General features: G+C 44.3%; 3 protein-coding genes across 17 annotated transcripts in view; all 3 read right to left on the bottom strand.

Annotated features, from left to right (window-relative positions):
- Positions 1–5,970, bottom strand: part of Mtch2 (mitochondrial carrier 2) — a 22,430-nt gene extending 16,460 nt beyond the window's left edge. Inside the window, exons 1-3 of the mRNA XM_028859401.2 lie at positions 5,784–5,970; positions 3,495–3,579; positions 3,238–3,344 (exon numbers count right to left, since the gene is read on the bottom strand). Coding sequence (XP_028715234.1) covers positions 3,238–3,344; positions 3,495–3,579; positions 5,784–5,870 — 279 coding nt within the window. The 5' untranslated portion in view covers positions 5,871–5,970. The remainder of the gene's footprint in view (positions 1–3,237; positions 3,345–3,494; positions 3,580–5,783) is intronic.
- A 38,482-nt stretch (positions 5,971–44,452) lies between these two features.
- Positions 44,453–104,345, bottom strand: Agbl2 (ATP/GTP binding protein like 2). Of its 15 annotated transcripts, none has more exons than XM_037204938.1 (21): positions 104,229–104,288; positions 103,631–103,815; positions 103,333–103,430; positions 102,843–102,906; positions 97,939–98,073; positions 93,750–93,803; positions 91,662–91,847; positions 90,691–90,798; positions 86,088–86,241; positions 83,772–84,554; positions 81,903–82,059; positions 77,751–77,877; positions 76,178–76,278; positions 75,059–75,189; positions 70,536–70,602; positions 69,800–69,922; positions 69,224–69,331; positions 56,090–56,176; positions 53,313–53,399; positions 50,627–50,713; positions 44,453–44,647 (listed from the first exon to the last, which is right to left on the bottom strand). In XM_037204938.1, the coding sequence occupies exons 3-21, from the start codon at positions 103,366–103,368 to the stop codon at positions 44,534–44,536; spliced, it is 2,709 nt and encodes a 902-aa protein (XP_037060833.1). In that variant the 5' UTR covers positions 103,369–103,430; positions 103,631–103,815; positions 104,229–104,288; the 3' UTR covers positions 44,453–44,533. The 15 variants fall into 15 exon arrangements, with proteins under 15 accessions (XP_037060833.1, XP_037060831.1, XP_037060830.1 ...); XM_037204936.1 differs by lacking the exon at positions 44,453–44,647 and adding an exon at positions 47,984–48,863 and having other exon boundaries at positions 104,288–104,345; XM_037204935.1 differs by lacking the exon at positions 44,453–44,647 and adding an exon at positions 47,984–48,863.
- A 2,242-nt stretch (positions 104,346–106,587) lies between these two features.
- On the bottom strand, positions 106,588–136,661 carry Fnbp4 (formin binding protein 4). Its single transcript, XM_028859400.2, has 17 exons — positions 136,314–136,661; positions 135,325–135,417; positions 131,920–132,056; positions 131,561–131,747; positions 130,312–130,459; positions 130,102–130,222; positions 128,012–128,353; positions 125,769–125,979; positions 123,251–123,375; positions 122,120–122,224; positions 119,929–120,062; positions 118,751–118,935; positions 110,848–111,164; positions 110,588–110,732; positions 109,399–109,775; positions 107,798–107,955; positions 106,588–107,565 (listed from the first exon to the last, which is right to left on the bottom strand). Exons 1-17 carry the CDS (start codon positions 136,618–136,620, stop codon positions 107,475–107,477), a joined length of 3,183 nt encoding a protein of 1,060 aa, XP_028715233.1. The 5' UTR covers positions 136,621–136,661; the 3' UTR covers positions 106,588–107,474.
- Between the last annotated feature and the right edge of the window lie 7,518 nt (positions 136,662–144,179).

Raw genomic sequence — 144,179 nt, 5'->3', positions numbered from 1 at the left:
TACAGTAGGCAACAATGCTTTAGTTGTTGTTAGGATATAGGAGGATGCACAAGACTCCTGGGATATGCTTGCGAGAGTGGGTAGTAGGCCCAAGAAGCCAGGGATATGGGCTTTTCTGGTGTAGGATATTTGATCACACTGTGAACCCAGAGATTGCATTATTTATTGGAAAAACCTCTTTCTAGTTATGGTGTGGCTCAGCCCTAGCACACACCTTTAATCCAAGAGCGTTCTGCTTGAATATTGTCAACAGGATTAAATAAAGTCAACCACAGATTAAGAGGGGAAGCAAACAACCAGCTGACAGGAAGTAAACAAGAAAAACCCAGAGAGTAACAAGGGTCAGGAGGATGGGTAGAGAAGATGCACAGGAGATAGAAGGGAAGGACCCGAGCTTGAGGAGAGGTTTGAGAAGGCTGAGAAGGAAGGTCAGGTGGGTGCTTTCTCTGCCTCTCTGGGCAAGCAGGCTTCCAGACCAGCATCTGGCTCCTGAGTCCTTTATTGGTAACATTGAAAGATTGAGATTTTGTTAAAAATACTTTTCCCCTTCAGATTGGAAACATGTCCTTCTGAAGACATCTTGCAACCCACTGCTCCACCTCTGTGCCCAGCTCTGCAGGCTTTTTTGCACATCTGAGTCCACAGATTTCTCCCAGGCCAATGGCTACCTATATGTGTGTGTCCAGGCGACCTCAGGCATAGCTCAGCACCTTCAAGTCAGGTTCACATCAGTGGCTGCCTTCTGTGTACAAAATAACACCCAGCCCTTGAAAGGCTGCAGGGTACAAAGGGTGGTCCTAGTGAAGCTAGGCCTATGCAGGAAGGCCTTTAGGACGATGGAAGTCTGGTAAAAATTATAACAGTGGTCAAACTTAGAATTCAGGAATTGCTCACTTCAGCTGGATCATTCAAGTTTATAAAATCTCGCCAGTCGGTGGTGGCGCATGCCTTTAAGCCCAGCACTAGGGAGGCAGAGCCAGGCGGATCTCAGAGTTCGAGGCCAGCCTGGTCTACAAAGTGAGTTCCAGTACAGCCAGGACTGTTTCACAGAAAACCCTGTCTCGAAAACCCAAAAAAATAAAGTTTATAAAATCTTTGGAAACTTCCCTAACTCTAAGAATACCTTTCACAACGTTGACAAGCAACAGCTATTACAGCCCCATCAGCCTCAGGTGCTCTATTAGGGTGCCCAACATCCTTCTGCAAACCAGTGTCAGGAGCCCAGGTGGGCAGACGCATACACTATACATAAGCCACACTACCCAGCTGCTGTAGCATTTCACCATTTTGAGCACTTGGAGGTAACCAACCCTGAGTCCAATGGGACCAGCACTGGCAGAAGCTGCAGGAGGCCCTGACCAGCCTACACAGTAAGTCTGAAACCACTTTCCTTGCCATGGCCACCCTCCCATGCTACCAATTTACACCAGCTGGCACCAGGTCCAAAGACCCATACATGGCATGGCACATGTGATGGGAGGAAACGAGAGGTATGGGCTTAGACTCTACATCTCTGCAGCATGGGACCCTACACTGATGATTCCAAAAACAGTTGACTACATGCATTGATCAGATTTTTTTATTTTTTTGTTTTTAACTTTAAAAAGTTCATGCAATGAGGCCAGGTGTGGTGGCACACACCTTTAGTCCCAGCACTCAGGAGGCAGAGACAGATGGATCTCTGAATTCAAGGTCAGCCTGGTTGACATAGCAAAACCTGTCTCAAAAAATTAAATAAGTAAAAAATAAAAAATTCATGCAATGAAGAAAAAATTTTTTAATATGCAATGTAACACATACACAACACTAGGGAGACATCTCAGTAGGAAAAGCCTTTGTTGCACAAAGATGAGAACCCGAGTTAGACTCCCAAGAACCCATGTAAAGTTCGGTACAACAACATTCCATTCATCTGTAACCTTCATGTTCCTACAGAAAGATGGGAGGCTGACAGAGAATTCCCCAAGAGCCTATGGGCAAGCTAACCTGGTGTATACAATAGTGAATAAAGAGACCCTGTTTCAAACAAGGTGGAAGGTGAGGACCCACACTAGAGGTTGCTCTTTGACCTTCACATGTGCACCATGACTCATTTGCTCAAACATGTGCACACACAAACATGAACACACATCACACATAGACAAAACCAAATCCAACAACAACAAAAACCCTGAGATACAAAGAAGAGTGAACAAAAGCAGAAATGTACAAATAGTGAGGCAAGCACCCATACAGTCACGACCCACAGCATGGGAAACTGCCACCCTCCCTGACCTTGTATGTAGACTCTTGCTGCTAAGATCCTCTTTTCCAGGTGCTGCAGATAAAAACCAGAGCCTGTACATGCTAGATGAGCACCCCACCACTGACCTGCACCTCAGCTGTTCAGCTCATCTTTATTATGTGTGTTTGCATGGCACACATACATACAGAAAATCGCAAGAGAACTTGCAGGAGCCAGTTCCTGCCTTCTATCATGTGAGTTCTGGGACCCGGATTCAAGTCATCATGCATCCCCACCTGCTGAGCCACCTCCATTGTGCTGTGCTTTGCTTTTGGAGATAAGGTCTTATGCAGCCCAGGCTGGCCTGTAACTCAAGATGTAACTGAGGCTGGCTTTGAACTCCTGATCCTTCTTCTTCCTAAATGCTAGGATTACAAGCACATACCACTATGCCTAGCAGCAGCTCTTGCTTCTTCCCAATACTTTCAATAGGAAACGTGTCACTAAGATAATATTAGAAATTTAAAAATAACTCAGAAAAAAGGCGTGTTTTACTCAGTTTTCTTCTCACAATAAACAAATAAATAATAGTAATAATTGAATGGAACTAATATCTATTTAAAATCTTTTAATCTGTTTTAAAGGAAGAAGTTTGAATGTATCAAAGTCAATTACTTCAACTGCACAAATTTCCTTTGTTTCTTGGGGAAGAGTGAGCATTTCAAGAAAATGTTTTCAAAATAAGCATGTGAGCAACCACTCATGATCTCTGCACTCAGAAGCCAGAATCAAATTCAAGGACAGCCTAGGCTACTAAGCAAGTCCGAGGCCAGTCTATGCTTCCCAGAGAAATCCTGTCTTCCATCAATCAGTTAATCAATACACAGAAAATGTCTTTCAAGAGAAAAATGGCAGGTTTTACGTTTATCTTTGAAATTGCTCTTTATCGATGTAATAAATTGTGCATAAAAGGCAACCAAAAGGTATGAGAACATCAACTGATTTCCTCTTACCTGTAAAACTTTCCCATGGACCACAGTTCCAAGGACTCCCGAACACAGTCTTGGAGTTAAGCCTGTGAACAACCCACGCCTTCCATCGATGCTTGCAATGTGCTGAGCTAAGAACACAAGTCAGAGATTTAGGTTCTGGTCTAAGAACACCGTTTCAAGAAATTTCAAGGCAGCAGGCCTTCTACGTATTTTCCTTCAGTTACTCCAGCCCATCAGTCTTCAATGTCATCCATCCCCAATAAATCAAAGGCACCTACCATAACAAAAGAGACCAGGAAGCTGACACACTTGTCGCCCAAAAATATTTCGTCCTATTGTTGGAGGAAGAGGCTCATATCCCACCTTTAAAAACAAAGGAATATATCAACACTAAGCAAAACCCCAAGGATACTTTGACTGCAAGGTCTTGAAAAAAGAAAATAAGGCTCAATGTTTTTTGTGTTTGGTGCTGAAAATTGAACCCCATGTCCATCCTTATGCTCCATGTCTCTATCAGCAAGCGAACTTCTTAGCCCTATAATTTTTACAAATAAAAATGCAGTTTACATTTAAGGCTTTAGTGAAGTACCACCCTTATCAGTCTCTTGTCCTGTTGTATAGATTAAGACTGGGTTCAATAAACTCCAAGCTGCCCTTTGAGTTGAAGTCTACAGAGTAAACCATGTAACTAAGATTATCAAACTGAAAATAGAACAAGGAAACCATTGTTTCAGGAAAGCCTAGTTTACTGATAAGGCTGACAATTTTTTTTTCTTTTTTGGTTTTTTGAGACAGAGTTTCTCTGTGTAGCCCTGGCTGTCCCGGAACTAGCTCTATAGACCAGGCTGGCCTCGAACTCACAAAGATCCACCCGCATCTGCTTCCTGAGTGCTGGGATTAAAGGCATGTGCCACCACCACCCAGCTTTACATTTTTTATGTTTGAATAAAATGAGAAAATATTCACTGAGCCATCATCAACTGCCTGCCTGGACAACAAAGGCAAATGTATACAGCTAGGCAATTCACTTATGAAAATAATTACAAGCTAAGTCCATGTTAAATGTACAGACTCATTAGCAATATACAGAAGGTCATAAAAATTAATGATTGCCATTTTATTTACGCAATATATTCAGGAATTGTAGTGCCAAAGGGATACTTGAGGAAAAAAAAAAAATAGAGTAGGACAGTTTGGGCTCTCTATTGTTGCAATTCCTTCATCTGTGCTAAAACTCCCCCGCTGAACTTACTGAAAAGAGCTACCATGCAACTCGGAAAACAGTATTTGGGAATTTCACCAACCCCCTGAGATACTTGGCAACACACAGATATTGTGAAATCAGAATTTAGGGTATCAAATTGTTGAGGTAAGAGCACTGAATGTCACTAAAAAACACTGTCCTTTTGAAATCTATTGAATAGTGAGGTCATACATGTTCTGCAAAATGCTGTCACTCATCTCATGCAATTTAGCCCCAAATGTGCCTCTCTGTTTTAGACAACGATTTCACTTTTTTCAGTTTCACAACTTTTACACGAAAATCTGAACATATACCAGTCAACTTGGCCATAATTTGTATGAGTAACAATTCAAAAAAACGAGGTCCATCCCAGAGTCTTGCATTTTTTTCAGAATGGTAAACAGTGAGGACAGGGATTCTAAGGCCTGCTTCCTTCCGACACACAAGGCATAGGGTAAGTATGTCAACTGTGGATAAATGCTTAAAAAACGGCCTGCTCATCACAGGGAAACTTAGAACAGCAACTGAAAATACGATCACCAGCTAAAAGTAGGCCTCCTCACCCATGAATATAAAATATCACGTACTAACTAGTTTATAACAGATTAGAGTGTAAACTATAGGGAGGCAAGAGAGATATCTGGGAGTGTGATGTTCCGTTTAAACTCTCTAAACTCTAAACAGAACTGATTTCCAGCTCTGACCAACGTGATTTTCATTGTCACGAACCCCATGGGGCTGCTGCCGTGCAAGCGCTCAATGGATCCTTAGGAAATCTGACTTCATTATCACTTCTCAATGAGCTCCTTGTGTCTATCCGCGTATCTGGTGTTAAAATCTCTCGGCGGAATAGAAGTAGAAACAGCAACATAGAAAGAAAAGGCGATAAAAACAAGAAGACGTTGGCTTCCCTAGACTCTCACATTTGTCCTTCCGTGACTATGTCACGTCTCGCGTTTGAGAAGGAGCGGACGAGGTGAGGTGAATGTAAATTTCGGAGGGGCGCAGGGAAAGGGTTGGGAAGCCCTCGGTGGCGACCGGCCAGGATCAACCTCGGGGCAGGAAAAACAAAGTTGAGAAGAGCCACCGGGGGAGGAAGGGCAGGGTGGCAGTTGGCTGCAGAGAGGGAGCGGGCCTGCCCGGGGCGAGCCCCGGGATGTTCCCGAGAGGGGCCGCGAGGCCGTGGAAGTTGTCCCTGAGGGGAGGGAAAGGGCAGCCCCGCCGGGAGGGTGAAGGCCTGGGACGCAGAGCCCAGCCCCGGGCGCGGAGGGCGGTGGCGACCCGACGGGACGCAGGCGGGGAAGGGCAGGGCGACGACTCATACCTGGATGAGCACTTTCACGTACATGAGCGGCTGGGACAGGATGGTGAGACCGGAGCCCAGGAGCACCTGACTGGCCGCGTCCGCCATGATGGCACCCGCGGACGGACGGACAGACCGAGCCACCAAGCGACACAGCCGGTTCCAGATCACGTGTCGGGGGCGCCGGCTTCACTAGCCCGCCCGCGGCGCGCCGCCTGCCCAGGCCCCGCCCACGGCCCCGCCCAAAGAAACGGCAGGCGCTCGTGAGGGGCGCCCGGGGCGGGGCTTGTGGGCGGGGCGCGCATGCGTCTCAGAGTGGGCTCCGCGAGCCACCGGGCCAGGCGATTCCTGTTGCGCTTGCGCAGGCCGGACGCGTCCGGAAGGAGTAGCAAGGGAGCGGTGATGGGGTGTGTGTGGGGGTGGGGGAGGGCGATGACCCTGACGGCAAAGGCAAGGTCAAGAGGACTGGCTGGAAGGGCGCGGTGACGGTTCGTCCGCTCTCGGGCTTTGTGGACAGTCAAGTGCAAGGGTCTAGAGTCGCCCCGTCTAGTGGCCACAGATACTGTTCCTGTCTGGCAAAACAATGAATTCTGCGGGTGTCTGTTTTTGCATTTATCCCGAGCTCAGTGGTGCAGCACTTCCCGGCATTCGCTCAGTCCCCACCCCGGTTCAATCTTCCATGCTGGAGAAACAAAGCAACGGCAACAAAATGTGCCCCCTCAGGGTCCGATGTGGTGGCGCGGGCGCTTATCTCAGCTTTTGGGAGGCAGAGGCGGGTGGATGTGTGAGTTCAAGGCTAACCCGGTCTACGAATTGAATTCTGGGTAAGCCAGGGTTACATGGTGAGACACCGTCAAAATAATTGTTTTAAACGTCTTTTCTGACTAAATTCACTTTCTCCGTATTTCCACCCCATTTCTTTGTGACACCTGTCACTGGGAAATGGTCTTTGCCAGTTGAGAGTGTCAAACTGGCTGGGTTCAGGAACCCAGATGGCCTTTGTTCCTAATTTTTATTTCCAGAGCCTGGCATGTACCAGTGCTCAATATTTATCACACAGATGAACAAATACCTCAGTGCCAGTCGGGTACACAGGCTATTAGAAGTAAAATGGAGAAGGGCTGTTGCTCCTACCCTGCACCCCTTGCTCTGTTTCGGACAACACAGTACAGGCAGTGTGTAGTGAAGAGAACGAGGAACGAGAGAAGAACTACGTTTGGAATCTGGCTTTTCTTTTACATGCATGTGTTACCTTTCTTTGTATCTAAATATTTTTTGTTTTAATTTTTTTTTTTTTTTCAAGACAGGGTTTCTCTGTGTAGCTTTTGTGCCTGTCCTGATTCTCGCTTTGTAGACCTGGCTGGCCTTCAACTCACAAGAGATCCTCCTGGCTCTGCCTCCCAAGTGTGTGTGCTACCACCACCCAGCTTGTTTTAAATTTTTTATTCATTTTACATCCCAACCACAGTTCTCTCTCCCTGCCCTCCTTCCACTCACCCTACCCCCGCCCCCACATCCACTCCTCAGAGAGGGTAAGGCCTCCCATGGAGAGTCAACAAAGTCTGGCATATGAAGTTGAGGCAGGACCAAGCCCCTCTCCCCTGTATGGAGGCTGAGCAAGATATCCCTCCTTAGGGAATGGATCCAAAAAGCCAGTTCATATACTAGGGATAATCCTGGTCCCACTGCCAGTGGCCTTACAACTGCCCAAGCCACACAACTGTCACCTACATTCAGAGGGCTTTTTATCTAAATATAAACACAACTAATTTACCCTCTCTGACTTATGAATATCTGGAATCTGGCTTTTCTTTTGTATCCATGTACTACTTACCTTTCTTTGTATCTAAATACAACATAACTAAGTTACCCTCTCAGACATTATGAACATTAAATGAAACTGTTTATATGGAGTTTTTGAAAACTTGGTTGAAATACAAAAGTTAATCCTGATATAGCTCACTATTCAGCACAGAACTAGCTGATACTGGAAGGCAGTCTGTAGGTCAGTCACATGAGCTTTGAAGCCCAATGGACCTGATTCAAAGTCTGCCTCTGCCAATTCCTAACTGTGACCTTCTGCAGGTCATATTACCTCTAAAACTTTAAGGCAAATGAACATAGCAATAATCCACTTCATAAAATCTCCAGGAATAAATAAAGTAATGTCAACCTAGCTGGCACACACATCAAAATGTAATAGTAAAATAGTAGCTTTTAGAATTACAAGAAACTTACAAGTTGCTCTTAAACTAAACACAGCTATTTCTCAACATCAATTCAAAGCAGAGGATCATCTAATAAAGGGATCTGTGCATTGGTGGTGCAAAAAAAATAATCCATTATTTCTGTCCTATTTGCCTATCAGCAATGAGAGGCTCAGACAGTAATACAGGGCAGAATGGTTGGACAACTGAGGCTGTCCCACAACATTCTTTAATGGTTCATTGTTAATATTCTGATCTGCCCCTTGAAATCCCACCCCTTGGCACCGCCCTGCGTCCTGATGTAAAAGCCTCATTCTAAGGAAAAACTCCTCCCCTTCCTCTCTCTCTCTCTTCTGCTTTTCCTCCCATGAGGTGAACACCCTCAGCCTCTCTCTCTCTCTCTCTCTCTTTCTTTCTCTCCCTCCCTCCCTCCCCCCTCTCTCTCTCTGTCTCTTTTCTATCATCTCTTTCTTTCATCTCTCTCTTACAATAAACTCTCCACATGGACGCAGCATCTGAGTTGTAAATTACTGGTCACCACAGGCACTGCCATGCCTGCATGGCGTGCATCTGCCCATCCTGCCGCTGCATCAACCCAGCATGTTTCCCTGCACATGCAGGATACCCTCCGGGTCCTCCCACCCATGCACAATAATTCATAAATTGGCGCCCAACATGGGGCTTATGGGATTGGGTGCCTTGTTTCCCATGGCTTCAGCAAAGAGAGAGAGAGAAAAAAATGAAATCCAATGGCTAAAATATCTCAGGCATCCCAGAGATCAAGTGAGAATCAATTGATTGACACAAGTTGCTCAGTGCTCTGTCAAACAAAAGAGCAAGGTGGGGGGACAGTCACCCGAGGACAAGGGTCTGAGAGATGAGAAACGAATAAGAACGATATCTCAGACTGCAGTCGTGGGTAATAGCTGAGGGTTATAGCCAGCAATGGGGGCTGAGCATAGCTGATAAGGACTGTGGATGGGGATACCCCCAGTCCCAAGGACACCAGAAGGACATTGGATGATCAGCAGTCATTCCCACAGGTCCAGGGAACTGTCTACACTGGTGGCAAAGGGAAAACTCACCAACCGAAGCAGCTGGTGTTGTGCGAACCAAGCCGGCGGCTGGGCAGATGGAACATGGGTGGTTGTGGATAAACCAACCTTGGTTCAGGATCCTGGCGCAGGGTGACGGAACGGCCTGCTTTGCCACAGCACCAGTGTTATTTATTTGTGGCTCTATTTACCAGGTAAGAGAGAAAACGAGGTACAACGGAACCCACTATAAAAGATTTATTAGGGAGGGGAAAGTATAAGAATGTGAATAGGCTGGGTGGTGGTGGTGCACACCTTCAATCCCAGCATTTGGGAGGCAGAGTTCGAGGCCAGCCTGGTCTACAGAGCGAGATCCAGGACAGGCACCAAAACTACACTGGGAAACCCTGTCTCCAAAACAAAACAAAACAAAAACAAACAAACAAACAAAAAAGCACATGAATAGGCAGAGAGTGGGGAATGGGTGGAATCTGCTTTTACAGGTCACCTCACGCATGTGAATATGGGCTTATGTAGCTATGCCACGCATGCGTGTAGATTATGTGATCATGCTGCACGCAGATGACATGACCACACAGCACACAGATTGTGTAGGATGTAAGGCCCTGAGGTGACTAAGCATTTTGCCTGACTGCTGGACAGGGCATTTGCGGTCATGTAGCTAGGAAGTGGCTACGAATTATAACATTAATGGCACAAGCTGCCCAGGAAGTTTTGGGAAGACCGCAGAAGGGAAGGGAATTGAAGTCAGAATTATGGGTAGAGAAGAGCACAATTCAAACGGGGCAGTCATAAAGATATAACACGAATGGTAATTAATCACTGATAAGAGTTCAGTATGGTGACTCTAAGATGGATTATTTAATAACTTATATTCAAGCCGTGAGAAGGGTCCAAAAGGGATAGGAAGGGGGAGAGAATCCAAACAGCACTGGCACAGGAGGCAAGACAACATTTGGGAAAAGAGGGTAAGTAATGTTAAAGCTCCCCAGAGGCAATGCTGTTTGTTAATATTCTGACCTGTGCCTTGAAACCCCACCCCCTTGGCCCTGCCCTGCATCCTGAGGTAAAAGCCACATTTTAGGAAAAACTCCTCCCCTTCCTCTTGTAGCTGGAGAGTTTTCTCTCCGGGTTCTGCCAAGCCCTGGCAGTCCGACAGCCCACTTATAAAATAAACACACAGACGCTTATATTATTTAAACTGTTTGGCCTAATGGCTCAGGCTTCTAGCTATCTAGTACTTACATCTTAAATTAATCCATTTCTATAAATTTATTTTTCTATAAATTTATACCTTGCCACGTGGCTCGTTGCTTACTGGCATCTTCACATGCTGCTGGTCATGGCGGCGGCTGGCAGTGTCTCCCTCTGCCTTCCTGTTCTCTCAGTTCTCTTCTCTGTTAGTCCCACCTATACTTCCTGCCTGGCTACTGGCTAATCAGTGTTTTATTTATTGACCAATCAGAGCAACACATTTGACATACAGACCACCCCACAGCATCCTCTCTCTCCCACTTTTCTTCCTATGAGGTGCGCACCCCTCGACCTCTCTCTTTCTCTCTTCTGTCTCTTCCTCGTCTCTCTCTTTCCTATCATCTCTTTCCTTCATCTCTCTATTATAATCAACTCTCTATGTGGATGCAGCGTCTGGGTTGTGAATTACTGGTGGCTGCCACTGTTGCCATGTCTGCATGCATGCATCTGTGCAGCCCGCTGCTGCATCTGCTCAGCATGTTTCCTTGCACGCACAGGATACCCTCGGGGGTTCCCCCCTGCACAATAATTCATAACATTGGTGCCCAACGTCGCCAGGCAACCCCACTGCTTTCTCCTGCCCACTGGCAGTCTAAAGAGCTCTGGGATCCTGTACCACATGCACTCACCAGGGACTCTTCACCCTACCACATCATTAAGGTTCTTCCCTTCCCTTCTGGCCACTTTCCCACAAGTGGGGATTCATCTCCTTTTGCTCGCTGGTACCACATGTCTTTTGGGCTCTAAGCCCCTCGGCCCCTGTCCCTGTGCAATGGCATATGGAGATGGCTTGTGGCACTCAATTCCATGGCCCATAGCTTTTGTGACGATGGTCCATTGGCTGTCTTGCGCCATTATTGTTGGCCCTCACTGATCTTCTGGGAAGCTGGATGTCAGTCCACTGGGCCTTATACCTCATTGTGGAAAAATGTGCCTATAGCCCCCTGCCCCCACCACTGCCACGGACCCATGGCTTGGGTTCATTCCCCTGCAGCTTCTTGCACCATGCTGCAGCCAGGGGTGGGGAGTGTGGTGTTGGTGGGGGTGGGGGGCTGGTGTCTCTCTCTCCTGCCCAGCTGTACTGCTATTCCTCCGTCTTTCTTTTACAAAGTCTATTTCCTATGTGCAAATGGAAATGTATGATTGATATGACCATCTATATTTCTTTCTGACTGACTTTTAAATGCTTCAATTTATCTGTTCCTTCTCTGCTCAATTTATTTTTAGAAAAACTAACAACAACAACAACAACAACAAAAACCTCACATGAACACGTGGTCAGGCACCATATTTGATAGACTGAATCATGTGATCAGGCAGTGCCATCTTAAATAAGGGTAACCACATAGTCTAGCTGACATCTTGGCTAAGGTCAAAACAGGCAGTTCATATGACCTTACCACCATCTTTACTAAGGACAGCAAAAAGTCACTTCTTGACTCAAGTTATGGGTAGGGCTCCCAGCACTGCCGTCTGGGTGGGGCAGAAGTTTAGTTGTGGCCTGGTGTTCCTCCACAGCTGCTTGTGTGAGCAGGGCCTGGAGAGGTATGTGCTCCCCTCTGGGGCATCAGCAGAAGCACATGCAGGTGGCATCATTATATTATGACTTTGAATGTCAGATTTTAACATTAATACCATTCTGATACACTTTGGGTTACAAGCTCAGGATTTAAGATTTTCCTTGGTTACTCATTACCTGCTTTGTTATGATTTGGATTTCAGTACTGATTGATAATATTAATTTATCTAAAACTTTTATTTTTTTTCTTCACATGTCTATTCCTAAGGACGGGATTTCTTCCTCTCTACTGGTCTTAGGACTCCTGCTCTTCCCAGTTACTAAGACCATGGGCCAAAAGGCTCCAAATAAGTTCATGAATTTTTTTTTTAAAGATTTATTTATTATGTATACAGTGTTCTGTTTGTATGTATCCCTGCAGGCCAGAAGAGGGAGCCAGATCTCATTACAGATGGTTTTCAGCCACCATGTGGGTGTTGGGAATTGAACTCAGGACCTCTGGAAGAACAGTCAGTATTCTTAACCTCTGAGCCATTTCTCCAGCCCCAAGTTCATGAATTTTAACTCCTGCCTCTAGCCTATACTTAAGCAGGCTGGCAGAAACATCACAGCAGCAGCTGTGGACCACAACCTGCACTGCTTTCCCTGCTATGGATGTCAGCAGAGGTCCTTGTCTGTGTGATGTGGACCAGCCCAGCCAAACACAATTGTTCCCTGCCTCTACAGCCAGGTCAGATGACCACATGCCTGGGTTCCCTCCTTACCTTTAACTAGCCAGAGTCATCCTGACCACCTGTGCCCTGTTTCATCTTGAAGCAGCTATGGAGAATACATCATCCTGTGCTCCCTGTTCCCAGGATAGGATGGAGGGCTGGGTTACAGACAGAAACCCTGGCATAGAGTCCACCAAGAGGGTCCTTTTCCTTTTCTCAGAGTTGGACTGCACCTTGACTCACAAGCCCCTTTTCTTCTGGAGACAGCTTAAGAAATAATTATTTTGGCTGGCGGTGGTGGCAGAGGTGACAGCACACGCCTTTAATCCCAGCACTTGGGAGGCAGAGCCAGGCGGAGCTCTGTGAGTTTGAGGCCAGCCTGGTCTACACAGTGAGATCCAGGAAAGGCGCAAAGCTACACAGAGAAACCCTGTCTTGAGAAACAAACAACAACAACAACAACAAACAAACAAATAAGAAAGAAAGAAAGAAAGAAAGGAAGGAAGGAAGGAAGAAGAAAGAAAGAAAGAAAGAGAAGAAAGAAGAGAAAGAAAGAAAGAATTATTTCTATACAAGTCATTCAGGTGTATAAACTGGTGGTATTCAAAGATCAGCCCCCCATCCTTGCTAACTTCATTAAGCTGTAACTAACTGGGAAACCTGTATATTCAGATTTAAGTCATATATATACTTTCAAAGTTATAAATACATCTAATAGATTTTGTTCCCCAGTCCTCAAACAGCTGTAGAGATCTGAGAATGTGACATTTAATATAAAAGCTTTTAAAGATAAAGAGACATGTCAGCTCCTGGCAGCATCCTGTATCTCCTCCAAGGAGATAGATGGTCACAGAAGAACTTCTACCCGGAAGCTTATGGCAAGGCTGGCCACGCAGTGAAAAGCTGAGATCCTGTCCAGACTGTGAATAAGTGGAACAACTGAGGACCAATTGCCCCATACTGCAAAGTCAAGGCGAGTCAGTCTCCCCAAATTTCTACTCCACAGATAAAATCTGTCAGATCTTCTGGGCCTATCAGCTGAACAAGTGCTGCCTTTGGGGCTTCTGTCCCCCTGTGACCATGAAGAGACTTGGGATTGCTGCCTAGGTAGCTGGAAAGCTGTCTCACTTCTTAAATTTATCCTTCTCTTATCTGATGATATTTGATGATTAGGGTATCTGTTTTACAGCCCCAATCCCAAGATTACATATATATGCTCTCCAATTACAGACAAGTATGCCTCATTCATGGACTTCATGATACAGGATAGACCGGTTTCTGATATAACTCAAGAGGTTCAAAGTCTTAATACTGATAAATGCAGCTTTGATAAACTGATAGAACATTGACTACAAAGAATTCTTAAGAGTCCTTAAATGGATTTTTAACCCTTTTGCCATGATGTAAATCCATTCCAGCTGTCTTACAGATACCTACAGGCTTCTGGGAAAAGTTTTGCTACTGCATCAAGAATCTGGTCTGATGAAAACTAACAATCTTCAGAGCCCATTTCTGACCCCACCTATTTTTGGAGCATATTTTGTAGGTTCACTGTTCCCTCCTGACCTCCAGAGAAATAGCAGATGCCATGGCTTCTATACTCCTGATTTGGTTCCATTTCCCCCAAGCTCCTGGAACACCCCTGCTGCAGCCTGCCTCCTCAGCTCCCTCAAGGAATGTTCCTGAGATCTTTCGCCAGTGTGACTCCTGGTTCCCCCTCCCCCACTTCACCCTTGTCAGCTTGAAGTAGCCTGGAGAATTCAGCGCCCTTGTTCCCCCACTTGCTCCCATAACTCACCTCTTTTTATAATAATCAAAATAGAGAAATGCTGATGTTCTGACCTGCCCCTTGAAATCTCACCCCTTGGCCCTGCATCCTGATGTAAAAGCCTCATTCTAAGGAAAAACTCCTCTGTTTCCTCTCTCTCTCTCTCTTCCACTTTTCTCCCACGAGTTGCACACCATCGACCTCTCTCCTCTCCTCTCTCCTCTCTCCTCTCTCTCTCTTCTCTCTCTTTCTCTCTGTCTCTCTCTTTCCTTCATCTTTCTATTATATTAAACTCTCCACGTGGTGCAGTGTCTGGGTTGTGAATTGCTGACCACCACTCCCGCCGCCATGCCTGCATGGTGTGCATCTGCCCAGCCTGCTGCTGCATCTGCCCAGCATGTTTCCCTGCATTCTCAAGATATCCTTGGGGTTCCCCGCCCCCCCCCCCTGGCGCCCATGCACAATAATTCATAACACTGTTGAGTCCAGGAAAAGTGAGGGATTTACAGCTAAACCATTCCTGGGCTGGGAGACTGTCCTGGGAGAGATCAAAGTTTTATTTTTCAGTTCCGGTTTTGCCGCTTTCAATGTGTCCTGAGTTAAGTCATTCTCCTCTTAGTCCTGGGAGCTGTAATAAATAAACCATCCTTCATTGGCTCACTCTGATAAATTTTGGAGATAGCCCGGCAGTCCCTTTCTCCTTGCTTTATATCTCTCCCTTTCAATTTGCTATATTACTTTAAAATCATTCAGCCTTTTCCATAAGTACCAGACTAGGAGTATCCTGGCTAATTTTGTGTGTCAACTTGACACAAGCTGGCGTCATCAAAGAGGAAGGAGCCTCATTTGAGGAAATGCCTCCATGAGATCCAGCTGTAAGGCATTTCTCAATTAGCGGTCAATGAGGGAGGGTGTAGTCTATGGTGGGTGGTGCCATCCCTGGGCTGGTGGTCCTGGGTTCTATAAGAGCACGCTGTGATGCGCAAGCTAGTAAGCAGCTCCCCTCCATGGCCTCTGCATTAGCTCCTGCCTTGGGATCCTGCCCTGTTTGAGTTCCTGTCCTGCTTTCTTTAGTGATGAGCAGCAATGCTGGTGTGTAAGTCAAATAAACCCTTTCCTCGCCAGCTTGCGTTTTGGTCATGGTGTTTCACTGCAGCAGTAGAAACCCTAACTAAGACAATGAGGTACCAGAGGGCAGGGATTTTGTCTCCTGTTGATCAGCACTATGTGTGCCTCCTTCTTTTTCTCCCCATCCTCCTTTTCTTTCTTGACTTGGTCTCCCTATGTATCCCTGGCTGGTCTAAACTTGCTAGGTAGACCAGGCTAGCCTTGAAAATACAGATACCCTCCTGCCTCAGCCTCGCAAGTGCTGGGATTAAATGCCACCACATTTGACCAGTGCTGTATTTTCACTGTATAACGGTGCCAGGTCCAGAGGTGCTCGAAACACTTGTTGACATAGTGATTCCAGTGGACGCCCACAGAATTTCCTGAGGAATGAATAAGGTATCCACCTCACTTCCAAGCTGCTGGTGAAACTCTGAGTGCGCTTGTTAACTAGAAGAGACCATGTACGTCAACAGAGCCCCTTCATTGTGTTCCTTTTAATCTGCCTTAGCCTTTCCTAAAACAGTCTGTTCCCTCAAAAAAAAAAAAGGCTGGGTGGTGGTGGCGCCTTTAATCCCAGCACTCGGCAGGCAGATGCAGGCAGATCTCTGTGAGTTCGAGTTCGAGGCCAGCCTGGTCTACAGAGTGAGTTCCAGGACAGGCTCCAAAGCTACACAGAGAAACCCTGTCTCGAGAAGAAGAAAAAAAAAGTCTGTGAGTTTGATTACATATTGAATTAATTAGGACTTTCTTGATTCAAGTGAATATAAAATCCCATCCAAACTGGTTGGGAGGAAGAGAAATTGACTTATAGAAGTAGTCTGGCCCCAGGCTGGATCTGGGGTTTACAAGATGATGCCTGTACTCTTGGGCTGTATTCTCAGATAGAACGTCTCCTCAAGTTCTGTTTGTAACTGTCACCTTACAGTGTCACATTTCTAGGACCTAAGGAGTCATTCTCAACCCAGAAGTCCTAACAAAAATTCTTGGTGTCTGGATTGAATTTTACACGTGGTTCAGAGCTACTGTTCGTGATCCAAGGATGGGCTATGCAAGTCAGTTTGAGCATGGGCCCCCCCATGCTCTCCCTCAAAGCTGGAATGAAGTGTGCATCCTACTGCAAAGCCTACCCAGAGTGTCTAGCTTAGAACAGCACGGTTCCCCCCAAGTAACATTGGAGTGCTGATAGAAAAATAAAGGCGTATGATCATCAGGCAGGAACAAATAATATTTTTCTGGGCCAAAAAGATGACTCAGCAGGTAAAATCATTTGCTATGCAAGCCAGGTGACCCAATTTCAAACCCCAGAACCCACAGTAGAAATTGTCCTCTGGTTTCCATGCTAGCACAATGGCATGCCCATGAGCACACATACATAGTCAATAAATAAAATCACATTTTCTCCCTCTCCCTTCTTCCTTCCTCCCCTTCCTTTCTGTGGTAGTTTGAATAAGAATGGCTCCCATAGGCTCATTTATTTGAATGCTTAGTTGTCAGAGAGTGGCACTATTTGAGAAGGATTAGGAGGTGTGGCCTTGTTGGAGGAAGTGCATGCCTGGGAGTGGGCTTTGATGTTTAAAGAGCCCATGCCAGGCTCAGCTCTCTGCTGCCTGCGGATCAGGCTACAGCTCTTAGTGCCTTGTGTGCTGCCATGCTCCCCACAATGATAACAGATTAACCCTCTGAAACTGTAAGCAAGCCTCCAATTAAATGCTTCCCTTTAAGAGCTGCCTTGGTTCTTCCTAGCAATAGAACAGTGACTAAGACACTACAATTCCTTTGTTCTTTCTGGGAGACAGGGTCTCACTCTGAGCCCAGGCTACCCTTGAACTTGTGATCCTCCTGCTTCAGCAGTAGGTTCTCTTCTTGTACAATGTGGCTTGGGGAATTAAATTCAGGCTTGGTGGCAAGTGCCTTAATCCATTTAGCCATTTTACCAGACCTTTGCTTTTAAAGATCTCAAGTATCACAAAAAAATCAAACAACTAACCAACAAATAAATAAGGAAGAACTACTTCAGAAAGGTTGGAAATCAAGGTCCCCACAGCCACTGCCTTTTGGTCTTACAGAGATTTTACCACAGCGAGGGGGGGGGGCTTTTCGTTTTGTTTTGTTTTGTTTTTGGACACAGGGTTTCTCTGTGTTGCTCTGGCTGACTGTCCTGGAACTGGCTTTGTAGACCAGGCTGGCCTCAAACTCAGAAAGCTACCTGCCTTTGCCTCCTGAGTGCTGCGATTAAAGGCGTGCTTTAATTTTTTAAAAAAATAATAATTTGGTAACAATAGAAAACAATGGCTACCAAGCATAGTAGTGCATGCCTCTGGAGGTGAGGTGAAGCCGGAAGAATCGGGAGTCCAAGGTCATCTGAGGCTACATCAGGAGTTGAAGGCTTAGTAAGGACTACATAACATTTCAGAGGTGGTGGTGGTGGTGGTGGTGGCGGCAGCGGCGGCGGCGGCGGCGCACACCTTTTTTTTTTTTTTGGTTTTTCGAGACAGGGTTTCTCTGTGTAGCTTTGCGCCTTTCCTGGAGCTCACTTGGTAGCCAGCTGGCTCGAACTCACAGAGATCGCCTGGCTCTGCCTCCCGAGTGCTGGGATTAAAGGCGTGCGCCCCCGCCGGCCGGCGGCGCACACCTTTAAACTCAGCACTAGGGAGGCAGAGCCAGGTGGTTCTCTGTGAGTTTGAGGCCAACCTGGGCTATAGCCCGAGTTCCAGGAAAGACTCCAAAGCTACACAGAGAAGCCCTGTCTGGAAAAACAAAACAAAACAAAATTTCGGAAAAGAGAGGGAGCAAACTCAAGCAACTGTTGCTACCAGACAGAGTAGCACAGTGTGACATGTTCCTTGTACTCCTTGTTCCTCATCTAAAAAATGCCCCTCAGAAAGCCACCTTACAACTTTTTCTAGGGTTCAGGAGCTAAGAACACTTGCTGTTCCTGCAGAGGACGCAGGTTAGGTTCCTAGTGCCCAAAGGGAGCCTCACAACCATCTGTAATTCCAGTTGCAGGGGTCCCATGTGTTCCTCAGACCTCCTTGGGCTTCAGGTGCACACTTGATGGACTCAGCCACCACAGGCACCAAGCACACACGCACACGCACACGCACGCACACGCACACGCACACGCAAGCATGCACATGCAAGCGCGCACACACATATGCACACGGGGGAGGGCCCAGCCCATTGTGGGCGGTACCATCCCTGGGCTGGTGGTCCTGAGTTCTATAAGAAAGCAGGCTGAGATAGCCACGAGGGGCAGGCCAGGGACAAGTGTGGACAGGCAAAATAATCATATATACATAACGAAAAAAAAAAAAATCTAAAACAAGAAAGGTACTAAAGTAGCTGCACTCCGCGGCTAGAGTCTTCAACGGTGCTGCCCAGGAAAGGGTGCCTGAACACCCCAGATGTTCCTTTCTTCACAGTGTTCTGATTACACCGGGGGGGGGGGGGGGGGGGGGGGGGTGGGGGAGGGGCGGGGGGGGCGGGCTTATATGGAGATCTCCTTCCTCTTACCCGCAGCATCTCCAGGTGGGTGGCTGGATAAGCGCTAGCAGGAAGCAGAAAGGGAGCGCTAATTCTCCCTTTCTTTTCAAGTACCCAGGCTGACATGGCAGCCAAATCCAACCCCGAGTTCTGCAGACAGGCCTCGTCCCTGGATCACACCGCTGTCACCATAGGCTTCGAGCGAGCGATGACTCAGAATCTACCGCTTTGGTCCTCCCCGAACTGCCTCCAATTCTGGCCCAGGAGGCTTTAGTGGATCAAATGAGAAATGTTGGGGTTGGGGATTTAGCTCAGTGGCAGAGCACTTGCCTAGCAAGCGCAAGGCCCTGGGTTTGGTCCTCAGCTCTAAAAAAAAAAAAAGAGAAATGTTCCCTAGAGGTTCCTATGTTTGAACACTTGATCCCTGGTTGGTGGACTGTTTGGGGGAGGTGGAGGCTTGCTTGAGGAAGCGCATCAACTGTGGGTGTGTGTGGGGGTGTTGAGAGTTTATGACCCCGCCCTTCCGGTTTGCCTTTCTGTTAGGTGTTTGCAGTTGATAATTGGATCTCGCAGTTTCCTGCTCTTGCTGCCACGCCTCCGCCTCCAGTGTACGAACTCGCCTGGGACTGTAGGCCAAAATAAACTCTTTCTTCCATAAGACACTTGGGCGCTGTATGTTATCACAGGAACAAAAAATAACCAGTACAGAGACCAACGCCGCCTCTGAGGGTAAGGTAGACTACGGTAGTATTCACTGTGGGGACTCCTCAAGGTCGGGTAAAGACAAGGACGGCACAGCGGCAGTAGTCACTTCCGCACAGCAGCACCCTCACGACCCATTCTTTTTCTTCTAGGATTTGTTTGTTTGATTATTTATTTTGAGACAGGGTTTCACTTTGTAGTCCTGGCTGGCCTTGAACTCCCTCCATAGATCAGGGTGTCCTCGAACTCACAGAGGTCCTCCTGCCTCTGCCTTCCAAGTGCTGGGATTAACGGTATGTGCCACCACTCCCGTCTCTAAGATTTATTCTTAAAATTGTATGTAGGAGCTCAGTAGTTGTGATAGTCTGAATTGAGCCCCCCCAGGCTCATATATTTGAATGCTTGGTGGAACTGTTTGAGAATGATGAAGAGGCGTGGTCTTTTGGAGGAAGAGTGTCACCTTAAATCCCATAAATCTTCATTCAAATGAGCTAAATAAGAAAGCAGATTGGTTTTGTGAGACAGTGGGACCTGCATTCAGGTCTCCTGAGATGGAGGAGCCTGCCAAGGCCTGGGTTCCAGGAGATAGACCTTCCGTTACTGCTGTGCCCATTGCACCCTGCCGTGCACGATAGAAGCATGTCTTACACACACACACACACACACACACAAAGACTTACATCCTTACATCTCTGCTTGTCATCCTTAGACTGGCAGCAAGAAAAATGTATAGCCGAGGATGACCTTGGACTCCTTATCCTCCTGCTTCTTTCGCGTGCTGGGATCACAGGCTTGTACCAGCCTGTGTGGCAGATGCAGACTGAACCAGGCTTTTGTGCATGGGAGGCAGGCACCCCACCAACTAAGCCACATTCTTGTCTCGAGGAGTCTTTTTTTTTGTTTGCTGTGGGATGTTCTGTATGTCCTGTGGGAGCCCTTCTTGTGTTCCTCGTGGCTTTACCCAGCAGGTCCGCATGGAGGATGATTAGGACCATGGGCCTGAGTGCAGGTGTCTGAGATGGTCTGCACTTGGCTGTGCTGGGGGATGGTCTGTATGTCAAGTTGCTCCGATTGGTCAATAAATAAAACCTGATTGGTCGTGGCTAGGCAGGATGTATAGGCGGGACTAACAGAGAGGAGAAATAAAAGAACAGGAAAGCAGAAGGCTGAGGCGGAGAGACACTGCAGCCACCGCCATGACCAGCAGTATGTGAAGATGCCGGTAAGCCACCAGCCACGTGGCAAGGCATAGATTTATGGAAATGGATTAATTTAAGCTATAAGGACAGTTAGCAAGAAACCTGCCACGGCCATACAGTTTATAAGTGATATAAGCGTCTGAGTGATTATTTTATAAGTGGATTGTGGGACTGCAGGGGCTTGGGGAACCTGGAGAGAAGCCCTCCAGCAACATTTGTTTTTATTTTAATTACCCTCTTTTTGAAGGAAAATAAAACTTTCCCCAGCAGGCATCTCCCCATGAGTCAGTCACTGGGTAAGAGTGTCTCACCTGCCACCGCCTGAGCCAATGGCTGACGGAGACCAGTGTGTTCTAACAAGGTGCAATTTTGTTCCCCGGGAGACATTTAGCAACTCCTGAAATATAAACAGTGTGGCTGTTGAGAAATCTGTGCCTGGCTGAAAGATGAGGTTCCCGGGAGCTCATCATGTTGCAAGACCTACCACGAGCCATGCCAGGCAGGGTCCTTGAGTTCTCTGCCACCAAATTAAAATCAATTTGTATAATAATAATAATAATAATAATAATAAAAATAATAAAATAAAAGCAAGGCCGTTCTTTAAGAGGAAAGGAAGACTGTCATTACTGCACTTGTCCTGTTTTTGTTTTACACAGGGTGTCTTGTATTCACTTGCTATATAGCTAAGGATGACCTTGAACTGTTGATCCTCTTGCCTCCATCTCCCAGTGCCAGGATTCCAGGCATGTGCACTGTGTCTGATTTTATTCTCCTGCTTTTATTAGTTCCCAAAGGAACACTGTGGCCTGCTGCCTCACAGTTCTGATAGCTGCTTATAGAGAACACCTTTTGCAAGGCATCATGGCGGGCGGGGGAAGACGTCATGGCGGGCAGGCGTTGTGGCGGGCAGGCGTCATGGCGGGCTAATGTGCTGGGGAAGTTTGTTACAGATTCAGGCATAGTGGCACATCCCAAGCATGTGCCAGCAGAAACAGGAGAGGCATAGAAAGTTTGGGGCCAGCCTAGGGTAAATAGTGAGGTCTAGACCAGCCAGGATTAAATCGTGAGGTTCTGTCTTAAATGATCAAAAAGGAAAATAAGGAGTTTATTTCTAATTTCTAATGGGCTGTGTTTTCTCTGAATAGCAGGTTATTACTTGTCTTAGTCAATGTTCTATTGCTGTGAGGAGACACCATGACCTCTTTCTTTCTTTCCCTTTTTCTTTCTTTCTTTTTTTCTCCCTCCCTCCCTCCCTCCCTCCCTCCCTTCCTTCCTTCCTTCCTTCCTCCCATAACACATGAACCACAAAGGTTTTTATTTATCTATCTATCTATCTATCTATCTATCTATCTATCTACCTATCTATTTATTTATTTTAAAGATTTATTTATTTATTGTGTATACAGTGCTCTGCCTACATGCCAGAAGAAGTCACCAGATCTCATTATAGATGGTTGTGAGCCACCATGTGGATGCTGGGAACTGAACTCAGGACCTCTGGAAGAGCAGCCAGTGCTCTTAACTACTGAGCCATCTCTCCAGCCCAAGAAGGTTTTATTTTTATATTTAAATAAATGCATACATTTGTAACAACATTGAAAGCAAGTCATGAATTTGAAATAAAACAAGTGTTATATAACAGAGGGTCTGGAGGAAAGAAAGGGAAGGTGAAAATGATGACATTTTATTATAACCTCAAAAAACAACAAAATTATTTAAAAACAAACAAACAAAAAAACGCAACCAGAGCTCCTCAAAAAACAATTACAAAAATTTTCTAGTTAGGTGGTGGTAGTGCACACCTTTAATTCCAGTGCTCGGGAGGCAGAGGCAGGTGGATCTCTGAGTTTGAGGCCAGCCTGGTCTACAGAGTGAGTTCCAGGACAGCCAGGGCTACACACACACACACACACACACACACACACACACACACACACACACAAATGCTCTTGAAAGAAAAAAAATTCTAGAGATCTAAGTAAATGGAAAAATGTATCATTTTCATAGATGTAAATATCCAGTTTTGTAAGGCATTAACTAACCTGAAGTTGGCTTGTAGATCAAATGTTATCATATTTAAAATTGCAGAAGGCTTTTTTTTTCCCCCTCCGAGACAAGATTTTTTATGTAGCCCTGGCTGTCCTGGAACTTACTCTCTAGAACGGGCTGGTCCCAAACTCAGAGATCAAGGCAGCTCTTTCTTAAAAGGAATATTTTTAGTTAGGGACTTGCTCACAGTTTCAGAGGTTTAGTCCATTACCATGGCAGTGTGCAGGCCCAGCACTGGAGCAGTAGCTGAGCGTTTTACCTCTTGTTCTGCAAGCAGAGAGGCAGACAGAGAGAGCTTGCACCTGACATGAGCCATCCCCCAGCAACACACTTCTTCCAACAAGGCCACACCCACTCCAACAAAAGCCACACCTCCTTATCCTTGTAATCCTTTCAAATAGTGCCATAGACTGCTGACTAAACACTCAAATATATGAGCCTATGGGGCCCATTCCTACTCAAATCATCACATTCTTGTTTGGTAAATCAAGGTTCCACCAACCTTTCTATCTGACTTTTGTATTTTTCTCTTCTCTAGAAGCCCGAGGAGAGGCAAAGAACTTGTTGCCTGCAGGTGGGGGCACAGGGTTTGTCTTTGGATTCCAGCACCGAGAACTGGAAGAAAGGTAGAAATAACTGCCCTTCGGCATGAGGCCCAGAAGTGAACACTGTTTCAGGGGCACTGTTTGTTTCCTTACTATCCTCTGGCCAACTCCCAGAAATGGACAGCAATATCATTTAAATAATGAGATTAATGACATTCTTATTGGCTCTTTGTTCTTGAGACAGTCTCAGATAGCCCAGGCTGGCCTCTAGCTTACTAGGGAGCCAAGGATGACCTTGAGTTTCTGACTCCTTACTTCTGCCTCCCAAGAGCTGGGATTATAGGTGTGTGCTGCTCCGCTGCAACGTTTTTGGTTGTTTCTTAAAATGCAGTGGTGAGGGTGGGACCCAGAGCTTTGTGCGTGTTTGGCAAGCACTCTATCAGCTAAGTTACACTTCCAGCCTTCAAAGTCTTTTTTAAATTGTGCGTGAGTGTGTGTGTGTAGGAGTCCATGGAGGCCAGAAGTGGGCATTAGATCCCCTATACCTAGGGTTAGAGACAGTTGTGGGTCCCTCAGCATGGGTAGCAGGAACTGAATGCAGGCACATTGGAATTGATACAAGTGAATTGGTCTGTAATGTTTTGTATGTGTGTCCTTGTCTGTTTTTGTTTTATTATTACTATTATTATTTTGTTTGTTTGTTTGTTTTGAGTCATGGTTTCTCTATATAGCTCTGGCTGTCCTGGAACTCACAGAGATCAGCTTGCCTCTGCTTCCTGAGTGATGGGTTTAAAGGTATGTGTAGAAGTAACCGTCTTATTAAATAAGAAACACAGAGCCAATGTAAAGATAAAAGCCCAAGAGGTCAGAGCTAAGAGCCTTACCCTTCCTGCTTCAGCGATCCTCTTCAGCCAAGAGAGACCTACTTCCTGTGTGTTTGTCTTTATATAGACTTTCTGTTCTGCCTTCTCATTGGTTGTAAACCCAACCACATGACTGCCTCGTCACCGCCTGTCTGTACAGACCTCCAGGTCTTCTATGATTGGCATTGAGATTAAAGGCGTGTGTCTCCAATGCTGGCTGTATCCTTGACCACACAGAGATCTACCTGGCTCTGCCTACCAAGTGCTGGGATTAAAGGCGTGCACCATGAATGCAGCTCCACTATGGCTTACTATTAGCTCTGACCCCCAGGCAACTTTATTTATTAACATAAAAATAAAATCACATTTCAGTACAAATAAAATATCAGCATAGGTGTGTGTGCCACCATGCCTGACTCAACAATTCTTCCCTCCCTTTCTCCCTTCCTTTCTTCCTTCCTTCCTTCTTCCTTCCTCTTTCTTTCATGGTAGTGGGAACTAAATTCAAGGCTTAGCTCTTAAACAATTTTTTGATTGCATTTATTTATTTATTTACTTATTTATTTCTGTGGGAGGGCATAGAGAACAACTTATTCTTTCCTACTACTTGGGTTGTGGGGATAGAGCTTGGTTGTCAGATTTTTTTTTTTTTTTTTTTTTTGGTTTTTCGAGACAGGGTTTCTCTGCGTAGCTTTGCGCCCTTCCTGGAGCTCACTTGGTAGCCCAGGATGGCCTCGAACTCACAGAGATCCTCCTGGCTCTGCCTCCCGAGTGCTGGGATTAAAGGCGAGCGCCGCCGCCGCCGCCGCCGCCGCCGCCGCCGCCGCCGCCGCCGCCACCACCACCACCACCACCCGGCAGATTTTTTTTTTTTAAAAGATTTATTTATTTATTATGTATATGTATACAGTGTTCTGTCTGCGCATATCCCTGCAGGCCAGAAGACAGCACCAGATCTCATTACAGATGATTGTGAGCCACCATGTGGTTGTTGGGAACTGAACTCAGGACCTTTGGAGGAACAGGCAGTGCTCTTAACCTCTGAGCCATCTCTCCAGGCCCGGTTGTCAGATTTTGATGTGCTTTTACCCACTGAGCCACTTTGCTGGCACTCAACCAGTTCTTTTAATCAAAAATTCATATAAAAGCAGTTGTGGATGTAGCTCACTGGTGTACTGCATGCCTGCTAAGTGCAAAGCCCTATGTTCAATTCCCAGTACTGGGGAAAAAAATCAGGAAAAATTGCATTTGTGCTGAACACGAGCAGACTTCTTTTTTGTCATTGTTCTCTGAATAATGCAGGATAATAATTGTTTCCATAGCACTTACTTGCATTACAAATTATCAGTAATTTACACAGCATTTAAAGTGTACAAAAAGGTTATAAGCAAGTACCATACTGTATGACTTGGTCTTTTTATTTATTTGTTTGTTTGTTTGTTTATTTATTTATTTATTTATTTTTTGAGACAGGGTTGCTCTGTGTAACTATCCTGTGATAGGTGATGTCATTCTGTATGCTGTGAATATGTGTTGCTCTGATTGGTTGATAAATAAAGCTGTTTGGCCAATGGTGAGGCAGAATAAAGTTAGTCGGGACATTCTAACTAGAGAGAAAGGCAGAGAGCAGAGAATTTGCAAATTGTACTATATAGTTGAGAAATACAGATTAATAAATAGTCTTCTATGATAGTCAAACTTATAGTCATGTTAAGTTTCCTAGGTATACATAGATGTAATTATGTTAGGTAGGTAATCTTCAAACACTTCAAAGACCTACAGAATCTGGCATTGAAAATGTTTTAAAAACTTAGACTTTTCTGGACAGTGAAACACGTCTACTCCTGGCAGCACTGATTTACTTCAGAGAGGAGGATGGGCATCAAAGACACTCCACATGGAGTTTATCTTCTTCTTGGCAAAGACAACCATTTGGGCGAGAATCTGTTCTTGCCTGACTGCTGGACAAAATGTTGTATAAGCTGGACATGCAGGACCCATAAAAAGGTGACCACTGAACTTTGCAAGATGAGATGGTCCTTCAGATTCCTGCTTTGCAGAAGAAACTGCCATCTACAGGACATAGAGAAAATTGACTGAGAGACTCTAGGCATATGGGCTGAAGATGGATGCCCCAATGTGGTAGAGGAACTTTGGATGACTGTCCAGGCAGACAGCTATCTCTGGCATTCTAAATTTTTGGAAGTTGCTTACAATGCTGTTCCTGTTTACTTAGATAATATTATATTCTTCTGAGGTCTTTGATGTAGTTGAAGACTAGATAGTCATAATTATGGCTTTCCTTGGTATGACAAGAGATAAGGTAGATATGAAAACTTAGACTCATAAATATAGGATAGGATATCTTTTTTAATTTTTTTTGCAAAATGCAAATAGACTAGATATTGTAACTATAATTCTTACTTGATAACTATTTTGTTATATGTAATTTTACTATGTTAAAGTTAAAACCTTCCTTTTGAGCCAGGTGGTGGTGGTGCACGCCTTTAATCCCAGCACTCGGGAGGCAGAGGCAGGGGGATCTCTGTGAGTTCGAGGTCAGCCTGGTCTCCAAAGCGAGTTCCAGGAAAGGCACAAAGCTACACAGAGAAACCTTGTCTTGAAAAACAAAACAAAACAAAACAAAAAACCAAAACAACAACAACAAAACCCTTCCTTTTGAATAGAAAGAAAAGGGGAAATGATGGGTGATATCATTCTGTATGCTGTGAATATATGTTGCTCTGATTGGTTGATAAATAAATCTGTTTGGCCAATGGTGAGGCAGAATAAGGTTAGGTGGGACATTCTAACTAGAGAGAGAGAAAGGCAGAGAGCAGAGGAGACGCTGCCAGCCACCACCATGAGAAGCAAGATGTAAAGATAACCGGTAAGCCGCGAGCCATGTGGCAGAGTATAGGTTTATAGAAATGGATTAATTTAAGATATAAGAGCTAGTTAACAAGAAGCCTGCCAAGGCCATAGTTTAAAAATAATATGAGCCTGTGTGTGTTTACTTGGGTTTGAGTGGTTGTGGGACCGTGGGGACCTTGGGAGCCAGGCAGGACCAGGAAAACTTTCAGCTATAGTCCTGGCTGTCTTGGAACTCACTTTGTAGACCAGGCTGGCCTGGAACTCACAGAGATCCACTTGCTTCTGCCTCCTGAGTACTGGGATTAAAGGCATACGCCACTACTGCCCAGCGACTTTTTTGTTTTGTTTTGGTTGTTTGGTTGGTTTGGTTTTTCGAGACAGAGTTTTTCTGTGTAGTTTTATAGGCTGTCCTGAAACTCACTCTGTAGACCTGGCTGGCCTTGAACTCACAGAGATCTGCCTGGTTCTGCCTCCTGAGTGCTGAGATTAAAGGCATACGCCACTACTGCTTGGCTTTTTACCCCCTTGATTTGGTCTTTTTAAAAGTGTGTGTATGAGACCCACAGAAGGTGTCAGATCCTCTGGAACTGGAGAGAGAGGCATTTTTGAGCTGTCTGATGTAAGTGTTAGAAATTAACAAGGCTCTTACTGTGACATCTCTCCAGCACCTTATTTTGGTTACATGTGTTTATTTTTTGTTTTGTATGCTGGGGATTGAATGCAGGTCAAGCTACATTCTAAACACTTGCTCTGTCTGAGCTATACAGCAGACTCTAACATTGTGTGTGTGTAGAGCACATGTATTTGTGTGTGCACTTACATATGTGTGCAGGTGCACATGCAAATGCATGTGTAGGCCAGAGGTCAACACTGGAAAAGTTCCTCAGTCACTTTCATATATATATAATATATATAAATAATTATATATATATATATAAAAATTATATATAATGTATAATTATTATTCATATGACATATATGTAAAAAATATATATACACATATATATATACATATAATATATATATGTTTTTTCCAGACAGGGTTTCTCTGTGTTACAGCTCTAGCTGTCCTGGAACTTGCTTTGTAGACCAGGCTGGCCTTGAACTCACAGGGATTCACTTGCCTTCTTCCCCAGTGCTGGGATTAAAGGCATGTGCCACCACCACTCAGCTTTTCTGTTTTATATTTTTGAGACAGGTTCCCTCACAGAACCTGGAGCATGTGGTGGTATTGTGTTCCCCAAAATATTGTGCACACTAATAAACTTATCTGGGGTCAGAGACAGAACAGCCACAATATTAAACATAGAGGTTAGGCAGTGGTAGCATTCCATAGGCAGAAATCCCTCTGGATCTCTGTGAGTTCAAGGCCACATTGGAAACAGCCAGGCATGATGACTCACACCTTAAATCCAGGGAGTGATGGCAGAAAGCAGAAAGATATATAAGGCGTGAGGACCAGAAACTAGAAGCATTTGGCTGGTTAAACTTTCAGGCTTTTGAGCAACAGTTCAGCTGAGATTCATTTGGATGAGGACTCAGAGGCTTCCAGTCTGAGGAAACAGGATCAGCTGGCGAGGTAAAGTTGGCTGTGGCTTGTTCTGCTTCTCTGATCTTTCAGTCATTCACCCCAATACCTGGCTCCAGGTTTGTTTTTATTAGTAAGTACCTTTAAGATTCATGCTAGCAGGAGCACCTTTATTCAGGTCACCTGGCTGGCTGATGAGCTGCCTATCTCTGGATCCCTCTCAGCACATGGGGGTTACAGATGTGCACCACTGCATCTGGTTTTCACACGAGCACTGAGCATCTGAACCGGGTGCTCATGCTTTTGGGACAGGCATTTCACTGACTGAGCCACCTCCGCAGCCCCACCCACCATGACCCTTTATATGAGGACTTGAGCACATTAAGATTCTGGCATTCACGGGTTACTATAATCAATCACCCACAGGTACTGAAAGATGAATGCAGAGAGATCAGGTCACTGATACTTGCAATCCCAATCTGTTCTCAAAGTGCGTTCTTTCCCCCTCCATGTTTTTAAAGTAAAATCTCTGGTCCTAACATCAACTCATCTATTCATTTGTTCAATCATACAATAATCATCTAGTCATATAATTTGACAAATTAAAATAGTTTCTTTTTTGATTTTGTTTTTTTTTGAGACGGGGTTTCTTTGCGTAACCCTGGCTGTCCTGGCGTTGCTCACTCTGCAGACCAGGCTGCCCTCGGACTGGGAGATCCGCTGCCGACATGGAACTCAAGCACACTTACCAAAGCAAATTTAGAATTTGTCTGCATCTTCCTCCTCCCTCCAGTTTCCGAGCCATCACCGCCCAGCAGAGCTGTTTGCGGAGGAAGGCAGTGGGACTTAGGGAGTAGGGGCTTGAAGCAGATGGGAAGATGGGAAAGCGGAGGGTGCTGCGGTGCCTGAAGCCAGCGGCTAGCGGCTTGCGAGGCCTTCACGATGGTCCTAACCTCCCCGCCCAGGCATGTTTTCCTGCAGCCATCGTGGCAAGCTGGGATAGGGTAGAGGAGACAGATGGCTGGGATGGCTGGTTGAGCCAAAGTCGGGGAAGTACCAGATGGAGTTGGTGGAAAGACAGAGGGTGAGGACACTGGAGTGCTGGCCAGAGGGTGGATGACGTCGAGGCCCACGGGGTCCAGGCTGAAGGATGGAAGTGAGGCCGAGAGGCTGCGAGGAGAGTGAACGGGGCTTGGGAGAGGTTTTCTGAAGTGACTTCTGGTTGATGAACACAGTGTTCCAGGAATCGTCAGCTCAGGGTGTTTATGAAGTGAGAGAGTTTATGCCAAAATTGGTTGGGGGGGGGGCGTTCTGTACTTGGAGCAACCAAAGAGACCTTGTCAGGCCAAGAACTAAGAGGATTGAGCCAGAGAAACCCTTGTGGCCTGGGCTGAAGAGGGACACTGTCTATACAGCACACTAGTGTGGCATGAGACTAACAGAGAAGAGCAGTGTTCGAATGAGCAAGATTTCACAGAGACAAGGGGACCTGCAGGAGTGTTTCTCCTGCAGTAACTTCACTTTAAAGACTTATTTTTTAATCCCAGCACTCTGGAGGCAGAGCCAGGCGGATCTCTGTGAGTTCGAGGCCAGCCTGGTCTACGGAGCGAGAGCTAGGAAAGGTGTAAAGCTACACAGAGAAACCCTGTCTCGAAAAACTAAAAAAAAAAAAAAAAAAAAAAAAAAAAAAGACTTATTTTTTATTTGTGTGTGTGTGTCTGCATGCATGTATATGCACATGTGTGCAGATCCCAAGGAGCTGAAGTTACAGGCAGTTGTGAGCCACCATGTAGTTGCTGGGAACTGAACTCAGGACCTCTGGAAGAGCATCCAGTGCTCTTAACCACTGAGCCATCTCTCCAGCCCTTGTAGTAACTTCACTTTAAATCTCAGGAGGTCAGCCTTGCACAGTGGCACAGGACTGCAATCCCAGAAATCAATAGATGGAGTCAGGAGGATCAGGAGTTCAAGGTCATCTTCCGCTGCATAGTGAGTAACAGGTTTTCTGTAACATGATAATAATAGGTTTCTCTGCTGACGCAGTAAGCCAGATCAAGTCAAATTGAGAAAGTAAAAGAACAGGTTTATTTGAGCAAAGCAACTCCTGGGTGAGTTCCCCAGCCTCAGAGAGCAAGGCAGGAGAAGTCACGCACCCAAACTAAACTATATACCCTGTAGGCGAGGGGTGATGATGTGTCTGCCACAAGCTGGGTTTGTGCCCAAGTAAAAGGCTTTTAAGCAGGGACCTGGGCTGTTTGGCAGCCTCAGGGGAGGAGCTGCCACAGCCACCAAGAATTCGGAACTGGGTTTTTGGTGCCTTTTCTTTGTTGGAGATTCCCTGAGAGGGTGGGGTTTGGAGAGAGAGAGAGAGAGAGAGAGAGAGAGAGAGAGAGAGAGAGAGAGAGAGACCTGCAGGAGTGAGCTGGAGGTTCCAAACAAACAGTGAGTTCAAGGCCAGCCTAGACTACATGAGACTGTGTATCAAAAAAAAAAAAAAAAAAAAAAAAAAAAATCAAAAACCTGAAACAAACCCAAAAGGGGGTTGGAGCTATAACTTAGTTGATGTGGTGGTTTGAATGAGAATGGTCCCCATAGGGTCATATAGTTGAATGTCTGGTTCCTAGTTGGTAGACTGTTGATGAAGGGTTAGGAGGTGTGCCTTTGTTGGAGGAGGTATGCTGTGGGATGTTCTGTATGTCCTGTGGAAGCCCATTCTTGGGTTCCTCGTGCCTTTACCCAGCAGGTCCGCATAGAGGATGATTAGGACCATGGGCCTGAGTGCAGGTGTCTGAGATGGTCTGCACTTGGCTGTGCTGTGGGATGTTCTGTATGTTAAGTTGCTCTGATAGGTCAATAAATAAAACACTGATTGGCCGTGGTTAGGCAGGAAGTATAGGCAGGACTAACAGAGAGGAGAAATAAAATAACAGGAAGGCAGAAGGAGTCACTGCCAGCCTCTGCCAGGACAAGCAGCATGTAAAGATGCTGGTAAGCCACGAGCCACGTGGCACGGTATAGACTTGTGGAAATGGATTAATTTAAGCTATAAGAACAGTTAGTAAGAAGCCTGCCACGGCCATACAGTTTGAAGCAATATAAGTATCTGTGTTTACTTGGTTGGGTCTGAGCAGCTATGGGACTGGCTGGTGACAGAGATTTGTCCTGACTGTGGGCAAGGCAGGAAAACTCTAGCTACAAGGTATGTGACTGGGGGTGGGCTTGGAGCTTTCAAAACCCTACAACCAGGACCAGACTCAATCTTTCTGCTGAATGCTTGTGGATAAGATGTAAGTTCTCAGCTACTGCTCCAGTGTCCTGCCTGCCTGCCTGCTGCCACCATGCTTCCTGCCATAATGGTCACAGAATAACCCTGTGAGACTGTAAGCAAGCTCCCAATTAAATTCTTTTTTTTATAAGCTGCCTCGATCATGGAGTCTCTTAATAGCATTAGAACAGTAACTAAAACAGTTGAATAGGCCTAGGTTTAGTCTCTAAAACATGTATGAGGCCTAGGTTCAGTCTCTAGCATCATTTAAACTGGGCATGGTGTGCATACGTATTATCCCAGCAGAGGAGGCAGGAGGGTCAGAAGTTCAAGGCTGGCCTGGAGAGATGGCTTAGCAGTTGAGTGCTTGCTTTGAAATCATAAGGACCAGAGATCAGATCTCAGGACCCACAAAAAATCAGGTGTGCTGTACACATCTGTAATTCTAGACCTGAGGAGGGCAGAGACATGATGGGGCTTGGTGGCATGGCTTCCAGTCTAGTAGAGAAAATGTGAGCCCCACATTTAAGAAGAAACCCCACCTCAAAAGACCAGACAGATGCTGGTCGTGGTGATGTACAACTTTAATCATAGCCCTTGGGAGGCAGAGGCTGGTGGTCTCTGTGAGTTCAAGGCCAGCCTGGTCTATGTATTGAGTTCCAGGCCAGATAGGTCTATATAGTGAGACCCTGTCTCAAAAAATAAAAAAATAAAAAAAGTGAAAAAGGTGGATTGGCTGGAGAGGTGGCATGAAAGCTAAACTTGCTGCTTTTGCAGAGATCTGGGTTCAGTTATCACCACCCCACATAATGGCTCACTACCATCTAGAATTCCAGTGTCAGGAGGTCTGACACCCTCTTCTGGATGGCTCAGGCACTGCATGCATGGGTACAGATATATGCAGGCAAAACATTCACTCACATAAAATAAATAAATCTTAAAAAAAGAATAGAGAGTGAAAGAAGACACTAATGCCCTCTTCATGTCTTTAAGCGACCATAGTCACCCCACCACGTATGCAAGAAATGGAATAAAAACTCAGCAAGCGGACGGTCCAGAGCAGTCGTGCAGCTCCTCTCTTTGCTCCCCGTTCCAGCCTGGAGGGCTTCCAATCCTGGAATTCTGAATTCCAAGCTGGCGATGCTTTAACCACACTGCAATATTCTGAAGCCAGCAAGATCTCTGACTGGCTTGTGTATGCTCATTTGTGTTTGCTACCTAAGCACAGTGCCAGAAACAATGGCTATAGACCATTGCATCGATCACAATTCTAAAGTCAGTCACGACTCCACACATTCCTTGAATAGATGAAATTAGTGGGAATAGGCCATCTTGGGTAGGCATGTGTGGTGGTTTGAATAAGAACGGCCCCTATAGGCTCATATGATTGAATACTTAGGGAGTGGCATTAGGAGGTGTGGTCTTGTAGTAGTAGATGTGGCCTTGTTGGAGGAAGTGTGTCACTGGCGGTTGGCTTTGGGGTTTCAGAAGCTCAGGTCAGGCATAGAGACTTTTTTTTTTTGGTTTTTCGAGACAGGGTTTCTCTGTGTAGTTTTGCGCCTTTCCTGGAACTTGCTTTGTAGACCAGGCTGGCCTCGAACTCACAGAGATCTGCCTGGCTCTGCTGGGATTAAAGGCATGCACCACCACCACCACCCGGCTTTTTTTTTTTTTTTTTTTTTAAGATTTATTTATTATGTATAGTGTTCTGCCTGCATGTATGTCTGCAGGCCAGACGAGGGCACCAGATCTCATTATAGATGGTTGTGAGCTACCATGTGGTTGCTGGGAATTGAACTCAGGACCTCTAGAAGAACAGGCAGTGCTCTTAACCTCTGAGCCATCTCTCCAGCCCTGGCCCAGAGGCTTTTGCTCTCTGCCTGCTGCCTACGGATCTAGATGTAGAATTCTCAGCTACTCTTCAGCATCATGTCTGCCTGCATGCTGCCATGCTTCCCACCATGATGACAAAGGACTAAACCTATGAACTGCAAGCCATCCCCAATTAAATGTTTTCCTTTGTAAGAGCTACTGTGCTCATGGTGTCTGTTCACAGCAAGAGAACACTAAGATAACCTGTCAAAAGGGAACTGGGATTTTCAGGGAGTGTCACAGGTTCAACATCCTGAAATGCTCAGGACCAGAAGCATTTTCCATTGTGTACGTTTTAGGATCTTAGAATTTTTGCACGCATAATGAACTGTCTTGGGGAGAAACTCAAGTCTAAACGTGAAATTCACTGTCTCATATATACTTTGTACACATAACCAGAAGGTAATTTGTCACATGATTTTCATCATAAAAATTGGTCTTGGGGAATTGGAGAGATGGCTTAGTGGTTAAGAACATTGTCTGCTCTTCCAGAGGACCCGGGTTTGGTTTCCAGCAACCACAAGGTGACTGACAACCATGTGTAACTCTAGCTCCAGGGCATCTCTGGACTGCTGTGGGCACCTGCATGCCTAGGCATGTTTTATTAAAACATGTTTTCTGAAGCCGGGCGGTGGTGGCGCATGCCTTTAGTCCCAGCACTTGAGAGGCAGAGCCAGGCAGATCTCTGTGAGTTCAAGGCCAGCCTGGGCTACCAAGTGAGTTCCAGGAAAGGCGCAAAGCTACATGGAGAAACCCTGTCTCGAAAAACCAAAAAAACAAAAACAAAACCATGCTTTCTGGTGACCATCCTCAGACCCTCATGCTCTAGCAACTGTGCTATCTCTGAGCCCTTTTTCTGAACTCCTAGGTGATCTTTTACATTTACTAACACTCCCAATTCTACCCGTCTCTTTATGACAAGGTCTTGCTATGTAGCCAAGGCTGGCCTGGAACTCCGTATGTAGCTCAGGTTGGCCCCTAGTTCATGGTTCTCTTACGTCCATCTCCTAATCCAGGATTATAGGCATGTAACACCACATTTGGGTTGTCAATCTTCTTGTGCCCTTCATGAAATTGTCACTAGCCTGGATGTGGCGGTGTACCAGGCTTTGCCACTGTAGACTTGCCAGTCAGCATACACATGAAAACAATGCCTTTCTGAACCCGATCTCACAGGAAAGTCTGCTTTGTATAGATCCCATGACAAGTGCACAGAGCTAGGTAGAACCCACTTACCATGGAAAGTAGACTCCAGGCTTTTGCGTGCTTGCTGGGGCAGCCCTAGGGTGAAGAAAAGACTCTAAAGGTGTTGGATCACGGCAAGCACTAATAGAGATGCGCTTACCTCTGCGGGAATACTCCACTAAGAAATGGACAGAAATGCCACTGGTTGAATTTAGTACAATTAAACTGAGTCTACATACTTTTTAAATTAGTTTTTTGTTTGTTTTGTTTTTTCAGACAGGGTTTTTCTGTGTAGTCCTGGCTGTCCTGGAACTCACTCTGTGGACCAGACTGGCCTAGAACTTGGAGATCTACCTACCTCTGCCTTCCAAATGCTGGGATTAAAGACCTGGCCTTAAATTAATTTTTTTTTAAAAAAAAAATCAGATCTCATGCAGCCTAGGAGGTCTTGAACTCACTATGTGGCTAAGGCTGGACTTCAGCTCTTTATGCTCCTGTCTCCACATTCCAAGTACTAGAATGGATTACAGGCGTTCACTACCATACTCAGCCATCTTCAGACTTTAAAGGACAGGGTAGGTTTGGTAGTTTAAAAGGGAGGAAGGTGCCAAGTCTCTGACCTGGAAACAATTCTGCTATTCTAGACAATGAAGCCAGAATTAGTGTGAGAACAGCTTGGGAAGCCTGAAGCTAGTGTTTCTATTTCTGCTGAAAAGAGCATTTTGTGTGGCATTTTTTGTGTGGCATTTTCCCACCACATCGCATGTGTTGGAAGGCTGGTTCCAGTGTGGCAGTGTTGGTGGTATTTGGAGGTGTGACTTTGGCAGGTGATTGGGTCAGGAGGGGGGGTGGATTTGTAGATGAGTGAGTTAATTAGGAAGGGAGCGGCTTTGGAAGAAGACCGAGCTCTCCCTCACCCCTCTTCTGTACCATGATGTAAGGGTTTCTATTGCTCGGGACTCAGTGCTGCCCCAGCAAGGAGCTCCTCATTACACATGGTTGCTTTATCTTGCAACTCTGTAGACTCCCGAATCATGAGAAATGCATTTCTGCTAAGCATGGTGCTTAAGTCTGTAATCCCAGAACTCCCAAGGCGGAGGCACAAGAACCAGAAGTTCAAGGTTATTGTTGCTACACAGTGAATTCAAGGCCTGCCAAAACAAAACTGCATAAGACCCTAACACCCATGCCTTCAAAATGATCCCCTTTATCCGTCAACTACCCCGCCTCCTGCACTCAGCTACAGCGTCAGAAAAATGGACTAGGATGGCTTTGACAGTTTTGTGGCAACATAACCACAGCTAGTGATCATAAAAGTTTCTGAGTTGTCAGCTGTCTGGTAGCTCTTCAAAACTCTTGCACACATATCCCAGACAGGGTTTTGATATGTAGCCCAGACAGGCCTTGAATTTGTGATCCTCCTGTCTCAGCTTCTAGAATGCTGGGAATCCAGGCATGCACCGTGCTCAGCTCAAATTACTGCATTTTCAATGCTGTACTGGTTAGTTTTTTGTCAGCTTGACACAAGTTAGAGTCCCATGGGAAGACGGAACTGGGGCTGAGAAGATGCTTCCCTAAGACTGGGTGACAGGCAGGTCATTAGTGATTGACTCGGGAGGCCCCAGCCCACTGTGGGTGGTTCCGTTCAGGCTGAGCCAACCACAGAGAACAAGCCAGTAGCAGCATGGCCTCCATTTCAGTTCCTGCGTCCAGCTTTCTGCTTCTGCTCCTGCCCTGACTCCTTCCATGATGGACTATGATTGGGATTTATAAATCAAATAAACTCTTTCCTACCCAGGTTGCTTTTGGTCATGGTATTCATCACAACAAGAGATAACAAATTCAGACAAATGCCAAATGGAGGGGGGCAAAATCGCCTGGAATTTTTGTTCCCAAATGGCTTCTGTATCTCTACTGAGCGTCTATTCTATCAGCAGAGTTACTGTCCAGCACAAGCCTGAGGATTGCTGCTTCCAGTCACTGTCTTACATGTTTGCATTTGTTATTACATTTTCAAGAGGTGTGGCCAGGACAGATAAGAGTGGGCCATGCTTGTTATCCCAATACCTGGGAGGCGGAGAAGGAAGGAGGATCAGGAGTCAAATGTCACCCTCAGCTACACAGTGCGGTTGAACATAGCCTGAGCTGCATGAGATTGTCTCCAAAAAAAAAAAAAAAAAGTGAAGGCAAATGAAAGCTGTGACTGTAAAGGGGCCCCAAAATAGCTTGACCACACAGCAGCCATGACAGGCTTAGGGACCTAGAAATGACTTCTGAGACAGGCTTACTGGCAGGCAACACCCAGATCCAGGAAAGCCTCAAGCTGATACCACCCAGGGACCTACCCAGGGATGAGGAAGTACCTGACACCCCAAACATTCCAACAATTAGATAAGGTGATCAGATGTCCTTGAGTCTAGCACACACCTATTTTTGTTTTACAGATACCCCTAGACAATTGTCAGCCAACCAGGGCCCTGGACCCTGGGAATCCCCTCACCCCAACCTCTGCTATGATAAAAATCCCACCCTGCCTGGGCTCAGAGCTCTTTGCTCTCACCACTGTGTCAGACAGACAGAGGGACGGAGCCCTGGACCTTGAAATAAAGGCTCTTTGCTTTTTCATACAGGATTTGGTCTCCATGGTGGTCTTTTGGGGGTGCCCACGATCTGGGCATAACATTTGGGGGCTCGTCCCGGATCCCCCAAGCCCACTGGGACCACTGCCCCGTAGAGCCTCCTGAAGAGTCGGCCGGTACGTGTGTCTGTGCTTACTCTAGTTTTTTCTGTGTTCATGTGTTGACTTGTGTTTGCTCTTGTTTGGATATCCTTTTGTAGGTAGGCTTTTGGGATATCCATTTGTAAGCGGGCCTTTTGGCCATTTGGATATCCTTTTGTAAGTAAGCCAAGACTTGCAAGTGCCTACTGTCGGTACCACAGGCCGGGAAACTGATGTTCCCTTTGGTTGAAATTTGGATTTGACTTAGAAGCCGGCAGCAGCATCTCAGTTCTGTTTATGTTGTTTGTAGTCCTGTGCCATGTATGTATTTGTGTGCTGAAATTCTGTTTGTTCTCTTTCTGACTTAGGACCTGACTTACAAGACTGACATAATGAGACAGACTAAGAGTACTCCTGCTCCTCTAACCTTGACTCTGGACCACTTTCAGGACTTTAGTAATAGGGCAAAGAGAGAAGGACTGGAAACTATTAAAAAGGGTAAACTGACCATCTTTTGTGAGACTGAATGGCCAACATTTGGAACCCTGTGGCCAATAGAGGGAACTTTTGACTCATTTCTAGGACAAAAGACTGGATCTTTGGCAAACCCAGATACCCAGACCAGATTCCTTACATAGTTACTTGGGAGGACCTGGTAGCATACCCTCCTCCTTGGTTGAAACCCTTTGTCTCCACAGGATTGATGAACAAGACCGTCCTCGCCTTACAGAAAGACAAAGGGTGAGAGGACCCTAAACCCTCTGCCCCTGTCTTGCAAGGGGGTACAGAGGAGGAACTCCTTTTTTCACCTCCCCTTACCGAACGCATCCCCCAACTGATCAGGTGGACAGGAGAGCCCAGGGGGGTGCAGGAAATTTGGGAAGCCCACCTTTCACCAGAGGGCAAGCCCAGCAAGAATTGCTCTAGGCAGCTGACTCTGTCCATCTCCCTCCGAGAGCAGTTGGGCTACCGCCAGGTTCTAATGGGGGGTCCTTGTGTGGCCGCTGTCGGCCCACCAATTTGGCCAAAATCAGTAGTATACAACAGGAAAAGACAGAGTCTCCATTGGCCTTCTTAGAACAGATTATGGAGGCCTTTAGGGCATACTCTCCTATGGATCCTGAGGCCCAGGAGAATAGATCGGCAGTGGTCATGGCCTTTGTTAATCAGGCCGCGCCTGACAAGTTACAAAAGACAGATGGGCTTGTAGAAAAGAGCATCCAGGAGCTGTTAGCTGTAGCTCAGAAAGTGCACAACAACCGAGAAACCCTGGAAGAAAAACAGATGAGGGTCATGGCAGCAGAGAATGCAAAGCAGACTCAAAATATGGCAAGAATCCTCCTAGCAGCCACTGCAGGAGATCCAGATGAGAAGGAGCGCCAACTGAGACACCTAGCCAGAGGCCAAGGTAAGGACCCCGCCCAAGGGAGTTCCTGGAGCTGAGGAAAGACCAATGTGCTTACTGCAAGGAAATGGGACATTGGGTAAAGAATGCCCTAAAAACCCCAGGTGCACGGATTATGACCCAGTGTGAGATTCCCACCGTGTGCTGGTTGCAGAATCAGGCGATTTCAGTGACTAGGGGAGACAGGGTTCAGACCCCCTCCCCAAGCCCAGGGTAACACTCAGAGTGGAGGGGAAACTTACGGATTTTGTAGTAGAGTAGATACCGGAGCTCAACATTTGGTCTTAATCAAACCCCAAGAAAACCTTTCTCAGAAAAAGTCTTGGGTGCAGGGAGCCACAGGTATGAGCCAATATTCATGGACTACCCAAAGAACAGTGGATCTTGGAAGGGGCCGGGTATCCCACTCATTCCTGGTCATACCTAACTGCCCCTACCCCTTATTAGGAAGAGGCTTACTTTCTAAAGTTGGGGCTCAGATTACTTTTAATAAGAATGGAGTCTCAATTACAAATCAGGAGGGAGAGCTGATCCAAATCCTCACCCTCCAGCTTGAGGGTGAGTATAGATCACTCCCAGAGTTGCCACCTGCCCCTCAGGACATGACCACATGGCCAGCCCAGTATCCAGAGGCATTCACAGAGACTGGGGCAATGGGCTTGGCAAAACATTGAGCCCCAATACTAACTGAGCGTAAGCCTGATGCCACCCCCCACCCAGGTGCGGCAATACCCCGTGTCCTGGGAGGCAAAGGAGGCAATCACCCTCACTCGAATCACACAGCCTCATGGAACTGGGAATTTTAATCCTTTGCCGGTCAGCCTGGAATACTCCCCTGCTCCCCGTTAAAAAGCCCAACTCAAATGATTACCGGCCCGTGCAGGATCTTAGGGAGGTCAGTCACAGGGTTATGGATGTACACCCCACTGTACCGAATCCATACACCCCTTTGAGCTCACTTCCTCCCACGCCGGCCTGGTATACGGTACTGGATCTTAAAGATGCTTTCTTCAGCCTGCCTTTAGCCCCAAAGAGCCAGCCCTTGTTCGCCTTTGAATGGCACGACCCAAATCTGCCGAGCTCAAGTGACGGATCTAGGATGTGTCCTCGAAGGGGGTCAGGGTTGGCTCTCGGAAGCCCCGAAAAGAGACTGTGCTCAAAATACCTGCCCCCACTTCCAGGAGGGAGGTTAGAGAATTCCTGGGGTCAGCCGGCTTCCGCAGTCTCTGGATCCCCACTTTTGCTGAACTAGCTAAACCACTGTATGAGGCAACAAAAGAGAGCCGGCCCCTTCGGTGGACTGAGGCTGAGGACAAGGCGTTCAACACGATAGAAAGGGCCCTCCTCTCGGCACCTGCGCTGGGACTGGAGATACAACCCAACGTTTTCACCGCTACGGAGATGAAAGAAAAGGCATAGCTAAAGGTGTCCTGACTCAAACTCTAGGACCTTGGAATAGGCCGGTGGCCTATGTCTCAGAGAGACTCCACCCCGTGATCACTGCAGCCACTGCCCTGTTGGTCAAAGATGCCGACAAGTTGACTTTAGGCCAAGGGCTCCTTATCACCACCCCTCACGTTGAAGGAGCGCTCAGACAACTGCCTAACCGATGGCCGAGCAATGCTCAGATGGCTCACTGCCAAAGCCTCCTCCTTAATCCCCCTCGTATCCGGTTTCTCCCGAGTGTGGCCTTAAATCCCACATCCCTGCTCCCCGACCCGGAGCTGGACTGCGGAGGAATCCTGAGCCAGGTACATGGACTGAGAAGAGACCCACGAGACCAGCCCTTGCCGGATGCTGACCTCACATGGTATACGGATGGGAGCAGCTTTATACGAGATGGCAAAAGGTACGCAGGGGCGGCTGTGGTGTCAGAAAAAGGACACTGTTTGGGCAATGGCCCTCCCACCTGGGACTTCCGCCCAGAGAGCTGAGCTGATAGTCTTGATTAAGGCGCTGGAGATGGCAAAGGGAAAGAGGCTAAATGTGTACAGACAGCCGCTGTGCCTTTACCACGGCCCACGTTCATCAAAAACAAACAGGAGAGTTTAGACTTGCTGGTAGCTTCATGGAAGCCAACCAAACTGGCCATTATCCATTGTCCTGGGCATCAAAAAACCGATATCCCAACAGCGAGAGGGAACCAGAGGGCAGATGGGGCAGCGAAGAAAGCCGCCAAACAAACGATGGATATCCTGGCGCTGACGCTACCAGACCCAGGACCAATGGACCTCCCTGAGAATCCAGCCTATACCCCTGCTGACCTGTGCATGATACAGTGCTTACCAAGGGCACAGCAGCCCCAAGGGCTAGTGAGCTGGTGGATGACAGGCAGTTGAAGATGCATCATGCCGGAGAGGCTGGCTGAAGCCCTCCTTCGTCACATTCCCCGGTCTACCCACCTCGGCACCCGGAAAACAGAAGATCTGATAAGGCAGTCCCATTTAAGAATCTTTGACCTTCAACACAAGACCAAGCAAATAGCTGAGAAATGCCTGGCCTGCCGACTCACCAATGCAGACAACCAACCCAAAAATCCTGGAACCAGACTTAGGCATCAAACCCGGTTCCCACTGGGAGATAGACTTCACTGAGGTGAAACCTGGCAAATATGGTTACAAGTATCATTTAGTGTTTATAGATTCATTTTCTACATGGGTGGAGGCCTTTCCCACGAAGCATGAGACTGCTCACATGGTCGCCAAAAAGCTAATTGAGGACATTATTCTGAGGTATGTCATCCCTACCCTCTTGAGTTCAGACAACGGACCAGCATTCATCTCTCAGGTAACCCAGCTCCTGGTAAGGGCATTGGGAGTGAATTGGAAATTACATTGTGCTTATTGGCCCCAAAGTTCTGGTCAGGTTGAGCACATGAATAGGACCCTAAATGCTGCAGGCCGCAGGAATATCATAAGAACTCAGCTGGTTATGGCAAAGTCCCTACCTGGAGGAATCAGGGAATTCCTCCAGAGGAAGCCAAATCCCAAGGAGTTTTTGGTGTTACTTGGCTTGTTATATATCAGCTGTATTCTGTTATGAAAATCATGTGTGCCTTCATAGCTTTCCCAATTGACTTTTCCCTAAGAAGGGCTAACAGTGTGGACTGATCACTCTCTGGACATACACACTCCAGGTATTTGGAGAACAGCCTCAGGAAAGGCTTTCTCTGGAATCAGATATCTCCCTTAGCCACTTTCAAGGACTAACAGAAATAACAGTCCACGTGCAAGTCTCCTGATTTAAGATAAATTCCACAAGGAGACACCGCCTAGATCAGGTGGACGTTAAGTAATAGCTTTACACAATTCAGCTTGGACCCTCCTTTCTTACAGCCTTACCAACTTTATAGACTGCTAACTCTTTACCTAACCACTTCTAGGAATATTTAGATAACCTTCTGTGCTGACAGCTATGCTCAGCCAGAACTCCAGTTCAAGCCTCCCTGTAATTATCATTAGCAGCATCCGGCCAGGTCCATCCCCAGATGGAGGAAAGTACTTTATCGGAGATACCTCTGTACTCTCTAAGAACAGACTTAAGCATCTGGGCTACCTGTTTGAGAAGGCCTGGTGGATGTGCCAATTAAGCCTCATTTCCTCCTTTCCCAAACCTTACCTCCAGTTCCAGATCTCCCTTTAAATATCACCAGAGGCATCTAGCTGTACACAGGTTGCCTAGTGACCGAGCACACTTTCCCCCACCCTGTAGAAAAATGGCAGATAGCTTGGACAGATAGGAGCCACAGGAAAAAAGAAGGCAGTTTTATTTTCTCCCATTGACCTAGCAACTTATAGATTCTTAACACCTTCTAACAATCACATTTAAGATTATAGTTGAGCACATAAGAGCCATCTTCTTAGATATTACCTGAATTTAGCCTTTAGTTAATTCATTTCCCCATTGGTCACTTCCCTTTGGGATTGCAAATGATAATTAACGGTTATTGCCTCCCTATGTGATTCTTATCACCCCTCCATTTGACCCTGGGAGCCTGGTTTTGCACTGCTAAGGGAATTACTGCTTGTAAGTGTATATATACCAGGACTCCCAGGGCATGAGGAGAGAGAAGAGAAAAGAGAATGGAAGAACTAGATGGGTAAGAACTTGAGAGGAACAAACTGAGATGGGGAAGAAGTAGATTGAAGGGCTACAAGAGAGTACTAGAGGAATGAGATGGAAGATGAGGAAGAGCCAGATGGGGAAGAACAAGATGAGGAAGAGCCAGATGGGGAAGAACAAGATGAGGTAGAACGAGATGAGGAGAGAGGAGATGAGAGAGGAGATGATATGGGAAGGAACTAGATGAATGAGAACCTAGAAGGGGCAGAACTAGATGAAGGAATTAAGATAGAACTTAGAGGTGATTGCAGACAAGTGTAGAGAGAAATCAGGCTAAAGATGACCTAAATATGAGAGCAGAATATAAGTTTGTAACTGACACAGAATAATAAAGTATATGGACTAAGGAGTTTCGTGTACATAGAGCCATTTCTTCTCATCAAAGATTAATTATCAGCTGGTTGTAGATTCTTCGAGGACCCTGGGAGGGGACTATTGAGGGGCTGGACCCCCATAGTCACCGAAACCTAAAAGAGACCCTTACCGAATTAACCATGGAAACTGGCGGTGACTGGATGGCTCACCTCCTGTTTGCCCTCTATAGAGCTCGTAACTCACCTTATACCGGGGGCTAACTCCCTTTGAAATCATGTTTGGGAGGCCCCCTCCTGTTTTGCCTAACTTAAAATCTGAGCTTTTTTTTGCGGAGTTTGATGATGTTAACGTGGCTGCTTCCCTCAAGGCTGTGGCTCTCGTGAAGAAGGACATATGGTCTCACCTGAGGGCCGTTTATGAGACGGCTCTGCCTCCTGTACCACATAAGTTTCAGCCTGGAGACAGGGTTTACATGAAGAGACTTCGAAGGGAGACCCTCCAGCCGCGCTGGAAGGGGCCATACATTGTGATCCTGACAACTCCAACAGCCCTGAAGGTGGAAGCCATGGCCACCTGGATTCCTCACACCCACACCCAGCTGGCAGGTCCAGAGATAGAGAACCCTACAGAACTGCCACAAGAAAGAGACTCCTCAGGCCGGAAGATTGAGCATCAGGATAACCCGCTCAAGCTCAAACTTCGCCGTCAACCTCCATCGTGAAGAGCCTGTTTTTTTTTGCTGGCACTGCTCATCCTCTGCCACCCCACGCTTCCTGCTGATCCACATCAACCTAAAAGACTCGCTTGGACTGTCACTGATACGTCCTCTGGAGAAATCCTCAAGCAAGAGTCAGCTAGAGCTCCACCTGGGTCCTGGTCCCCACCTCTAGAATTTAAGATACAGGATTTATTTCTGTTCAACCAAGATCAGCGCCAGCTGAGAGAAAAAAGTTTTTATGTCTGCCCGGGACACAAGACGGAAAAGTCCTGGCATCAGCAGTGTGGGGAGGAGTCGATTCTTACTTCTGTACCTCTTGGAAATGTGTGAGTACTGGACCTATCTGGTGGACACCACCGATAAGAGACGATTTGATCTCAGTCCGACGAGGTATATATGACAGCAGTTTCGGGTCCTATGGAAATCAAAAATGTAACCCCCTCAGGATAGAATTTACTGATAGGGGAAAACAAATTCAGACAGAGGAATGGACCACTGGCAAGACCTGGGGTATCCAAGTCTAGGATGGCCCTGGACCTTATCTTGGGCTGATCCCAGGGGCCCTCTTCACCATCAGATTAGAGTTCAGACACCCTCCCCCAGTGGCAAAAGGACATAATTCAGCCCTGGTACCTTATGAGGCTCCTGCTACCAGACCCCCAGGAGGGAACCAGACACCAGTAGTCCACTTGGGAACCACCCCTCAGGGTCAAGAATCTTCATACAGCCAACATTCTTTATGGGACTTGGTTTCTAAAACCTCCCAGGTGATAAATGCCTCTAAACCTGATTTGACTAAAGAATGCTGGCTTTGAGGTGGATCTCTGTGAGTTCGAGGCCAGCCTGGGCTACCAAATGAGTTCCGGGAAAGGCACAAAGCTACACAGAGAAACCCTGTCTCGAAAAACCAAACAGAGAGAGAGAGAGAGAGGGAGAGAGAGAGAGAGAGAGAGAGAGAGAGAGAGAGAGAGAGAGAGAGAGAGAGAAATGCTGGTTTTGTCTAAATGCAAAACTTTCTATACTGGTATTACAACAGCCAGTGATTACACCTCAGTCTCCCCAGCATCCTGGCCTTGGGGGAAACAGGGAAAGATTTCGTTACAGCAGGTAAAGGGTACAGGAATTTGTGTGGTGCCTCCTGGAAAGCAAGCACCATCAGATGTATGTAATCAGACTATTGCCATACAAGACAATACTGTTTATTCGGCCTCTGCTGGATGGTGGCTTGCACTTTGGCACTCACTCCCTGCATCCCTGTATACAGTGTTCTGCCTGCATGTACGCCTGCAGGCCAGGAGAGGGCACCAGACCTCATTAAGGATGGTTGTGAGCCACCATGTGGTTGCTGGGAATTGACCTCAGGACCTCTGAAAGAACAGTCAGTGCTCTTAACCTCTGAGCCATCTTTCCAGCCCTGGACAAGGTTTTTGTGTGATAGTCCAATTGTTCCCCAACATAAAATATCTTATAAAGAGACCCAAATAGAATTGGCCTTATCCCCTATTCCTACCAGGGCAAAACGGGCCATAGGAGCAACAGCTGTCTTACTCTCTTCCCTGGTAGGGCTGGGCATAGCTGGGGCAAACGGGGGGGGGTGGGGGGTGGGGGGTGGGGGTGGTGGGGTAGGCACCTCAGCCTTAATTCTCCAGGATAAAAACTACCGGGCCCTACAGTTAACCATCAATTCAGATCTTAAAAACATAGAACAGTCAATACTTAAATTAGAGACCTCGAAGAGGTCTGGACCTCCTCTTCATGCAACAAGGAGGCTTATGTGTTGCTCTGGGGGAAGAATACTGTTTCTATGTCAATCATTCTGGGATAATAGAGATGCAATAGCCTTGTTAAGAAAACGGATTAATGATAGAGAGCAAAACGTATACTCGTAAGTTGGATGGTATGAAAATCTGTTCGGTTGGTCCCCTTGGTTAAGCACCCTGTTGTCTGCCTTAGCCAGCCCCTTAATGACTTTGCTCCTTCTGCTTACACTTGGCCCTTGTCTTATTAATAGGCTGATTGTCTTCATTTGAGAGTGGGTCAGCTGTTCAGCTAATGGTTCTTAGGTCCCAATACCATCCCCTTAAACCTATGAACAGGCAGGACCCATGATTAGGTCCTGTCATTGGTACTTGTGAAGGGGGGAATGTAAAGGGGCCCCAAAATAGCTTCACCACACAGCAGCCATGACAGGCTTAGGGACCTAGATATGGCTTCTAAGACAGGCTTACTGACAGGCAACACCCAGATCCAGGAAAGCCTCAAGCTGATACCAACCAGGGATCCACCCAGGGATGAGGAAATACCTAACATTCCAATCGTTAGATAAGGTGGCCAGATGTCCTTGAATCTAGCACAGACCAATTTTTGTTTTACAGATACCCCTAGACAATTGTCAGCTAATCAGGGTCCTGAACCCTGGAAATCCCCTCACCCCAACCTCTGCTATGATAAAAATCCCACCCTGCCTGGGCTCAGGGCTCTCTGCTCTCGTGTTGAGTTGGACAGACAGACAGAGGGACCGAGCCCCGGAACTTGAAATAAAGGCTCTTTGCTTTTTCATACAGGATTTGGTCTCTGAGGTGGTCTTTTGGGGGTCCCCGTGATCTGGGTATAACAGTGATCACATCACCTCTCTCTCCAAGACCAGAAAGGGTCTGGTGAGACAGCTCACCAATGGTTTAAGGACCTATGGCCAAGCCTGACGACCTGAGTTTGATGTTCAGGACCCACGTGGTCGGATGAGAAGACCAACACTCGCAAGTTGTCCTCTGACTTCCTCATGTGCGCTGTGCACACACATTAAATAAATAAAAAACAAACAAAACAACAAGAAAGGGTATGCTGCCACCAGGTGGTACCAGTACTCCCATTGGCCATGCGGCCCTAAAAGGAAGGCTTTTTGAGGAGGACAGGAGTCAGGTCCTCCACATACACACATACGTGAACATGCATACACACAGACATGTATGCACATGTGAACATATGCATAAACATGTATACACATGGATGAACTATTCACACACATACAAACATATAACACATACATGAACATGTATCCACACATACATATACAAATGAAAGTATGCTAGGAAACTTTTCATGTAATGTGACAAGACAAAAGGGAAGCAAGGGCAGGAGTGGACCTGCATGGACAGAAGTCATCCTCTCTACCTCCATTTCCCCCTTTCCTTTCTTTTTTTGTTTTTCCAGATAGCCCTGGCTGTCCTGGAACTCACTCTGTAGAGCAGCCGGCCTTGAACTCACAGAGATCCGCCTACCTCTGCCTCACAGTGCTGGGATTAAAGGTGTGAGGCACCACCGCCCGGCTCCCTTTTTATTTTATTTGTTTATTTATTATTTGAGACTGAATCTCACTCTGTAACTTAGTAACTCACAGCAACTCTCCTGTCTCAAGTGCTGGAGTTACACATGAGCCACCATACCTAGCTTGGAGTAACCCTTTTTTTTTTTTAATGTACAAGGTCCTACTTTATAACCCTGGCTGGCCTAAAACTTGGGATGTAGAGCAGACTGGCCTTGAACTCACGGTCTCTGCCTCCTGAGTGCTGGGATTATAAGCATGAGCCCTGTGCCAACCTGAGTGACTGTTCTTCACTGTGACTCTGAATTCTGACATGACTTGTAGCTGGAAGACTATGATTGGTCCTCATGAGGAATCACAGAAAATAAATGGCTGATATGTAAATCTGTTCACATAAGATTATGTAGTAAAATAATCAAGGAACAAATAACCAGAGAGAAAGAATTTTAATCATTGAGTTAAAAATTTACATAACCTTGTTGAACATAATGTATGCAACATTAAATTATGAGTAATACATGTAATTGTTTTTTCTGTGTAGGAATACCTCTCTTTGAGCAAACCTGATATACCATAGTCTGACAGGACATTTTACCATTTGGAAACCGACACAAGACTTTTTCATATGGTGCATTCCCAAAACACATTTAAAACAGTTTGATCTTTTAAAAACTGATTTGCATCTAACTTCAGAGGGAACACCTATTGGTTAAAAATGAGGTATGTATGTGCTGTCTTTTCATGAGTATATATGCTTCAGCTTTCAATAAAGGCTTTTCTATACATCAAACTATAATCTCATCTGAGGATAAAATTACTGAATTCATGAGGTATGCACCTGAGGATATATGCACAGTGGAAGGACAGAGCGCAGGTCAGTGTGTGGTGAACGCACAACACAGTACACCATAAACCGAGTTTCCATTTCATTTATAGATTTCCTCTTATAAAGTGTGTAGAATCCACAACCATTTCAGGGGAGCTGGAGACACAGGTCAATGGTAAAGCACTCGCCTAGTATGCTTAGTGCCCTAGGTCTGGTTCCCAACACTGCATGTGAAACAAAACAAAACCCAATAAAAGTACCCCAAAACCTCTGAGGGAGGCACCTGTGTGCTAGAGCAAAAGTGCACTATGGGTATGTGTAAATGTGCAAGGATGGATAGACCGCCGCCACGGCGCTGCGCTCTTTCCTCGGGGCGGGGTATCTAGTCCTAGGCCAGTTTGCCTTGACATCTGGAGCTGGCCCTAGGCCGGAGTTTGTGCTTCTCTTTGGAGAGCATGATGCCGTAAAGCCTGGCTTCTTACTCTGCACAAATGAGACAAAAGAGTTGAATTGACTTTCTGTTGCAGTTTCTAAGTTAGAGTTAGGGTTGAGGTCAGGTCGGCTGCACTAGACAGCAGTTAGAGATATTTGCATTTCCTCCCAGAATACCAAAGTGGTCAACAACGCTACGGGGAAGAGGTGAATCAAACACTCGGTCAGGTTTCTCAGCCCAGCAGAAGACTGTTTTTTATAAGCTGTCCTCCAGCAAAACACAAAGGAAGAGACACCTCGTGTGTCAAAACCGCTGGCCTGCACTTCCGGCTCTGCCGTCTGGCACGCTCCGGAAGTTAAACTGCACTCCCTGTAGGAAAAGACTCCACAGGAAAACTCAAGAGGATGGAGGAATTGTCGAGGGCTGCCTGGCATCCATCCAGCTCCCTGCTGTTAACAGCACGGCTTTCATGTTACAGGCTAATCAGCGGGTTTTAGTTGTACACACGGTTCTGTCACCTGCAGGCCTGATAGGTACTGAGTGAGGAACAAGAACAAGGTCATCACTCACGAGTCTGCTACAACTTTCTTTAGATTGACTTCATTATTTACAAAAAGAGAACTTCATTTTTATTTTTGTGGTTTTTCAAGACAGAGTTTCTCTGGGTAACAGTCCTGGCTGTCCTAGAACTCGCTCTGTAGACCAGGCTGGCCTTGAACTCACAGAGATCTGCCTGCCTCTGCCTCCCAGTGCTGGGATTAAAGGTGTGTGCCACCACAACCCAGCTAAAAGATAATATTTTTATTTTATCTGTAATGAAATATTTTTATATAATAAATAAAAATAAAATGAATTTTTTTAATATTTTGTGCATCAGAAGATGTCAGATCCACTGAAATGGACGGTTGTGAGCCACCATGTGGGTGCTGGGAACAGAACTCAGGTCCTCCTGAAGAAGAACAAATGCTCATAACTGCTAAGCCATCTCTCAACTCCATAATTGTTGTTTTTGGGGTTTTGTTTCTTATTTTATATTTTTTTTGTTTTTTTCAGACAGTCTCTTTATGCAGTCCTGGCTGTCCTGGATTCACTAGGTAGACGAGGCTGGCCTCAAACTCACAGAGATCCACCTATATCTGCCTCCCATGTGCTGGGATTAACGGCATGTGAGACTACATTCAGCTGGTTGAAATTAAATTCTTTTTTTTTTCTTTTTGTTGTTTTTGTTTTTTTGAGACAGAGTTTGCCAGTGCAGTTTTGGTGCCTGTCCTGGTTCTCACTTTGTAGACCAGGCTAGCCTTGGACTCAAGAGATCCACCTACATCTGCCTCCCGAGTGCTGAGATTAAAGGCATGTGTAACCCACTTCCCAGCTTGAAATTAAATTCTTGATACCCAGATTTTAGCTCTGGGCAGGCTCTCACTAGCCCTGTCCTATCTTGGGAGCCATGCTCCAGAGTGGCCAGGTGGTAGGAGCCTGAGGGTACAAACTTCCTTAGATGTTCATTGGGCAGAACAAGTCTGAGTGGACAACAGCACCACTCATCCAAATCACACAATATATATGAAGATTAATTAAGCGGGTGCACACCTATAATTTTAGCACTTGGGAGGCAGAGGCAGCAAGATGGTCACAAGTCTATGAGACCAGCCAGGCCCGTATAACAAGATCTAGGCTAGCAGGGGCTATATGTTGAGAACCTGTCTCATACAAAACAAGACAAAAGATACACATATACACACACAGACAGACAAACAAGAAAATTAACTAAAATTAACCACTGGCATGTGTATGTACAAATGAGGTGCAGTACCTGAACTGTTTCCTTATTCTTAGGTAGAACCAGGCTGGTCAGTGGTGGTTCCAGGGAGGTGCCTTTGTTTCTTCCACTTAACTGTGTCTAAAATAAATGAATACATCCTCGCTAAGTTTTCCTTGTGAACACTGTGGGTATACTGAGAACATGTTAGTCTTGGGATTTTTGTTCATGCATGTTAGCCCATGAGGATAACACAACACAAAAGGAAGGAAAAGCACACGTGAGTAACAACTCTGAAGAGAACTAATGTTTATTCCGTGTCCACTACATGCCAGGTGCTTTTGAGTCTCCCATCTAGAGCTAAAGCCACCATAGGCTTCAGGTTTCTGCACCTCAGTGTGCAGATCAGAGACGGAGTTCTTGGCCGATTGAGTAACTCACATAGTTTAGAGTTCTCAGAAATGCTTGGGAACACAAGTGCTTTGGATTTCAGGATTTTTTTTTTCTTTCTGATTTTGGAATATGTGCACATACATAATGAGACAGCTAAGAGATGGTATCCCAGTGTAATCATGAAATTTATTCATGTTTTGTATGTGCACTTACACATACAGCCTGAAGGTATTTTTGTATATGTGTTATGTGTGTGGTGTATGTGTATGTTAGCATGTGGCTGGCTGGCCAACAAGACCCTGGGATCTTCCTGTCTGTCTCTTCCACTAGATCACAGTGTACTACCATGTCTGGCTTTATGTGGGGGCTGAGGATCCATGCTAAGGTCCTCACATTTGCACACAGCACTTTGCCCACTGAACCATCTCCCAGCCCTTGCCTGGAGATAATTTTGTATCATTAAAATGTTTAATTGTCTATTATTAATGTGCATGTGTATGTGTGTGTGTGTGTGTGAGTGGGCAAGTGTGTCCATGACACATGTGGAGGTCACAGACAACCCTTGGGAGTTGTCTGTTGTCTTCTACTGTGAACTCTGGAAATCAAATTTAGGTTGCCAGTTTGAGGTACAAACACCTCTGTCCCCTGAGGCCTCTCATTGACCTCTGTGTAGTGTTTGTTCATATCTTTTGTATGAAACCAGTTTCACAGTATAGAATTTTCCAATTATGGAGTCATGTCTCTAACAAAGTTCCAAGTTTAGGAGCTGGAGTGGAGCTGGAATTTGAACAGACTTCAAAGTTGTGCTTCTGACAGTTACATTAGACACTAAATAGTCCTTGATGTTGATTTGATGGTTGTATTCTGGAGGGGGCTGTTCCTGGGGTAGTCCAGTTGGATCTCACTGTACTTACTGTATTATTGTTAATCACAGGGTAGCACTCCATTCAAGGAAGGCTCATTTTCTGTCAGTTCTACTAAGAACCAGCCACTATTGTATCAAAACCTCTCTGTGTGTGTGTGTGTGTGTGTGAGAGAGAGAGAGAGAGACAGAGAGAGAGAGACAGAGACAGAGAGACAGAGAGAGAGAGACTAGGAATTGAACTTAAGACTTTGAGCATGCTAGACATGCATCCTACAACTGAGGATATATAATAATCCTAGGTTTTTTTCAATGTTTTTTAAAAGCTATTTGTTTGTTTAGTTTTTCTAGACAGGGTTTCTCTGTGTATTCTGGGCTGTCCTAGAACTCACAGTATGGAAAAAACTGGCCTCGAAACTCAAGATATCTGCCTGCTTCTGCCTCCTGAGTGCTGGGATTAAAGGTGTGCACCACCACTGCCCAACTTAAAAATCAGCTTTATTTATATTTATAAATAAATATAAATTTATATATATTATATAAATATATAATATATATTTATGATACACACACATATATAATTATTAGCTCAGTTGTACTATATATTTGTATACATGTATGCCATATATGTACCAGTGCCTGAGGACACCATAAGAGGACATTAGGTCCTATGGAGCTATAGATGGTTGTGAGCTGTCAGATGTGGGTGCTGGGATCTGAGTCCTCATCCTCTGCAAGAGTGTCAAGCACTCAGAACTGCTGAGCCATCTTTTCATGACTCTTTTCTCCATAGTTTGAGAAGGGTCTTTCTAAGTTACTCAGATTTGCCTTGAACTTGTGATCCTTCAGTCTTGGTCTCTTCAGGAGCTGATATTACAGGCCTAAGTCACTACACCAGGTTCAAATTTTTTTTTTCTAGACAGGGTTTCTCAGTGTAGTTTTGGTGCCTGTCCTGGATCTCGCTCTCTAGACCAGGGTAACTTCGAACTCACAGTAATCTGCCTGGCTCTGCCTCCTGAGTGCTGCAATTTAAGACGTGTGCCACCATAGCCCAGCTTGAAATTAAATTCTTGATACCCAGATTTTAGCTCTGGGCAGGCTCTCACTAGCCCTGTCCTATCTTGGGAGCCATGCTCCAGAGTGGCCAGGTGGCAGGAGCCTGAGGGTACAAACTTCCTTAGATGTTCATCTGGGTAGAACAGGTCTGAGTGGACAACAGCACTACTCATCCAAATCACACAATATATATGAAGATTAATTAAGCGGGTGCACATTTATAATTTTAGCACTTGGGAGGCAGAGGCAGCAAGATCGTCACAAGTCTATGAGACCAGCCAGGCCCATAAAACAAGATCTAGGCTAGCTGGGGCTATATGTTGAGAACCTGTCTCATACAAAACAAGACAAAGGATACACATACACACAAACAAGAAAATTAACTAAAATTAACCGCTGGCATGTGTATGTACAAATGAGGTGCAGTACCTGAACTGTTTCCTTATTCTTAGGTAGAACCAGGCTGGTCAGTGGTGGTTCCAGGGAGGTGCTTTTGTCTCTTCCACTTAACTGTGTCTAAAATAAATGAATACATCCTCGCTAAGTTTTCCTTGTGAACACTGTGGGTATACTGAGAACATGTTAGTCTTGGGATTTTTGTTCATGCATGTTAGCCCATGAGGATAACACAACACAAAAGGAAGGCAAAGCACAGGTGAGTAACAACTCCGAAGAGAACTAATGTTTATTCCGTGTCCACTACATGCCAGGTGCTTTTTAGTCTCCCATCTAGAGCTAAAGCCACCATAGGCTTCAGGTTTCTGCACCTCAGTGTGCAGATCAGAGACAGAGATCTTGGCCAATTGAGTAACTCACACAGTTTAGAGTTCTCAGAAATGCTTGGGAACACTAGTGCTTTGGATTTCAGGGTTTTTTTTCTTTCTGATTTTGGAATATGTGCACTTACATAATGAGACAGCTAAGAGATGGTATCCCAGTGTAATCATGAAATTTATTCATGTTTTGTATGTGCACTTACACATACAGCCTGAAGGTATTTTTGTATATGTGTTATGTGTGTGGTGTATGTGTATGTTAGCATGTGGCTGGCTGGCCAACATGACCCTGGGATCTTCCTGTCTGTCTCTTCCACTAGATCACAGTGTACTACCATGTCTGGCTTTATGTGGGGGCTGTGGATCCATGCTAAGGTCCTCACATTTGCACACAGCACTTTGCCCACTGAACCATCTCCCAGCCCTTGCCTGGAGATAATTGTGTATCATTAAAATGTTTAATTGTCTATTATTAATGTGTGTGTGTATGTGTGTGTGTGTGTGTGTGTGTGTGTGTGTGTGTGTGTGGGCAAGTGTGTCCATGATACATGTGGAGGTCACACACAACCCTTGGGAGTTGTCTGTTGTCTTCTACTGTGAACTCTGGAAATCAAATTTAGGTTGTCAGTTTGAGGTACAAACACCTCTATCCCCTGAGGCCTCTCATTGACCTCTATGGAGCGTTTGTTCATATCTTTTGTATGAAACCAGTTTCACAGTATAGAATTTTCCAATTATGGAGTCATGGCTCTCACAAAGTTTCAGGTTTAGGAGCTGGAGTGGAGCTGGAATTTGAACAGACTTCAAAGCCTGTGCTTCTGACAGTTACATTAGACACTAAATAGTCCTTGATGTTGATTTGATGGTTGTATTCTGGAGGGGGGCTGTTCCTGGGGTAGTCCAGTTGAGTCTTACTGTACTTACTGTATTATTGTTAATCACAGGGTAGCACTCCATTCAAGGAAAGTTCATTTTCTGTCAGTTCTACTAAGAACCAGCCGCTATTGTATGAAAACCTCTCTCTCTCTCTGTGTCTGTGTGTGTGTGTGTGTGTGTGAGAGAGAGAGAGAGACAGAGAGAGAGACAGAGAGAGAGAGAGAGAGAGAGAGAGAGAGAGAGAGAGAGAGAGAGAGAGAGAGAGAGAGAGAGCAGGAATTGAACTTAAGACTTTGAGCATGCCAGACAAGCATCCTACAACTGAGGATATATAACAATCCTAGCCTTTTTCTCATTTTTTTTTTTTAAAAAAGCCATATTTTGTTTAGTTTTTCTAGACAGGGTTTCTCTGTGTAGTCGGGCTGTCCTAGAACTCGCACTATGAAAAACGCTGGCCTCGAACTCAAGAAATCTGCCTGCTTTTGCCTCCGGTGTGCTGGGATTAAAGGTGTGCACCACCACTGCCGAACTTCAAAAACAGCTTTATTTTGGAATATATGTGTGTGTGTGTGTGTGTGTGTGTGTGTGTGTGTGTGTGTGTATACATACAGATATATATATATGTACACACACATATGATTATTAGCTCAGTTGTAATATATATCTGTATAAATATATGAGACATATGTACCGGTGCCTGAGGGGACCAGAAGAGGGCATTAGGTCCTCTGGAGCTATAGATGGTTGTGAGCTGCCTGATGTGGGCGCTAGGAACTGAGGCCTCATTCTCTGCAAGAGTGTCAAGCACTCAGAACTGCTGATCCATCTTTCCAGGACCCTTTTCTCCATAGTTTTGAAGGGTCTTTCTAAGTTACTCAGACTTGCCTTGAACTTGTGATACTTCTGTTTTGGTCTCTTCAGGAGCTGGTATTACTGGCCTTAGTCACTACACCAGGTCCAAAAAATATTTTTTGTTTGTTTGTTTTTCAAGACAGGATTTCTAAGTGTAGTTTTGGTGCCTGTCCTAGATCTCGCTCTGTAGACCAGGCTAGCCTTGAACTCACAGTAATCTGCCTGGCTCTGCCTCCTGAGTGCTGGAATTTAACGCGTGTGCCACCATAACTCGGCTTGAAATTAAATTCTTGATACCCAGATTTTAGCTCTGGGCAGGCTCTCACTAGCCCTGTCCTATCTTGGGAGCCATGCTCCAGAGTGGCCAGGTGGCAGGAGCCTGAGGGCACAAACTTCCTTAGATGTTCATCTGGGTAGAACAGGTCTGAGTGGACAACAGCACCACTCATCCAAATTACACAATATATATGAAAATTATTAAGCGGGTACACATTTATAATTTTAGCACTTAGGAGGCAGAGGCAGCAAGATGGTCACAAGTCTATGAGACCAGCCAGGCCCATAAAACAAGATCTAGGCTAGCAGGGGCTATATGTTGAGAACCTGTCTCATACAAAACAAGACAACACACACAGACAGACAAACAAGAAAATTAACTAAAATTAACCGCTGGCATGTGTATGTACAAATGAGGTGCAGTACCTGAACTGTTTCCTTATTCTTAGGTAGAACCCGGCTGGTCAGTGGTGGTTCCAGGGAGGGGCCTTTGTCTCTTCCACTTAACTGTGTCTAAAATAAATGAGTACATCCTCGCTAAGTTTTCCTTGTGAACACTGTGGGTATACTGAGAACATGTTAGTCTTGGGATTTTTGTTCATGCATGTTAGCCCATGAGGATAATGCAACACAAAAGGAAGGCAAAGCACAGGTGAGTAACAACTCCGAAGAGAACTAATGTTTATTCCATGTCCACTACATGCCAGGTGCTTTTGAGTCTCCCATCTAGAGCTAAAGCCACCATAGGCTTCAGGTTTCTGCACCTCAGTGTGCAGATCAGAGACAGAGTTCCTGGCTGACTGAGTAACTCACACAGTTTAGAGTTCTCAGAAATGCTTGGGAACACAAGTGCTTTGGATTTCAGGATTTTTTTTTCTTTCTGATTTTGGAATGTGTGCACATACATGATGGAATATCTAAGAGATGGTATCCCAGTGTAATCATGAAATTTATTCATGTTTTGTATGTGCACTTACACATACAGCCTGAAGGTATTTTTGTATATGTGTTATGTGTGTGGTGTGTGTGTATGTTAGCATGTGGCTGACTGGCCAACAAGACCCTGGGATCTTCCTGTCTGTCTCTTCCACTAGATCACAGTGTACTACCATGTCTGGCTTTATGTGGGGGCTGCGGATCCATGCTAAGGTCCTCACATTTGCACACAGCACTTTGCCCACTGAACCATCTCCCAGCCCTTGCCTGGAGATAATTGTGTATCATTAAAATGTTTAACTGTCTATTATTAATGTGCATGTATATGTGTGTGTGTGTGTGTGTGTGTGTGTGTGCAAGTGTGTCCATGACACATGTGGAGGTCACACACAACCCTTGGGAGTTGTCTGTTGTCTTCTACTGTGAACTCTGGAAATCAAATTTAGGTTGTCAGTTTGAGGTCCAAACACCTCTATCCCCTGAGGCCTCTCATTGACCTCTATGGAGCGTTGTTCATATCTTTTGTATGAAACCAGTTTCACAGTATAGAATTTTCCAATTATGGAGTCATGGCTCTTACAAAGTTCCAGGTTTAGGGGCTGGAGTGGAGCTGGAATTTGAACATACTTTAAAGCTTGTGCTTCTGACAGTTCCATTAGACACTAAATAGTCCTTGATGTTGATTTGATGGTTGTATTCTGGAGGGGGCTCTTCCTGGGGTAGTCCAGTTGGATCTTACTGTACTTACTGTATAATTGTTAATCACAGGGTAGCACTCCATTCAAGGAAGGTTCATTTTCTGTCAGTTCTACTAAGAACCAGCCACTATGGTATCAAAACCTCTGTGTGTGTGTGTGTGTGTGTGTGTGAGAGAGAGAGAGAGAGAGAGAGAGAGAGAGAGACAGAGACAGAGACAGAGACAGAGAGACAGAGAGAGAGAGAGACTAGGAATTGAACTTAAGACTTTGAGCATGCCAGACAAGCATCCTACAACTGAGGATATATAATAATCCTAGGTTTTTTTCAATGTTTTTTAAAAGCTATTTGTTTGTTTAGTTTTTCTAGACAGGGTTTCTCTGTGTATTCTGGGCTGTCCTAGAACTCACAGTATGGAAAAACTGGCCTCGAACTCAAGAAATCTGCCTGCTTCTGCCTCCTGAGTGCTGGGATTAAAGGTGTGCACCACCACTGCCCAACTTAAAAATCAGCTTTATTTATATTTATAAATAAATATAAATTTATATATATTATATAAATATATAATATATATTTATGATACACACACATATATAATTATTAGCTCAGTTGTACTATATATTTGTATACATGTATGCCATATATGTACCGGTGCCTGAGGACACCATAAGAGGACATTAGGTCCTATGGAGCTATAGATGGTTGTGAGCTGTCAGATGTGGGTGCTGGGAACTGAGTCCTCATCCTCTGCAAGAGTGTCAAGCACTCAGAACTGCTGAGCCATCTTTCCAGGACCCTTTTCTCCATAGTTTTGAAGGGTCTTTCTAAGTTACTCAGACTTGCCTTGAACTTGTGATCCTTCAGTCTTGGTCTCTTCAGGAGCTGATATTACAGGCCTAAGTCACTACACCAGGTTCAAATTTTTTTTTTCTAGACAGGGTTTCTCAGTGTAGTTTTGGTGCCTGTCCTGGATCTCGCTCTGTAGACCAGGCTAGCTTCGAACTCACAGTAATCTGCCTGGCTCTGCCTCCTGAGTGCTGCAATTTAAGACGTGTGCCACCATAGCCCAGCTTGAAATTAAATTCTTGATACCCAGATTTTAGCTCTGGGCAGGCTCTCACTAGCCCTGTCCAATCTTGGGAGCCATGCTCCAGAGTGGCCAGGTGGCAGGAGCCTGAGGGTACAAACTTCCTTAGATGTTCATCTGGGTAGAACAGGTCTGAGTGGACAACAGCACCACTCATCCAAATCACACAATATATATGAAGATTAATTAAGCGGGTGCACATTTATAATTTTAGCACTTGGGAGGCAGAGGCAGCAAGATCGTCACAAGTCTATGAGACCAGGCAGGCCCGTATAACAAGATCTAGGCTAGCAGGGGCTATATGTTGAGAACCTGTCTCATACAAAACAAGACAAAGGATACACATACACACAAACAAGAAAATTAACTAAAATTAACCGCTGGCATGTGTATGTACAAATGAGGTGCAGTACCTGAACTGTTTCCTTATTCTTAGGTAGAACCAGGCTGGTCAGTGGTGGTTCCAGGGAGGGCTTTTGTCTCTTCCACTTAACTGTGTCTAAAATAAATGAATACATCCTCGCTAAGTTTTCCTTGTGAACACTGTGGGTATACTGAGAACATGTTAGTCTTGGGATTTTTTGTTCATGCATGTTAGCCCATGAGGATAATGCAACACAAAAGGAAGGCAAAGCACACATGAGTAACAACTCTGAAGAGAACTAATGTTTATTCCATGTCCACTACATGCCAGGGCTTTTGAGTCTCCCATCTAGAGCTAAAGCCACCATAGGCTTCAGGTTTCTGCACCTCAGTGTGCAGATCAGAGATGGAGTTCCTGGCTGATTGAGTAACTCACACAGTTTAGAGTTCTCAGAAATGCTTGGGAACACAAGTGCTTTGGATTTCAGGTTTTTTTTTTCTTTCTGATTTTGGAATATGTGCACTTACATAACGAGACATCTAAGAGATGGTATCCCAGTGTAATCATGAAATTTATTCATGTTTTGTATGTGCACTTACACATACAGCCTGAAGGTATTTTTGTATATGTGTTATGTGTGTGGTGAATGTGTATGTTAGCATGTGGCTAGCTGGCCAACAAGACCCTGGGATCTTCCTGTCTGTCTCTTCCACTAGATCACAGTGTACTACCATGTCTGGCTTTATGTGGGGGCTGAGGATCCATGCTAAGGTCCTCACATTTGCACACAGCACTTTGCCCATTGAACCATCTCCCAGCCCTTGCCTGGAGATTATTTTGTATCATTAAAATGTTTAATTGTCTATTATTAATGTGTGTGTATGTGTGTATGTGTGTGAGTGGGCAAGTGTGTCCATGACACATGTGGAGGTCACAGACAATCCTTGGGAGTTGTCTGTTGTCTTCTACTGTGAACTCTGGAAATCAAATTTAGGTTGTCAGTTTGAGGTACAAACACCTCTATCCCCTGAGGCCTCTCATTGACCTCTATGGAGCGTTTGTTCATATCTTTTGTATGAAACCAGTTTCACAGTATAGAATTTTCCAATTATGGAGTCATGGCTCTCACAAAGTTCCAGGTTTAGGGGCTGGAGTGGAGCTGGAATTTGAACAGATTTCAAAGCTTGTGCTTCTGACAGTTACATTAGATACTAAATAGTCCTTGATGTTGATTTGATGGTTGTATTCTGGAGGGGGGCTGTTCCTGGGATAGTCCAGTTGGATCTCACTGTACTTACTGTATTATTGTTAATCACAGGGTAGCACTCCATTCAAGGAAGACTCATTTTCTCTCAGTTCTACTAAGAACCAGCCACTATTGTATCAAAATTTCTCTGTGTGTGTGTGTGTGTGTGTGTGTGTGTGTGTGTGTGAGAGAGAGAGAGAGATAGAGAGAGAGAGAGAGAGAGAGAGAGAGAGAGAGAAACTAGGAATTGAACTTAAGACTTTGAGCATGCCAGACAAGAATCCTACAACTGAGGATATATAATAATCTTAGCCTTTTTCTCAATGTTTTTTAAAAGCGGTTTGTTTGTTTTGTTTTTCTAGACAGGGTTTCTCTGTGCAGTTTGGGCTGTCCTAGAACTCACACTATGAAAAAAGCTGGCCTCGAACTCAAGAAATCTGCCTGCTTCTGCCTCCCGAGTGCTGGGATTAAAGTTGTGCACCACCATTGCCCAACTTCAAAAACAGCTTTATTTTGGGATATATATGATTATTGGCTCAGTTTTAATACATATCTGTATAAGTGTATGTGGAAGCCTGTTTTCGGGTTGCTGGTGGCTTTACCCAGCAGGTCCACATAGAGGATGATCAGGACCACGGGCCTGAGTGCAGGTGTCTGAGATGGTCTGCACTTGGCTGTGCTGGGGTGGGGGAGTGTCTCTTCCTCCACCCCTTGGTGTCTCTATAAATACCCTGAGGCAGAGACAGTCGGGGCCCATTGGAATAGGTTCCAGGCCCTCTTGAGGCTATCCTTTATTTTCTATCTGTTTATCTCTGCAATATTCTCCACAATAAATCCTTCTAATATTTCCTGCTGCTCGCACTCAAGAAAACTCTGGGAGCTGTGGGGTTGGTGGGTAAATGCCCCACAGAATGGAGCCATGAACAGGGACTAAAGAAAAAAGAAAAAAAAGGAGGGCGTTGCTAAAAAAAAGAGACTAAAGACAAAGTAATAGGGACTATAGAAAAAAGGAAAATAAAAGTTTTATTACAGAGTTTTTAGTGCTGACTCAGCCCCGTTAGTGGAATGTGGCATGCCAGTGTTATGTAAATATATATATTATTGAGGGGCAGCAGTTTCATCCTCAGAGAAAAGGAAAGCAGACTGGAAGGATGTCCGATGCTGCAGCGCAAAATTCTCTTTTGTCAACATTTTCTATCTTCTATCCCTTTCTCAATTTCTATCTGTGAAAAATAAGTATAAGGTATAGGGTAGTAATATAGTGTAGGAAAAACTTACAAGTGTAAGATCATGTAGAAAAAATAAGTAAGGCAAGTAGACAGAAAAACTCTTCAATTTTCTAACTTTGGGGGCTATGAATGCAAACTGGGGGAAAAAATCTTTCTTTGGGCTTTACGGGTAGTAAAAAAGTTCTTCTCTGAGCTTATGGGGAAGAATAAGTTTCCTATGGAAGCGTTTGACCTGGGGACAGCTGAAATGCTAAGTCCAAGTGGCAGGAGAAAGTGTTTTCTCCCTGAGGCAAAAATGGTGGTGTCAAAAGCCAAAAAGCTTAAAGTTCAGAAGTTTTGGGAAAAGTTGGTCTTTCTCTCTTGGGAAAAAAAATCTTTCTCTTAAACTAAAAGCTTTTCTTGGAAAATTTGGGAGGAAAATCTCTTTAAAAAGCCTTAATCTTTCTCTCTTAAAAAGCCTAAAAACTAGCCGGGCGGTTGTGGCGCACGCCTTTAATCCCAGCACTCGGGAGGCAGAGCCAGGCGGATCTCTGTGAGTTCGAGGCCAGCCTGGGCTACAGAGTGAGTTCCAGGAAAGGTGCAAAGCTACACAGAGAAACCCTGTCTCGAAAAACAAAAACAAAACAAAACAAAACAAAAAACTTAAAAACTAAAGCCTTTCAGAACTCTCTCTCAGAAGGACAAATTAGAATCACCTGAAGATATTAGTATGGGGCCCACCTGTGATTATCTCTAAGGGAAAATAACAAACTTAAGACCGCAAAACCTCTCTAAGTTCTTTCAAGCTTTAAAAATCCTCCCTGCAATGCAGGAGGCAGGAACAAGTTTCTAATAACCTCTTCTAAGCTCTCTCTTCAAGCTAGTAAAAGACAGTGGGTCAGAGTCCCCTGAGGGAAACGTTTGGGAGAGTGTGGGTGAAGAGCTACAGAGAGCTCAAAAGGGCAGGAAACTTTACCTGAGAAAAGCAAAAAAGTCAAGCTTTTCAGTTACAGCCAAGCTGAGGCATCAAGGGTTTTGTTCAAGCGTTTCAGAATGAAAAGGTGCTCCTAATCGTCCTAATGCAAAGATCCCCTGAAACTGTTAGCATCGTATCCTCTCTTCTGAACAAAAACCCAGAGGCGACTGGCCAGCGTCTCTGAGTTGGAGTGCATTTCGGGGATACTAGGGTTCCTGCAGTTGTAAACTTCCTGGAGCACCGAGCTGAGGCAGGAAGGTGCAGGACCCAGGGGAAGATTGCCAATGAACAAACAAAACTAAAGCCGGTGGGAACGGCACAGTTGTCCGCTTTCCTACAAGTCCCGGGTTGATAGGTCCACAATTGCAAAAAGAAATCTGAGAAAAAGCTTTCCTATCAGAGTAAGGACCTTTCTGGGAAAACAGTAAAGTTGAACTGTGTCTGAAGCAGTTGTGCTGCCGAGTCAGAACGCTGTCTGGGGAAAGAGCCCAGCCAGGGCAGAACAGAACTATCCTGGAGTAAAGCTTTCTTTTCTATCAGAGAAAGCATCTCTTTGAGAAAAACTTTGTTTCAACTGACTCCCGGTGAGACGATGGAGTGTAGCCCTAAGGGGTGATTGCCTCTGGCATGAGCTCTGTCCTTGAGCACCCAGACAAACAAAATGCAACCCACTGGGGGACTGGGCCAGGTAAAGGCCTGATGAGGCAAAACACCTGTCCTAATGGGAGTTTAGAAATGGCAAAAACCTCTCGTTAGATTTTCAGTCTGTACGCAAACCACACAGACCCCAAAAACAGAAACGTACAAAAAGTCCTACCTTCAGTAGCAGGGAAAGCTGCCACTGTAGTGTCCTAGAAACTGTTTCTAGGGCAGAGGGGATAAACTGAGACCAAACTGGGAAACTCTCTGAAGAAATGGAGAAGGGACATAATCCTCCCCAGAAAATGCATGACCTGAAAAAGCTGCTAGAATTTGAGGCAGATTCCGGGGGGAGAAAAGCCCCTACCTCCAAAGGCAGCTAGCAGAGGTACAGAGCCGCAGACAGATACCTGAAGCTCTGCGTCTGGGGGGGGGGGAAGGGGAGACAAGCAAAATGAGATAAAATCAGTGGGAGACAATCTCTCTAAAAGAGCTATGGAAAAGCTGTTGTAAATGATCTTGTTTTTCACTGCCTGGCTAAGGCAAACACAGGCCCCGAGGAAAGTTGCTATGAGAAATTGCCCACCTCAATGTGTGCAAAGGAAGCAGGTACAGTTCTGATTCGGGGGCCAGTGTCAAATGAAGGAGAGACCCCTGTTAAAGCCAGCTGAGAAGAGACCAGAAACCTCCCAATGTTCCATAGTTGAAAATGTAAAATGCTTGTTCAAATCTCCCGCTGCAAAAGCAAAAAACTTTGTTCAAACCTCCCGGGTAAGAATTTGTAAGCAAGTCTGGTAAAAAAGAACTTAGATGTTGACTCTCAGACCCAAAAAGAACTATGGGAAATGAAGTCCAAAAGTTAGCTTGCAATAAGGGACTGATATAAGGGAAATGCATTTTGGGAAAGGTAGTTTTTCCGCTAAAGATGGCGACATTGCCCTGAAACACTTTTGTCAGCTCAAAAATACGTTCATGGTAAACTTAAAATACAGCTTTTAAAAGAATAAGGAGGAAAATCGTTTAAGAGTTTAAGTGTCAGTTCCAATGAAAATTTGAAAGGATATGGAATTAGGTGCTTCGCGGTTTGGGGCTCCAGTTGGTAAAATGCCTTATTTATCCTAATAGCTGTGCAAAGTTTTTACAGTAGTTGGATGACAAAAAGCTACCTTTAAGAGCAAACAAGCCACTTTAAAATCCTTGAGAGAGCAAGAGAAAGCAGTTTATACACTGATCATTGTTTTAGATATGAAGAAACTTATGGGAAAATAAAGTTCTTTGCCTTTTGAACAAACTGCCTGCAATGAGTAATTCCTTTGCAAATCTAATAAGGATACAAGGAAACAGGCATTCAAAAAGAAATGACTGCTTTATAGATGGGAAACAAACTTCAGAAAATCTAGCTGTCTCATATAAGAGTTGCTTCACCTGAAAGTTCCCTATAAGAAACCAATGCTAAATATTACAGCTGCTAATAACATCAGGAGTTAAAGCTAATGAAGTGAAAATACTAAATCCTGAAAATTCTTTTTCTCAAAGTAAGTTAATGAAGGATATGTTTCATGAAAGAACATTTATGTTCTTGACTCCTTTGAATAGTAACAGTTTTGGTGAAAATATTGGAACTAACAACAATCAAGTCAAAATGTTTCAACAAATTCAAGATGCTATTCACAAAAGAAAGCTGCCATGCTTTGTGGGGCCCTATTAGAGCTCACTCCAATCTTCCTGGTCCTTCAGCTGAGGGTAATGCAATGGCTGAGCATTATCCCAAGTGGAAATGGCTCAACAGTCACATGCTCTTCATCAAAATAGCAAAAGTTTAAGAAAACAATTCATTCTTACCAAAGAAGCAGCTTGCCAAATAGTTAAACAATGTGGGGTATGTCCAAAATATTTTCCTATCCCTCACTTAGGGGTAAACCCTCGAGGTCTTCTTCCTAATCAACTATGGCAAATGGATGTTACTCATATTGCAGAATTTGGCAAATTAAGATATGTACATGTGACCATTGACAGTTATTCAGGATTTTTAATGGCTAGTGCACAACCTGGGGAAGCTACAAAACATGTAATTATGCACTGCTTGGAGTGGTTTTCATATATAGGTATACCAAAATTAAAACTGCTCATGGTTCTGGATATAGTAGTAAGGCATTTCAACAATTTTGTACCCAATGGGAAATCGTACATAAAACAGGTATTCCTTATAATTATCAGGGACAAGGTATTGTAGAAAGGGCTCATAACAGTCTTAAAATACAACTTCAGAAAATAAAAGGAAGAAATTTACCCTCAATCTCCACATAATGCATTAAATCATGCTCTTTTTGTTCTGAACTTTTTGAATATGGATGTCTATGAACAGACTGCAGCAGATTTTGGCACAGTGGCACCCAAGCGACTTTTGCTCAAGTGAAATGGAAAGATCCCTGCTCTGGATTATGGAAGGATCCAGATCCTGTGTTAATATGGGGTTACAGGAGCGTTTGGTAAGGAGCGTGGAACTAAGGAAGGTCAGCTCCAATGACGTTCCTATAAAGGAACCAGAATGAAAGTGGCTTGATTAGTGTTTCTGAGGTTTTGTCACTGGTTAATACAAGCAGTGAGTAAATAAGAGTTCGGAGCTGTGCCGCTTTTGGCTTTACTAGCTCCTTTAGAAAAATACTTTATATCACCTAACAGCTGTGCAGTATTTGGCGGAGAGCTTTACAGAGGCTAAATATGGTAATTTCACGCTCAGCGTGAAGTGAAGTTTTTCAGTAGAACGAACCAAAAGTACTGCTGTAATAGAAACGTTTGTCTGAATTGAAGTTCTTAGGGGAGCTGTTATGAATTTGGGTGAAGGGACAGCCTCTAGTTAAAAACCGTTTACCACTGACAGTGCATCTCTGCCGGTTCCGGAAAGGTTGAGAGAACTGGCAACTTTGGGGTATGGCTTCGTCCCGGGAAGGTTACAGTCCCCCTAGCAACAAGTACCACAACTCTATAATGACAACACTCACTAAATCCCAGTGTTGTATAGCAAAGCTGACTATAAACTCTAAACTTTAGAAATGATGTATGTACTTCCTGTCTAGTTAAGAGAATCTTTCTAATAGAGATAGTGATGATAATTAACAATAAGAAGTAGAAAAAGATGAAAATAAGCTAAGTTAAATATATGCTAATGGTAGCCCTATATAAGTTTGTAAAATAGATCCATAGAGTTCCTTTAAGAATATAAGCTTGCAAGAAGTATCTAAGGTAGTCTTAAGACATGTAGTAATAAGCTTGTAAGAAAGATACTAATTGTAAATGTAAGTTTAAATAAGAAATAAGATAAGAAGTATATAAATAAGTAGATGTTAATGTTATATGTGAGTTTGCAAAAATGTGTAAATGCTGAGTGTGAGTTTATGCTTAAGCACATGTTATATGTGAGTTTGTGAAAGTGTAAATATTGAGTGTGAATCTATGCTTAATGTATATGGTGAAAGAACCTGAGGCACAGAAGGTAGTGTCCTAGTAGACTGCAAAGTAGGCAGTCTGAGTGGTTTCAAAAGTTCCAGAAGCCACTAAGCAGCTAAGAATGGTGGACACCAGAACCAGCACAAGGCATCTGCAGCTGAGATCCATGGAAAATCAATGAAACACAGGAAAAACCTGAGCTAACAGCAAAAACGGTGCAGTTTAAAATGTTACTATAACTAAACAGGTCTCTGGCTTGAGAATGAAAGTTGCAGAGACGCTTTCTTGAACTAAAATTAACTGCAAAAAATTTTGGTTGTAAAACGTCTCTTCATATTTGGAAGTGAGAGTCTGATGCCAAAATTTATTTCTTGTTTGAACTTTTTGAACTTAAAAAATGAGATAAAACTACAAAAGGATTTTTGTTATGGATTTCTTCATATTTGGAAGCTACTACCAGAATTTATCATTTGAATTTTAGGACTTAATGAACTGAACAATAGATTTCATTGCAATGGGACAATTTTGAGTTTACTTATAGTAATGACCTAGAAACTGTTTTCTGGAATTGGGTTAAAAATGGAACTGTTGGGGGCTGGAGAGATGGCTCAGAGGTTAAGAGCACTGCTTGTTCTTCCAAAGGTCCTGAGTTCAATTCCCAGCAACCACATGGTGGCTCACAACCATCTGCAGTGAGATCTGGTGCCCTCTTCTGGCCTATACATAATAAATAAATAAATCTTAAAAAAAAAAAATGGAACTGTTTAAATGAAGAAATTTATTGTTTCTACCTAGACTAAAGATGCAATTTTGTGTATGCATATATGCTTTATTAACTGGTGATTGTTTTATGGAACTGTTTATGTATAAATGGAATTACTTATGGAACTGGTTTTGCTTTACAAATGGAACTGTTTTAATGGAAAAGTTTGGATTTTCTAACTAGGCTTGAGACTTTGCTTAAAAAATTATAAAGAAAAGGAGGAGTTATGAAGCTGAATTATGTTTGCAGAAATTATGTTTAACCTATTGGTATTAATGCACCCTGGTTTTGTGGAGTTAAGGAAATATTTAAGTTTGATGTGAATACATCGAAGTTTTTCCTATGTTCTGTTAGCAAGAAAATTCAAATAATTAAGAGTTAAAGTTGTAAGATGGAGAAAATTGTTAACTATATATAGCGTCATATATGCTAATTCAAATGGTTCTGTTAAGAATTTGCTCTGAGTTGTAAGATTGGGAGAACTGTGACTATGTATAGCAATATTTATGTTAACCTGTTAATGGTAATGATGAAGCTAAGGGATTCTTTAAGTTTGCAATTGCATTAAGCTTTTGGTTTAGAAAGGCCTTGAGGCAGCTAAGACTGCTGTAGTCACGGACCTAATTCAAAAGAGAAATGCCATCTTTATCATCCTCTGTTCCCATACTGGGAGGTGTAACAGCTATGGAGATTGCTGTAAGCCATTAATAATTAGTTATTTTTTATATATTAAGAAAGGGAAGCCCTTTCTCGGGTTCCTTGTGGTTTTACCCAGCAGGTCCACATAGAGGATGGTTAGGACCATGGGCTTGAGTGCAGGTGTCTGAGATGGTCTGCACTTGGCTGTGCTGGGGATGGGGGGGGAGGTCTTTTGCTCCACCCCTTGGCATCTCTATAAAAACCCTGAGGCAGAGACAGGGCTTGTTGGAAAAGGTTCCAGGCCCTCTCGAGGCTATCCTTTATTTTCTATCTGTTTATCTCCGCAAGATTATCCGCAATAAATCCTTCTATCTAATATTTCCTGCTGCTCACACTCAAGAAAACTCTGGGGAGCTGTGGGCTGGTGGGTAAACGCTCTACAGTGTATGCCGTGTATGTACCGGTGCCTGAGGAGACCAGAAGAGGGTATTAGGTCCTCTGGAGCTATAGATGGTTGTGAGCTGCCTGATGTGGGTGCTAGGAACTGAGTCCTCATCCTCTGTAAGAGTGTCAAGCACTCAGAACTGCTGAGCCATCTTTCCAGGACCCTTTTTCTCCATAGTTTGAGAAGGGACTTTCTAAGTTACTCAGACTTGCCTTGAACTTGTGATCCTTCTGTCTTAGTCTCTTCAGGAGCGGGTATACAGGCTTAAATCACTACAACAGGTTCACAAAACATTTTTTTTTTTTCAAGACAGGGTTTCTCTGTGTAGTTTTGGTGCCTGTCCTAGATCTTGCTCTGTAGACCAGGCTGGCCTCGAACTCACAGAGATCTGCCTGGCTCTGCCTCCCTAGTGCTGGGATTAAAGGCGTGCACCACCACCACCTGGCTCCAAAAACAGTTTTTAAAGCAATGCTGAGAATTGAACTCAGACCCTTGCACATACTAGGAAAGTTTCCTACCACTGAGCTCTATACTTATTCTCTGAAATCTACTCCCCGCCCCCACCGCCCATTTTGTTACTAGGTCTCATGGAGAACTCATTGGTTCCCCAGCTTCTACTTCTCAAGTGCTGGGATTATTACAGGTGTGTGTCAGTGTATCCAGTGAGAATCCAGGAATTCAGCTGTAAGATTCTACAGTGCCTCTTCTCCACGTGTCTTTCCCTACAGCACAATCCCTGCTAACTTGTTGAAAGTCCCATCCACTTTTAAGGTCTCTGGGAAAAGGACAGTATCTTGCTTACTGATGTATTCTCAGTATCCAGTAAAGGGCCTGCCATATAATAGGCACAAGATAAAATCTTTTGATGTGTGGATGTGTGTATGAATGCTTGTATGGATAAGTAACGCAGCCTCCTCTTAAGTTCTTGATATAAAACCACAAATCATCAATATTTAATATAAGATTTCAATTTTTAATCAAAAGTAATGTTAGCATCGTCTTCATTCCCCGGTAACACAATGGCTAGCTACTGTATCCTTCACCTAGTGGAACTGACATGCTAATTGGAGAAATCAGAGAATCTGTGTGACAGAGAGTCAAGCAAAAATACTACCTCATTGAGCCTTGGCTTTTCATTTCTCATTACTGAAGAACTAGATTTCTCCGGGGTTTTCAAAAGGGTAGGCTGCTTTTGCAGAGTAGAAGCAAATCTTGCCCTTCCCTACAAGGATTGAGTGAGAGGTCGTTCAGTTGATGCATTCTCATCTACCCGATTCACCTACCAGGGAAACACTCTTGAAAGGATGCCTCGATTTAGGAAGCAGCATCGGGGCAGGGTGGCACGCACAAGGTGCAGGGTATCCCCTCCTGACCCTCACCTCAACCACCCAGCCAGGCTGGCTGAACTCCGGCTAACACACTCTGACTCTGACTCTTCCCTGTGGGAATTCGGTTTTAGTCATAGCCTGTACCTGCTGTGCCTGAGCGAGTGGAGGAGGGGACCAGTGGACTGAGGCTGAGATCTGCTCAGACACATGCAGAGGATCTGAGGAAGGACTCTGACCTCAAAGCAGAAGCACCCGCTCTTCCCACCACCCCTTCTAGCTGGGAATGAACTCTAGCTCTGTCTCTGCTTCATCTGTGGAACACGAGGGACAGAGAGCAGGAGGAGGCCGGGGAGATGGCTTACCGGGGTGTCCTCTGCCAACTTCAGCTCCCGCATCAGGTAGTTCTTCTGGTACTGCTCGTTCCGCTGTTTCCTGGTCTGAAGCCTCTTCTTCTTTGCTTTCTTTAGCAGCATCTTCTGATTCAACTGTTCCAGAAACGACAGAGGAACTGGTCAGAGGGGGCTGCGGAGCCACGCTCATCCTCAACACGGCAGCCTGCTTAACAGCCGCGACACAGTGGCCCGGCACGTGGTCACTATTTATTGGTGTGGAGAACGAGCCAGCAGTTCAACCGCCTTCTTTCCAGAGCTGTTCCCTATTTAGCATGCCCGACTCCCACGAAGAGAGATTGCGACCAAGGGGCCACCTGGATCAACAGCCGCGTGATTGACAACACAAAACAGGTGCCTTATGTTGACAAGGTCTGGTCCAGATGACTCTGATCACTGCGGCTAAAATGTTCGGCCTGGTGTCACCGTAAAGAAGCTCCAGCAGTTAAGCAAGAAGCAGACAAAGGACATGGCAACATGCTTGGGGTAGGTGACCAGCCAGGACACTATTGCAATTTTCTTTTTGACTAACTGGTGACTGAAACCAGGAATTCACTCATACTAGGCAAGTGCTTTCTTCTTCCTGAGCTGCATCCCTGGGGCTGGTTCCGGGAGGGCTGGAACATTTGCTCAGCTATCTAGTGTCACGAGGCTTTTGGTTTCGTGGTTTTTATGTTTTGGGAGTGTACAAGAACCAGCATCCTCTCACCTCATTGGCTATGTTCAGCAGGTGGGCAGGAAGACCATCGGAGAGGGAGCTGTCCGAGCCACTTGTGCTGGGAAGGAAGAAGAAGAAGAAGATGACGACACGGAAGGAACTGTTACTCGAGGACGCAGAGGCTCTGCACCGAGGAGTTCACAGTCAGTGTGCAAAGCAAACGCAGACCAGATGGGCAGAGGTGCCTTGGCAGAGGGGAGAGAGGCTGTGGCATATACAGTGTGCAGTCCTAGAGACTGTGATGTCCCCGAGGACAGAGGCATTTCCTTCTTCATTTCTTCTGAGCTGATGCTAATTCCCCAAAGCCAGGATTCATTCTACCGGTTGCTCAGGGAAAATGTGCTGAATGTATAAATAACTAAAGGTGACGAATAGTCAGCAGGCTAGACACCAGAAAACTTGCTTCAGGAACTTTTAGCCAGGTGCAGTGGTGCGCAGCTGTAATGCCAGCACTTGGGGAGCTGAAGCAGGAGGATTGCTGAGAGTCCAACCTGGGCTATAGTGAAACACTATCTCAATGAAGGCAAAACAAGCTGCATGTGGTACGAATGTGTCTTTAAACCCACAGGAGGCAGGGGCCTGTGGACTTCCCTGAATTTGAGGCCAGCCTGGGTTACATAGTGAGCTCCAGTCCAGTCAAGTCTACCTTGTGAGACCCTGTCTCAAAAGAACAAACAACAAACAAACACACACAAAGTAAAGAAGAGAAAAAAAAATTGAGGAGGCTAGAGAGATGGTTCAGGGAAAGGGCACTGGATGCTCTTTCAGAGGATCTGAGTTCAGTTCCAGGGCCCACAGGGTGGCTCACAACCTTCTTGCTACTCCAGTTCCAAAGAATCCAATGCCCTCTTTTGACCCCCACAGTCACTGCACGCATGTGATGCACAAATATGCATGAAGGCAAAATACCCATCCACATAAAATAAAATAAAAATAAATAATCTTCCATTTTGTTGTTGTTGTCTGAGGGATGCTGGAGCCTGAACCCAGAAGCTTATGGATGCCAAGCAGGTTGTTTGCCATTGAGCTATGCTGGGGATGCTATGAATGTGTTGCTCTGATTGATTGATAAATAAAATGCTGATTGGCCAGTAGCCAGGCAGGAAGTATAGGCGGGACAAGGAGAGAGAAGAATTCTGGGAACAGGAGGGTTGAAGCAGGGGACATTGCCAGCTGCCGTAAGATACTGGTAAGCCACGAGCCACATGGCAAGGTATAGATGAATAAAAATGGGTTAATTTAAGATGTAAGAACTAGATAGCAAGAAGCCTGAGCCATTAGGCCAAACAGTTTAAATAATATAAGCATCTGTGTGTTTATTTGGATCTGAGTGACTGCGGGCCTGGGCGGGACTGGAGATAACTCCAGCCTCAGAGCTGCATCTCTAGCCCTGGAGCACTATTTTAATGACTTCAATTCTCATTCACAGGTTCTGGATGCACATACAGACTAATGTAATCTTCCTCCACAAACTCTCCTCTGCCCTTTCTTGCAAGGGCCAGGATGGACAAGGACTCCGACGGTTAAACTTTTTTCATCATATCACACGCGTTTACCTCTTCCTGGGATATGGTGGACTGGAATTGAGGATGACACTGTATATAATAGAGGCTCCATAAAGTGTCTTCAGGGCCAGTGGAATGGTTCAGTAGGTATGAGTGCCTGATGACCTGAATTCAGTTCCTCCCCACCCCCAATAATAATAATAAATACAATTAGATTTAAAATAGAAAAGTACCTTGGGCACAAAACTCAAACTTCACAGGGGAAAAAAAAAAGCATTTCAAAGCACTTGCCTAGCCTATTCTGCTCCCTCCCCTTGGCAGGCAACCAGGAGTCCTACCACTGCAGAGCAGAGAGAAAGCCCTGTTTCCTGTGATCTAATTTCCAATGCGCTGTTCTCAAAGGCTTCTCCAGTCAAGAAGGAGCCTTTGAGGCTGCTGGATAATAGGCTCTGTAGTCCCTTTTGGAAATCAGAGACCACCTTAGCAAACGGGATATCAAGGCATTAGATGTAGCATGTCCCAGAGAATGTCAACCAGGTGTGCACACACACACACACACACACACACACACACACACACACACAGAGCAACCTCACCATTCCTAGCCTGCCTTTATATGCAATTGTGAGAATGGACAGGTAGCACCCCAGGGAGGCCTGTGCCATCTGACTCTGTGGTATAGACGTTGGCAAACTGTTTCTTCTAATTCTTGGCTAAACATACCAGTGTTCTGAGTCAGCTATGTATAGAGTCTGCCTATTTTTGCCATTCCTTCTCCTGGGCTCTGTATACCAGTGAGCTGACCTGCACGGGACATTTTGGTTTTTAGGCTGTAATAGGGAGGGGCTAGTGCAATGGACTGAGGGAGAGCGGACAGGGAAATGATTGACAGGGCACCCTGCCTGGTCTGATGCTGCGGTTTAAGTTCTCTATAGAAACATTTGTGAGACTGGGCCAGCAGAGCTGCTGAGGGGCCCAGAACCCTAAGTGCTACCTATTGTGGGTGGAGCAGCCACACCCTCCCAACTGTCCTGCAAAGATGGAAGACCCCAAGCCCAGCCCCGTAACCTTTGAAGAAGGACTCGGCAGTCAGAGGCACCTTGTCCAGAAAGCTGGAGTAAAGGGTGCTATTCTTGCACAGCCATGAAAAAGAGAGAGCACGAAGCTGGAAGAGACACACACTAGTGGGAATAAGGGAGGAACTTGAGGGGAGGGAATGGTGTTTGGATTGAATAAAACCCTTTATGTGCTCCCCTAAAGAGAGGGCTCAAAGATTAAGAGCATTGACTGCTCTGGAGGACCCCTGTTCAGTTCCCAGCACTAACATGGAGGCCCACAGACATCTCTAAATCCAGGTCTAGGGGAATCTGACGCCCTTTTTTATCTCTATGGGTACCAGGTACACATGTGATACACATACATACATGCAGACAAAAAAAATTCATACGTATAAAATAAAAATACTTTTTTAAAATAAAATATTAAAAGCTTTAAGACTCAAAAATACACCCAGAATCCAGGCATAATCGTACCTGTGACCAGGATATCAGGTTTGGGTTCTTACGGCCTGTAGGTGAGTACAGGTCCCTTGGTCAGACAACTCTATGAAAAGAACCCAGCACCTCAGAGTTACAAGAGCCCTGTGGTGGAATGAGAAAACTGCTTTCTTCCTGTCTTCTCCATTGTTCTGGTCCCTGACTGTTCCTTTGTGGATCACCTGTCTGATTTCAGGATGCAGGAGTGGGTCAAGCTGGAATGTGAGAAGCTTGAGAAATGCTTCCAGGCCAATGGCTCACTATCAAGATCTCTAACTGTTTTGACCACAACAGGATCCAACTACCTGGAAAGGACTGAGCAGTTGCTAAGCTGGGGTTGGAAAGCCCCACCTTCCTCACTTCTGCTTGCTAGTCTGCCTCTTTTCAGAGCATTAAGACTGTAAGACTGAAAAACAACCTAGAATCCAATCAGTTTGACACTTCCTTCAATCACTACTAATATTTTGTTCTAAATTATGATTAGTATGTATTGTTACAAGAGCCATTTTGTTTTGGTTTTTGAGATAGGGTGTGGTGGTTTGAATGAGAACGGCCCTCAGGCTCAGATGTGGAACTCTTTGGGAAGGATTAGGAGACTTGGCCTTTTTGGAGGAGGTGTGTCACTGGGGGAGGGCTTTAGGTTTCAAGAGACTGCAGCTATTCACAGTGTCTGTCTCTTCCTCTGACTTTCAGCTCAAGATACGAGCTCTCAAGTCAGGTGTGGTGGCGCACGTCTTTAACCCCTGTACTTGGGAGGCAGAGGCAGGTGGAACTCTGCAAGTTCAAGGCCAGCCTGGTCTACACAGTGAGTTCCAGGTCCACCAGGGATGCATAGTGAGGCCCTGTCTCAAACAAAACAAGATAAATCAAAAACAAAAACAGGATGTGAGCTCTCAGCTGTTCCTGCCACCATACCTTTGCCCTGCCATCATGGACTCTGACCCTCTGAAACCATAAGTCCAATTTAAGACTTTCTTTTCTAAGTTATCTTGGTCATGCTATTTTGTTGCAGCAATAGAAAAGTAGCTAAGACGCAGGGTCTCTCTCTACAGCCCTGGCTTTCCTGGAACTCACTTCAGAGATCTGCTTACATCTCTCTCCAGACTGCTGGGGTTAGAGGCATGCGCTACCACATCTGGCCAAGGTCTTAGGACATGGACATATTTTAATCTGCATGGACTTGCTTTTAATCAAGTAGAAGCAAGCAGATCTCTGTGAGATCTAGGTCAGCCATGGTGATACAGTAAGACCTTGTCTCAAAATAAATAAATAGATGGATGGATGGATAGATAGACAGACAGACAGACAGATAGATAGAGACAGATAAACAAACAAATAAATAAGAAGACAGGGTGTCATGTAAAGGTAACCCAGGCTTTCCTCAAATTCCCAGTCCCCCTGCCCCTGTCTCCCAAGTACTGGCATCAACGATGTATTACCAATCCCAGATTTTCTTTGAAATGAAATTTGTTACCTGGATTCAATGTCAGACAAAGGAATGTCACTCCAGCTTGCTTCTAAGTCCACATCTTGTCCAAAGTTACTGAACTTCTTGTGGATTTCCTGTTGTAAGAGCTCCTTAAGCTCTTGTAGACACTGAGTATACTGCAGCAGAGGGAAAACAGTTTCATACGCTTGTCAGGAGATGCTTTGGAGGGTACGCTGAAAGGCACTTAAGTTATTGATGGGGTAAGCTGTAACTCCTTCTACTAAAGACATGGTAACGGACACGTGGCCTGGGCTATACACACAAAACTACCTTAGAGCACAGGATCAGCGGGCACTGCCTCAGCCACTTCTCTGGCTATGGCCCAATGGTTTCATCAATTGTTCTGGGTTGCGAGGAGGAAGCACTCAGAATGGCATTGCTCTGACTGTGGCCTATGGCAGGGATGGTTTGGATAAAGACGTAGGTCAGCAGTAGAGTGCTTGGCTCACGTGAATGAGGAGGTTTTGTGCTCCGTGTCCAGCACCATCAGGGGGAAGGCAGGCACTGATGAAACAGGCCTTTTGATCCTTTACCAAGCATCGCATCCAGGGTAGTGCTTGTCAAGCCAACACTTAGACAGGGATGTGAGAGACGTGTTAGGGACCACGGGACACGCCCCCTCTCAGATTGAGTGAGGGAATCAGAAATAGGCACTAGAAGATCAGGGCCAAAGGAAATCTTCATGCTTTCAGACAGAGGCAAGCTGGAGAATACTTGCCGTGGAGGGGAAGCATAAAAAGATGAAAACCCGCTGACAAGAAAAAAAGCAACTCCTGAGGCCTAATCTTACTCAGGCAGGCTGCAGGGGGCGGCCACTAGTGCAGAGGGAAGGATTAATAAGTAGGCCATGTATGCAATGTTTCCTGTCTGTTAGGGAGAGGGGAGCCAAAGGATGGTCTCTTCTTTCTAGGTGGATTATGAAATGTTACCATTTCTTGACAGTTCACAGGCTAGGGGTTCTGTTTTCTCTGGTTGTAAAAAAACATTAGGTAAAAAAAAAAAATATATTAATTGGAGACAAAGATCATCAGGGTGGACTCTGGACCCACATGAAACTCAGCAGAGTAGCAGCAGCTGAAACATTTCCTGAAACTCCGTTTTTACCTTGGTCTGATCAGGATCACAGAAATCCAGAATCGTGTCACAGACATGATAACCTAGGGACTTCAGGTCCTCAACGGTAAAATGAGTGTCTCTTTTACTGCCTGGAAAAAAAAAAAACATAATTTTTTGTTAGATTTTTAAAAACGGGATGGAGAGGTGACTCAGCAGTTAAGAGCATTTGCTGCCCTTGCAGAGGACCCAGGTTAGGGTCCCTGAACCCACGTGGCGGCTCACAACCATCCTTAGCTCCAGTTCTAGGGATCCAATGCCCTCTTCTGGATTCTGCAGGCATTGCATGCAAGTGGCACACATGCATACATGCAGGCAAGAGACTCACACACATACATATAAAAATAAAATTTTACAATTGTGTGTAGTTACAGGTTTCTGTGTGCATAAGTACAAATGCCCAGGGAGACCAGAGGCTTGGATCCTCGAGAGCTGGAGTTACAGGTAGTTGTGAACTGCCAGACACAAGTGCCAGCGTCAAAGCCAGGTCCTCTGGAAGAGCAGCAAGCATTCTTAACCACTGAGTTACCTCTTGAGCCCTAGGTCTTTTATTTTAAAGATTTTCATATTTATATTTATTTAATGAACATTAACATTTTTTTCTGCGTGTATGTCTGCACCATGTGTGTGCTTGGTGAGTTCAGAAGTCAAAAGAGGGTGTCAGAGCCCCTGGCACTGGAGTTACAGGTGATTGTGAGCATGTGGGTTCTGGGAATTGAATCTAGGTCCTTTCCGAGAGTAGTATGTGCTCTTCACAGCTGAGGCATCTTTCCAGCCTCCTAAATCTTATGTGCAAAATTCAAATCTAATTTGTGATTAAATTTTTAGAGTATCACTCCTCATAGGGCTGGAGGGGCTCAGAATTATTAATGCTTCCACAGGACCCAAGTTTGGTTCCCAGCACCCACCCTGGACCACTCACAACTGCCTGCAACTCCAGCTCCAGGGGATCCAACACCCTCTCCCAACCCTTGCAAGCAACTGCACACACATGGCAGACAGAGAAAGAGAGAGAGAGAGAGAGAGAGAGAACACATGTACAGAGAGAGAGACATACACAATACGCAGGAATAAAAATAAAAGTAAATTTTAAATGCCACTTCTTATCTAGAGTAGTATGTTTCTGAACAAGACAGCTCTCCTAACTTTAGTTTGGTCCAGAAGAATCTTTGATAATGAAAAAGTTTACTATTGTAATGGATTATCAAGTTCTTTCGAAATCATTTTGGTTTTACTTTGTGGCCGGTACTGCCTGCTAAAGCAGTGTTCACAATTCAGGTACTATTCTCGTCACTTAGAGGGATATGAGCGTCAAAGAAGTTAAACACCTGACCCAGGATCACAGAACTTAATCAATGCAGCTGGACGTCAAAACTGAATTCCTGACTCCAGGTCCTGAGGAAACACTGTGGTATGCGCTTCAGTGATGCACTGTACTCCACGTTCATACTTGCGGTACCTAGCTAGCAAGGAAATCCTCCACACCAGCCATTTCTCTGGCTTTCCCAAGCCTGTCTTCTCCCGGATGCTGTGCCAGGCTCTCCTGGCCAGGTTTGCCTCTTACCCAGGGTGGACCCGCCAAAGGTGGACTCTATGGTGTAGCTGTTTATGACGCCCATCCGCCACATCACAACTCTTCCGGTTCCCTCTTTGCACTTTTGGACCTTAAAGTTACAACTGTCAAAAGAGAACTGAAAAGAAACCCAGATTCTCTGTTAATTATATAGACGGGCAAATGCAAGATGTCCGAGAGTCGTCAACAGGAGACAAGAATGGTTCTCTGAGAGCCGTTCTTGTCTCATGTGTTATTCCCTAAAATAGATTCCATTCAAAAGATACTACCTTTTTTTTTTTTCCAACACAGAGTTTCTGTGTGTAGCCCTGGCTGTCCTGGAACTCACTCTGTAGCCCAGGCTGGCCCTGAACTCACAGAGATCCGCCTGCCTCTGCTTCCCGAGTGCTGGGATCAGAGGCGTGCGCCACTGCTAATTTTGAGAAATGTCAAAAGGTGATGGTGGGCTCTGTGGTCACCTCAGCTGGGGAGATGGGGTGTTAACTAAATAGGTCTCACAGCATTTAACGTGGACTGTGGTCTTTAAAAGAGAAAGATACAGATATTTCTGTTTTCCAGCCTTATTTGCTCCTACCTCCAGAGCATCTTGCTAGACCAGGATCCCTAGAAATCTGGGGACACGGGCACACTTTGCCATTTCAGGTACTAGCCAGCTTTTCTAAGTCTTTTCTTGACATGTAATCAGCAATTTTTCAGCCCTCTTGCACCTTGTGAACGCCGGGGCTACATGTGTGTTCTCCACGTGGGCTCTGTGACTTATTTTCTATCATGAAATGTGAACGCTCGGATCTAGGTTTTCCTCCAAATATGATTTTTGATTTGTCTGTTTCTTACCCCCACAATCTCTGTCCCTCCGTGTTGTCAATCTTCCTGGTAGGAGTTCAATACCCTCCTTCGCCTTTCATGCCCAGCTCAGCTCTTCGCCATCCTACTCTGCTAAGAAGGTTTACAAGAAGGGACCTTGCTGTCTCGCTCTGTGGAATCCAGGGGTTCTAGAGAGGTACCACAGAGCATTCCTCCCGGAAAGACTGAAGGAGCTAGAGCTAGCGGGGTTCTAATCCCAGCCCCAATGCTCCGCTGGTGTAGTTCTGAGTTATAGTTATGATGTCATCTCAAGACAAAAAGGGAGAGAAAAATGGTTCTCTTTGTAATAGGTAAAAATAGCATGCATAAAACATTTCTCACACTGGTTTTAATTTTTGGCATGGGGGGTTAGTGTACCCTAGGCTGGCTTCAAACTCACTAAGTAGCCAAGGATGGCCTTGAAGTTCTGATTCTTCTGTCTCCACCTCCTGAGTGCTAGGGTTACAGGTGTGTACTGCCATGTCCAGTTTATACAGTGTTCATACAAACTGGGCAAGCACTCTGTAACTGAATTATATCTCCAGCCTGGTCACATACAGCCTAATGGGATAAAATTTGAACTATCGTTTTTTCTAGATCCAATCTAATCTCTAATGGTAGTTATATTTGTGAATCTACTTATAATGCGGAAAAGCAACTTCTAAACTAATGTAAATTATCTATATTTGTCCAATGATCACAAAGCTGTTCGTTAACTATGAAGCTGTAAAATTGTTTCACTAGCTTTGTGTTTTCAGCCTAAGATAGATTCATGGTGTCTCCTGTCTTGGCCTCCAGAGTGACAGGATTATGGATATGTATGTGTTACCAGCCCTGGATATTTATGATCTTGTGTAGAGACTCATATCAAATTAACATTTTTGCGTGTGGGGTGTGCATAGGTGTGCATGTGAATCAGTGTGTGTGTGTGTGTGTGTGTGTGTGTGTGTGTGTGTGTGTGTGTGTATACGTGCACACATGTAGAGGTCAGAGGTCAACCTTGGGTGCCTTTTTCAGGAGCCACTCACTTTTGTTTTGAGACAGGATCTCTCTTGAGCCTAGGACTGCTGAGTGGGCTAGGCAGCTGTGTAGCCCCGGGGACCCATCTATCTCCTCAGCACTGGGATTACAAGTGATCACTACTACGCCCAGCTTTTCCTATGGGTTCTGGAACCAGACTCAGGCCCCCCACAGCATAGCAAGCATTTTACCAACTGAGTTATCTCCCCACTGACATTAACCCTGTACCCATCCTTTAAGCCTTCCCCTGCTAAGCACATAGTTAAAGGTGACAGATAATCACCTCACTTAGGAAGAGTTTCAACTTTTGCCCAGGTGAACTACCCAGAGCAATTTTTAAAAAATTATCACTGGGCAGTGGTGACATACCCCTTTAACCCCAGCACTCTGGAGGCAGAGGCAGGTCGATCTCTGGTGTTTGAGACCAGCCTGATCTACAGAGTGAGCTCCTGTCTCAAAAAACCAAATAATAAATAAGTAAATGAATCTTGAGATAGTTTTGAGCTCAGTGGTGGGGCACATGCTTAGTATGCATGAGGCTCTGAGTTCAGCATGTGTACACACATGCACATGCGAACACACACACACATCGTTTTTTACTGAAATAATTTACACATGAAAAAACTAACTCATTTAAATTACACGGTTACATAAACAATGTGCAACTCAGTCAGGCATGGTGATGCACGTTGTCATCCATGGTGCTTGAGCGGCAAGGACGGGAAGACTGCTGCCCATCTAAACAGAGAATTTGGGGCAGCCAGTCTCCAACAATCAAACAAACACACAACCCCAGAATTAAAAACTCCAGCACATAATTCAGTGGTTTATCACATCTACACAGCTGTTCAGCCATCACCACAATCTGAGTGTGGATGGAACATCTCCAAAACCACAGAAAGAAATCCACAGACTCGGGATGGAGCTGGTGCTGAAGCACCTGCCCGCCTTCCCAAGTCCCGGGCTGATGCCAGCTCCCCTGGTGGAGAAACTTAAACAAAAAGATACTCAATACTCATCAGCAACTCCCTCCTATTCACTCGCACCCCACACCGCCATCCCTGAACCACTTCTGGCTTTATAGATTTGCCACGGGCTGGCAAGACGGATCAGTGAGGAGAGGTACTTTATCCCCAAGTCTGACGACCTGATTTTTCTCCCTGGGACCCACATGGCAGAAGGAGAGAACCAACTCCTGACTGTTGCTCTCTGACCTCCACACATGTGCTGGGGCATTCTCTTACTGCCCTGTTCTGAAAACAAACAAACAAACAACTGTAGATTGGCCTTTCTGCCGATGTTGCTCAATAGTTAGCACAAACAAGCCAGTGGTTGATTCCCCAACATGGTGGGGGGGAGGGGAGAAACGTCTTTTCTGAACATCGAATGCAATGGAATCATATAGTAGTTCATCCGACTTCTTTCATTTAACTTAACATGATCAAGTGCATCTATGTCCTAGCCTGTCAGCATTTAAAACTTACGTTACTGCAAGAAACACTCCACTATATGGGTATTCCATACTTGATCCATTATCAAGTCATGGACCCAGAAATTCCTTACCTCCTTTTTGCTTTTTGGCAGATCTTACTGTGTAGCCATTGCTGCCTGGAAGTTGCTATGCAGAGTAGGCTGTCCTCAAAGGCACAGAGATCTGTCAGCTTCTGCCTCCAGAGTGCTGGGATTAACGGCGTGTACCACCACGCTTGGACGATTCAGCAACATTTAAAAAAAATGTTTGAAAAACTCTTTTTCTAAAGCTGGGCATGGTGTTGCATGCCTTTAATCCCAGTACTTGGGAGTCAGAGGCAGGGGGATCTCTGTGAGTTCAAGGCCAGCCTGCTCGACAGAGTGAGTTCCAGGATAGCCAAGGCTACACAGAGAAACCCTGTTTCAAAAACAAACAAACAAAATACTTCTGTTAGATTTAAAATGTTTCTGTGTATAAGTGTTTTGCAGGGATGGATGGATGTGCACCATGTGTGTGCCTGGTGCCCTCAGAGGTCAGAAGAGGGCATCAGATCCCCTGGAATTGGAGTTACAGATGGTGGTGGGCCACCATGTGGGTGCTGGGAACTGGGTCCTCTGCAGGGCAACAAGTGTTCCTACCCACTGAGGCATCTCTCCAGTCCCTGATCCAGCAATTCTTAAACCACACTCTTGACACCACGGTTCCTGGGAACACTAAGGATAATAACTCTAAACACCATGAGCCAAATAAGACACTTCCTCCAGGAAGCGGGCTTTGTTCTCAGTCAGAAACTTAGGGCACATGCTTACCTTATCTGGTGCATTTTTGCTTAACATTAGAGGAAAGACTCGCTCATGAAGCCAGTGCTTACGACTGTTGCTGTTACAGCCATACAGGAAGATATTGTTCTTACGACTGTGCCCGTGGAAGTCACAGTACAAGAGAACCTCTCTTTCTTCCAGAAGTCTAGTGAGGAAGAAACAAAGGATGCAGTGCACTTCCAGACTCGTAAGAGATTAAATCACTTCTCTACCTATGGTCACAGGATCAGTCAAAAGTAAAACCAGCTCTCCCGTGTTGGCCAAATGCGCCAGTCAGCCCGGCCCTTGGCATAGCTGTTCACACAGGTGCGATTAGGAACTCTCATTCATATCTTATCTGCTATGTGTTCACCTCCAGGGGAATGGAAGCTCTTTTAAGATGGGTGCTAATATCCGATAGCTTCAAGCTGCTTTCACACAGGCTTGAAAAGCGCAGGCTAATTTATTACTTTATCTTCATCAGAAGCAACATTTGGTGATATTAGGGGACTCAGGTCCTGGAGTCAGAGGGCCTGTATCCAAATACCTACCCTGTTCCTTACTAGCTCTGAGTCCTTCTTGGTGGTGGCGCATGCCTTTAATCCCAGCACTCGGGAGGCAGAGGCAGGCGGATCTCTGTGAGTTCGAGGCTAGCCTGGTCTCCAAAGAGAGTTCCAGGAAAGGTGCAAAGCTACACAGAGAAACCCTGTCTCGAAAAACCAAAAAAAAAAAAAAAAAGGCCAATGTGTAAAGTACTGATCGTAGTATCTGTTACATCGTACTTAAGCACTCTTAGCTTCATTGTGATTACAGCTTTAGAAGAATAGTAAAATTCCCCTGACCTTTTCCATCCAATCATTAGACTTAAAAATGAAAAAACTGGCTGGGCATGGTAGAGCACACCTTTTATTCCAGCACTCAGGAGGCAGAGGCAGGTGGAGCTGTGTGAGTTCAAGGCCAGCCTGGTCTGCAGAGCGAGTTCCAGGACAGCCAGGGCTACAGAGAGAAACCCTGTTTCAAAAGACAAAAACAAAAAACAAACAAACAAACAAAAAAACCCAAAGAAACAAAAAACCAAAAGAAAAAAGAAAGAGCTAAGCCCAGCATGATGGCTCACGCCTTTAATCCCAACAGAAGGAGGTAAACCTCTGGTTTGAGGCCAGTCTGGTCAACAGAGTGAATTCCATGCCAGACCCTTCACCAAAAACGAACATGAAATAACTGGGCTGGGGGCATGGCTCGCTTGGCAAAGTGCTTGTTACGCAAGCTCAAGGCCCTGAGTCCGGTTCCCATATAAACGCTGAGCGTGGTGGTGAGCGTCTAAAACCTTGATGTGGACAGGATGGTTGGAGAGATACACAGACCGGGGGCTTGATAGCCAGCCAGTCCAACCGAAGCACGAAGCTCTAGGTTCAGCGAGAGACTCTGTCTCAAAAGTAAGATGAAACTGAGAATATAGCTCGGTGATAGAGTGCTTGCCCAGCATGTGTTAAGCCTTAAGTTCAGTTCCACAGGAGTGAGGGGCAAGAGAAATGGCCGATATTGAAAGGATTAGCCCATTTGAGCACGTGGCTCTGACAGGCCTTTCCCTTCTCCCCAATTCCCTCTGCCTTGCTAAAAACCATTAGATTGCATTCCTAAAGCTAAGGTGGCTATCCAGGGTCGGAGAGGGAGCCCCTGCTGAGAGGGAGTCTCATTCAGATATGTTGATACAGGCCTCATTTTCTTTTAAAGATCTGAAAATTAACCCATAGTCCAAGACTCTCCAAGGCCATACCAGACTCCTAAAACAAGAGATGAGACCTTCTTCCTCCTAGAGAGGAGTATCTGGCATTAAGGTTCACAGCATTCACAGAATTATCAACAAAGAGGTCTCACCTTTTGATCATATTCTTGGTGTACCAAATGCAAGGGAAAGAGTCCTTAAGAACGGTTTTATAATGTCTGTTCAAGTCCCTTCCAGCCAGGGAACACCGGTAATTCCCCACAATCACGCCATCTGGATTTAGCATGGGAATCACCTTGAAGACAAAGATGTCCCTGAGGAGCTGGGCATCTGGGGAGTTGCTAAGGATGAAGTCCAAAAAGCCTCTCATGATCCAGGAGCCGTTGCTTTCTCCAGGGTGGACCCTGGCACTCAGCACCACGGCTTTCTTCGCGGCTGCCTCTTGAGGGGTCCTGGATGGGTTGGTGATGGTGAGCAAGTAGACAGTGTTCCCTGCCAGACTCCGGCACAAAGCTCGGGGCTTGCAGAACTGAGACTGGATGGGGTTGTTTACTATGGACAAGAGGTAGCATTGCAAGTCGGTGTAAGTGTACGGGTAAAAGTGTGCGAAGAAGCAAGTGTCCTGGTCGTGGGGAAACTGGACGGTCCAGGTGAGGCAGTACAGAGGCTGCTGCCCGTCATCTGCGCTGTTCTTGTAGTACTTGATCTCGTGTCCTTCTCTCCTCCAGCCAACGTTGTAGGTGGTGGCGTCCAGCTGAGAGTACATCAGAGGTTTCATCCCCACCGCGTACAGGCTCTTGGGCTTCAGCAAGTTGACAATGGTGAAGCGGTAGGTGACCTCCTTCCTGGTATTCTGAACTCTAAAGTAGAACCACTGGGTGTGTTTGTCTGTGTAGAGGTCGGTCCGCAAGGTGAGCTCATACTCATAGACACCTCTACAATGAGAAGAAAAGAGAAAGAGCATCTCTACAACCTCATCCCCCCTCCCCCTCAAGGCCAGCATGGGAAAGGATGGTTTTCTCCGGGTATAAACGGGTCGACCACAACTGCCTCTACGGCAAATGCGTCTTCTCTAGTTTACCCACCTCTCCAAATCACACAATAAACTGGTGGAGCCTGAGGAAGGAAACTTTGGGACCAAGAAGGAAGAGTCTCCCATCTCTCTGTGAGCTGGGTGTGGTGGGAGGATCATCATTTCCAAGCCAGCCTGGACTACACAGTGAATTTGAGGCTAGTCTGAGTGATCTAGGCTTTTTGAAGTTAGGGAAACCTTGTTTCAAAAAGCCAAACAAATTTACTGTTGCATGGGACGTTTGGAGGTTCTGTTAACTTCTTGGTATCTTTCTGGAGCGACTCCTAGCAGTTTCTAATCACTGCTGTGTGTTTCTCTGAAACACACTGACCAGCGCCCTCTCTCGGCTGCCTGCTAGCTATCCATCTTACAGACGAAGTCACATTGTGAAAACGCCATCGCCATCGCTCCAGCCCCTGGGTTCAATCAGTTTTTGTTTGTTTTGGGACAAGGTCTCTCTCTTTCTAGCCCTGGAACTCACTAGGTAGACCAGGCCAGCCTCGATCTCACAGGGAACCACCTGAACTTGTATGCTTAAGCAAAACTCCTCCTCCTTCCGAAACTTGAGTAGGTGTGATTACAAACAAGCACATGCCACTGTGCCCAGCTTTCACAAATAAAAGGAGGTGCATATGTTTAGATATTTATACTTACACATGTAATTTGTATGTATTACACATGTGCATTTGGACATGTATACCAAACTGCTAATATTTCTTACATACAGGACTTTGTCTGTTGCATATATTTTTTACTAATAAAAATGTTAAAATTTGCCAGGCAGTGGTGGCGCACGCCTTTAATCCCAGCACTCGGGAGGCACAGCCAGGAGGATCTCTGTGAGTTCGAGGCCAGCCTGGTCTACAGAGTGAGTTCCAGGACAGGCACCAAAGCTACACAGAGAAACCCTGGCTCAAAAACCAAAACAAAACAAAAGTTAAAGTTTTACATATCCTTATTGCTGTGTGTATGAGCATGTGTGTGCCGTGGCATCTGTCTGGAAGCCACAGGCCAACTTTGTGGAGCTGGCTCTCTACTTCCACCTTTCTGTGGGGTCCAGGGATTGAACTCAGGTTGTCAGGCATGAGAGGCAAGTGACTTTAACCACTGAGCCATCCTGCTGGCCCACTGATGCAACTTTTAAGTGAGCTCTTTTTTGTTTTGTAAGCCAAAGAAATAACTTTGTGTTTTTTTTTACTTTTCTGTGTACGGTTTCTGTATTATTGCTGACCGGGAACTGTATAAAATTAGTCATAATTATTCCATTCTTTTTCATCCCCTTAATAAGTTTTCTACCACCTCTCTTTTGCAAACATTCCAAATTCCTGGAATCTTTCCTAAAGACACCCCTCAGCCACTCCAGTCCGCACCCTTTGGGAAACTCTTTGTTACTCACACTCTGACAGCTTTCTGCAGATTCCCACTCTCGAACCTGGATTCAAACAGTAGAGTATTATCTTCTGGCCCTTGCAACGTAACAGCAAGTTCCTTGATAATTCCTCGTTTGCCTCCTATTCTGGAGCTGGTGAAGTAGGCACCTTCTGTGGGCACTGCAGGTGAGAAAGACACCGTTAGGCTACCTCCCACTCAGAATTCACTCATTCAGCAAGTCTTTCCTGAGCCCTACTAACCATAGAAATAGTCAATGGATTATTTGTTGTCCTTACCGGGACCCTTGATTTTATTGATGTTAGATGTTTTTGCATATAGTAGTGGTGCTTGAATACAGGTCCTCACTCTGCCAGGTCAGTGTTCTACCAATTAAACTCCATCTCTAGCAGAGGCCCTTAATTTTCAACAGTGCATCACTCTGAAGTTATTTATTTATTTATTATTTTAATTTTTGTTGTTGTTTGTTTGTTTTTCGAGACAGGGTTTCTCTGTGCAACAGCCCTGGCAGTCCTGGAACTTGTTTTGTAGACCAGACTGGCCTCGAACTCACAGAGATCCGCCTGCCTCTGCCTCCTGAGCACTGGGATTAAAGGTGTGCGCCACTGCCGCCCTGGCACTCTGAAGTCCTTTAAATGGTTTAGAGCACATCCTTCGGCTTCAGGGCTTCCCTTGGCATTGCACACCCTGCTGGTTTCCATCTAAGCCCTGGTTTTAAAGGATGTTGATAAAAACTGAACTCTGGAAGAGGAGAAGGTAGAAGAACTGCCAGGCCATACCGCAAAATTATATCCAAACGTCAAAACCCAAACCACCAACCCTGACATCCTGTGGATGAAATGGGACGAAATTAAAAACAGTGGTGTTCTGGCTGCTTCCTAAAGGGGATTTGAAAACGTCCGCATGCAATCTTACTCTATAAAACCTCAAGTAGGACCTATCAATTTTTAAAAAGATGATGGAAAATAAAGTATATTACACACAATGTTTTGGAATATTCTTCCAGAATAAAATGAAGAAAGAAGTTTGAGAAGAATTGGCATGGGTAAGTTTGCCTAGAGGAGAATCAAAATGTCAGGAATTAGTAAAAATAAAGGTTATGGTGAGCATTTTATCCTTAAAACAAAGCTAGGGGGCTGCTCTGGTACAAGATGGGAGTTTGGCTCCCAGTGCCCAGCTGAGGAGCACATAACTGCCCGCAACTCTAGTTCCAGGGGATCCAGCAACCTCTTCTGGTCTCTAACATGCCACTCACATACACACAGACACATACCTACACACAGATAGACATAATTAAAACTAAAAACCCTTTAAAAGAACGCTTGAGCACTATCCATTAACTTTTTTAAAGCACAAAACAAAGCTATGGCAGGAAGTGACACTTCAGAACATTGGGGTCGGCCATCGAGATGCTCAGTGGATAGGGATGCTTGCCACCGAGCCTGATGACTGGAGTTTGGTCCCAAGGATCCGCATGGTGAAAGCGGAGTACCCGTTCTTACAGGCTGTTCTCTGATCTCTAAACATGTGCTGTGGTACATGCCCCCCCCCCAAATAAATAAATGTAACATTTAAAAACAAAACATCAAGCCGGGTGGCGGTGGTGGCACACGCCTTTAATCCCAGCATATGGGAGGCAGAGGCAGATAGATCTCTGTGAGTTCGAGGCCAGCTTGGTCTACAGAGCGAGATCCAGGAAAGGCTCCAAAACTACACAGAGAAATCCTGTCTCAAAAAACAAAAAACAAAAAACAAAAAACAAAAAAAAAAAAAAAAAAAAAAAAGAAAGAAAGAAAAGAAAAACAAAAAACAAAACCCTTCTGAATTCTTAGAATAATAATAAATTGTTAAAGAATTTTTCATGGCTTTGCTGACAAACTCCATGAGAATATTACATCATTAATTCAGTTAAGAGTATTCCATCATCAATTTAAAAAAAAAAAAATTCTTTTGAGACAGAGTCTCTCTGTGTAGTTGTGGCTGGCCAGGAAGTAGCTGGTCTCAACTCACAGAGATCTGCCTGCTCTGCCCCTGTTCATATTAAAGGCTTGTGCCACACCAGGCCCAACCTCTCGGTTTTCTTTTGTTGTTTTTTTGAGCCAGGGTCTCGTGTGTTCAGGCTGGCTTGGACCTCCACACAGCGGAGGAGATGCTTGGGCTTCTGATCCCTGCTTCTGCCTCCTCTGTGCTGTCTACTCTGGTGCTGCGATGGAGCCCAGGTCTGGGGACTGTTGAGCAAGCACTTTCCCAGCTGAGCCCTCTTCCCGGGCCAGCATCCGCCAGCTTTGCAGCTCCCACTGAAAAGGTCCTCAGATCTTCATAGTTTCAAAGATTTCTCTTTGTCCCACAGCATTGTTAGTATTGTGTCCTTGAAGAACCTACTTTATCAGCTTAAAAATTTATTTTCTCACTTATTTGTCAATGACTTTGTAATTTAAGCAATTTTTAAATATACATAATATACTTCATAAGATTCTGAATTTCTTATGCAGATTGTCACAATGGTAAGCAATTTTTACTATACTTTCATTATATTTATATAAATGTTATAATATTCATTATATATTTCAGATGTTAACACACCAAGCCAAGATACTGTTATCAAATATGTTGACCCTGGAGCATCAACCAAAACAGCAGTGTTTGTAAGGAATCTGACTTTTTTTTTAATTAATTAATTTTATTACACTCATGACATTAATTACATATGTGGTATTCATAGATAACATTCACAGTATTCATTCAATAATTATATTTATGATATTCATTAATTACATTAATTATATTGATTTTATTACATTCATGATATTATGTCCTGATACTACTGTCCATTTGTGGGGTTTTTCCATTACACAAAACAGAGATTCTGTACTTAGTAAATCACTTCTCTATATTCCTTTCTTCTCTATCTTGAGATAAGGGGAATCTGACTTCTTTTAAATTTATTTTTTATTCATTTGTATGTGCATGATACATATGTGCAAGTTCCCATGGAGACCAGAGGAGGGTGTTTGATTCTCTGGAGCTGGATTTAAAGGAGGTTTCGAGCCACCCACTGTGGATGATGGCAGCCAAACTCAGGTCTTCTGGAAGAGCAGCAAGTGCTCTTACTGCTGAGCCATCTCTTTGATGATGTATCCTCAAGGATATATGCATATGTTTAATCATCTAATCATATATATGCATGTATGTATGTGTGTATGTAGCCCTGGCTGGCCTTGAACTCACAGTGATATGCTTGTCTCTGCTTCCTGAGTGCTGGGATTAAAAGTGCGCACCACCACTCCCAGCCTCAGGGAACTGACTTTCATAACTCGTCCTTCTGACAACTTTTGCTCCCATATGCAATCTTGTCACTGTAGAGTTTGGATAACAGCTAGAGCATAAACTGTAACGGGGGAAATACGCATGAAAAGACGCCATCAGGAGAAGAACATAAGCACAGAGGAGGCAGGAGCAGAAATAAAACCAAGGGTGCGTAAGCACAGTGCAACTGAAAGCTGCGAGGCCGCAGCTTCTTCATGGAACTGCAACGTATAGTGCAGCAAAGAGATGCCGTTAATACAGAAATTTCATTCTTTTGTTTAATATTTCAAAGTTACATTTAAGGTGGTCTAACTTCTGTAGCACAGTAACATTCGTTAAAACAGACCAACGTGCCAGGTATGGTGGCACACACCTATAATCCCAGCACTCGGGTGGCAGAGGCAGATAGGTGGGTCTCAATGAGCTCAAGACTAGACTGGTCTACAATATTGAGTTTCAGGCCAGCCAGGGCTACGTGGAAGGACCCCGTCTCAAAAATGAATAAACAAATAGGTGAAAGAGAAAAGGAAAAAGAAAAATGTACCATCATTTAAAGAGGAATTATTGAAGCCAGGCAGTAGTGGAAGAAACCTTTAATCCCAGCACTTGGCAGGGGAGCAGTGTTGGGGGGGGTGCAGAGGCAGGCAGATCTCTGTGAGTTCGAGGCCAGCCTGGTCTACAGAGGGAGTTCCAGGACAGCCAGGGCTACACAGAGAAACCCTGTCTGGAAACAAACAAACAAGTAAATAAATGAACTATTGAAAATGTACAGCTGATGAGTCATGACTATCAAGGTTTCCATACAGGCCAAGATAGATACTTATCATTAAGGTGTCAATTTTTAAAGTCACTTTAGGGCCAGTGAGATGGTTCAAAAAGCAAAAGTAAAGGAACTTGCCATCAAGCCTGACAACCCGAGTTCAAACCCTCAGGAGGACAAGAGTGGCTTTCAGAACTTGACCTCTGACCTCTGTCTGTTTGCACCGTGGTGTACCTTTTTCCACACAATATACCTTTATTTGTACAAAAATAATTGTTCTAAAAAAGAAAAGCTATAAAATCATTTTTAGGGCTGGCAAGAAGGCTCAGAGGGCAAAGGAGCTTGCTGCGTTGTCCTGGTGACGCGAGTTTTCCCCTGGGAACCCACATGAAGGGTCAAGAGAACTGACTTAGGCTGTGCTCGGACCCCCACACTGGCACCATGGCACATGTGCCCATGAACACACAGACACAGAAATGCATTTTTAAAAATTAAAATCACGTTAATTGTGCACACTAAGTTTATTGTAAGTAACTTACAATACCTGAATCTAACTGGTAAACGACTGTGCCTTGCTCTTCTCCCACAATCTCTGGTTCCTTTTCATCCCCTGTAGGCTGGTAGAAATATTCTGGTTCAGGTGGAACCCACTCTGAAAGAAGATATTTTCAAAAGTACAGAATAGGAGACGATATACGGGGCACAATCAAAATTAACATACAATTATAACTACTAAAATGATGACTGCTGCTCAACCCAACCTAATTCTCATTCCAAACTTCCAGCCTGTTTCTAAATTGTCACACTTCTTTCCATAATGGCTATGGGCAGGTGCTGAGCAAGCAGCATGTGCCTAGATGCATGGGGTCCTGAGTGCGACCACGGTGCTTGATACTGATACAGTAAAATCGTAAATTTGATTTAAAGTGTGTGTGTGTGTGTGTGTGTGTGTGTGTGTGTGTGTGTGTGTGTGCGTGCATGCAGGAGCTCTGAGGCTAGCTTTCAGGAGTTTGTCTCATTTCCTGCCTGTTTAAGGCGATGTCCTTGGTTTCTTCTCTTAGACTATGTATTCAAGGCTAGCCGGACCTCAAGCTTTCAAACAATTCTGTCTCCATCTCCTCCTAAGAGTGCTGGGATTACAAATGTACAATTACAAATATCGAACTTTTTACAAAGATTCTGGGGTTCAAACTCAGTTGATCGGGTTTGTTTGGTTAACCATCTCTCTTTCCCCCAAAATCATAAATTGTAAATAGAAAACTTAAAATATGCCAGAAAGGTCAATATAAATGGTTGCGATTTGCCCCTGTGTTTCCTGGAAGTAGGGGAAGTATGGTCAGATGTATAATTTTTAGTTAGTGTGTGTGTGTGTGTGTGTGTGTATGTAAATGTGTGCCAAGTGTGTGCAGGTGCCCATGGAAAGCAGAAGATGGTGTTACTGGTATTGGAGTTACAGTTGGTTAATAAAGTAAGATAAAATACCAGGACTACACGCACGCACGCACGTCATATTACCAATATGGTGAATGTTTTCCTTGATGACCTCACACTCTATCGGCCATTTTGGAGCCTGCAGTGGCCCCCGACTAGAGAAGAAGGAGAAGAGCTCCCGGGGTTCTCGAAGACGCGGGTTCACTTCGTCTAGGTCGTCATAAAGAAGCTGTCTGCTCCTAAGGAGTGGTGAACTCAGCATAAGCGGATCTGCCCAAAGGAAAAGGAAATACCTGAACAACTTCCTTTCACCTTGACGGCCTTGCTGCTCTTCTGTAGTAGCTGGGTAATTTTAAACAGTGTATTAAGACATTCGCAATCTGTGTGTGGTAGGCAGTGCACAGCTTTAATCCCAGCTCTTAGGAGGCAGAGGCAGGAGGATAGACTTCTGTGAGTTCAAGGCCAGCCTGGTCTACACAGAGTTCCAGGCTAGTTAGGAATATATAGTGAGATGCTATTGTGCCACACCCCCAACCAATAAAAAGGTTAAAAAATAGACTAAGATAACAGATAAAATTACAGACTATTAAGTTAAAACTCTGCAAATATAGATTTTTTTTTTTTTTTTTTTGTGGTTTTTCGAGACAGGGTTTTCTGTGTAGCTTTGTGCCTTTCCTGGAACTCACTTGGAAGCTCCTCAACTCAAGAGATACTGCTCTTTTTTAAAGATGTGTATAATGTGTGTCTAAGATCTCTCAACAGTGGGCTACATAATACGTAATATAATACATAAAATGCCTTATTATTTTGAACTTGTTCAGGTGACAAGAGAGGACTTTAAATTCTCCTATCAGCATTATGGGGAAAGCACAAAATCTTCACTAACTACAGAGAAAGAAGCGCAGATCTAAATTCAGTCTCCAGAACACAGGCAAAAATGTGGGGCATGGTGACCAAGGCATGTTGACAGCATCTGAGGATGTCATGTTGTTCTCCAGCCTACACACACACACACACACACACACACACACACACACACACACACTTCTTTTTTTTTTTTAAAAAAAAAAAAGACAGACAGTAAGAAAGAAACAGAGAGAAGAAGAAAGGAAAGAAAAAATGACAAAAGAATTCCCAAGTGCTGGGGATTCCCAATAACTGGAAATTCCCAATGACCAGTTGGTAAACTGTTTGCTGTGCAAGGATAAGGCCATGAATTCAGATGCTCAGACAGGCATAAAGGTGCACATCTGTAATCCCAGTTTGGGGCGGTCAGAGGAAGGTAGATCCCTGGAGTTCACTGGCCAGACAATGTAGCCAAATCAATGAGTTCCAGGTACAGTAAGAGGGACCTTGTCTTAAAAAATAAGGTTGGAAGGGATAGATAAAGACATACAGCATTGACCCCTGACCTCTAAACATGTACATGCACCCACAAACACATATAAGCATATACCATGCAAACACACACATTAAAAAGAAACTATAGTCAGCCGGGTGGCGCAAGAGCATTGAAGAGCAGTGACTCTGTAGTTCAGAGCTGGCTACCAGTGAGTCAGAAACAAAGACACAGAGAAATTTGAAAAAAAAAAAAAAAAAAAAAAAAAAAAAATAAAGCTGAAGATGTCAGAGTTAAGAGCATTGACTGCTCTTTCAGAGGTCCTGAATTAAATTCCCAGCCCCCACATGGTGACTCACAACCATCTATAATGAGATCTGGTGCCCTCTTCTGGTGTGCAGGCATACATGCAGACAGAACACTGTATACATAATAAATAAATCTTTAAAAAAAAAAAAAAAAAAAAAAAAACTATAGTAGCCAGACAGTGGTGGCACACACCTTTAATCCCAGCACTTGGGAGGCAGAGGCAGGTGGATCTCTGAGTTTGAAGCTAGCCTGGTCTACAAAGTGAGTTCCAGGACAGCCAGGGCTATACAGAGAAACCCTGTCTCAAAGAAAGAAAGAAAGAAAAAGAAAGAAAGAAAGAAAGAAAGGAAGGAAGGAAGGAAGGAAGGAAGGAAGGAAGGAAGGAAGGAAGGAAGGAAGAAAGAGAAAAAGAAAGAGGAAAGGAAGAAAGAAAAAAGAAAAAGAAAAAAGAAAAAGAAAACTACAGTGACGCAGTTGACAAGTTGAATTTGAGGTCCACACCATACTTATCTGAAGCTCGCTACCTTTGCCTACAGCGTCTATCTGCGCGTGCCCAGTGGAAGGTAAACAGGTAGGCCCTAGAAAGGAAGAAGGAATCATCACCATTGGTTTCTTTTTGTCCACTGTCTCCCATCTCCTTTTACTTTTCATCCTCACAATGGGCCCCGGATCTCTATATAAACCTTGACCCAGTAATTAATGGGTGAGACAACACACACTTGAAAGATGGCAAAGTGGAAACAAGAGAAAGCCAGCGGCTGGAGAGATGGCTCAGAGGTTAAGAGCACTGACTGCCCTTCCAGAGGTCCTGAGTTCAATTCCAGTGCCCACATGGTGGCTCATAAGTATCTATAACTGGCGAGTAGGCATACATGTAGACAGAACACTGTATACATAATAAATAAATAAACCTTTAAAAAAGAAGGATGCTTGCTGCACTGGGGTTCAGTTTCCAGCATCAGTGGGCTGGGGAGCTCACAGCCTCCTGTAACTCCAGCTCTAGGGGATCCAACTCTGGTCTCAAGGGCACTCATGCACACACATGCACACACATACACACACACACACACACACACACACACACACACACACACCATAATAAAAATAAAATCTTTTGTTTGTTTGCTTTTCAAGACAGAGTTTCTCTGTATAGCCCTGGCTGTCCTGGAACTCACTCTGTAGACCAGGCTGGCCTCGAACTCACAGATCTGCCCCTGGCTCTCCCTCCCAAGTGCTGGGATTAAAGATGTGTACCCCCACCACCCGGCAAAAATAAAATCTTTTAAAATCTTTTCTGTGAGTTTGAGGCCAGCCTGGGCTACAGAGTGAGTTCCAGGAAAGGTACAAAACTACACAGAGAAACCCTGTCTTGAAAAACTTATATACATATACATAATGTACCCAGGAGATAAAAGCAGGAGAGTCAGAGATTATAAACCAGCCTAGGCTACATAGCAGGACCTCGCCTCAAAAAGTTAAAAGGCGGAGATATAGCTGTTTCCTACCATACACAAGACCCTGAGTTTGATCTCTAACATGTGTGTGTGTGTGTGTGTGTGTTTGTGTAAAATTTGCCTCACAAAAAATTTTCAAGATATATATAAAGATGTTCATTACATTTGTGTTCAAATCATGAAAAAGGCAGAAGTAACCAAGATAGCCACCAAAAAGGAAGTTAAGATAATGATGGCATATTAATGAGAAGTAATACTAAGAGTATCTTTTAAAAGAGCTTAGTAGAGATGGGGCCTCCAATTCCCTCTGCTTCCCAAATGCTGCAACTTAAGGTATCCCCCACTAAATCTTTTTTTTTTTTTTTTTTTTTTTTTTTAAGATTTCCTTTTTGCTGGGTGGTGGCGGAGGTAGGCGGATCTCTGTGAATTCAAGAGGTAAACATCTGTGATTCTAGTTTCTTTCAGTTTCATTTATTTCTAAATAGAAGTGTTTTTGTTCTTTGAGATAGGATGGGTCAACCTGACCTCACACTCACTATGTAGTCAAGACTGGTCTGAATTCTTAATTCTCTCTTGTCTCTGCCTCCCAAATGCTGGTATTAGAGGCATGTGCTGTCACACCCATCCCTAGAAACACATTTAAACTTTTGTTCAGAAAATTATTAGCATTATATTCTGTGGTTTTTGAATTTGTGACAGTCAAAAGTTTTAAATAAAAAAGGGATATAGTCGTATTTGTATATTAAGAAAGGGCATTGCTATCCTCAAAACAGATTGGGAGCAAGTCATTGGAACCAGAGAAGAAACTGGGAGGTCAATTAGAGAGCCAATGATGGCGGCGTGAGCTGGGAGCAGGGGCAAGGCAGGGACAGGGTGCAAAGGCAACAGAAATGAATGGAAGCTTGGATACATTTGTGTGGATGCATACATTGAGCTGCATTCCAGCCCTTGGGTTTGAGGTGTTACCTGATCCCTACAAAAAATTACTTTTGACCTCCCATCTTTATAGCAAATGGAAACCATCACAGGAAACACAGCTGGACACAGTGCAGAGATGAATGGATTGTGGGGAGCCCATCCCAAAGGATCCATCTGCATCTCAGTTCCTGCAGCAACAGCCCAGGGAACATTGCTGAAGAGAGGGCGGAAAGATTGCAAGAGCCAGGGGACCAGGATGTCTGCTGGGAAACAGTCTCTCATAGAAACGGCTGCATAAACAAGATCTGAACAATGGCGACATCAATAGACTGCTAGCGCTGTCGGAAGCAGGAAATTTCACCCCTAGACAAAGAACTAAGGCAAAGAGAGGGGAAATTAGACTCCATGAGCCCCTAATTGGTTGCCCAATACAAAGGGGTTAGCCCTGAAACCATATACACACAGACAATAAAAAAAGGACCCTGTAGGCTTATGCATACATGGTTGTATTTATACTTATGTGCAACTACATATTCATCTATAAATGTAACAATAATGAAAGAACACGAGGCTATTAATGTGAGAGTGGGGAACATGGGAGGGGATGAAGCCGGGGACTTGGGAGGAGCTGGAGGGAAGAAAGGGAAGGGGGAAGTGATAAAACTGTATTTTAATTAAAATGTATAACATGGCTTTCGTTTCAGTTAGCTGGAATTGCTTTTCCCTACTCTCTCTCTCTTTTTTTTTTTTTTTGGATGTTACTCTCATTTGTAGGTCCTAGATTTATTTATAAATACATTAAATCACATAAGGAAGTGCAGAAATCACAAGCACAAGGAGAAAAAAACAACAGAATGTAAATATATAAAAAATATATAAAAAATCATTATCATATACAAGGAATTAACTCATTGAAAATTAATTTTAGCCCTGAATAAATACATACAAGTAACGTTATACAGACTGAATGGGTTGTGTGTGTGTATTTAGAAATATATATGTGTTTACATATATGTATGCAACAAAAATTAAGGGGAAAGAAGAGGCGATGAATTGGAGAGAGCAAGGAGGTACAGTTTGGAAGAAGGAAAAGGAAGGGGGAAATACTGTAGTTATATTAAAATTTAAAACAATTGGAAACTTCCTTTTAAAGGGATGATATTGTACAACTGGTTAAGCTTTCCCAGGAGTTAATCTACTGAAGACATTCTAGGAAAGCTACTGAGTCATGGAAAAAAACAGTTCATGCAAGCTATGACAAAGCTGTGTCCCAGGATCATCCCCAAGCTCACCCTGATTGTCTTCACCTGGCAGCAAGGGCCAAGAGCGATGTCCTGAAGCAGTTGGTCAGTGACTTGCTACTTGTACCTGGACTGCTTTCCTCAAACAATTCCACAACACACTAAAAATGTAGTCATTGAGGCCTCCACCAAAGTTGGTATCGGCAATGGAAATCCTCCAAATGCCTATTTCAGAAGTGACAGTGAAGCCCAAAACACCAGGAAGTCAAGATGTTAAACAGAAAGAAGGAAATAAGAAATGACAGAGTAACCCAAGTTTGCTCAGAAATCCAGAGACATCCAAATTTTGTCAAAGATCAAAGCTATTCCTCAACTCCAGGCAACAAGCAATGTGTTTTTGCTGTAACAGCTGGACTGTTTCTTTAACAGCTGGTGCATTCAATTTCTTACCAAGAACCTAGTTACACGCCTGATATTGGAGAAAAAATAATGAATAAATAAGTAAGTAAATAAGTCAGTAAGCTTTTCCCTACTCTTAAGCAAAGCACCTTAAACAGTTACACTCAACAACAGCAACTCAATGTGAAAAGCATGTGTTCTCTTCATGAGGGTCTTACAGATTTTCAAAAAAATTGAGGAGAAAGATCCAGAATTTTAATTTAAACCTATAATCTAAGCCAATTTAAAGCACATTTTTTGGAGCTGGAGAGATGGCTCAGAAGGTAAAGCCTTGATAACCTGATTTGATTCCCAGAATACACATGATGGAAGGAGAGAATCAACTCCTACAAATTTAACCTCTACATACACGCATGCTGTGTTTGCGGTATGTCTACACACACACACACACACACACACACACACACACACACACACTCACACACAAATATAAAATACATGAAAAATAAATAACCAAACAACACCCCCTTCAAAAAACCAAAACAAAATAAATAAACCAAAACTCAAAAGAAACAAACAAAACCCCAGGAGCCTGGGTTGGCTGCTTGGCTTCTCCCACGTGTGGTCACCTTCTCTTAGGCTCCGGAGTTCTCAAGGCAGTAAGGTTCTGGTGGAGGTAGGAAGGCTGGAGGGTTACTCACATAGAAACGACTCTTTTTCCAAGGTGTCCGAGATCAAATCGTCTCTTTCCCCATAAGAGCCGTTCAACGTGTACCGAGGACTAGTCTTCCAAACACACTGATGAGTAGCAGAACTTGATAGATTGCCTTTCTGGGCTAAGAGTAAGTGGTTTAGTTCAAGTTGCTTTTAGGGTGGCTCAATATCTCTAGTGCTCAGTTTAATATAAATCCTGACCACTCAAAAACCACTACTTTTTTTTTTTAAAGATTTATTTATTTATTATGTATACAGTGAGTGTTCTGTCTGCAGGCCAGAAGAGGGAGCCAGATCTCATTGTAGATGGTTGTGAGCCACCATGTGGTTGCTGGGAATTGAACTCAGGACCTCTGGAAGAACAGCCAGTGCTCTTAACCTCTGAGCCATCTCTCCAGCCCCCAAAAACCACAACTTTTATTACCACGGTCCATCACAGGCTTTTGTAATAACACATCCCATTTTTAAAAGATCTCTCACATTCCAATTTATGCAAAGTGAGAATAATTATTCCCATTTAACAAGAGAAAAAGGAGAGTAGAGATTAATACCATGGTATAGTGGTTTTATAATGGTGTTTAGAAGGCAGAAAAACTCAGCAGCTCTAAGAGTTGCTCAGAGAGCCAAAGCCAAGTGAAGGCAGGTATCAGAGTGGGAGCCAAGTATTGTACTGTAGGCAGAAGTTTCTGTCCCACCAGCAGCTCCCAAATAAACACACTGATGCTTATATTAATTACAAATGCTCTGCCAATAGCTCAGGCTTGTTACTAGCTAACTCTTACATTTAAATTAACCCATATTCCTTATTTATGTTTTGCCATGTGGCTTGGTACCTTTTCTCAGTACAGCATGCCCATCTTGCTTCTCTCTGTTTCTGCTAGTGACTCCAGACTCTGCCCTTCTTCCCCCCAGTATTCTGAGTTTGGCTCTCCCACCTAACCTTATCCTGTTCAGCTATTGGCCAGTCAGCTTCTTTATTAAACCAGTCACAGTGACATATATTCACACAGTGTAAAGGAAGGAATATTCCACATTGTACCAAAAGCATTTTTCTTTTTTAAATACAGGTCTTACTATGTAGCCCTGGCTGTCCTGGCACTCACTATGTAGACCAGGCTGGCCTCAAACTCATAGATATCTGTCTGCCTCTGCCTCCCGAGTGCTAAGAAAAAAGGGTTGTGCCACCATATCTAGCTTCAAAAGCATTTCTGTCCTAAGGATACTTATTGAATCTGACAAACTGAAGTTTTCCTTTCCACCAATTAGTAACAGAGTAGAAATTGTTAATAACAATGTTGAACGAGGTTGTCAGAATTACAGTCACTATAAAGCTGGCCATGGTGGGTAAACAAAGGTAGAAAGTAGGATTGCAAGTCTGAAGTCCACTGGGACACATGGCAAGACTTTGTCTCAAAAGGCCGAGAGCTGTAGATCTAGCTCAGTGGGAGAACACCTGCCTAGTAAGTGCAAGGCAAAAATAAACAAGCAAAATAAAGCTATGTATTGAGGTGGATACCAGCTTGGGTTACAAATGGCCCTGTCTCAAAAGACCAAATAAATAAATAAATAAATAAATAAATAAATAAATAAATAAATAAAAACAAAAACTTACCGGGCATGGTGGTACATGCCCTTAGTCCCAGCACTCAGGAGGCAGAGGAAATCAGATTTCTGAGTTCAAGGCCAGCCTGGTCTATAAAGTGAGTTCCAGGACAGCCAGGGTTGTTGTACAGAGAAAGCCTGTCTTGAAAAACCAAAGCCAAAAGCAAAACAAAATGTCACACTAGAAAATGAGTTTCTGGCTGGCAAGACGGCTTCAGGGAGGAGAGGTTCTGGCCGCAAGGCCTGAGGACCTGAGTCGGATCCCTGGGGGCGGAGTTGGAAGGAGAGAACCACCTCCTGAAAATTGTCCTCTGACCTCCATGTATGGGTAATGTATGTGCGCACACACATTTTCACACATAGAAGGAATGCCGTAAAGGTGAGTTTCCTTGTCTTTTTGTAGCTGAGGATGACTATGAACTTCCGGCTCTCCTGGCTCAGACTCCAGGGCTGGGACTGCACACACATGCTTCCACCCCTAGCTTCAAAAGACCCTAAAATTTAAAAGACAACATTTGGAACTAGAGAGATGGCTCAGCAGTTATGAGTACTTACTCCTCTTCCAGAGGATCCACATCCAGTTCCCAGCACCCACATGGTGGCTTACAACCATCTGTCACTCAAATTCTAGGGGATAGGATACCCTTTTTCTGGCCTTTAAAGGCACCAGACAAGTATATAGTATACATACACACATGCAGGGAAACACACTGTGCTGGACAGTTTTATGTGAGCTTGACACAAGATAAAGTCACCAGAAAGGAAGGAACTTCAATTAAGAAAATGCCTCTATAAATCAGGATGTAAGTAAGCCTGTAGGGCATTTTCTCAATTAATTCTTGATGGGAGAAGGCCCAGCCCATTGTGGATGGTGCCATTACTGGGCTGGTGGTCCTGGGTTCTTTTTTGTGTAGACTAGGCTAGCCTTGGACTCAGAGATCTGCCAGCCTTTGCCTCACAAATCCTGAGATTAAAGGCATGTGTCACTAGGCCCTGCTGGTCCTGGGTTCTGTAAGAAAGCAGACTTAGCAAGCCATGGGGAACAGCCAATAAGCAGCATCCTCCCATGGCCTCTGCATCAGCTCCTGTCTCCAGGTTCCTGTCCTGTTTAAGTTCCTGTTCTGACTTCCTTCAATGATGGACTACAATGTGGAAGTGTAAGCTCAATAAATCCTCTCCTTCCCAATTTGCTCTTTGGTCATGGTGTTTCAATGCAGCAACAGAAACCCTAAGACACACACACACACACACACATACACACACACACACACAAATAAATAAATAAATAAATAAATAAATAAATAATCTTTTTTAAAGGCATTTAACTTGTGTGGTGGTTTGAAAGAGAATGACTCCCATAGGTTTGTGTGTTTGAATGCTTCATGGACCTGCTTGGGAAGGATTAGGAGGTGTGGCCTTGTTGGAATAGGCGTGTCTATGGGGATGAGTTTGAGATTTTAAAAGACATGTGCCATTCTGATGTGCCCTTTGTCTCTGGGAGATGTGAGTTCTCAGCTGTTCCTGCTGCCATGCCTTTCCTCCATCATCATGGACTCTAACTCTCTGGAACCAATTAAGTGCTTGCTTTTCTTTCTTTCTTTCTTTCTTTCTTTCTTTCTTTCTTTCTTTCTTTCTTTCTCTCTCTCTCTCTCTCTCTCTCTCTCTTCCTTCCTTCCTTCCTTCCTTCCTTCCTTCCTTCCTTCCTTCCTTCCTTCCTTCCTTTCTTTTTTCTGGAGCTGAGGACCAAACCCAGGGCCTTGCGCTTCCTAAGCAAGCGCTCTACCGTACGTAGTGCATTAATCACAGCAATAGGAAAGTAACTAACACAATGTAGGAGGCAGAGGTAGAAAGATTGCAAGTTTGAGGCTCGCCTAGATGAACTGCCGCAGTTCTAGGATGTAATCTTGTCTTAAAAAAAAAAAAGATAACATTTATAATAATACAAAAATGGAAATACTATACAAAATCTGTAAATATACCCTGGGTATAGAGGCACATGTTTGTAATCCCAATGCTTTGGAAGTAGAGGCTAGAGGATTTCAGCTCTGTCTACCTAGTAAATTACAGGCCAGCCAGGGTACACGGCAGGATTTTGTCTTAAAACAATAATAAAACAGGCTGGAGAGATGGCCCAGAAGTTTTAAGAGTGCTTACTGCTCTTTCATAGAACCAAGTTGGTTTCTATCACCTACATGGTGGTTCATAACTATATATTCTAGTTCCTGGGGCCCCCAACCTTCTCAGGTACCAAACACACACACACACACACACACACACACACACACACACACACACACACACACACGGTGCACATATATCCACATAGGCAAAAACACCCATACACCTGGCAGTGGTGGTGCACGCCTTTAATCCTAGCATCTGGGAGGCAGAGGCAGGTTCAAGCCAGTCTGGGCTTACAAAGCAAGATCCAGGACAGTCAGAGCTACACAGAGAAAAACAAACAAACAAATAAACAAAAAACCACTACCACCACCACCACCAACAACAACAACAAAAAACATTTTTCCTAATAAACTCCAACTCTACTTTAAACAAGAAAGGTCAGTATGGTTATATACCTGGTATATACAGACTGTCTCAAAAAGAAATCAACAGGTAAATAAGTAATTAATTAATTAAAAATAAAAGATTTCAAGGTGTCGGTGACTGAATGTAGCCCCTGGGCAATGTTAGCCAAGTGTTCTATCAGCTTGACCCTCCGTCCCTAATGCTTTTCTAACATCACAAACTAATTTTAAAATTTACATAAAGAGGACTTGAGATGAATCTTAGCAGGGGACTTGCATAGCATACTGTATTGAACACAGGTCATTTTGAGAACCAAAAGGAAAAAAGAATCGAGAAAAGCAAAGTCTCAAGAAGAGGCAAGGTGCTTCTGAAGAACATGGAGAAAGGAGCGAATGACTCTCCAGATAGCAAGACTATAAAGCTGGGTATAGCGGGTGTCTAAGACAGGGCGTGAGCTCCTTGCCTTCCTGGCGACGTAGTGCGAGTCATCCAAATAAGAAACCGTTTTAATGTCCTACGGCAATTCAGAGAAGACAGTTATCGCTGCGCCAGTAGGAAAGTAGGCCAATCAACTAAAGAGCCCGGAAGGGGCATTTGTACTCTTGTATATAGTAAGTCTGTCCCTAGACAGAGGGGATACCAGCAGTTCAATAGGGGTGGGAAGAACTTTTCAACTAATCACCTAGTCTTATCCAAACACAGTTCTTTCAGCCGATGCAGCAGTTCAACTCGGTGATGCTGGAAAAGAAGGAAGCATTACCTTTAAAGTATCCATAATACTGGAGGTGATGGTGCATAAAATCCTCATAGGGATCAGAAAGAGTCTGTGAAAGAAAAGGCATTCTCAAGCAGAACGTTTCATTCAAATGGCGCTGAATTCTTAGCAAAAGTGCCAAACATGCCTCACAGGATACAGTAACAAAACAAGCGAAATCCATGCAATCATCGAATTATTTCATCTTGGGAATCATGCTCTCTAACGGATCTGGGGTACCAGCAGGTGTGGAGCACACTAGCAATCCCAGCACCAGGAAAGCAGAGGTAGGAGGAGCAAGTTCAAGGCTAGTATGGGTAACAGTGAGTTGGGGCCAACCTGGGCTACAGAGCAAGGTCATATAACCCACCTTCCTTCCAAAAAGCCAACTACAAAACAAACCTCTAGCTGGACTAGCATGCCACCACAATGAACCTTTTAAAAAGGGTCTAGGGTTGGGTTTCTGTGAGGTTATTGGAAAGGGGAGTGTACCGACCTCCGGCTTGAGCTCTGTCTCCAACGCTGGGAACATGTTCCTGCCGAATAGGATAACGTAGGCGAGTCAGAAGCACCGCACCCAGCTGCAACCTCTGCCTAATTTTCAAAAGGGCAGCCGATTACACAGAAGTCTCAAATCACAGCCGGAAAAGTGAAAAGAAACCCATCCAACCACACAGCACCGCCAAAGAACACCAGATCTGCCGGCCCTGCCCTTTCACAGCCACAGAACTTCAGGGAAACCCTCGTCAACCCAGCGTCCTAGGAAGGAGCGGACGGTGGTTCCCAGCACGCACCTGAGGAGTCGGGGTGCACTGCGTGTCCCCGCGCCTCGTCCTGCAGACTTACCGGGACCCTCGAAGGCCCCATGCCGGACACCAGGACGCCACAGAAAAAGGAAAGGAACCGGGTTGGAGGAGGCACGTGCAGAGTCGCCTCAGAGCAGTTGAAAAGGAAAGGTCAGGGGTCGAAAGCCAGGGCCCTGGAAACGTTCAAGTCTGAGCATCCCGCCCGGAGGTGTGGACCGAGGTCCGGGAAGCCCAAGGAGGGCGGAGCAGAAGTCCCCACCAGAGCCGGCAGCTGCCACTCCGCTCCCCCCCCCCCCCCCCTCCCGGCTCCCCCGACCCCCAGCGAGCCTCAGCCAGCGGGGAGGAGGCTCCCACACCCCGTCACTGCCACCCTTGTCGCAGAGGACCGGCCGGAGTGTGGGGTCACCCTGCCCTCCACCCCCTGCACTTCCCACCCCCTACTTTCCTTACCCCTCACCGCCTGCCCTCCTCACCCCATACTTTCCTCACCCCCATCCTCTTTACTCCCTGCCCTCCTCACGCTCCCCCTGCCCCCCGGTCCTCCTCACGCCTCTCCCCGACCCTCCTCACCCCCTGCCCTCCTCACCCCCTTCCCGCCTGTGATCCCTTGTCCGGGTCCTTTCGCAGGCCCATCCCTCAGTTCACCTGCTAGAGCTTTCCGCGCGACCCTGGCAGCTTAGCAACCAGGAGCCAGAAGCGGAAGGAGGGCAGGACCCCGCCCTCATCCTACGGATGCTGCGAGCCCTGGCATGTCAGGTTGTAGTTTCACACATCTCACACGTCATCTCAAACTTTACAGACCCAGTCTAGGAACTGAGGAGTACAGTGCCAGGAGCCTTCACCCTATTTTCTAGCTTTAGTTTAGTTTTCTGGTTTTAGTAATTTACTCTGTTCAAGGGGGCTGTAACTTCCTTTCCTTTGGGGGCTAAGGGTGGGGAGGGATAGAGCTGTAGCAACCAAGCAAGCTTTATTTAAAAAGGGAAAGCAGAGGTCAGTCCTAGGAATCAATACTCATTCTAGTTTACATCATTTCTTCTACCTTTGATAAATTTAAAATAGCTTCCTTTCCATTTTTTTCTTGATTTGAATTGATTTAAAATAGAAATTATTGCCGGGCGGTGGTGGCGCACGCCTTTAATCCCAGCACTCGAGAGGCAGAGCCAGGCGGATCTCTGTGAGTTCGAGGCCAGCCTGGGCTACCAAGTGAGTTCCAGGAAAGGCGCAAAGCTACACAGAGAAACCCTGTCTCGAAAAACCAAAAAAAAAAAAAAAAAAAAAAAAAAAAAGAAATTATTCCTTTAAAATTTTTTTTCTCTCTCCTTGTGTATGTGTTTGCATGCATATGCCCGTAGATGCCAGGCTCCGGATCCCCAGGGAGCTAGTTCCCTGTAGTTATGAGCTGAAGAAGGAACTGGGTGCTGGGAACTGAACTGCTAGCCCTCTGAAACAGCAGAAAGTACTTTGAGCTCCCGAGCCATCTCTCCGGCCACCTCCCTCTTCATATTATTGTGTTTCCATGTGGACATAAATGTAAGGCAAAAAACTTTGTGGAGTCAGTTCCTTCCACCTTTGTGTGGGTTCCAGGGCAAACACAAACCTGTTAGGCTAACCAGCCCTTATTCTTTTTAAAAAGTTTTTAATTTTGTGTTTGTATGTGCATGTGACTGCAGGTGCCCACTGAGGTCAGAGATCTTCCTAGAGCTGGAGTTGCAGGCCGCTTTGAGCCCGATGTGGGTCCTCTGCAGGCGCTACAAGTGCTCTCAAGAACTGAGCCATCTTTCCAGCCCGTTAGTTTTCAAGGACTTGTGTTAAGGATGTCCTATCTTAAGAGTGAATCTGCTGCTGGCTGGAGGGAGGGCGCAGAGGCTAAGAGCACTGGTTTCTCTTCTGAGTTCAATTCCCTGCACTCACAAGGCGGCTCACTCATAACTATCTGTAACTGTGCTCCTATAGGAACCATGCTCTCTTGTGGTGTGCAGATGCACATGCGGACAAAACACCCTATACATAAATAGATCTCTAACAAAAAGTGTTAAGACTCATAGAAGCTGGGGCTAGAATCTGCTAAGCTATTCAGACAGGCCAGATTTGCAGACTAGAGCGTCATCCCAACTAGTGATGGCACAGGCCAGATACTGAACACTTTACTCTTTATTCTCTACTTCAGTTAGAATGGAAAAAAGATCTTCTACACCAATAAATAAATAAATAAATAAATAAATAAATAAATAAATAAATAAATAAAAAGGTGGCAAATCGCTCAAACCACCCAGACTTGGTCAGTCAGGTTCCTTATGTGCTCAACTGCAGGGCGGTAAGGAGGCTGGTACTCTCCAGCCTCCTACACTCCTGGGAAACTGTTAATTAGTTAAGACAAAAGCTTTAATAGCTAGTTGATAATCTTTATTTGTAGAAATTTAACTCTATGCAAATTACAAAACAATCTTATGTACAAAACGGGCATCTCAACATTAGCACATGATAAATAAAATCTAATACACTGTAATACAAAGTAAAAAAATTTAACTGCATAGGAATATACTAGAATAAAATCCAAACTATTGTCTTTGGTTAACTATTGTGATTATAATCATAAGTATCTATTATTTTCCATAATCAGCTTCATATTACTTACAAAAAAACTAGAAAGCACCTTTGCCCCCCCAAAAACTTTTGCTATATGACCTTGTTCCCAGGACTTAGGTAGGTCAAATATCAGTTATTAATTGGCTCTAAGTGCCAGAAGCAGAAGTCACACGTGGCACCATCTTGTTTAGAGAGGCCTGTTTGTTTATAAAACCCTGTCTCCCTATAGCTCCAAGACGCTCCTTTTTTCTGATGTTCAAATGTCAGTGTATGCTTTGTACCATGTTTGATTAGAACAATTAAGAATGGACATACACTAAGTCCTGGTTATGTAACTTAGAGGAGCAGGATAACCAATCGCAAGTATAAAAAGAGCTTTATTAGTGCATATATACAAATTTACAATGTCAGAAACTGGAGAAATACAAACAGTGTTAGGACACAATCTGCTCTTTCCTCAGTTTAAAGTGACCTTTCCTGATTGTGATACAATAGAAATTATACAACAGTGAACTGCTTCTTGCTTCTTAAATACTGGAATCTTATGGAGAGTATATTCACACATAGAAGGAAGGTGAATTTTTGAAGTGGGTAAGACAATGAAGACAATACACAAAGTGGCTTATTTCACTACCATATACTTAGGGGGAATTTCTCAAAATCAAGGATCTGAGTACCTGCGGCTGCTACTCCTGCCTGTATATAAACATGCCACTTGGTGTAAATGAGTGTTGCAGGACTTCTGAGAAAGTGTGGCCATCAGCACAGATCTCAACACTTCAGGGGCAGCAGACTCGAGGAGGAGGTCAGAAAGATCCTGATGGTCAAGCAAGACAGGATACAGAGCTGCCTTCTTAATTGCACTTGTTCTGGAGTAGACGGTAAGGAGAGTGTCACACTAGGAACTAAACAAGCCTCTACTGGGCAGAAAAGCCCTTTTTGCCAGCGAGTCCTACACAGAAGTTTCATGCCCATGACGCACAGCTTCCTCAAGACTGACTCATACCTAACATGCTAAGTTTGCCAGTGTAAAAAGAGACAGCCAGGGCAAAGCAATTCTAATCACCTCATCTTCAGCAAACAGAAAAACTACATTTCATAAACGGACAACTTTGTATGCACGGGTTCTTGCCCAGGAAATGTATGTTCCTCCTTCTAACATTTACAGTTCCTTTGACAATGTTGAAAACTGGGTAAGACTCTGAACATAAAACAAACAAACAAAAAAATTCTTTTTAATTTAAAACTATGTGTTGGGAGCCATTTTTCTTCTCTTCAGCCTTGCTCGCCAATCCTCAGGAAGGGCTTCAAAATTAGCATTTCTTTCTGCCAAGCCACTGTGAAAACAATATACATATTATTACTTCACTGGAAAGAGAACGAACTTTTTCTTTAGAAATAAAAACTCTAACTGGAACTGAAAACTGGATCTCACGTCCATTCAGGAAAAATGTTTCAGGGTTCAGTCAAGGAGCCGTCCACTCTTCCCGAAGGACTGTGACGTGAAGAATGCCTCCCCAGCCAAGCACAGCGCAGCCCTCCCTCCTGTGGGCGCCCGGCCGGCTGTACCTGACAAGCTGCTGCTGCTTCCACTCCTCGATCCGCCTCTGTGCTGTGGACTCCCGGTCCTCCTCGCTGGAACTTGAGTTGTCTTCCTCGTCTAACTCCCGCTGGATGCTCTGCCACTTCTTAACCAAAGATGGCATTTTGGTTTTACTTTTCTTTGCCTAAAACAAAGTTACAGATCAGAAGATTGTAATACATAAATAAGGAAAGATAGATCTTTACACTGGAGATCAAGATCTTTCTTTCCCTGAAACCCAGGAAGAAATGCGATGTTGGCTGCATCCAGAAACTCCAAGGCTGCCACGTACCATGGAAATGGCAGAAAAACTGGCAAATGGTGTGTGTGTGTGTGTGTGTGTGTGTGTGTGTGCGCGCGCGCAGCACTGACTTCGGGCATGACGTGGCTGGAAGATGAGGCCTATCAACAAGAGCCTCTCAGGAAGAAGGCAGGGGCTTATGGGGCCCCACCCTTCTGAGGATTTATACACAGTTAGGTTGACTGAGGAGGGAGAGACGGTTTTTTGGTGGTAGAGGCACCGTTAAAGTGCTCATGCACCTGTAAACCATAAAGTTCACTGGGTCATTATAAAGAATAACGATAAAGCCAGGTGTGGTGGTGCATGCCTTTAGTCCCAGCACTCAAGAGGCAGAAGCAGGAGGACCTCTGAGTGTGAGGCTAATCCAGTACAAAGTGAAATCCAGGGCTACTCAGAGAAACCCTGTCTTGAAAACAAAAAAAGACATGCAAGCAGAACGCAGATGTGTGTGTGGGGATAAACATAAAGATGTAGACGAGTTGGGAGGGGGGGATACAAAAAAAGTAATAGGTATGTGTGAATATGCTCAAAATACATTATGTATTAATACAGGTATAAAAATTTCTTAATGGGGGCTAAAGAGATGGCTCAGTAGTTAAGAGCACTTGCTGTTCTTTGGAAAGGAACTAGGTTCAGTTGCTAGCACTCATATCAGGGGCTTATAACCACCCATTACTCCAGTTCCAGGGACTCTGATGCTCTCTCTAGCCTCTGTAGGTACCTGTGTATACACAGGCACATATAGATATATACATACACATAAACAGAAGGAAACAGATGAATCATTTTTAAAGACATGATTAAAAATGGTTACTTGGGGAAGGGAAATAGAGGGACACCTCTGTAGTTAACAGCACTGGTTGCTCTTCCAAAGGACCTGGGTTTGATTCTTAGCGCCCAAAAATGGTGAGTTGCAACCACCTGTAATGCCAATTCTGGGGATCGGATACCCTCCTCTGGCCTCCGTGAGCACCAAACACACAGGTGATACACAGATATACATGTAGGCAAAATACACACATAAAAATAAATTTTTTGGCAGGGGGTTGAGGCAGAGTTTTACTATGTAGCTCGCTCTGTCCTGGAACTCACTGTGTAGACCAGACTAGCCTGGAACTCGCAGAGATCTGTCTACCTTTGCCTTCCAAGTGCTGGGGTTAAAGCTGTGTGTCACCATTGCCCGACAATAAATCTTTATTGATTTATTTTTCCTTTAAAAATAAAATGGTTCATTTTGCTATGTGACTATCATCACCCTTAAAAAAGACGATGACGACGATGACTCACTTTATCTTTCTTTCCTTTCCTCGTCTTCTCAGGCGGTGGCACTTTGGGAGCTGGTGGTGGCGGTGGCGGTGTAGGTGCGGGCGGTGGGGGTGGAGGCGGCGGTGGGTCCACGACGGCGGCGGCGGGTGCTGCTGGCGTCCCTCGAGCCTGAACTGGCTGCAATGATGGAGCCGTCACTCCCATGGGGACAGGACATTCAGCATAACTCAGAATTGCGGGCGCTGCTGCCAGGCCAAGGTAATTTGCCTGCAGACTCATCCCTCTGGCCTGATGGCCCAGGCCTGCCGCCGCCGCTGCTGCCGCCGCATGGCTGACTGCTGCTGCTTGCTGTGCCATCCCGCTGACAGCCTGGTGTGCAACCCCCATGGCCTGGTGACCTGACGCAGGAGACATAAAGCAATACTATAAAGGACACTGTGACAAGACAGAAGGAGAGGAAACTAGGGGGTCAATCACCACGGGATCTCAATGTACTTCTGTGAAAACTGTGCCCTAGCTGCTACTAGCAAATATTAAATTTTGTAGTTGGGGAGGGTAGGCCACGCCTTTAATCCCAGTACTTGGGAGGCAAAAGCAGGCAGATCTCCGAGTTTGAGGCCAGCCTAGTCTACAGAGTGAGTCCCAGGACAGCCAGCAATAGAGAGAAATTCTGTCTCAAAAAACAAAAAAAAAAAATTAAGTCAAAATCTGAACATCTACAGATTAAGGTACTTCAATGTAAAAAGAATTGGTATATGTAAATGTACAGAAAACCCCAAATAGTGGAGCATGCCTCTCATGCCAGTACCTAGGAGGATCTACAAAATTATTGAGTTCCAGGCCATCTAGATCTACTGAGACCCTGTCTTAAAAAAGCAAAATCATGGTTGGGCAATGGTGGTGCACGCCTGTAATCCCAGGATTCTGGAAGCAGAGGCAGGTGGAACTCTGAGTTTGAGTCCAGCCTGGTTTATACAGAGTGAATTCCAGGACAGCCAGGGCTACAGAGAAACCCTGATCTTGAAAAACCAAACCAAACAAACCAGTAAGCTAAAACAGAAAAGACTCCTGTAAGGATAAGGACAAATGTTTAAGGGTAGGAGAAATAAATCTAAATAGTATTTTCAATCAAGAGCTTCCTACTACCTACAGCATCTACTGCTGGAAACATGCTCAATGAGAAGAAACTCCCTTTAATTATGATGCTTACCTGCAGCTACGGCTGACTGGCTGTAGAGAACAGGAGAACTACCAATGGTAGCTGACCTCTGGACCACTGCAGTACTCATTTCTGCCGCCTTTCTCTTGACTGCTTTAGTGGATGGAGGACTAGAGGTGGCAGAATCAACTGAACTCTGCAACACAAACACTCGGTTAGCAACTACAGACCTAAAAACCAGTCTTCTAAAGTAAAGCATGTCAGTCATGGCCAGTGCCCACTGCCATCCAGAATGCCACAGACATCATTACCTGGCTCGTTACAGCCGTGGTCTGTATTGAAGGTTTCAAAGGAGTGTCCTCCTCTGTTCCTGGGGCAGGAGGCTCCTCACTTCCTTCATCCTCCATTTCTACCTCCTGAATCTCACCATCTTCTAAAGGAGGAGGTGGAGGAGGAGGTGGAGGTGGAGGAGGAGGAGATTCTGGGGGTGGAGGTGGGGGTGGTGGCATTTCCAGAGGTAATGGTGGTTGAAGCACAGGTACATTTGACTGAAGGAGGGTCCAGAATGGAGTGAGTGGCATGAGTGATGGAGAAACTTGACCAGAAAATGATTCTTTACAAAGAGAACCTGGAAAACAGACAGTAGTCAGGGGAAAATCAAGACAAATCCTTCACAGCTAATACTCATGTTAATGTTGACTAGATCAGCAGAATAGACATCAGTATCAATCTAGGACAAATGTGCACAGTAGCTTCAAACAGCAGAACTAGTTGGCTCTCCATAATTAAAATTTGACTCATGGCTAGCCACTAATGTCACTGAAACACCGAGCAGTTCAATTTAGAAATAATTTCTATGGAAAGGTTAATTTATGATGCTGAGAGAACTTTCCCTAGCTGTATTATACTAGCCTTATTCTTTATATTCAGATTTGTAGATAAAACAATGAACAATTCTGTCATTCAAATCTGTAATCTGGAAATTGACCTATTTTTTAAGTGTGTGTGCTTAGGTACGTGTCTGTGTGTGCAGGACCCTTGAAGACCAGAAGAGGGAACTGAATCATTGGATCCTCTTGGGGCTTGAGTTACAGGCAGGTGTGAGCTATCCAACATGGGTGCTGAGAACAAAACTCAGTTCCTCTCTCAAAGCAGTATGTGCTCTTAACAGCTTCAGGTCCCTAGAATTTTTTTTTTTTCCATTTATTTCAACATATGAGAAGGCAGCAATTCTCTGGGGTCTTTGTTTCAAAAGTGAAATAACTGAATCATGTATGTCTGCAATGCTGATTCCATTTTATTATGACTGCGATTGTTTTCAGTGAACTAGTTCAGTGGGGGATGCCACAGTGAAAATCCACTGAAAACAAAAACGACAATCTATTTTGATTAACCCGGATTACTAGGTTTTAAAAATGGATTTGCGAGATGCCTCTCATTCCTTTATATGTGTAAATTACATTTGCTTAATCATAGCAACAAAGAGGGAAGGTAATAGTTCTTTGTGTGATGAGTGAAGAGAAATTTAGGACAAAATGCCAAGGCAAATGATAATTGAGATTTTCAAAAAAGGTGTTCAGAGATGCCGAGGTTTTGAAACTGCTGTTGCTTCAGCTTGAGTTCAATTATAACTGAAAGCTATGTTACATTTTCTCAACCTTCACAAACACTGTGACTGAGCACTGCTGTTTCCCCACGGGGCAAAGCTTTCTAAGGATTAGAGAAAACAGGAGGATGTACTTACTTGTGGCCTTCCCCATCCCTCTTTATCGTCAATAGGGATGGTTCACAATACATGAGACTATGGATTTTCTCCCTAAAAACCATAGCATCTAGGAGTAGAAGAAACATGAGAAATCATCTAGTTCAGCTTCCTCATTTTGGAGGTAATGAAACCCAGGTAGGAATGGATTATCTCAGGATGATAGAACTGTCAGGGGCCAGGCCATAGCTAGGAGACCAGGTCTGATGCCTAGCCTAGAGCTGTCTATTTAACTAAGAATCCTTGGTGGAATAAGAGTTTAAGACCTTTAGGAATCTAAAGTTTCACTTCTGATGGAGTAAATCTCCAGATGCAGCCACCTACCAAAACTGGGTTAAATAAGGGCTCCATTATGAAAGACTCTAGGTTAGGGAGAGGGCTATTTATACTTGACACCCGACGAGGTAAAGCCCAAACAAGCAACAGACACCTGGCTTTTAGATGCCTTTGCTGAGGGAACACATAGGTAATATATTGTATAAATAATATTAGGATGATTCACACCATTTTTATATAGACATTCCTCATTGTTAAAGAAAAAGACACCAGAAAAAGATTTATCAGAAAATATGAATGCAGTTTTTCAGCTAAAGAACTCAAACGACTCATTAACTTTTTTTTGTATTGGCATCAAGTAATATGAATTTAGTTATATACCAACCTTCAGACAAAAAATTTGACCCAAGAGTATGTATATAGCTACAAAGTCTGTTTTTTTCCCCTTTTTTTTGGATTTTCGAGACAGGGTTTCTGTGTAGCTTTGCACCTTTCCTGGAACTCGTTTTGGAGACCAGGCTGGCTTCGAACTCACAGAGATCCACCTGGCTCTGCCTCCCAAGTGCTGGGATTAAAGGCATGTGCCACCACCGCCCGGCCTCAAAGTCTGTACTGTCTTATAAAACAGTACATCAAGATTTCATCAGAACACCAAAGGTAAAATAAAACAATAAACAGCAAAGATTATTAATTTAAGAATTAAACAATCTTGTACTAAATTAACTATAATACAAAGTGAATGGACTGTGTCAGCTTTTATGACATTAACATGCTACTAATCAGACAGATGCAAGGGACCACCCCAGGCCAGGGTTAATAATGTAATCTGTGACCCAGCAAAAACAATCAATTATCTAAACTTTGTGTAAGTGTTATTCAACTAAACTCCATTCGATGGAGAGCTAGGGGTGTTGCTCAGTTGGTAGTATGCTTCCTAGAATGCACAAAGCCCTAAGTTCCATCCCACTGAATAAAACCAGGCATGGTAACATACACCTAGGATTCCAGTCCAGTATTTAAGAGGTGAGACAGGAAGACTGTGACTTCAAAGTCATCCTTAGCTACACAGCAAGTTCCAGGCCAGCCTGGGATACATTAGATCCTGTTTCAAACAAACAAACAAACAAACAAACAAGAACAAAGACAAGAAAAACCAAACGGGAGCACACACGCTAAGCTTGATAAATTAGCATCAAGTAAGAAATAGCATGCTTGAATCCCAAGCCCTAACTTCACCAAAACATAGAAACTGTGTCTCAAACACCGATCGTCCTTTCTTTAGCTTAAGCACAGAAAAGTTAAAGCTGCTTTAGCTGGCATGGTGGCACAAGCCAGTGATTCTAGCTCCTGGGAGGCTGTGTCTGAGCTGGCCTAAAACACACAGAGAGCCCATCTCAAAAAACAAACAAACAAAAGGTCTGAAGAGATGGCTCCTTGCTGTTCTATCCTGAGGACCAGGGGTCAGATGCCAATACCCATATCAGGTGGCTCTCAAATTGTAACTGCAGTGCCAAGGGATCGAAGGCCTCCTTCTGGCCTCCACAGGCACAAACACATATAAATAATAAAAATACATCGTTTTTAAAAATGTTAAAATCAAAAACTTCTAAACAGAAAACCTAGTTTAAGCATCACATCTCTATTACAATCATGCTTCTACTTGTTTATAAATTGAATCAGTTAGTATTTTTTTTTAAGATTTAGTTATTTATTATATATACAGTGTTCTGCCTGCATGTATACCCGCAGGCCAGAAGAGGGCACCAGATCTCATTACAGAGGTTATGTGGTTGCTGGGAATTGAACTCAGGACCTCTAGAAGAGCTGCTGGTGTACTTAACATCTGAGTCATCTCTCTAGCCCCAGCTGGTATTTTTTATGTTTACATGAACATTTAATTCTGAAAACCAATGGGATGGTTAAAGTAGTTATCAACAGCTTTTGTTAATGTACTAAAATTAGAACTATATTAAGCTTAAAGATCGATTATTGTGAGGGTATCTTTTTTGTTTTGTTTTTTGAGACAGGGTTTCTCTGTGTAGCTTTGGAGCCTGTTCTGGAAATCACTCTGTAGACCAGACTGGCCTCAAACTCACAATGACTCATATACCTCTGCTTCCTGAGTGCTGGAATTAAAGGTGTGTGCCACCACTGCCCAGCTAAGGATACCAATTCTTAATTCAAATCCTTTGCCCCTAGAAATTTCTTCACTATGAAGAAATTCACTCCACCTTCAGTGACATGATGCTTACTATACACTGAAACAATGAGCAAGGACTAAAAATGAAGTAAACCTTAAAACTTATTTGCCTCCTTATGGCATGACTTTTCTGTTTTTATTTTTTGGGTGGTACAAGGAATTAAACCTGGGGGCCTCACAAATGTTAAGCACATGCTATTACTGTGTGAATACCTCCAGATTCTTTTTCTTTTTCAAGAAGTACACTTTATTTAGTGTGCGTGTGTTATTTATCCAGGACAGAGGACACCTCAAAGAGTCAGTTCTCTCCTCCACCATGTGGATCCCGAGAGCTGACCTTGAGTGTCAGGTTTGGCAGCCATCAATCACCTTTACCCACAGAACAATTTGGATGGCACCCTCAGTTTTCTTTTAATAAAAAAAATGTTTTTAAAGATGGGTGTAGTGAGCTGGATAGTGGTTCATACCTTTAATCCCAGCACTCAGGAGACAGAGGCAGATGGATATCTGAGTTTGAGGACAGCCTGCCTGGTCTACAGAGTGATTAGAACAGGAAACAGAACAGAGAAACCATGTCTTGAAAAAAAGAAAACAAGCAAACAACAGCAAATAACGCCCCCCCCCCCAAATGGCTCAAGGTTTACCTTTTACCAGACAGCACCAACTGTGTTTGTCATCAACAATAAGACAAAATAGCTTAATGCTTGACATTAAAGTGTTTAAAACAAACAAACAAACAAAACAACCCACAACACTTAAGAATTGCTAACTACACAGTATTCAGTTTGGGGATGTATAAAAATGAGAAGTTATGGTCAAGAATTCCAGTGTGGTGGTGCACACCTGTAATCTCAGCACCTAAGAGGTGGAGGCAAGAGGGTGTCGAGTTCAAGGTCATACTTTCCTTGTCTGTACAGAGAGTTTGACAACAGTATGGTCTGATTCAAGAAATCTAAAGAAAGCAGAGTGGTCCGGAATGGAGTCATCCACTCACCAAAATCAAGCCTCAGTTCATTATCTACTAAACAAAGAAAAAGCCATAACCTGTTATGAGAAGTATTTGTCACTCACTGCTACTGAAAATAAACTTCTGAAATATGATAGTGTGAACCCCTTACTCTTGCTATGCTCTAAAATTACCATTGTAATCTGTGGACTTGTATTTTAGTCATCGAATGGTATGTAACGATGTTAGCAGTCATTTGGGATATGAATGGAACAAAGCCCTTTTTTTGCACTGGAAATGGGTGTGTATATTAGAGGGATGGGTTCCACCAGGCTGCCCTCAAATTCCCAATCTTCCTGCCTCAGCCTCTTGATTGAGACAGTCACTCTCAACCATGCTGATTAGGACAATTAAAACTTTTGGGTCCTTTATTAACAGCCAGACCAAGAGTGGGCTTGCACTTCCAGAAAGTCTCTCGGTGCCCAAGCTCAGGGGTACAGCATTCTCAAAGACAGAGCCATAATTACATTAGGGCGCCAGGAGGGCTACATTAGCTGAAGGGTTTAGAGTGGCCTTCTAACATCTGCTTTCTTTGTAAGCTTCAGTGGCATCTTCCAAATACTGCATAATGTTTGAACCATGGACAAGGTCATGGACAGTCCTAGAATCATCAGCAAGGTATTTGATGTGGCTGTTGGGTGTGGAAGGCTGAGAAGTGGCCAAACAGGCACAAAATAATGTTGGGACAGGACAGCATTACCTTAGTCATTTCACTGAAATAAGCCATTATATACTTTGATAGGAAGAAGACAAAGTTGGCTCTTATGCTATCAAAAAGTTTCCTACTTTTTTTATTTTCAAAGGGTTACTTAAAATCACTCCATAGTCTTCTTGCCTTCAAATGTCACTTTAACAAACAGCTAAGAGCCTTTGGTTTTTTTGTTTTGTTTTTTTGAGACAAGGTCTTTGTCACCAATCTCCTGATAGCACCAGTCTATAATCTCAGGAGGCCAAGACAGGAGGATCACATTTTTAAGACCAAAACCTGGGTTACAAAGTGCTATCTTGTCAAAAACAAGCTGGAATACGGCTCAGTAGTGGTAGAAGCTACATGCAAATCCTAGGTTCAATTCCCAGTATCACTAAAAATAGGAAAGAAGCTAGGCAGAGGTGGCACGCGCCTTTAAGCCAGCACTGGGGGATGCAGAGGCAGGAGGGTCTCTGAGTTCGAGGCCAGTCTGGTCTATAGAGGGAGTTCCAGGACAGCAAGTATTAAACAGAGAAACTGCCTCGAAAAACAAAACCAAACAAACAAAAAAGGAAAACAAAAAGTCAAGAAGAAAGAGAGGGAGAGAAGTGGGAAGCAAAGAAGGAAGGAGAGAAAAAACTAAGACTTAGTGAAAAAAGGTATCTTCTTTTAGGAAGTGGGAAACTATGTGACTCTTCGGAACAGCTAATTAGGTCTCAGGACAGACAAAGGATCTATAAAACCCAATCATTTATTTAAAAAGGGGGAGGTGCTAGAGAGATAGCTAAGAGCCCTGGACGTTCTTCCAGATCGGTCCTAGCACCCACACGGGGCAGCTCACAACCCTCTGCAGATTTCAGGGACTCTGACACACTCTTTGGCCTGTGAGGTACAAGGCACACACAAAGTGCCAAGACATAATTTTGGGTTAAATACCTGTACATATGAGATGATTTAAGAAACAAAAAACAAAAAAACCAAACACAAGAACAGGAAATAGCTCAGTCAGCAAAGTGCTTGTGGTGCAAGCATGGCAAACTGGTTCAACCCAGCAACCACGTTTTAAAAACAAACACACACACCTGGGTGTGCCCGCACACATTTAACCCCAGCCCCTGGGAGGCAGAAGCAGATGGATCTCTCTGAGTCTGAGGACCAGCCAGGACTACCTAGTGAGACCCTGTTTTAAAAAAGAGAGAGGAGAGGCAGGTGTGGTGGTGCCTGCTTGGAACCTCAGCAGAGCTGCAGCCGAGAAGGTGGATCCCTGGGACTTAAACTCAACCTCATCCAGGAGTTCCAGGTCTCCGTGAGACATCTTGTCAAAAATAATGTGTATGGCTTCAGAGGAATGAGATGTAAGGTTGGTTTCTGCTTATGAATGCATAGACAAAAAAACAAAAACAAAACAAACCACAGGACACTACAATTCCTCTAGAAGCATCTTTTTATGTTACTGTTTTTGGAAACAGGGTTTCTTTGTGTAGCCCTGCTGTCCTAGAACTCCTTCTGTAAACCAAGCTGGCCTCAAACTCAAAGATTCCTATGCCTCTGTCTCTTGAGGGCTGGGACTAAAGGTGTGCGCCACCACCACCACCACCACCACCACCGGCTCTCTAGGAGCATCTTAAATGGGGATTCCACCTATTCCTGATCCTCTTATCTAAAAATATCACTTACAGTTTTCACTGATTGCTAGAATAGATTCTGTATTTACATCTCTTCTTTCTATCATTTTGATTTGTACTGACAATATATATATAAGAGCAGTAAAATTTAGAAACGAGGCCAAAACATCAATAGACGAAATTGTATAAAATGAAGAACAATCCTTGTTTTTACTACACAGATCTAGGCAATCCAACTACCTAGTTCTCTGCATGGCCATTCCTGTTTTTGTAGATCTAAAGTTTTCTCTGTGAAAAGATAGAAGTACAGGTCTCTTTTATTTTTAAATTTAATGTGAATTCTTTTTAATTGATACACAAAATCTGTACTTATTAATAGAGAACACAAAACATGTATTAATATTCATTACATGAAATCTTTTAAGATCAAAAGACAGTAGTTGATGTTTTATTTTGATGGCAGATTCTGATACACATTATTTAGCTTTCTGACTAGTTATCAACTTATTCCTTTCATATAGCTTATGCATTCTCTTAGGTTAAGTTGGACTTTGCAACTGTCATATATTACTATGCTATAAATTGTCCTATAATAAAAATACCAATGTCCTTTTCTCTGAAACCGTTTTTCAACTAGAACAGAATAGGCTGTCTTACCTGTGGGATTCTCAGAGGACTCTGTAGAGTTTGGATCAGTGCAGGTTTTGTCCTTCACAGTCGGCTTAGGAAGACTCTCATCTCTAACTTCTTGTGCTTGGCTTTCTTCTTCCTCCTCACCATCTGGGAATTCCCACTGAGACTCGCCCGACTGTTCGTTTACATAGAAATAGCGTCTATGATCCCTAAATCACAAGAAAGAAAACACATGTTTTAAAATCTGTTCTCCTACAGAGACACTTCCATTTGGTCCTGTCCCAGGACAGCAAGCAGTCTGCTCTCACAGGGACGAACCTCTTCTTATGGACTGCTATTCACAAAGGCAACAAAGAGCTTTGACAATTGAGGATGGAGAACCCAGGAAAATTCAAAGCTATTTGCATTGCAGCAGCTCTGTGAATACAGCCCTTAGCCCACTCCAACGGATGAATTAGAAATCATTTCTTTTCTTTTTTTGGTTGTTGTTGTTGTTTTTTTTTTTTTTTTTTTGCCAATGCATAACCGGGTTCCAAGTTTCATTAATGAAGGGACTCAATTGCCTAGAACACTAATTTCCCTTCCAAAGAAGAGAACATCGAAGTGAAAGGTGACTCTTCCCCTCTTGGACCGTGGAATTCATTCAAATTCTTGATATCAAACACAGTGAAAGCTAAAGAGAGGGAGAGGATCTGGGAGCTGAAAAATAAAAGAGCAAAGATTTCAAATAACGAAAAAAAAAAAATCAAGAAAAGCCAAATATAAAAAGAAATGTTTTCATCTGACCTGCTGGCAGAGGATAGTAATCTTGTTCTTCATTCACCTCTTCAGTCACGAAGTTTTCCTGAACTTCACCGAGGTTAATCAGGAGTAGAGGCTTCCAGAGGTCCTGTAAAGCGCACAGAGCTCTCGCATGCGCTTAACCCCCAAGCCCGCCCTACTCCGTGCAACACTCTGGAGAGGAAAAGCCGGCTTTGTCCAATCTTGGGAAAAAATCCGTTACATGGAACACTTTTAAACATTGCTTTGTTTTCTGCATGTGTGGCTGGCCAAACTGCACGCAGTGCTTTGCCTGCCCAGCACCGCTAACGGCAGCTGCTCTCAGTCTCCAGACAGGCTGTCATGGCGTCAAGGTGGTGGTGATCACAAATCATGTCTGAGATGTCAAAGGTGAAAGGTGAAAAGGGGAGTAGAGTGCGTACCTGTCCCAGTGGCAGGACCAGCCTTTAGGAGTGGCGTTTATTTCATACTGTTTTAGTTGCTCTGCGGCATCCTGAAGTTTTCGTTTTAGGTAATTTCCATTAAGAGCCCCTTCCCGCCAGTCTGCAATTCGAGTCTAGAGTCAACAGAGAATTAAGACTGATATTAGAAAACAGAGGTAAAAGGGACTCCGTGACTGTATGACTATGCTCTAACAGATGAGCAGACCAAGGACGCAAACACCATCTTAGTTAAAATGGATGTCTATTAAGGTGGTATTTGCTTTAATTAATAAAAGTGTTACTACCTACAGCTGATAGCTCTGAGGAGCTCTAATTTTGAGGCTAGCCTCATCTACACAGCGAGCTCCAGGACAGCCAGGACTGCACAGAGACCCTGTTTCAATCGCTCCTCCACAAGACTCCACAAGATTATTACTATTGTTTAGGTGTGTGTGTATGATGTGCTCTGAGTGGAGGTTAAGGACAACTTCGTAGAGTTGGTTCTCCCATCTCTCTTTTTTTTGGTTTTTCGAGACAGGGTTTCTCTGTGTAGTTTTGCGCCTTTCCTGGAACTCACTTTGTAGACCAGGCTGGCCTCGAACTCAGAGATCTGCCTGCCTCTGCCTTCCGAGTGCTGGGATTAAAGGCATGTGCCACCACCGCCTGGCAAACTTCTTGCTTTTTTTTGTTTGTTTGTTTGTTTTTCAAGACAGGGTTTCTCTGTGTAGACCCGGCTGGCCTTGAACTCTCAGAGATTGGCCTGCCTCTGTCTCCCAAATGCTGGGATTTAAGGTGTGTGCCACCCTCCCCCTCCCCGCCAGTTCTCCCATCTTATGGATTCTAGAACAAAAGTCATGTAGCTTTTGTACTAGTGTTTATACCCACTGTGACATCTCCTCAGCCCATGAAACAGTATTTTTTGGGGGGCTGGGGGTGGGGTAGGGTGGGTTCAAGATAGGGTTTCTCTGCCCTGGCTATCCTGGAACTCTGTGGATTAGGCTAGCCTCAAACTCAAGAGATCCACCTGGCATCTGCCTACTGGGTGCTGGGGCTGAAGGCGTGCACCACTACTGCCTAGCTACAAAACATCCTTTTTTTTTGGTAATTTATTTTTATTTTATGTGCACTGGTGTTTTGCCTGCATGTATGTCTGTGTGAGGGTGCTGGATCATGGAGTTACAGACAGACAGCTGCGAGTTCCCATGTGGGTCCAGGTCCTCTGGAAGACTAGTCAGTACTCCCAACCACTAGGCCATTGCTCCAGCCCTTACAAAACACATTCTTAAGATAGAATGCCATTCAAACACCACCATTTATGAGCTATGGAGATAGCTCAGTGACTAAAGAGCTTGCCACGAGCATCAGGACCAGAGTTAAGATCCTCACACCCCATAAAAGCCAGGCAAGCACCATGGGCTCCTGGAAATTATAACACAAAGTGGAGACAGAGTACACCCTGAGCAGGTTGGCCAAACAGACCACCTCTATTGGTAAGCTCTAGGTTCAACCGAGAGACAGTCTCTCTATGAATAAGGTGAAATGAAATGGAGAAAGATTCCTAATGTGCAGGCAGGTCCCCCCTTGCACACATGCTCAAATACACCGACGTGTGCACGAGCACCACACAGTCATTAAAAACAAAGCGGGCCTGGAAAACTGGTGTGGCAGTTAAGAGCAGAGTTTGGTTCCCGGCACACATGCCAGGGAGCTCTCAGGTGCTTGTGACTCCAGCTTCAGGGGATTTGGCATCCTCTTCTGGCTTCCTTAGGCACCTGAACATGTATGGCATATGTAGACACGAGTAAAAATAAAACTTTCAGCAGGGCAGTGGTGGTGCACACCTTTAATCCCAGCACTCAGGAGGGAGAGACAGGCAGATCTTGCTGAGTTCGAGGCCAGCCTGGTCTACAGAGTTCTGGGACAGCCAGGGCTACACAAAGGAACCCTGTCTTAAAAAATAAATAAATAAACAAACCAAACTTTCATAAAATGTAAATAAGCTGAGTGTTGTGCAATAGCCTTTAGTCCCAGCACTCTGGAGACAGAGCCAGGAGGATCTCTGAATTTGAGGTAATTCTGATCTGTACATTAAAATCTCCATGGCTAAATAGTGAGGTTCTGTCTTAAAAAAAAAAAAGTAAATAAAAACTAAATAACAAAGTGACATTTAAACCCAAACCAGCTGAATTACCTCAGTCTGTAAAAGCAGCATGTGAAAGTTGGAGATGGACTGTCTATTAATTCCTAGGAATTCAAATTTACTTGTCAGGGTATTTGCCAGTTCTCCAATCTGGAACTGTAATAGAGAATAAAAAAAAAAAAAAAAAATTAAAACCAGAATTCCAGCATTCCTTCCTTCCTTATGTCAAGTCTTCCAGTTATTATTGCAGATACAGGAAATTTATTATCTGCACACAAGTAACTGTAACTAGTTTGTTAAATATTCTACTTTATGTTTTTCGGCATTTACTTTGTTGTGAGCCTAGCCTTTAACGGCTGAGCCATCTCCCCAGCCCCTAGTATTCTACTTTATAATAAAATTCACATAAATAATGAGTAAAATGCTCTTTCTACTCATACCACTACACACATTCAAACATGGATTTCCACAGCTGAGCATATATCCTAATCTTAAACAAGTCAAATCACATACAGAGAACATCAAAATGGTGGTTGTTGCCAAGGGTGGAGTAGAAACCATAAAATTGGGGCTCTAATGTACAGCATGGTGACTACATTCAACACCACCATACTGTAGAACTGAAATGTATGCAGAGATCGGAATGTTCCAACACCCTATACCAAAGAAAGATAAGTGAGGCGATGATTTGCAGGGTTTGTAGTAATCACTATTATACACATACATACATATATATATATTAAAACATTTTATTATGTATGGTAAATGTGTCAATTGTATCTTAAAATAACTGAAGGGAAAATATCATGAATATTCCAATATTGCCAAAATTTTCATTTACTTATGTTAGCCACAAGCTGAAGCTTTAAAATTATATTCTCCCAGTCCCTTCCTACATAGTTGCTCAATACAGAAAAATACCATGCTGTATCCCCCCCCCCCAACAAATCACATTTAAAGAGCCACACTGAACCAACCACAGACTAAAAATTTTAGGAAAAAAAAAAAAAATCTGTCTATACTCAAGCATACTTCATATGCCAGGTGGTGGTGGCAAACACCCTTAATTCCAGCACTTGGGAGGCAGAGCCAGATGGAAACTGAGTTTCAAGTCAGCCTGAGCTATAAAGTAAGACATTCTCCACCCCCCACCTCCCCAGTTAAGTTTACAAATACTCGTACTTTCAAATCCTGTTCTTCTTCTACTTTAGGTGCTATTTGGACTTTCATCTTCTCTGAAGATTCTTCTACTTCTGCCTCCTTGTCTGAATTTTCATCTATTTTTTCGGAATTCTCCGCACCAATAGCTGCAAAAAACAAAACCCCCATGAAATTCAGCTGACCAGACAACTGAAAAATCCAAAACCATGCAACAGGCACCTGAAAAATAGTGTTAGTTCTCACTCTTGCTTGCTTTATCAGAGATCAAATAAGTTGTCCACCGACCGACACCTGCAAAGGTATCCTTTCTGAAAAGGTGACCACACCCAAAATCACATCGTTCTACTACTGTATTCACCTCACAGCTTCTGCTTTCCTTATCTCTTTACCATCTTCTCTTCCAGCATAGCAACACTTCCATTTCTTACAAAAGCTAGACATCAAACCTGGAATACATGGGATTCTTTACCAAATCGGGTGGAATAGGAAGAAAACTTTCAAAACCAGAGCAGCATCAACTTCAGGTGCCAGGCACAAAGGGTTATACCTGTCATTCTAGTATTCCAGAAAACAAGGTAACAAGGATCCTGAGCTTCCAGGCCAGTCTGGACTACATAGCAATTTCCTATCTCCAAAAACATCACCACCAATGCCAGTCATAGTGGTACATTCCTTTAACTCCAGCACTTAGGCAGAGGCAGGAGAATCTCTTTGAGTTCAAGGCCAAACTGGTATATATATAGGCTAGTACCAGACAGCCACAGAGGAAACCCCCTCTCAAAAAAATTCACCACCACCAAAACCCATCCAGTTACCTTCTTGAAGTGGCTAAGAACTACAGACAATCAAGATTCACAAAGTTGTCATCTACTCTGGATGGAAGCAGAGGAGATAGTGGGCCAGTGGAGGCAACCTGGCCAAGACCCCTTCTCTCCCTCCCTCTCCCTTCACAGGGCTTCACAACTGACATGGTAGCACACACCCATGACCTGAGAGGTGAAGACAGGAAAACTTAGTTCAACACCACCAAAAACTACACAAGGAGCACCAGCCAGACAGGGATACAAAGCAAGACAGTTTACAAACTCTAAGACAAAACCAAAGTTAGAATATGATCTCACTTTGTAGCCCAGGCTGGCCTGAGCCCTGTGCATCCTAAGTGTCAGAATTCCAGCCATGGACACGGACAGCCTTAGGATGCTATTGTATCTATGTGTGTTGTGTGCACAGGTGGAGGTCAGAGAACAGCTCTGTGAAGACAGTTCTCTCCTTCTACCTTTACACGGGTCCCAGGGATTGAACTCAGCTCATGACTACATTGTTGCACCTGAGCCATCTTACTTTTTATTTATGCCAGCCCATATTTTTTTCTACATTTTCAAATGATCTGAAACAAAATCGACTAGTCTGGCTTTTTGTTTTTGGTTTTTTGAGACAGGGTTTCTCTGTGTAGTTTTGGTGGTTGTCCTGGATCTCGCTCTGTAGACCAGGCTGGCCTCGAACTCATAGAGATCCGCCTGGCTCTGCCTCCCGAGTGCTGGGATTAAAGGTGTGCACCACCACCGCCTGGCTAATAATTAAATCTTAAAAAGAGAGAGAGAGAGAGAAAGAGAGAGCGAGCGCAGTGTCTTCTGGTAAGTATATTGAAGAAAGGTTTGGTGCTCAAATCTTACTCCTAATTTTCCAACACAAAATTAGGGTAAAATGTAAATTAAAACATTAGATTTATTTGGAGTTTTCTGATGAACTGGGAATTGAAATAAGGCCTTTTCTACCATACCGAGAATGAAGACAACTTGGGTCTTACAACAAAATTAACTTGTCTACCTACCCATTATAAAGAGGGTAACTTTTACAGAGAATAGAACCAAGAGGCAGACTGGGCTTGCTAGAAGTAGACCTTTGCTGTTCACCGAGAAGCAGTAAGCAAAGGAGCATTCCTAGGTCTTATACACAAGTCAGGACAATTTTGCCGCAAGTAATGAAACAGGGGCCAGTGTGGCTCAGTGGGTAAAGGAGCTTACTGTGCAAGCCAGATGACCTGCATTCCATCCTTAAGAGCCCATGTAAAGGTAGGAGAAAAGCGACTCCTCAAAGTTGTCTTCTCATCTACACAAACACACCATGGCACATGTGCACGCCCCCCACGCATTTCACACATACATAATAAAAGAGAAAAAAAGAAACAAAGAAAAGGCAGGACAATCTTATTTCCTGCTACTGAAAACAGTAGTAATCCCTATTCTATAACAAATATAGGACCCAACCGATGTCAACCTCTCAAATTCTTGCATCTCTACAAGTAAAACAAAAAACCCAAGACATGTGGAAGTAAGCTACATTTCCAGAATTTCCCAAATAATAAAAGCGCATCTCCCTGCTATTGTGTAAGAAGAACAAGAAGGCTTATTACCCAGTTCAACTGTTTCTGTTTACTGTTCTCTAAGGTCAGTGGTACTGAGGCTTCCTTGCCTGCTTCAATTCCTAGCACAAGAGAGAGGGGTGGGGAAGGAATTCGTTGATGGGAAGCATAAATTACCAGTTTCTCCATTTTCTGGAGTCTCTCGTCCAGTTTTACTAGAACTTCGGCTGGTGGATTCTGGACTGGTAGCTCGAACAAACATCTTCCATTTTCCTCTTTTAGACATAAGTCTACGCATTCCATCCTGAGATGCTGGCTGGCTGATATCAGAACGTGGACTAGACCCTGACACACTACCATCTCCTTCTTCCAAGGCTCGTAACTCTGCCTACAAAGAATGTGTTAATAAAGTTAGCACGACATTAATTACTTATCAACAGTAAGTACTGTAGTACCAAGAAAGACGCCATGAGTGTTCTTGGAATTTAAAACTCTTGAGAAGCAGCAGCATTTTTAACCACTTTCCTTCACAGCTTAATATTATGCTCAGTATTCTTCTGCTATTAATAAATGTTCATTCACAGGGTCCTGGGTTTGGTCCTCAGCTTTGGGGAGAGGAGGGGGAAACATGATGATAAAATAACAAAAAAGATGGGCAGTGGTGGCGCATACCTTTAATCCCAGCACTCGGGAGGCAGAGGCAGGTGGATCTCTGTGAGTTCCAGGCCAGCCAGAGCTACACAGAGAAACCCTGTCTCAAAAGACTGAAAAAGGAATAAACAAATGTTCATTCACAATTGCAGTAACAAATTGTGAATGGACTGCCGGGCGGTGGTGGCACTCGCCTTTAATCCCAGCACGGGGGAGGCAGAGACATACGGATCTCTGTGAGTTCAAGGCTAGCCTGGTCTACAGAGGGAGATACAGGACAGGCACCAAAAGCTACACAGAGAAACCCTGTCTCAGGAAAAAACCAAAAACAAACAAAAAATGAATAGGGGTGGGTAGGTTCTATACAGTCACAAACATACAAACCTTCTGACATGCACACACATAGTGGAATAGTTTTATTAGCTGGTCCCCTATGGATTCAAACAGGGAAAGCTTCAGGTTACTGACTCATGTTAAGATCCTGCTTTGGGCTAGGCAGTGGGCACATGCCTTTAATCCCAGCACTCAGGAGGCAGAGCCAGGTGGATCTCTGTGAATTCGAGGCCAGCCTGGTCTACAGAGTGAGTCTTGAAAAAAAAAAAAAAGATCCTGCTTTGGGGCTGGAGAGATGCTGCTCTTCTAGAGGTCTTGAGTTCAATTTCCAGCAACCTCATGCTAGCTCATAACTATCTATAGTGGAATCTGATGCCCTCTTCTGGCATAAAGTTGTACATGCAGATAGAACACTTATAAATTTTAAAAAATTAAAAAAAAAAAAGATCCTACATCTTACTGGACTTTTTAAGAGAGCAGCAGATGACTACCTCCAAAAAGGGGGAAAAAATGACAAAATCTTTTAAAAAGGAATATAGAAGCAGATGTGGTGGAACACGCCTATAATCCCAGTACTCAGGACACTAAGGCAGGAGAAACACAAGTTTGAAGCCACACCACTTCTACCCCTAATAAAGACAGACACAGGAGATTCTAAGGTCAACTTAATTCTTCCATTATCTCACAAGATCTATTTATTGGTCAATAACTACCAAAAGCATCACCAGAAACAAAAACAACTCTGTAATTCATTAGCTTAGAAAAAGCTTAGGGAACTGGAGAGAGAGTTCAGTAGTTCTGAGTACCTGCTGCTCTTTAAGAGGACCTGGATTTACCCAGCACCTTCATGGCAGTTCACTATCATCTGTAATTGTACTTCCTGGGACCTGACCCTCCTGACCTCTGCAGACACTAGGCCCCATAAATGTGCACAAAATCCTTATATATTTAAAAAGTGAATCTTTAAAGTTCAGCCTAACACCCCGAGTACAACAGTAAGGGGAGGTAATGTCCCTTAAATCTGTGATAGTTAATCCCCACGGTCCACTTGACAGGCTCTGCAATAACCTAGGAGACTCATCTCTGGGTAAGTCAGTAAGGGGGGTTTTGAGAATTTTTACTAAGGGAAGACCCATTTTTAATGTGGGCAGCATCCTGCCATGAGCTGGTGTGTGTGTGTGTGTGTGTGTGTCCGTCCTAGAATGACTAAAAACACGGGAAAAGTAACCGGCCGAGCACCAGCACTCATCCTCACTTCCTGACTGTGGACATCCACAATCCAAGAACAGCCATGGTCACTGCCACACCTCCTCCACTGGGACGGTCTGTCCCCTCAACTGTGATCCAAAACACATCCTTCTTTCTTCAAGGCATTTATGTTCAACACTGTCATGGCAAAGAGAAAGGCAACTAATTAAAAAGTAGTCAAAACTTACTTTTTTCCTTTCCAAAGCTAGCTCCAGCTCGAGGGTGTCCTGCTCTTCCTCCTCCTCACTTTCTCCAGACTGAACAACACTGCAGAGATCCTCCTGACAGGGGTCTTCCAGGCTGTCCAGTGTGACTTCCGGTGCCTTTATGGCCGTCTCCGTTTCTTCTGCTGCCATGCTTGTTTCCTTAACCTCTGTCCCTGGATCTGCTTCTTTACAAATGACTTTCCTTCTCCATCTCTCTTCCTCCTCTTTCACTCCCTCGGGCAGTAAGGGAGCGAGCAGTGCTGCCGCCACCCCTTTCCTTTCCTCCTCACTGTTGGACAGAGCCTGGATCCCTTCATTCACTTCCTGCAAGAACAAGAGCATCGAGTCACACCTTCCACCACAGTCCCTTGGAATAGTCAATTCTTTCTATTAAGCTTCTTAATTACTGGATATTCACAAAACATAACAGCACGTTATACCACTGCACATACAAAAAGGAAACACTACTTTAGGAAGGCAGTGGTTGAACTACAATCTATTATCCTCTGGATATCAAAAGGAAGCTAGTAAGAAGCAGAGGCAGACATGACATCAGATTGTCAACACACGACTAGGTAATCTTTACCTTCCTCTTCTGTAAGATTGAAAAAAAAAGCTCATGTTTAAAAGGGAACTTAGAGGAGGCAGAGGCAGGCATATTTCAAGTTCAAGGCTAGTCTGGTCTACAGAGTGAATTCCAGAATAGCCAGGGCTGCATTGAAACCCTGTCTCAAAACAAAAACAAAACAAACTTATTCCATCTATTGGAATACTTAACCTTTTTAGAAATGTACAGATTACAAAAACAAAACAAAAAAAATTGGGGGTGTGTGTGTCTCACGTTAACCTAGGTTGGACTCAAATTTGGTATATAGCAAAGGCTATCTTTGAAGTTTGTAACTTTGGGGGTTAGGGATACAGTTTAACATGTGATGTCTAATATGATCATAAGTATTGACATTAGCCTGGTCTACATAGTGAGATCCTATCTCAAATAAATAAATAATGAAAGTTTAAATGCAAGTCTATTATATGAAGGCCTGCAAGAGGTTTCAATGGATAAAGGCACTTCCCAAAAAGTCTGACAAGCTGGATATGGTAGTGCATACCTTTAATCATGGCAGAGAGGCAGGAGGAGTTTACAACCATCTAGCACAGTGGTTCTCAACCTCCCTGATGCTGCAACCCTTTAATACAGTTCATGGTGTGGTGACCCCCAACCAGACAATTATTTTCGTTGCTACTTCATTAACTGTAATTTTGCTACTGTTATGAATTCAAATGTTAATATCTGATGTACTGGATATGTGATATGCGACCCAGAGGCTGAGAACCACTGATCTAGCAGAAACTAATGGGGAAACTTCAGCTGGAGTTCCCAACTGAGCCTTCTCTCCATGGCTGAATTTCCAACCTCTTGTTCCCATCCAGGCTTTTTTTTTTTAAATAAAGGTGTAAACCTCTGCTTGAAATGGGCTATTGTCAGGCAGTGAAGGTGCATGCCATTAATCCCAGCACTCAGAGGTAGAGACAGGCAGATCTCTGAGTTTGAGGCCAGCCTGGTCTACAGAACGAGTTAGAAGAACTACCAGGGCTGCACAGAGAAACTCTTGTCTCGAAAAGACAAAAACAAAATCAAATGGGTTACCTCCTAGTTGTTCTTAAGGACGTTTTTAATACCCTTAGCTGCTTGCTGTTTGCCCTTTTCACTGTTACAATTAGGGGACCAGCCTGCCACAGAACATGTAGATTTTAAAGGACATGATACATACACACTGGTCTGAAATGGGGCAAGAACCCAATTCCAGAGCCAGCTTCTCAAAAAGCACAAACAGCACAAGACAATTTATCAGTATAATGTACATGACAACTGCTCCCATGTCCCTCTAGATGGCTTAAGTAGTTTCCATGGCACTAAAACTCTGAATTACTAAAGTGGTGATTGGTAACTTCTAAATCTTGTCTAACACACAAACAGATCAGGTAAACTAAGAACACTTGTGCTGTGAAATACTATCTTATCAAGTTCTTAGATTAGAAAATTAGCAAATGCAGTAAGTTATAATACCAACCTTTTTAACTTCTCTTTTGGCTATGACTGGTCCACTTTTATTACTGGAAACAGAAATTGTTTTCTCCTTTGTATATATATCTGTATTTACCACAAAACCAGCTTCAGTACCTGTTACAGAACTGAGAAGGGAGTGTAAAGACAAACAAAAGGTAAATACCCACAGCAGCTATTTTCTCCTACATAATTTCTTCATCAGGTCTAGTCTTACCTGGGCTGGTAATGCTGTAATCCCTGCACCTGTGTGGCAAGATACTGCGGTAACTCCCAAGTCACTTCATTTGTTTGTGTGTTCCAATAATAATAGCAACCCGTGTTCTCATCCCAAACTTCTTGCCAATCTCCCATCTCAATTCCAACTATAAGAAAACAAAACATATTTCAAGTATATATTATATTACTGACTTCTATCCTAAGCCAGCTGTTAAACCATAACAACTTACACAGGGTTTTCAAATCTGTGTTGGAGAGTTTTAACAACATCTCTAGCATATACCACTAAAGAAAAACCCCTCTACATTGCCATACTCCAAATGTATCTTTAGATATTACTAAATGTTCCCTGTAAACAACTCCACACCAAAAGAATTATTTTTTCAATAAAAAAATGTATTCACAGCAGGGTGTGGTGGTGCCCACTTTTAATCCCAGCACTCGGGAGGCAGAGGCAGGCGGATCTCTGTTGAGTTTTAGACCAGCCTAGCCTACAGATCGAGTTTCAGGATGGCTAGAGCTATTACACAGAGAAACCCTATCTTGAAACACACACACAGAAATCAAAAATCACATTTGTGCACAGAATTAAAAACTGTCTGGGTGCTGGAGAGATGGCTCAGAGGTTAAGAGTACTGACTGGTCTTCCAGAGGTCCTGAGTTCAATTCCCAGCAACCACATGGTGGCTCACAACCATCTATAATGAGATCTGGTGCCCTCTTCTGACCTGCAGGGATATATGCAGGCAGAACACTATATACATAATAAATAAAATCCTAAAAAATAAATAAATAAAAGTAAAAATTGTCTGATACTCAAAAAATGCCTTCTGGGGACTGGAGAGATGGTTCAGCGGTTAAAAGCACTGGTTGCTCTTCCAGAGGTCCTGAGTTCAATTCCCAGCACCAACATGGCGGCTCATAACTGTCTCTAAGTCCTGTTCCAGGGGATCCAACACCATCAACACAGACATACATGCAGGCAAAACACCAATGCACATAAAGTACAGATAAATTATTTACATAAAAAAATGTATTCTGAATCCTCAACAATGGCTTTTATCACTCACCTGGCACAAGTGGCTACTGGTAAAGACCATCATTCTATCTACTAGCTTCCAAATACTATACTTAAAGGCCAGAACTCTCCAAAGGTAAAGCATCTGGCTTCACATTTATGCAGGCCAATGTCTTACATACCAATGAGGATTACTTTGAAGTCTTCTTGAAACAGGATCCATACTTACCTCCTGCCAGTGAACACTGGGTATCATAATGCCACCCTGGTGTCTGGGCTGAGTCTGTTCCATTTGATGAGGTGGAAGAAAGGGCAGGTGTTGCTGTTTCCTTTGGTTCTGGTCGAGGTGGAGTTGGAGGTGGGGCAGAAACTACCACAGAAGCTGCAGGTTGAGGTGCAGTTATGGCATCTATTTCCTATAGAATAAAAACAGCAATAAATGACTGGGCATGGTGCTTGTACCTGAAATCCTGGGGGCAGAAGTAGGAAGATAGGTGCAAATTCAAGACCAGCCTGATCTACATAGTTCCAGGTCAACAAAAATACTATTTCAAAGCAAGGAAACATACAAACAAAAGCATCACTAACCGCGAGGAAGTTGGCCAGTGTACTATCAATATCAGTTGACTGGTTTCCATTTGCCTCTTTGGATTGTGCTGTTTTTTCAGAAACATCACTCTCCTCATCATCACTGTCAGCATAAGCACCAAGTAAGCACAGACCTCCTAGAAATAAAAAGGAAAACATTAGTAACACCAACACCAATACATTCCATGAAGTATCTAAGAAAATACACAAGGGCAGTTAATAGCAGTTAATAGCACTTTAAAGAAAGACTATATAGTTCTTTTTATTGATTAGGTGTGGTATGCATACATTTATATTTGGATACACATGCACATGAAGTGGGGTCTCTTCTTAAACCTGGAGCAGGCTGTTCTAGCTAGTCTGGCTACCCAACTTGTTCTAAAGATTCCAACTCCTCACTGGCATTACAGGCAGGCCTACACCCACCAATTTTCACCAAGGTTCTGGGAATGCCAACTCTGGTCCTCAGGCCTTTGCTAAGTGACATCTCCAGCCAAATCAATGTGTTTGTTTGTTTTTTTAAAAATTTCTTTTTATTATTTTATTGTGTGCACGGTTCTTTTGTCTACATGTACATATTTGGCATTTGGCATGCCTGCTGCTCTCCCAGAAGCCAGAAGGCATCATATGCCCTAGAACTGGAGTTTCAGACAGTTGTAAGACACTATGTATGTACTGGGAATCAAACCCAAATCCAAAAGAGCAGCCAATGTTTTTAATCCCCCAGCCATCTCTCCAGGCCCAATCACATGGTTCTTTAATAAAAGAGTTAATATTTTATTTATTTATAAATTGGAACCTAATTTCAAAATCAGAATAATCACTAAATTAGAACTATGATTACAGCTTAGTTGAAAAATATGTACTCAGCATGTACAAGACCCTGGATTCCATTCTAATAACACCCACACTCACACCCACACACCCCGTTCTTGGCACAGTGGCACAAGCATGTATTCTCAGCACAAGGAAACTGAGACAAGATGATGATAAAAGCCAGGCACGAAGACACGTCTTCAATTCCAGCACTTAGGAGGCAAGGGCCAGCTGATCTCTACAAATTCCAGGACAGCCTGGTCTACATAAGGAGTTCTTGGACAACTAAGGCTGTATAGTAAGATCTTAGTCTCAAAAATAACACACAAAAATAGGGGAAGAGGGGGGTGTGCAAATAATGTAAACACAATGTATTCATGTGTGAAATTTTCAAAAGTAAAAGATTACTAAAAAATACTCAAACCACAAAGAATGACATTAAACCACCACAGATATAAATTATATAATATTCCTCAAGGGGTCAGGCTTGGTGGCACATGTCTTTAATCATAGCACTTGATTCAAAGTCAGCCTGGACTACACAGCAAGTTCCAGGCCAGCCAGAACTACACAATGTGACCCTGTTTCTACCCCCACCAAATCCTTCAAGATAATAAAGTCAATCTACACATACTTGATACTCTCCCCTAAAATATATCATGGATCGCTGAACCTCACTCTCTCAGAGTAACCACACTTGGTGATTAAGTATCTACTCAAAGTAGGTGTTATATACATCTGTTATTCTAGCACTTTCAAGCTAAAGAAGGACTGAACTTTGGGGTCAAGGATGGACTACTTGTGACTTCTAGGCCAGTCTGAGCTACAAATGGTAGCTCTGTCTCAAAAAATTAAAGTATCTCTCCGGGAGGTGGTGGCACACGTCTTTAATACCAGCACTCGGGAGAGGCAGAGCCAGGCGGATCTCTGTGAGTTTGAGGCCAGGCTGGACTACAGAATGAGATCCAGGAAAGGCGCAAAGCTACACAGAAAAACCCTGTCTTGAAAACCCCCCTCCCCAAAAAACAAAATACCAAACCAAAACAGAAAAACCGTATGTCTGAATTCTCTCTCTCACACACTCACACACACAAAATTTAACAAGATATATATATAAAATTTAATACTCCAAGAAACTTAGGACTACAGTAGATCCATTTTTTTGCTGAGAAAGTTTCAGCCCAATAACTGTCCTTAAGTCTTAAGAGTGAAAGGTAGACTGATGATTTGAACTCAGGTTTGCCAAGTTTACCATTGCTGCAAATATTCCAGCAGAGTGGGACTGGCAAATTGTATGGAGTGGGAGATACTTCAAGAGGAATTTTCAGCTTCTCAAATACCAACCAAGGCAGTGTGTTAAATGAGCGGGGTGGGGTGGGGCACACCTGTAATCATAGTACTCTGGGAGGTAAAGGCAGAAGTTATCAATAGTTAAAGGCCAGTCTCAGCTATACAGAGAGAGGTTCTAGGCCAGCCTGGACTATGAATCACTGTCTGGAAAACAACAACAAAACATGACCAAATCAATCACTCAATCAAGGGTCAAAAATGAAAAATAAGGCATAGTTGGTGCCCCTCAAGAACACCACAGGGACAAAAACAAAACAAAACAAACAAACTAGTGGGGAGATGGTGCAGCTTGTAAAATGCTTAAGGACTGGCATTCAGATCAGTTTTGGCCAATTATGAGGTGCTCATCTGTAACCAGAGTGCTGGGGTGAAATGGAGTGGTACAGACAGGTAAACTGGGGCGGGGAGGAGGTCTTGGTCCAGCAAGTCTAGCTCAAGAGTTAAGGTTCAAGATCACTTGAGACACTATGACTTAAAAAAAAAAAAAAAAAGTCATGTGGTGCAGCTTTGGAAGCATGCAAATTTCATGTGCTCACACAGACAGACAGAGACACAGACACACACACACACAGACAAATGGATTTGGGGTATAGCAGTAAGTAAGTAAACTGAAAATAAATAAACCTTTGTGTTTATTTCTGTTATTCTGTATGCACACAGAAAGCCTTTTTTTTTTTTTTGGTTTTTCGAGACAGGGTTTCTCTGTGTAGCTTTGCGCCTTTCCTGGAGCTCACTTGGTAGCCCAGGCTGGCCTCGAACTCACAGAGATCCGCCTGGCTCTGCCTCCCGAGTGCTGGGATTAAAGGCGTGTGCCACCAACGCCCGGCTCAGAAAGCCTTTTTAAAGTGATTTTTGTTAATCTATTTTTGTAAGGTGAGCCCAGAGCCTTGCATCTGCCAGGGAAATAAATACTCTACCACTGATACATAGTTTTTTTGTTTTGTTTTGAATTTATTTATTTTGTATACAGTTGCAGACCAGAAGAGGGCGGCAGATCTCATTCCAGATGGTTGTGATACACCATGTGATTGCTGGGAATTGAACTCAGGACCTCTGGAAGAACAGCCAGTGCTCTTAACCACTGAGCTATCTCTCCAGCCCTGATACATAGTTTTTATAAGCAATAGTAAATTAGCAACACTTACCCATCCAAACAGACAATCCAGGCACACACTCAATTTTAACTTAATAAAAGATATTTTAGGACAGAGGTAAAAGAACACCACAAAAAACCTATACCTGTTGCCTTGACGGCGGTGGGTCTGGTAGTCATGACTGGTTTGGGAGGATTCTGAACAACTTTGGGAACCTCCACCACCACTTCCTGTTCATCTGTAATTTGAAATGAACAAAAGGAAACGGCAATGAGTCGGTGGACCAGAGAAAACACGAGAGGCAATCAAAATTTGACCTTCCAGGCCTGGATTTCATCAACCTATAAAACCCGTGAGTGTCAGTGGTCCAAATCAGGAGGATGAAACACAAGCTGATGTAGAATTTTCCATTCATTTAGTGACATCGACAGTAATAATGTGAACATTATATGAAAATGGCACCTGTAATACTTAACAATTAAAATGCATAAATAAATCTGCAGGTTTCCACACATGATGTTCTTCCTATTACCGTGATTTTTTAACACTTCATGATGGTCCAGCTTTCTGGCATCTACCCCACGTAGTAATTTGTTACCCTTAACCCAAATACAGTTACAGGGAAACCCACAGGTTTTGTTACTTTCCTACAGGTCTGGGTACCGATGCTTTGTGCGGCATAAAGAAAAAAAGGGTTTGTTCACGTCTAAAAAGTGGCTATCTCAATTTCAACAAAACCGAAACCAAGTGTGACATGCCGAGAAGGCGAGGCTCAACCGCTTCAAGGCTCGCACGTGTAAATCGCCCTCCACCCTCTGCACCATCAAGATGGTAGGGGGTCACCTGGGGTGCCAGGCCTCGGTGGATTGATTGCACAAGCTCGGGGTGGGGTGGGGGGAACCCCTGCACCCGCAATGGCGCCTCCGATGAGTCCCGGCAGGGCCTTCCGCCGCCCAGAGTCCATGGCCGCTGTCCCGCGGACTCCAGGTCTCAGGCAGCCGAGGCGTGCCTCGCCCGCCAGGGTTACTCTTCCTCCCAGGGTCGGAAGAGGCACCTGGGAGGCCTAGGCCGCAAGCCCCGCGCTCGAGTTTCGGACGTCCCAAATAAAGGCAGGGGCACCTCGCGCGCCCTTACCTTCCGAAGGCGAGTCCTCTGGGGCAGCGGCGGCAGGCACCGCGGGCGACGTCGCGGCCGCCGCCGTCGCAGCCGCCGGGGCTGCCTGGTTGGTGGCCGCTGTCGAGTCAGCCTCGGGATCCGGGTCGGGGTCGGGATCCCGGCCCGGCGTGCTGCTCCGAGGACCTGGTGGAGAAAGCTGCAGGATGGGCCTGCGGCCGGGTACCGCCCGGGACTTCTTCCCCATCGCGAGCCCGAGCGCGAGCTGCGAGCGTCGGCAGTCCAGAGGGGCGGGCGCACGGGGCCCCGGTGCGTAATCAATATTCATGGACCACGGCGCCGCCTCCCGAGGAGAGCCGCTGCTAACCGGCACGGTGCGCTGCGCTTGCGCATGCGCGCGGAGCCCGGGCGCCTGGGCGGACGCTCCGCCCCACGCATGGAGGGGGGTGGGCCTTGCGCGGGGAAAAGGCGATTGGCTGTTTTGACTTTGAGAAGGACCCGGTAGCCAATGGCAGAGGGAAATGACGGGACGGCGAGCCAATGCGGAAGGGCCCGAGTTTTGCGCGACTTCCTCCAGGAGATTGGGTTTCGCCCATGCGCTGTTAGCCGGGTGTTTTCTTTAGCGCTTTGTCCGCCATCTTGTGGCTGGTTTCAGCTGTTTGTCATTGAGGAAGATACAGATGCGTTTCACCCTTCTGCGAGGTTCCCTTAATTATTGTGGCTTCTTTGGGGGTATAGTATTAAACAATAGTTACGATGCTGGCTGTTTTATACCTCTGTAGACTCTGAAAACGCAAATACGATGTGATTAGGAGGGAAAATGACTGGACCTTGAAAAATGGCCAAACTGTTCGTAAGGGATACAGAAATCTCACCGCATCCTGCTTTACTTATCTTCCGTAAACACTCCTTTCTGCCCTGCTTCCAAATCCTCTGCTTGTGGCTAGAGGAATAAACCTTGAGGAGACTGGGGACGTAGAGCTCTTTAAATTCTGGGTCTTGTTTGCCTGCAGAAATGACCTCCCCATCCCTAGAGGCAGGTGACATCCTGAGCCATGGATGTCCTCAGAGACAGCAAGATAATGCTGGTTTTCTCCAGGACTCACGCCTGCCATCCCTGGTTGCTTCTAGACCTATAACAGCAGGCCTATAAGGTGAGGTATAAATGTAGTCTGTAACGTGGCGCACTGTACTACAGAAGGGCTCCTGGAGTGTTCTGATAATACTAGCAGAACTAGTTATGGTTCATGCCTATTATCTCAGTGGAGACTGAGGCAGGAGGATGACTAAAAGTGAGTCCAGCCAGGTATGCATCATACCAGATCAACCTCCACTTACAGAGTGAGATACTGTCTTTTTTTTTTTTTTTCGGTTTTCGAGACAGGGTTTCTCTGTGTAATTTTGGTGCCTGTCCTGGATCTTGCACAGATGCACCCAGGCTGGCCTCGAACTCACAGAGCTCCACCTGGCTCTGCCTCTCTAGTGCTGGGATCAAAGATCACTGCCCAGCAGAGATTTTGTCTTAAAGATAATAATAACAATAAACTAGTAAAATAATTGTACAAGCAGAAATCTGGGAATGGGTATTAAAGATACAGATTAATAGACTGGATGTCAAAGCACTTGGGAGGCAGAGGCAGGCAGACCTCTGAGTTCCAGTACAGCCATGGCTACATACATAGCCTGTTTCAAAACAGAAACAACAACCCGGGGCTGGAGAGATTGCCTCAGTGGTTAAGAGCATTGGCTGACCTTCCAGAGGACCTTCCAGGTTCAGTTTCCAGTACCCACGTAGTGGCTCACAACTGTCTGTAACTCCAAGTTTCTGGGGGCCCTGTTGCCCCACTCTGGCACCAAGTATACATGTGGTGCACATATCTACAGGCAGGTGAAACACACATAAAATAAAACTTTAAAACCCTCCTTACACTAGCAAAGTTGAAAAGCCATACCTTTCATCAGTCTGGTGAGAAATACATCGATTTTCAAAAGCCCCAGCCTCACTGAAGAGCTTCTCAGACATTACAGTGGCGATACAGTGACTCATTTGAAAAGCTCAAAAATAAAAATGGATCCTAGGGTGGCAGGGGCCAAATGGAGACACTCAACAGAGGCGTGATAGATGTGGATATGGTAACACCACAACTACAGTCAGAAAACTAAATCTAAGCCAGGCGGTGGTGGCGCATGCCTTTAATCCCAGCACTCGGGAGGCAGAGCCAGGCGGATCTCTGTGAGTTCGAGGCCAGCCTGGTCTACAGAGTGAGATCCAGGAAAGGCGCAAAGCTACACAGAGAAACCCTGTCTCGAAAAACAAAACAAAACAAACAAACAAACAAAAAAAAAACTGAGTCTGTGGAGGTTTATGACATTCACCAGAGACCTACATGAATCATGGTTTTCCCACAAGTGAAATAGGAAGCCTACTAAATATTTGATCTGTTAAGTAGAAGTCTTTCAGGTCAGTGAAAGTCTTGAATCATAAGAACAGAGAATTGTGGTCCCTTCTCTATCAGTATTCAGACCCTTATCCTTTCTGAAGATACTTCTTTGAGTCTACTTCCCATCCATCTCTTTTTACCTTAAATCTACCCTTTGGTGTAGTTGCAATCATTACTGATTCACATGACAGAATTCACTCCCCTAAGGCTCAGTGCAGACAAGACCATTCTGAATATTGAGTATCTCTGTGTCTCACTGTCAAGGCCTCCTTTGGCAATTGACAATAGTGTGGATACCCATCTCTCTCTTTAAGAAATAACTGGTGGAATACATTTTTATAACCTCAGAGGCTAACTAGGTTTCTACCCAAGCACACTAAAAATAACTAACATTTATTATTTGCTGTGACTATGTGTTACTAGCTAGTTACTTCGAATGTAGAATTGTATTTGATTCTTAAAACCTTATAGGGTAAATATCTGAATTTTGGGTGTACCTGCTAATTGGTTGTCAAATGCAAAATCCATAAGAACAATGACTTGATTTTTTAAAATTCATTTGTTTCCTGTGTTTATCAAGCATACTTTCTGGAACATGAGAGGCATTCAGCAAATTTCAGAAAATACACAAACTTGAATAGACGAATGAATAAATATATACAAACTTGAAATAAATTAACAAGATTATTTTCCTTTTACCTATGGATGAAGAGTATGGATAATTAAAATGTCCTGAGATTTGTACTCCTATAATTTGTGGGAAAAATTAACATAAGAAAATTAACAAAGAAAAAGCTATTTTGAAGTTGTTAATTTTCTGATGTATATTTTGGGAAGAAAGGCAGTAAAATATGATAACTGCATAGTGGAAATCTTTTTTTAAAACATGTATTACCTTGGGAGACAGAGGCAGGTGGATCGCTAGAGTTCAGGGTCAGCCTGGTCTAATCAAGTTTAAGGCCATCTGGGAATACAGAGAGACTCTTCCTGTCTAAAAGAAAAAAACAAGTGTGTGTGTGTGTGTGTGTGTGTGTGTGTGTGTGTGTGTGTGTGTGTATGCAAGTGCCCTTGGAGTCCAGAGGCATCAGATTCTGGAATTACAGGTAGTTGTTAGTCACTTGTTGTGGGTTCTAGGAACCAAATTAAGGTTCTTGCAAGAGCAGTACATGCTTGTTTGAGACAGGGTTTCTTTGTGTAGTCCTGGCTGTCCTGTACCTCACTTTGTAGATAGACCAGGCTGGCCTCAAATGCAGAGGTCTACCTGCATGTGTCCCCAGAGTGTTGTCTGTCTAAACGTGTGTCAACATGCCCAACTGCAGTACATGCTCTTAACTACTGACCCGTTTCTCATCCCTGTATTGTCTTTAAACAAACATGTTTTCAAATATGTTTAGTCATACTCTCTTGGTTATGTGGTCTTTACTATTTGGTAGTTTTGAGAGGTACGCTTCCTGAACCTATTTAAGAGCTTTGCCTTTTGGAATTTACCAGCAAAGATGGGCAATCCACAGAAGAGCCAATTCAGTTGGGTAGGGTGAAATTTCATATTGATTTAGCTAAGTGTAATTATTTATTGTTTTGCATCAAAGTGGGTATTCTTTGGTACTACTCAATTCTAGCCACCTGGAATTAGCACCAGACTCCATAGGTTTAGGGGTCAGATTTCAGGAACACCTGCCCTTGACTGGCTATCACTAGAATCAGTTGAGGAGCTCAGTAAAGTTCTATACTTATTACTACTACAGTGTTATTCTAAGGATAGTAAGTAGGATGGGATGGACAGACTGGAGTGGGGGGTGGGGGGAGGGGGATGATGGCTTCCATTCAGCCTCCCTCAGTAGCAGTGTGTCAGTCTCCCAGTTCACCACGTGGGAAGCTCCATTTGTTAATATATTTTTTAAGGGTCTTGATTTCAAGGGCATGCTTGGTCAAATAGCTGGCCATAAGAACGGCCTCAGAACTCATTCCTACTGGGAAGCTGGGCAGGTTCAAATTTCCAACCCTCTAATCTTGTGGTTGTCTTCTGGTGAGCAGCTCCATTTTGGAAGCTAGTTAGGAACTTACCAAGACTCACCTTATTAAGCAAATTCCCATAGCTCAGGAAATTCCAAAGGGTTTTGAAGTTCTATGCCAGGAACCAAGGACAAAGAGCAGATTATTTATAATACCACATTATTTGACTTTACATGTTTTATGGAAGTACAGTTAAACCATGAAGCCCAGTTTGTTGAAAGAAATACTTATATTCAGTCCATAAGTCATTTGAACAATAAATTAGCTTTTTACTTATGGAGCTCTGAGTAGACACAATGAAAGGTTAATGATGAGTTATTTATACTCAGGTCTCTAATTTTCAGGTATGTGTGAAGAACTCAGTAATACAGGAGCATCTATGGTTTTAGGTACTATGATTGGGAAGGATAGGGTAGATAAAAGAAAACTTTAGAAGTTTCTGTGATGGGGCTGGAGAGATGACTCAGTGGTAAAAGCTCCTGCCGAGGACCCAGGTCTGATTCCTAGCACACAGTGGCTCACCACCAATCCATAACTCCAGTCCCAGGGGTTCCATGCCCTGTTCTGGCCCCATGGCCACCAGGGACACACATAGTGAACAGACATACATTCAGGCAAAACACTCATAAATATACATTTAAAACCAGAAATTTCTATAATATAAACTATGCTAATGGAAAATGTATCAGATTGAAGTAAGCTACCTTGATTCTCTTATCCACACTGTGTTCATGGACAAACTTTTCCTTTTGCTATTTAAATATAAATCCCATCCATATTCATTTGAGAGGAGTGTTAGTGTTTGCAATAGGCTGAGAACTAGTTGGGGGATTCTGCTTATCTGCCCGATGCCACTCTGCCTCCCCCCAGCCCAGTTTTGCTGCGCTGGAGATTACTGTACTCAGGTTTTAAGCTTTTGTTCTGTTCAACAGGATTCACAGGAGTCAGTTGGTTTTGGTTTAGCTCTTGTACTAGGCCTGACATACCAAACCAAAATGGAGTCACTCAGGTTTAACAATCCATATCACCAATCTGAAACGAAGTTACCTGACTTGAAAGGAAACTGGCAGAATGAGATACAAGCACCTGGCATAAGAAAGTATCCTGGAAGCTGGGTAACGACACACACCTTTAATCCCAGCACTCAGGTGGCAGAGGCAGATGGATTTCTGTTAGTTCAAGGCCAACCTGTCTACAGAGCAAGTTCCAGAACAGCCAAGGCCACACAGAAATCCTGTATGGAAAAACAAAAAGTATCCTGGGCTTTCATGTGCACAAGGCAAACAACTTTGAAACAAGCAAATTGCTTTTCATTGTTTAAAAATTCTTTTAAATTTACTTTTGTGTGTTGTGTATGTGCCCAGTGTGTGGAGGTCAGAGGACAACTTGCAGGAGTTGGTTCTCTTCTTCCACCATGTAGATCTGGGGACCAAACTCAGGTCACCATGCTTGGCAGAAAGCACCTTTCCCCACTGAGCCATCTTGCTGGGTCCCTCCCTGTCACTAAAAATTAGTATTGGCTCAGCTCAAACAATACATACTTTTGTCTATGTATGTGTGTATTCCTCTGTGTGTGGGTGTACATGTATGTGGAGGCCAGAGGTCCACCTCAGGTGTCATCTGCAGGAGCTGTCTCTTGTTGTTAGAGTCTCTCCTGGCCTGGATCTTACTAAAGTAGGCTAGCCTGGCTTGCCAGCACCCCGGGGATCCTTGTCTCTGTTCTCCAGCATGGAGATTGTAAGCATACATGACCATGCCCAGCTTTTACAAACCTGGGTTCTGGGGATTGTACTTTACTGACATAACTCTCCAGCCACAGACCATGTTTTATAGAATGAAGTGTTACTCAACTTTATAATCTCAAATAGCCAATTAATGTCTTCAAGCTGGGGTTGGAGCTTGGGATACAGCTCAATTGGTAGAGTGCTTGACAGGTATACACTGAGGCCTGGGTTAGATCCCAACACTGCATAAGTGGTTTATAACTAACTAATCCTAGCACTTCAGAGGCAGAGAGGAAGGAGATCAGAAATTCAACATCATCTTTGGCAACAGTGAGTTCAAGGCCGGTCTGGGATATGTGAAACCCTATGTTGGGGAAAATGGAAAAAAGGATCTTTAAGGTACATTTGTTATTTTTTTGTTGTTTGAAACAGTCTCACTATGTAGCATTGGCTGTCCTGGAACAGAGACCTGCCTGTCTCTGCCTCTGTCAAATGTGCACAGGTGCTTCAGGAAACCAGATGGTTTTAGATCCCTTAGAGCTGGAGTTAAGAGCTGGTTGTTGAGGTTGATGGTGCTGGGAATTAAACTCTAGTCCCTTGGAAGAGCAGGAAACACCCTTAACAGCTGAGCCATCTCTCCTAACCTGTGATTTTGGTTTTTTGACATTTGCTTACCCCTACATGTTTAGTAAAGTTTTTTTTTTCTTCCTTTTTTTCTTTTTTCGAGACAGGGTTTCTCTGTGTAGCTTTGGAGCCTATCCTAGATCTCACTCTGTAGACCAGGCTGGACTCGAACTCACAGAGATCCTCCTGGCTCTGCCTCCCAAGTGCTGGGATTAAAGGTGTGTGCACCACCGCCTGGTTTAGTAAAGTTTTAAGAAACAGTGTAGCCAGAACTTTGAGAAGTACTGAGTAGCTAACTACAGGGAGTCAGAATAAGAGGGCAGGTACTGATCAGGTGACAACTGACCTCAAGGGTCCTTTTTTTTTTTTTTTTTGAGACAGGATCTCTTTATATAGCCATGGGCTGCCTAGAACTATGTAGACAGGCTGGCCTCAGACTCAGAGAGATCTGCCTGCCTCTGCTTCCTGAGTGTGAGTGCTAGGATTAAAGGTGTGTGCTACTTTGACCAGCAGACCCCAAGTTGTTTTTTTTTTTTAAAACAGATTTATTTATTTAATGTACATTGGGGTTTTTGTCTGCATAGATGTCTGTGTGAGGGTGTCAGATCCCCTGGAACTGGAGTTCCAGACAGTTGTGAGCTGCCATGTGGGTGCTAGGAATTGAACCCGGGTCCTTTGGAAGAGCAGCCAGTGCTGTTAAACCACTGAGCCATCTCTCCAGCTCCCCCAACCCCAAGAGTTCTTAAACATCTAGGACTCAGTGAGAAGGGCTGGCAGAGGGGGAAATACTAAAGTAGCTTTGTAAAGCAAATTTTCCAAAGTTACAATAATGACATTAATATACTTGGTAAAAATTATATGAAAATTCAGTGATATGTCTTTTTCCTTCTCCCTTTGTGGAGTTGGGGAGCAAACACGGGGCTTGGCACCTAGGTCTACCAAATCCAGTATTAACAAAAGGACATTTGTTACAGCCATTCCAGTGAAGTGCTGGGGAGGGAGGGCCTTGGGCCTGCTAAGCAAATGCTCTATCACCGAGCTACACTAATTTTTATTATTTTTAATGATATGTTTACACGTGGGAA

Source organism: Peromyscus leucopus, chromosome 4 (assembly GCF_004664715.2).
Source record: "Peromyscus leucopus breed LL Stock chromosome 4, UCI_PerLeu_2.1, whole genome shotgun sequence".
Taxonomy (NCBI): domain Eukaryota; kingdom Metazoa; phylum Chordata; class Mammalia; order Rodentia; family Cricetidae; genus Peromyscus; species Peromyscus leucopus.
The sequence above is the reverse complement of the archived record's forward strand: the minus strand, read 5'-3'. Positions and strand labels throughout refer to the sequence as shown.

What these genes read in the sequence shown, in the direction of transcription:
- Fnbp4 (XM_028859400.2), bottom strand. Translation starts at nt 136,620, where the DNA reads ATGAATATTGATTACGCACCGGGGCCCCGTGCGCCCGCCCCTCTGGAC. An exon ending in TCCAGAAAATGGAGAAACTG is followed by an intron (nt 123,376 to 125,768) that starts GTAATTTATGCT and finishes TGTTTTTTGCAG; the next exon opens with CTATTGGTGCGGAGAATTCC. An exon ending in CCAGTCAGCCGTAGCTGCAG is followed by an intron (nt 109,776 to 110,587) that starts GTAAGCATCATA and finishes CTCCTGCGTCAG; the next exon opens with GTCACCAGGCCATGGGGGTT.
- Agbl2 (XM_037204936.1), bottom strand. Translation starts at nt 103,368, where the DNA reads ATGTTCCCAGCGTTGGAGACAGAGCTCAAGCCGGAG. An exon ending in CTTTGGCGGGTCCACCCTGG is followed by an intron (nt 76,279 to 77,750) that starts GTAAGAGGCAAA and finishes TTTTTTTTCCAG; the next exon opens with GCAGTAAAAGAGACACTCAT. An exon ending in GTGATCCTGATCAGACCAAG is followed by an intron (nt 75,190 to 76,177) that starts GTAAAAACGGAG and finishes CCTCTGCTGCAG; the next exon opens with TATACTCAGTGTCTACAAGA.